Below are 110,208 nucleotides of genomic sequence, written 5' to 3' on the forward strand. Positions count from 1 at the left end.
CAGTTTCTCTGAAATCTGTCTAATGTTTATGTGCTGGAGATATTTTTAAAGTGCATGCTGCAGTATACCACTATACTAATTACTGTAGGACTTGTGTCAACACACTCCGGATACTCATGATGACTATCAGATACTAAAGGAGTCACTTAATGTCATGTCTGACTTCATATCCAGCACACATGATCCATCATCCTTCAGAGAGGTGCCGGCACATAGCCAACTGTGTTTGTTTATAATGTGTTTAATATAGTGTAGTGTAGTGTAGTGTAGTGTGTGTGTGTGTGTTTTGGTACTATTATATTATGTGGTGTACTTCTGCTGTAGTTGAGTGGAGGCTTCAACAGGGAACTAGTCAAGGATGGGTTAATGGTGGAACTGAGTGGTGAGTATGGTTGCTTCACTTGCTTGTGTAGTAAAACAATGAAATTGGGAATAGAGAGAATTTAAAATTGTGCTTGATTGACTGACAGTTTGAACATGTACTTTAAAATATAAAAAAGCTTATTCTGAACCTGTGCACCAAGAAATTGGTGCTGGAATTTTGAGGAACTTGCATGTTGTAGTGTGTAATACTTACTGCTCTGTTTACAGATGGGATCCGCAAGATGCGCAACCTTCTGCTGTTCCACGACATTTTGGTATGTGCTAAACAGAAGCTGAGCAGGAATCATGTCAAGTTAGAATACAAGTGGTACCTACCACTGGCCGAGCTGCAGTTTCATCCATATGCTGGAGCTGAAAGTGAGTGGGTGGGGCTTGTAATGATGTCATCATTGAGGAGTGGGGCTACTAGTAGCTACCTCTATTGTGCAACAATGACATCCACTTAACAGACTCGTCAAATCCTTTAAACATTCTTTATCCAAATGATTATGTCATTGTGATGTGCTCCTAGTGTGTAAAGGTGTAAGGAAGATTAGAAATTTTACATTTGGGTAGGAAGTAAAAAAGTGTAACAAGGGAGGTCATCTACACCTGTAGTTATACTAGTTGACATTTAATCCCTACTTCAGTCATGTATACCCTGTCAATAGTATAGCCATGACTGAAGTAGGGATTAAATGTCAACTAGTATAGCTGCAGGTATAGATGACCTTCCTTGTTTCATTGCTTATTATTTCTACGATCCCTACTCAGTAGGACTGAGGCAAATAGTTTGAAGCTTCATTCAGTTTTGCTACATTCGGATGTGGCCGTACCCCTCCAAAGCTTCACTACCATGAGTTAAACCAGCTGCACAAAAATATTAAACAACGGATGTACCTAGAGTTATAACAAAGTGTAGGAGTTTGTACTACACTGTACACCCTAGTAACGTTCATTAATTATTGACAAAACATTAGTAACAAAGCTTCGGAGCTTTGGTAGCACTTCCAAAAGAAGCTTTGAAGGGTATATTTGTACATTCGTTCCAGCCCTACTACTTAGATGTAAAATTTCTTATACTTGTTTGTTTACATAACAATTCATTAGAGGTTCAGAATGCATGCATTGTAGCTATTGTGGTTGGCAAGTTATCCTTGGCTAAAGGTATCAGTCAGGCAGTCAATCAGTAGAAAATAATAAAAGACTTCATAGAAGAGTTTTAAGATCACTCTGAAGATTTGGCTATGCTTAACCTGGTTATGCCTAGGCTGGTGTTTGCATGATATTTTTGAGCCCAAACCTCTCCATGATCTCAACTGTATGATTCTTATTATTAAGAGGCCATGCTGGTAGCTACCCAGATGTGAGGTTCCACTACAAATTTCAGAAATCTACAATGTGTACAGAGTGGGGCTGTTAGTAGTGATGGTGTAATGTTTACAAACTTAATTACATAATTTCTGGTGAAAAGGTTTTTACTGTCTTTGTGTACATCACATTCTTACCACTACACATTCTTACCACATAATACATAAGCAATGTACGCCAACCATTCACAAAAGACATACGGTATCAACTATTTGTAACTGGCTAAGCAAAACGCCACCATGTTTGCAAAATTCTCTTTTGCTTTAGAGACATATTTAAATCCACTAAAGTACAGAAATTTATGGTACATAAATAATTTATGTACATTTTAATTGCTTCACTATGCAGGCTTAAATTAACTCCATACATTTGAGGGCACATGAGTTACAGGCACTTGTTATGATGTGGTAGAAATAAAGGTCTTCATTGGAATATATAGCCCTTGTGTTTGTGCACACAGAAGAGTATAGGAATAGCACTATACAGATTTACCTGTTCATGGTGAACAGATTGAGCCAAGTCCTGACTTTGATGTGTTGATTCACATGTCTGTAATGATGTACAGGTACCAACCGACAGCCGGTGAAGGTAACCAGTGATACTGAACTGTCTCTGCTAAAGTCAAAGATTGCCGAGATCAAAATGCAACTGAAACAAGAGAAGGCTGGATCCCTGCAAGTGGATGGAGGGGTGAGTTTGGCTACACTGTAGTCTCTATAGTGGGTGTGGCCAGTAATGAGAGGGACTACACAAGGATTACATGTGTGATTTTTTTGTGTCCTTTTGTTTCAGAGGAAAAGATTACGGAATATGCGTCTCTCTCGGCTCACCAAACGGCTAGAAGAGTACCAGATTGCCCTGTGGACGGCCACACCCAGTCTACCACTACGATTGTTTGGCAAGAACAGGAAGAACTATGTGTTCTTAGTTCATACTGAGGACACCAGGGAGTCCTGGATCATGGCAATAAAGAAAATGCAAATAAAATGTAATATGATTGTGGTAGTGACTGTGATGATGTGACCCTGTATGGTAACTTTGTGTGTTAGTAATAGAAACATTGAAACTGTTGATACAAGCAACTCAACATTGCCATCCCCCCACCTTCATGTTTATTGTTAGAGTGATAAGAACTTAATAGAATAGTTATTGTCTCCATTCTTGGATTATATCAGTGTTGTAGTACACAGATTTACCATGTCGAGGTTACTATAGCAACCTTTTATCTTTATTATAGCCAATGACATCACACTTACAAATTTTGAACTGCAAGATTTACTGAGCCGGCAAAAGCTGAAGCATGTTGACGAGTTATCAGATTTTGATAGTGACATGTCTAACGAGGTAGTTGAGAAGGAGTACCTGACTGGTATACTGAGAGCTCACGTGATCTCTGCTCAAGGCATCAAGGGTAAACCAGGTGAGCATTAGTTAGGTTATCATACAAATGAGGGTTGATAATTGTTCCTCTCCTCCCAGCTACCTACTGTTGTCTAGAGGTAGATGATTATGGAAGGTTTGATCGCAAGGCTCGTACACCGGTTGCTAATGTGGAAAATGATGTGACTACTTGGGATCAGGCTTATGAACTTGAGATCCATGGTGCCCAACAGTTAAAAGTGTACATCTGTTTCAAGAGTTTCCGTGTTAAAGAGGAGACTATCGCCCGAGGATCATTGTCTGTGAGTAACCCCTTATTTGTGTCATATAATATGGCCTACAAGCATGCTAGTAAGTACACTTCATTTTTCAAGGTGGTGAATGTTAGCTTCTGCATTGTACTGGCATTGAAACCAAAGCTCCTACTAAGTTTCACACAAGATTTTGGGTGAATGGTAATGTAGTGATTGAACATCATAGGAAGTAACATAGCTGAAAAGCATGTACATGAGCATACAATAGTAACTCTGTACAGCAAACATACATTACAGGTTTTTGCAATTGAATTTGTCGCCTTTGTGATTGAATTCGTTCCATTTGCAATTGAATTTGTCGGTTTTGCAATAGAATTCGTCCCGTTTGCAATTGAATTAGTCAGTTTTGCAATAGAATTCGTCGCGTTTGCATTACAATTTGTCATAAACAAAACAGCTCCAAGAAACCAACCGTTCATTAAGAGATGAATTATTTACGCCATGGAGAGTTACGCTTGAGACACTAGAAGGTAATTGGAGCTGGTAGTACGCGAAGCTGATAGCTGTCTGACAAGTTAATTAGCTTCTTTTTTTTAGCTTGCTCGCGAGTGACCACACCCATCGCGAATGGCACAGTAGAGTTTGGAATGTTGCTGGATAGGCTGTAGAGGAAGAAGTATTGCCTTATAAAGAGTTGTTTACTACTGTTGTACTTGAACAAGCTCTTGTAGCAGCTGCTACACCATGTTTTCGTGTTTTCTCCAGCTGCCATTCTTGTTATGGCGAATTTAACTGACGAATTCAATTGCAAACGGGACGAATTCAGTTGCAAAACCGACGAATTCAATTGCAAACGGGACTAATCCAATTGCAAACGGGACTAATCCAATTGCAAAAGTGACGAACTCAATTGCAAACGGGACGAATTCAATTGCAAAAACCTGTATTAGGGTGGGATTGTCTGCAAGGGCCAGTTAAAGCATATGATTAAAATATTTCTAACAGAATAGTCATCTAATCAATATACTCTAATAGAGCAGTCACCACCACGCTTACAAGAGTTGATTAGCATTCTTGGCTATAACAAGCTACATCATTTATGAATTTAAACCTGCATGACAGAGTAGATACTGCTGTTGCTAGTATTTTAAGCTGTGAGTGTGAACTGTGAAATTTGGGATATATACTAGACATTTGACTTCTAGTAAGTATTGTTATGCATAAATAGCATGAATACCCTGATTGTTTACAATAGTAGTTTCATTGTATATCATAAACTACTGTGATTTCTAGTGTTGTTGATAGACATGTGTATGCTTGTCTTTTTCTATATAGTTACCAGTGGGAGAACTAAAGAAAGGTCGTAAGGTCAAGCCTACTCTAAAGATGTACCCTCATGGTACCCTACAACTTGTATTGCAACATTTCACCAGCTCAGCTGCTGCCTCAGAACCTCGAACAGTGATGGCTAGTTCTGGAGTATTCAGAGTTCCTCTTTCTGTTGTCACTGAGTATGTGTGTGTGCGTGCGTGCATTCCGTTCGTGCGTGTGTATGCTGAATGTGTAGTTAGCCTTGTTATACTGATTTAATGATGGTTGTGTTGCTTGTAGGAGAGAGAAGCATGATATTCCTCTTATAGTACAGACATGTGTGGATGAAGTGGAAAGACGAGGTATGGATGAGACCGGCATCTATCGTGTAGCAGGTGTGATCAGTGATGTAGAAGCACTGAGGAAAGCATTTGACTCAGGTAACAGCCCCACGGTACTTTACTGACCAGCCACACCTCCTATCTGTTGCAGATTATTTGCAAGCTCAACTGTTATGTGCTGAAACTGACATCCATGCAGTAGCTGGACTACTAAAGAAGTACTTCAGAGAAATGCCCGACCCTCTTTTCACTAATGTTCTCTACCCTAACTTTGTTGATGGATTGTGTAAGTGTACTGCATGATCTTCTCATGCAACATGTATTAATTAGGGTATTCTATATACTGTAGCACTTAAGGATCATGAGGCTCGTGATCAGTGTCTCATCACTTTGCTCCACTCATTGCCACTTCCACATTTTCACACTGCCGTCTACATTTTTGAGCACCTTAAAAGGTAACTATTTTTGCTTGGAATAATTTGACTAGTGTGTGCGTGTGTGTTGTGGAATTCGTATTACAGTGGAACCTCAGTTATCCGGACCCAGATTCTCGGTTAACCGAACTACAGAAATGACTGCTCTATTAGAGTAGTGAATGTTCAGACTTATGGACCACTCCCGGTCCCAAAGGGTTTGGATAACTGAGGTTCCATTGTACGTGTTTTCCCTCAATACTGGCAACTCTCTAATCTTTTCCACAGAGTGGCTGAGCATTCTTTTGAAAATAAAATGACACTGGGTAACCTTGCCACTGTGTTCGGGCCTAACTTAATCCGCCCGGCTTCAAGCCATGGTGACATGACCCTAGAGTCATTAGACGTCATGTCACAAGTCGGCGTCCTCCACTACTTCCTCACATTACCATCAGAAATGCTCGATTCATCAGCATGGAAGCGTTCGTCACCAGCAACCTTACGAAAGAGAATTAGGAATTTGTCTGACCAACCAATGAGTGCATCGCCACGAGCGGCAGATAAGGCTAGCAGCTTGACAACTCATGTAAACAAGATACAAAGGAGCCAGAGCAGTTCAACACCGATAAGTGAACTACAGTCAACAGTGTAACTACAGAGTGAATGGTTTTTAATATTACAATATGTATAGACTACTATATCACAGTTTGTGTCATCACATTTTTGTACATTATTATTCATTGTCATCTATATTAACACACTATTATTATAATTGAATTGAATTTTTTAAAATTGTTTCAACTTATGTAAGCTTCATGTATGTACAATAAGAATGCAGCATAGAACAGTTTGTTCTGTGAACTTATGTAGAGGGTGATTGAATTGAAAGAAGGCATGTGACAACTTGTTCGATAATACTATCAGCCAACAGGTCACTATGGTAGGCATACATTTTTTGTGTTGTGTATATAACAGTAGTTGAAAAGTTAAAACAGATGACAAATGTCAGGTGTTTGGCCCAAGATATAAGAGCACGGTAGCAATAATTGGATGTTGTCATGAAGAGAGTTGAATATATATAATTATACTACAAACAGTACAAGATGCTTTTCTCACATGCAGTTTAGATTATAAATATATGAATGGCCAAAACTAACCTTCTTGGAAAAGGCTAGCTAAATGTGTTCGAGGCATGTGGTTTTGTTTTTTATCACAGCTGCCTATTTGTTACTTCTTATAAAATAGAAGTTAGCTATGTGCATTATAATTATAAAATACCCAGAATTTTGGGAAAGGCTATAATGACAGTTCAAACTACCTCCTCATGGCCAGACGTACATGCACAAGATGAAAACAGCTAGTACTCTAATATAACAGTCAGCTAGTTTAATGGGACCTTTACAATCCAAGATTGCTTTTTCTGTCAAATGAATGTGAGGGTGCAACATTTGGGTACAACTGTTTCTACTAATTTGCTTTATTCCTGTAGAAACAGTTGGCCAAATGTTGCACCCTCTATATGCCACGGGTTGCGTGGTTGGTAACAACCACGCAACCCATGGCATATAATAAAGGCTAGCTACCTATATACTAGTCCCCTTGGCAAGTCCCTGGGCAGCATCAGCAGTGTTCACTATATCAACATATATCTCCATGGCCATGCATGCATGCACTCAGAAAGTGCAAGCCTATCAACCTTATAGAATATCATCATCCAAGCAGTCATCTGGATGCAGCCTATAATGCACTTTTTACAGCCTATAGCTAGTATTCAACTATGGCTCCATTGCCTTGTGTAGTGGTGCATAGTTTTTTTTCTTCTGAAACTCATAATTATCATTTTTCATGAAACATTGCTAATATGTTGTTACACATTTATAATTTGAATACACACAACTAGTCAGTTGATTTAGCAATCTTCTATGACTGCAGTCATTCCATTTCCCTCCTGCAGTTTTCTCAGGGTGAGTTTGCTGTGCTTTAATTATAATGGGTTATCCCCATAAATAAATTACCGGCAGTCTATAAGAGGCGCTTGGAGAACATATTTTCTTTAGCGCGTATTAAATGGAGTGTTTAGTATTAGGCGCAGAAGGAAGCGGTAAATCCTTGTTGCTCAGGAGACTGAAGTGGCTATCACAGCAACTGTACAAAACTAAGAAAAAGTTTCAAAAGTTCCAGGAAGTCCCTCCAGCGCCTCCAACCATCCCTACAGTTGGGACAAACATAGAGGCGCTAGAGATAGATGCCAAAAGGAAGGTGACGATTCGCGAACTGGGCGGAGCGATGGCACCAATATGGGCGAACTCGTACGAAGACTGCTGCAGTGTAGTCTTTCTCGTGGATAGGAGCAACACCACCCGTTTGGCCGCTACTACCATGTTGCTTTTAGAAGCGTTATCTGCAGATGCGCTACAAACAAAACCATTTCTCCTAGTGCTAAACAAATCTGATTTAACTAACATTGTCGGAGTGAGAGAAACCAGCAACATCTTGAGACTGGACGACATGAAAGAGACATGCTCTCAGCACATTGAAATCACTGAAGCAAGCTGTTTCACTGGCGATGGTGTACAATATATTCTGGACTGGATAATAGAACATAATACAAGATAATTTATTGTTCAGTGTGCCCATGCTGATGTTGTGGGTGGTCGCTTGTTGATTGTCACTGGTGGAGCACCCCCTGCAGGCATGTCACCTGTAAGTGACCACACGATGGGTACCACTGACAATGCGGTGTGTCACTCACCTTTTCTCATGTCTGCTCCATCTCGACGAGTACCCACATTGCTCCGGAACGTTGACATTGCTACCATATAAATATGCAATATTATGTTGTATTAGCATAAAAGTGTGAAATTATAATATATGAATTACATGAAGAAGGGGTGGGTCCTTGCCATGCCACATAGAGCTGACACATCAAAATTGTAATGGACTGAACTTGCATGAAATTTGGTTCACTTGCAATATTAATCATGGAATCTCCAATTTTTTGGAAACCTCATTAAGACTATTGGAATGTTAAGTGATTGTTCAATTAGAGTATTTACATTCTATTTTTAATCCCAAGTGAATTATTCCAAAAAAACATGTACATTTTTTATGTTTGTCTTTCCACACCTACATGAGCAAACATAAATTTTATGGAAATCGTGTAGAGCAGACCCCTGTTTGTTGGAAAAGCAGACCCTTGTTTGTTTGTTAGTATGACCATAATTGTATTATATGTAGTTAGAAAATTTACGCATAATTTCCTTTGATGTCTAGAGGCTTAATGAGGGTACTAAATCCAATAGAAACCTGTGGCAGGGTTACTAACTAGTTAGTAACCTGTGGTATAGCTCGTGGTTGTTTACTACATTGATCAAATGAAAATCGGAAAAAGCCAAATACACAATAACCTTACTGTTAGCTTACTTTGTGGACAAGACACGCATCATTTGGGCTGATGCACTAGTGCTACAAGTTGTGGCACTGACACTATCAACTCGAAGAGTGAATCTTGATACCAACAGCCACAGTTTGCTACTTTCTTTCACTCTTTCTGTACTTGCTTCGCTCAGAGAGAGTTTCTAAACTACTTAGAACAAGCCGACACACCGCTTCAGTATAGCTACATCATGCTGCAATGTTAGTGTGGCGCTGACAAAATTAATAAACTTGAAGGGTATCCCTCAATGCTAGCAGCCATTTTGCCACTTGTTTATAGCTTACTTTCTGGACTAGACAAGCATCATTGGTGCTCATCCAGGCATAGTAGCGGTGTGGCACTGACATCTCAAAGGGGTAAATCTCGATGCTAGTACCCACAATGCCACTTTCTCTTGATCTTTCTTTGCCTGCATTGCTAAGAGAAATTTTCTAAACTACCTAGAACAAGCTAACGTCGGTTTCTACACTATTTAGTGCCCCTCTGACGATGTGGGCTCAGCTACCCACAATTAACTACCTCGGCCTGCAGCCTCGATAATTAATTGAACAAGGGCATCAATTATACAATTCACACTATTTACATTATTGACCATAAACAAGGGGTTTGGATATCCAAGGGACTATTGCAACTTCTGCTAATATTAAAGTAATTTTCTTAAAAATACGGAACACAAGAGTTTGTGGCAACATTTTCTTACTCCTAAAATCAGGACCCCTGACTACTCTAGGTTGGTCAGTCCCAAGGTGCTCAGAATACAAGTTCCACTGTATCATGTGATTACTCACTCCATGGTCCAGCATGTTTCAATTTCATCATCTCCTCATTCTGTTCTGCTAAGTTAGCAACCTTCTCTGACAACTGTAGTGCCAGCGTCTGTAGCTGAGTAGGCTGGGCATGATGTAGTATTATTGACTGTGTTGGCTCGTCAAGTGATCCCTGAGGACAAGCAGGAAGCACTAAATTACATGATGCATGTGGGTGGGGCTAACCAGCAGCTCCTCCTTCATAATCATCTTGCTAACTATGCAGTGTACCATCTCCAGTGGCAACTCAAATGTCTCTGACAACATCTCCAAACTACACAAAATACCAGCATGGCACATTCCAAATACAGTACACCTCTTACCTTAAGGAATTGTACACTTCGCCATAAGTAAAGATGTAAGTTCTCAATGTTTCTTCTCGTATTTTCCTAACATAACAGAAACTATTAACACACATTACAGCCAATGAGTAACTGGTTACTGTGATAACATCGTCTTGACTTCCTCCACATTTATAAACAAGTCCCATGCCTGTAACAACATGATTGTATGTGGGGGCACATGTGCATGAGTCCATGTGAACAAGCACACAACTAAACAAACATAACACACCTTGATTTTAAATATATACTCCAGACATTGTTTCCAGTTACCCAGCTGCATAGCAGTTGCTGCAGCAACAACATGTTCCCTCATTGTCTCTGGTGGACCTGGGTGGGACTCAAACAGGACAACTCAAAACAGCCAATCACAACCTGTCAATGCTTGCTTGTTGTGTTGTTTCAGTTGATGATGGAACCCTTTGCTAATCATCCGTCGTCGGCCTTCGTGGGCAGTCTGTGCCAAATACGGCACCTCCATCAACATGGCTGATGTCAGGTAGACACACTCCATCAACTCCAAGTTGATGTGCATGTGGAATGGCATCTGATTCATATGTAACCATTCACAATAACATCAGTGAAGCCACATCTCATACCTGTCTACGACGTTCTATCTTCTCTTGTTCAGGAGTGCGGTCTCTATTGGCGACCAGCCCCTGAGCAAGCAACTCCTTTGAGCGCTGGCTGGACTGTATGTCAACAAGTGCATCATGTGCATCTCTTGTCATACCATGACGGAATGCACACATCCCTAACTGCACCAGTGTCCTATTGTAAAGTAGCTGTAGGGAACACAATGGATGACATACTGGTTACAACTTTATACACAAAATGTGTGTTATGACAGCTTTAACCAATTTGGTCAAGCAAGCCAACGCAATAATTGACATCACAACTAGCTCACCTGATCGACAATATCAAATGTTTGTGATGCTTCCTGCAGATGACTCATCAACATGAGGTCACGGGCCTGGAACCACCTGTTGTGTAGGGCGTGATAGTAAATGTGGCACAACATTGCTCTGGTCCTGATACGACCCAGGTCAGTGCCATTATAATGGTAGATGAAGGTGGTGAGTCTTGTTAACAGTTGAGCATTATTCTCTTCACCGTCTGATGATGGTGGCTCCAATTCTTTACCAAATGTGCTCCTGTCCACCTGTAGTGTAACATTCTAATTATATACCAATGAAAAAAGAACAAAGACATTCTTAGCCTCAAAATTATGAACTGGGATGGTAACAATATTAGTTTATAAAAATGTGTTAGTGACAAGGTTGAATTATTTTCTTTGCCAACTGGTCCATAAAAAATCTATACCGTGTAGCTGGAAAGTTTGGCGGGAAGATCTTTGTGGCGAATTTGCTACAATAGGATTTTGATAAATTTTTTTTGGCAAATTTAGTAGCGCTATTTCAGATTTGTATTGGACAAATGGTTTGACGGATCTTAGTTTGGTGAAACACCATTCACTTGCAAATTCACCTAACTTTCCTCCCGCTAAATTTTCTGGCTGTACGGACCAGTCCATGTTAATGCTAATTTGCCCAATTAACAGCCAACCAAGTAAGTTAAGCCATGTCACTAAAGTTATTTATTATCACCCAAAATTTAAGAAAGAAAAATGACATTTAAATACAAAAACACATATACAATTTATTGGTACTAGTCGAACAGTAACAACAAGTTTACCTTGTAATAAAGATGTTCAACTCTACGAATGTAAATTCGACACAGATTGGTGTCCCTGCTGTCTCCTTCACGAGTCTCCAGATATTTCTGTACCTCACAAATCAAATGATACACCATTTTCTCATCTTGCAGTCTACAACATCACACACAATATAACCTAGCAACAGTAATCCTGGTTACCATACCTCTCAACATATAGTGTGGAGTGAGCATCAGTATTTAGTAGTATCTTAGTGAACTCATCATCCATACGTTCCACAAACACTAGGATACTTCCGGATACTATAAGCTGTTGACTAGGATTCTAACAAGAGAGGGATATAATATCTACAAGTAAGATTGATGCTTCAACTGACAGTTAAATTCTCATCCAATTCCAACAAGTCTGGTATCAACTCCAAGTCCGGATTTGATTGTAGTGCTTCCACTAACTGGCCAAGGAGATCACAGCAACTATGTTCATACCATGGCATGGTCCCTTTTTAACACACAAGAGAAAACACTGCACCTCTTCCACATGTCATCTTTCATTGGCACGAACACGTTCAAGTTGAACTCAAACATACAACCAATGATGTCCACCGCAAATCTTATCCACATGGCAGCATCTATGTTATGTCACAACCATCACAAGAGATGTTAATTAAACCTTCAAATTCCAAATTAACAAAAAAGAAAATGATATCCACCAAAAGTTGATATTTAGACTTTCACGCATGCATAACCCCAACAACTTGATAACCATTAACAGTAGAAATATTTCACTACCACCACATTACTCACTATGAATTTATGGTACCAACCATCAACATATCTGGAAAATGTGTCTTCTGTAGTTCCACTTTGAAAAACAAGCTCTAAACAATCATCTTTTCACCTCTGCGCTCTTCAACCTGTATCTTAGTTTTCAATGGTGTTACGGTATTCAACTTAACTCCATGTCAATCCTCACATGCTACTGAATCCAGTGGCATATATACGATAAATGATGTGAGACATCAATGGCAGAGTACAGCATCAAAAAACGCCACAAGATTTGGGTATGTAAACATTTGCCATACATCATTTGATTCACTTCATATTGAAAGTACACTTTGGCAAACCATTTACATGTTATTGTAGTATTAAATATACTTTCATTTCATGAAACAACATGGCTAACACCTTTTGAACCTTTGTACTCAAAATTAATACCAAAAGTCTAAATATCAGCTTTTGGAACATGAAAGGTTAAGCTACACAACCAATACTCACTCATATTCTCCTGCACTACAATCTGATGTAATAGTTGTAACTGATTAATCTGCTCCATTCTGTCTGCTGCCTAATAGTTCATCATAAACCACACGGAAAACATTATCATAACTGCTTACTGTTTTACAATGGCCGTCTAATATTTCATTTCTCTTCTTCAACACACTCTTCTCATTTATGTCCACATCTTTGGGGAACAGTTGTCTCAGCTTCTCCTGAAATATAGCTTCCTGGGACTTCCCCTTGTCAGACCCGACTTTCTCCCATCCATCTTCGTCATCAGAGAAATGTTTTTGCTGCTGATCTGGCTTTCGTATGGTAACCTTCCTCTTCTTCTTCTCCTCATCTTTAGTTTTGTCCCTAGTTTTGTTTCACAGATGGCGGTATGGGACAAGAGCACAAGCACAAATTTGTTTTGGTCTTAAAAATTTTGAAACATATATCATAAACAATGTAGATTTACTTCTTAAGGAACATCTCCTTAGTGTAATAACCTCCAGTTATCTCAATATCACTTGTGCTATCACCACTAGAGCTACTGTAGTCCATGTCATCGTCAGAGAACAACCCATCGCTTTCCTCATCATCCTCCATCACTTTATCCTTTGCTACCACGGTCTCCTCTTCATCTTTCTCGTCTACAATGGCTGCTACTGCTGTACATCATGTAATAATACCCCAACCACACCAACACCAACCTGCAGGAGCTGGCTCCTCCACCTTCACTTCATCATCCTCTTCATCTGACTCTTCTCCAGGGTTCTTTGGGAGAGGGAATCATGTAGTGTTTAGTTTACCTTTACCCAGAGGTGGTTGGTCATGTTCACAATGCTGCTGCACGACCAACCTCATCTGGATCTGGCCCAAACCTTACCTCACGATACTCCAATATGGATTCCTCAAAGTCCCGGTTGTATTTGCGAGTTTTCTGCCGCAGTGTAGCCAGAGCCTTTGCATTAATCTTGTTTAACTTTTGTTTGGCATCCTTGTCTTCCCATAGCTAATAGTGAGGGGGTGGGAATAATCCACTAGTAGCATTACTGGGTGTGGCTCACCTCTTTAGCAAAATCTTCTAACTCAGCTAGCGCCTTAATAAAGAAGCGCGGTACACCTTCTTTGTCGATCACTGACTTGGACTTTGCGAATAACTTCTGCAGTGATTCAAAACCTGTCAACAGCACACAGTAGTAGCAGTATACTATGGCTCATGACGTACATGTAACTACTTTCGATACGTCCTTGATCTTTTTACTGTTGTTGATCGTCTTGATGACGTCAGACAGCTCCTCAAACCTGATCAAACGTTAAGCTATGATTTATTCGTATCTACGCACTCACCTCTTGTCCTTCGCACTCCTCACTACTCGCTTCTCCTCGTCTTCATCGTCGCTTAGTAGAATAGTTCGTCTGACACAAAATCACGATTATATTTCAAGGTCACTACTGTTTGCTCGCTACCTCTGCGCAAGTTGCTTGACAGCTGGTTTACCCTTTACTTCTTCCTCGCTTTCCGAGGACGAGGCTTCGCTCTCTGTGTCTCCAGTAGCAAAGAAACGTGACATCCTATCTTTCTATTAACGCACAGCTTATCCTGCACGTGGTTGGAGCACGTGCAACAACCGCTGCTTCGAGCACAGGCTCACAGGGCACAGGCTCACAGGGCACAGGCTCACAGGACACAGGCTCACAGGGCACAGGCTCACAGAGCACAGGAGTGTTCGTACGTAACATCCACAGTACCCTTTATTAACATTCACATGAGACTCTGGGTGCTTGGGGACTATGTGCATGTTAATTTACTAGTGAAGCACTGAATTAGGGTAATGGAACGGTCTGGTGATAAGGGGCCACCCAATTTTTAATTCAGAAGGTTGCTATCGATGTTCAACGTGGCAATGGTGCATCTGTAATGGCAACGATTCCATCAGAGTCGACAGGATTGGGCAGAATTTACCTCTCTGCCCACAGCCTATAGTGTTGCCAGATGATTTGCTCCTGTTTGCTCCAAATGTTCATGCACCGGAAAAAATAAACTGTTCATAAAAATTGGTGGATCTGTGGGGTTGGCAGGGAACTGAAGTCAAGAGCAAAACTCACAACAAACAAACAGTCACAGCCTGCACAATGGCAGACCTCCACCAATAGCAACTGAGATTGCCAAAATTTCATAGGTTATCATAGATAATATATACATTATCTATGGTTATTTCAGGTTCACAAACAAGACAAAATTATTAATTAGCAAAGCCCACCAGGGGAAACACGCTAATCACAATTACACACAATACCAATCAGATTGTTCTTAAAGTGTCAATGTCAATCTTGTCAATATCAGAGATAGGTAGTTGGTTCCATTGAACAATTGTTCGTGGTAAGAAAGAGTACTTGCATGTAAACATCGATTCTTGTTGGTAAGTGAAATAGCTTGAGGGGGTGGTTGGAACGAGTGTATGATACTGGAACTGATGGAGGTATACAACGATCGTAGCTATTAACCTTCTCAAAATTTTGAATAGCAAAGTAAGTCAAGTCATTGTCCTTCTGTCTTAGAGACTAGGCCATTTAAGGTATATCAGCATATCTGTTACACTGTCGTGCTCAGTGTTGCTCACTAGATCTGAACCACGGTTTGTTTAGAACAAAATGAGCAGCCCGATGCTCAAGTTTGTATATACTAGTGTTGTGGTAGGGATCCCAGATGGCTGAACAATACTCAATGGATGCTGGGTACTGAGTAGTAGTTGTTTGTATAATAAATGGTCTTTAATAGTCTATTGGTGCAGTGTGTAAGGTCCTTTTTAGGAAGTCAAGAAGTTGGTTAGCCTTGCTGCAAATATAGCTGATATGGGGGTCCCAGCCAGGATAATCTGTGATGAAGACGGATACCTAGATAGTTATGTTCCAATACTGTATTGAGTGGGATGTTGGACATTTTGTATGTCATGTTCATATATCTATGAACTTTATTCACAATATGGCAACACTGCCCACAGTTTGAGCGTTAAGACCACCTGCTCACCTACTCTTAGTTCAACATGCAGCCAGATACTTTAGCTGCACTCATGGAAAATTTCAAGCAATTATATGCAATGATAAAAAAATTTATGAAGTTTCAAAGTTCAAAAAATGGGTCAAATATTTGTATGTAAAAAGGTACCCTTTTGCAAATCCGGTCACACATATACAAATCAGATAATCAATCCAATGTTCAGGGTTCTAGAATGAGATTACTAATCAGCAATTATGATATACTCTGGTAAACTATTCCAGTGATTGATTACTCTGTTCAAAATTGTGTAGGACCTTACATTCTTGTGAAAGGACTCCTTATATAGCTAATTGTGCTGCTTTAATTACAAGTGTAAACAAGTGGAAAGGTAACTTTGTACTCTGAACACTTGTTTACTAATATAGCTACATATAGCTATATAATCGTCTTGATGGATTAAGGTATGCCTATAGCTAGCCATTTGTTGAAAATACTTAAACTTTCAGCATAGCTTTATAGAATAGCTATAATATGTTGACACCTCCTATATAGGTGATATTATTGACCTATCTTTGCTACTGCAGTAGCTAATGCTCCCAGACTTGAGGTACGTAAGTTTTAAAGTCTCAGTTAGTTTATGGTAGCTAACCTTGTAGCTATTAATACATGCTGTATGCCAACCAAATGCTATTAAATGATGATACTTTTTATACATGGAAGATAGATTAAGTCATACTGGTATAATGGCCAAATCCGCCTGCCCGCATAATTATTTGGATGTGACTATGACATAGGACCAAAAACCAAACAACAATTTGGAGTGGCCTTATGTGACAAGCATTAGTTAGCCACTTGAGCAAGTGTGTCTGACATATAAGTGGTACATATCCAATCTCAGTAATGATCAACAGTTAATCCAGAATGTTATTTTCTGTTAAAATTAATATACATGAGGGCATCCATGGGTATTTCCCCAACACAGTCCCAAAACTTTATATCAGGATTGTAGATGTAGATCAGTGAAACTAACTTCCATACTGGTTCATCTTCGAGTTGTTCAACCATGTGACCATATGATCTCCAGAAAAGGTGATCAGACGACCTTGATAGTGGTTGATGGGTCGTGAGGAGTAAGGCATGTCAGGTAGTTTGTTCCACACTTGACCACTGCTAGTGTTGTTACTACTCTGTAGTAGTTGTGGTAAAGATGCAGTCACTACATTACATGTACTCTGATTATCTTCATCAAATCCTCCAGCAATGTACAAGTTATCATTAACAATTAGAGGAATTGCTTGATATGTACCATGTGGTAATAGTTCAACCACACTCCAGTGTGAGTCAGTGTCAGTGATATGAAGAACTTCCACCGATCTTGTCATAGTCAGAGGATCCCAGCCTGTTATTCCACCAGCTACTATCACTGATGATCCATGGGAAACACATGAGGGATTGTGTCATGCAATCAGCATGTAGTAAACCATTCTTCTCATTCTGCTGTACTAAATACTTTATTGGTCACCTTTATAATATAGCATTAACTACAATTATGTAACACTTGTGGTATTCTGGAATTTATAAGCATTCTAGAACAGCCACTCCAATTTCCCTGTTAGACATCATATAACCAACATAATGCCTGGAATTTTCGCTGAATTCAAATGTGACCAGATATCGGAAAACCTACCTTTTGGGCACATGCAAAAAAGTTTTGGGAAAACTCAAATGAAAATTTTGGCGTTTTTAAAAATTATTTTTTTGCAAAGTTTCACACCCATAGCTTCTTTTAGCTAGGAGATATGGATGATTATATCAGACCATGTAGTAATTTCACATGCGTGAGACACCAATCATGAGTTAACGTACAAATTGGATGATTTAATTGTTCAGGTGCTGGAATGGCTAAAACTAAGTTTTAGACAATAATACATGCCATTTATAACGGCAGAAAAGTACCAAGAATACTTCAAACTATCGGAAATATTTTAGATGGTAGAAATGGAATTATTCATAAACAAAGTGATTTGTCACCATCAGTAGTATCCATGCAATCAATTGCTACTCCATGAACGGTCTCAAAAAGGGTCTTCCACACACATCCAATTTGCCAAGTTTGAGAATTCATAACTTCATATTGAAAAGAGCTATTGACTTGAAAGTTGGTCAGAAGTGAGCACCAACATAGCTGAATAGATGGTGAAAATTTCAGGTTAATTACTTGAACACGGAGTTAAGTTTATGGAATTGGATGTGTGTGGAAGACCTCTTTTCGCAAATCTGGTCACAATTTCAACAATTAAAAAAAAATTTTTTTTTTGCACATTTGGATAAAGCACTATCAAACCTTCTTGCTGTGAAGTTTCACACCCAAAGCTTCTTGAAGATAGGATGATTATATCTGAATTTCACATGTGTGAGACACCAATTAACTTACAAATTGAATGATTTGTTCAGGTGCTGCAATGGCTATATAAAACTAATAATTTAGACAATACATGCCATTATTATAAAATGTAGGAATGAATTTGTCACCATTAATCACTCACAGAGCTCAATGCATTGTACTGTACAGGACAGTAAATTGGTCATATCTCAGGATGCTTTACAGATATTAAGCTAAAATTTTACCATTACCTCATTTAAGCTATAAAACAGAAAAAAAATGTGCCAAAGGTAGGCTTTTTAAGAATTGAGCCCCCAGCATTGCAATATTTTTTCACAACATACGTATGCCAAGGCTGTAAATAGTTACTCCACATAATATATTTAGCTGCCACCACATCAGTGGCTAGTCATCAGATATCAAACCACAAGATAGTGACCAGAAGTTAGCTATGACTTGAACAAAATAATAATGCTGATTATAGTACTAGCCTGTTTGTACATGTATTTGATTTGAGTCATGGGTATCATGGCTGTCCGCTGTATATACAGCAATATTTTGGAGACGATATTTGATATACCATAACGTTGCATCCTTAAAATGCCACAAACAATTAATGCCCAATTGGATAATTTGAACAGAAATCATTTATGTGTACATGTACACTGAAAAAAAAACACAACACATAATTATAATTTATAATCCACTGTGGGGTAAACTATCGAATCTTTTTGCATGCACAAAGGCATAATACACCCCTTTACAACTAGTATCCTTAATCACAAAACAACACAAGTGTAGTTCAGTAACTCACTCACACACACACAAACATGCAATATGTACAATAAATAAATCATGATAAAATGGAGATTGAAGAGTCACACGGTGTCACTTTGTAGTGGTGGGGGGTGTGGCTGGTCGTGGAGCAGCCCTGTGTAGCACGGGCATCCTTGGTAACCCTGTAAGTAGTTGAGGTGGAGCTTTCTGTGACTGCAGGGTTGGTGGCCTCGGTGCAGGACGTAGTGGTGGTGGTCTTGGGGGAGGTACCGGAGATGATGACCTAGGATGAAGTGGTGGTGCCGACTTCTGGATGGGCGGGACTGCCCTCGGAGCTGCATGGCCACTGTGGGCTGGTCGCCGGATTAACAGTGGATAAGGTAATCGTTGACCCTGATATGATTGATAAGGATGTCACCGATTACTACACCCACTATGTTTACACAACACAACACAACACACACAATATATAAGTACTAATCGGTTACATCTACCCAATAGGGATGAGAATAACCAAGCAAAGCCAACTATCAACTTTCACATGATTTGATAAGGATATCATGATATCGTAATAGGTCGATAAACAAGTGTTTATTTTATGAAAATGAATTACAAGTTAGTATAGTTCACTACTGGACAATATATCCATGCTGTTACCATGGAATTCCCATGATCCTCATGAAATACTCATGAAGGTTGCACTTGGTATTTTTCATGGGTAATGAAATACCCATGGAATGCACAGAGCAAAATAATGTACCCATGAACGAGTGAGTTTTCATGGGTTTGTATGTATGCACAACCCATGAAAAGCCTGTGAAATCAAACCTATGAAAAACCTGTGGAAAGTCAATGAATATTATTCATAGGTTTTCAACAGGTTTTTCTTGGCTGTGATTTCACAGATTTTCATGGTATACAAACCCATGAAAACTCACTCGTTCATGGGTACATTGTTTTACTCCAGCATTTCATGGGTATTTCATTACCCATGAAAAAACCCAACTGCAACTTTCATGGGTATTTCATAGGATCATGGGAATTTCATGGTAATAGCATGGATCATTGTCCAGCAACCACAAATTTATAGCAATTACTTCCTGACTTTACATGTAAACTTTGCTGTACAACTATTGACCAACTACCGTATAGCCGGAAATTTTCGAGGGACAAAGCTTTTGTGAATTTCGCAAGTAATGATAGCTTCTTGAAAATATAATAGTGAAATGTTTCAGGTTTATATACATAGCTATTACCTTTCTAGACTTTTGTGAATTAAAAAAACGTGAAAATCGGATTTTACAGTTTCGCAAAAGTTTCATCACTTGAAAATTTCCCACTATACAGTATCAGCTGCATTGAAATATTAAGATCATGCTGCATAATCTCACAAGTACATCTATCACAATATGAACTTTTTCAATAGAAAAGTATTGATACAATCACATCACACGCACACACTCACTCACACACGCACGCACGCACGCACTCACACACACACACACACACACACACACACACACACACACACCTGTGAGGTGGTTATTTTTGCACTTGCAGTAGTAATTGATGAAGTTACTGTAATCGCGCTGGCTCCAACTGGTGCTGGATTAAAGACTGGATTACTATTGGACACAATCTGTACAGAAATGTTACTGGACATGATGGGAACAGCTGAAGGGGTAGAGTTGATTGATGATGGTTGCATAGGTGCCTTCTTTGTGGCAGCAGTAAGTTTAGGTGGTTGAATAAGCTTGGCAGGAATTGGGGTTACTGTATGCTGGAAGGGTATGGCTCCTTCAGTAGATTTAGTCGACATTACTGATGTGATGCTAGGAATTGGACGTGGCATTGAAAGAGACGGGCGAGTCATAGAGACTTTCATTGTAGGGGTATTGACTGGTAGTTGTACACTACTTTTCTGGATGTTGATTGGTTGCATTATAGGAGGAGTGGCTGTTGGATGCATTACAGATATGCCACTTGGCTGTACATTAATTCTTCTCTGCTGCTGTTGTAATGCAGGAGGAGTGGCCATGGCTCTCTGGCCACTGATTGGCTGCATTACAGAAGGAGTAGCTGTAGTTCTCTGGCCACTGAATGGCTGGGGAATGGTGGTAGTTCTCTGACCTCTCATTGGCTGCATTACAGGGGGAGTGGTTGCAACTCTCTGGCCCCTGATTGGCTGCATTGTGGGGTGTGTGACTGTAGGTTGCACATTACTTATGGTTGGCTGCATTACAGAGGGAGTGACATCATTACCTCTTTGGTTTCCGATTGGTTGCATTACAGGGAGTGTGACAGTGGGTCGGACATTACTTATCTGGCTTCCAATTGGCTGCATTACAGGAGCAGGTTGCATAGTTTTCTGGCTGCTAATTGGCTGCATTACTGGCGTAATGGTGGTAGGTTGTTGGATGTTACTTCTCTGTACACTGATTGATTGCATCACAGAAGGAATGGCTGTTTGGTGCATGCTGCTTATCAGAATTGGCTGGCTAGCTGTGGGAATGGTTCCCTGGATACTACTTCTCTGGCCAGCAATTGGCTGTGGAACAAACGGAACTGGCTTCTCAATTGGAGACAAAATCTTTATTGGCTGAGATTTACTAACACCCATAGGAATATTTGGTTGTTGCAACATAGAAAGAAAAGAAGGCTTGCGAGCAGGATCAAAGTTCTTTGTAAAACTATTAATCTTAGGCTTTGCCAGATACTGGTCAGCTCTCTCGTCATAACTATGAAAATACTATCAATAAAATATCCATGGCAATGCACCACACCTTTTCATCAAAAGAGGTGATGGGATTGAAGTTGTCATGGAAACAGCATCAGTTGTGGTTTCTTCCTCATCTGATGCAGGAACAACTATTGCTACTGGCAAATTTCTAGTAATGTCTTGAAGAATCTAGACATGTATGGATAACAACCAAACAATTAGAATACACATGCAGTTACCATATGTGGTGGAGCAGGCACCTCAAGACTACCTACACTCAGGTCATGTGACACCTACAATAACATATCACTAACGTAGTGAGAGCAGAGACTTACCGGAACTACTTTGTTGTGGGCCTCGTGAGGAATGTACTGGTGTAACCGTAGAAACTTTGGGGGTGGAGCATCCTGATTCATTTGAGCTCTGGTTAGAACAGCTTGTGAATGTCGTTTAAGATATCTAAAAAGGCGATTTCAGTAAATAGACAGATGAAAAGTATGGAGCACAACAATATTATGCTCTAATTTGTTTAGGCCAACATTCAAAATTTCATATGACTACTTCCAGTGTTGGGAGTAACGCGTTACATATGTAACGCGTTACGTAATATTATTACTTTTGTGGTAACTAAGTAATATAACGAAATACCCTATAAAAACAGGTAATATAACTCAAGCTACTTTACTTACAGATGTAACGCGTTACCTAAGTAATATAGTTACTGTAACGAGTCTAATATTACGTAATGTTATTACTACAAGTAACGAAGTTACTAATCTCGTTAGTTATCCTCTGAGTAACGCCTAGCCACAACGAAGTAACGAAGCCTACTTAATGAAGCTTATTCACCAGCTTCTTACTTATAACCAAGATTTGCACGTTGCCCAACAACGCAATCGTGTCACGTGATAAAGTGGTAGTTTCACACGTGACAGCTTAAGGCTGTGGATACAAAGTAATATAATATGTAACATTATTACAGTTACTTTATTTTATGAGTAATATGTAACTGTAACTAAATAGTTCTGTTGCAAGTAATATGTAATATGTAACTAGTTACTTTTACAAAGTAACTTGCCCAACACTGACTACTTCCAAAAGCTATTAAATTGTTTAAAAATTAAACATATTTAGTATAAACACTCTAATAGAACAATCAGATGAACACAGTTTACCTTCTAATGGCAGGAGTGTGGAACTTGTGCTTATTGTATTGTAGACGATTAGCAACACAAGTGACATCAGTTGTGGTGTCCAGGCACAAAGGGGGCTACAATTAGAACAACTAGAATGCCATCATCTTTGCTTTTTACCGAACACACCTGTGTTGCCAACAGTAACTTGCTTTCTAACAGAAGCCCATCCTCCTCTGTCCCCTTATGAACGTCCACTGCATGATTAACAGCTGCCACTATATTCTAATTAAACCACACAATGACATATACATACACTATATAAAATCATTGATTGCATTTCTGTTTGCTAATTTACAACACTGAAATACATGAAAATATATGCAGTTATGAAATTTTCTAACTGGTTCAACATTAAAGGCCCAAGAGTTATAAGCTAGTTATTTTTTTGATCTGATTCAGTACATGGTTGAGAAAAGTAAATTTTGGGTGGACAAATATACTACATGTATGCTACTAGTCAAAACCAGCCTATATTGATACATACACTTCTCCCATCACACTGACCTCTGCAGTGGGCTTTAATAACAATAACTGTTGAGAGAATTTTCCTGGCAACTCTTGGTAACCACGGTAATTTCTAAGCTCAACAATCAGTGATCCATCCACCAGCTGACAGCACTAAACAAGACACAACAGTGATTTCAGTCAAACCAAAACAATTTCACGTATCAGCAACCTACCTTGGTATGATCTATCAAAGGTAGCAACACTGGTGGTATCTATGGAAACAAGATCTAATTTAGTTTTATATAGATCACATGATCCACTTACCTGGCCAGCATCTAGGTAGTCTAGTAGCTCGGTATCCTAGAAGAGTCAGATACAAGCATGGTGCTTACAATATACTACAAAGCAGCATACCTCATAGGGTAATACCATCTGATCTCTGTGATGCGTGTGGCTATTTAGTCCTGCAACGATCACATGACCCATAACCACAGTTATCAAATAGAACACAATGTAATAGCAGACCCAAAACAATATTATCGTTTTTTTTTAACTTATACATTAACGGACTGTATAGTACTTCAAAAGATTAACATTTTTTCTTGCTGTAGGGTAATTAGAAAGCTCTCTAAGGTTGAGCAGTACAAGCTGCTTTGGTGGAAGCTACTGACTGGCCTTTCCCACAGAAGAAACTCGTCATATCATGCCATTTTGGTATCACTTCCACACTAAAGTAAGAAGTGATACCAAAACATGTTAGTTTTTGTATACATCTTCTGATACATGGCTTCTTAGAACCAACCTCCCTTTAGTCATTAGAATTTAACAGAGCAGTTTGTAAAGCCACACCCTTACTTCTTAATTCAATGTTGCTATTTCTGTTCTTGTGACTCAGCACGGTTGTTGTCTAGCGAAACTATTTGTCTTTCAAGTATTAACCTAATGCTGAAGCAGTTGACAAAAAAACAGGGGTATGATGCTAACCTGCTCTGATATCACACCTACAGGTGCTCATGCAAGACCAACACACTACACACCCCTAACACAATGGGTATTACATCATTTAGCACCTCTAGTGATGGGGCATTAAAACCATTAACAACACCATCATATGGCACACAGGACTGGGGATTAGGGAATGTAGTTGAATCTAAGTAAAAACTTAGCAAAGGGGGCTCATGATCAATAACTGAGATGGTTAGCAAGCATGTAAACTGTCTCACAGAAACTGTCACTTTTCAGCAGGTATATCAAAGTCAGAGTCAATCATTTTTTTTTTTTGCAAGATGGATTTTTTAAGGCTACGGATTTCATGCTGAAATAGATCAGAAAACAATTATCCCCTATATATGGCAATTGCTATTTCTTGTACTGTAAGTCAAGATAGATATGTTTCACAACAGACTTCTTTTATAAACTAACTTGAAAGTCATTTTTCAATGTAAACCTTAGAAAAAGTTGACATTACTATGTTCAGTTGTCTTGACCCCAATTGTCAGAATATGTATTGATTGGCGATAATGAAACCACAAAAACAATTATTTGTAAACAAATAATTTTAACTCTACTTGCAAATGTATTCACACATTAAGGGTGCTAGCGGTTTTTGAAGCCATTCAAGGGACAACCCACATAACCACATGCGGCTGTTACATCATAATTGGCAATATTACACATACTCAAAGTATCGTGTTAGGCGGCCGTGTTTTGCGCCAAAGAAATTGGCCAAGAAACAGCCTGTTTCATTTGAAAACCATGACGAAAATGATCCTCTAGGCACCCAAGAGTGACAATAGAGTGAATTATCCTGAAAGTAATGCACCTATCAATGTATTGCCCCACCACCCCCCCCTCGGGCGTAAGTGGGGCTTTACAGGGGGAATTGACACGAAACTGCTGCCCCACTATGGGGCATTTGACGATCGTTCAGTAAGTGCCCAAATATTTTTTGTTGTAACTTCCTTCGCTATGTCAAATCCCGAGTTGCAACTGGGGCCAACGGTGGGGATTTGACACGATAGGTTTGCCCTACTATGGGGCATTTGACATTCGGCTGTGTCAAATCCCCACTATAGCCCCATATATGCCCGAGGGGGGGGGGGGGTAGTGGGGCAATACATTGATAGGTGCATAAGTGCTAGTTTTGAAGACACGAATGCAAGCTGATTTGTAGCCAACACACGTTTTTCCTGTGTTTTCTCAAGTGATGATAGGTACACCTGTTCTTAGGTAGAGACGATGTTCCAGCTGGATTTATCACCCATTACAAGCACTGGCTGAGCAGTACGAGGCGTTACCTATCGAAGAGCAGGCTTGGCGACTCCACAACCAACAGGAAGGTGTCCCAGTGTGTAAAGAAAAGGAACAATAGCTTTTTTTTAGTTCAGAACTTCATCATTTATAACTTGTTATTTGATAAAGTTGGCATTTGTGGTTTATTGAATTTGTTGTAATAACTGGTTGGCGTGCACATGTTCTTCACTGCATTGTAAAAGGTGATATTCTGGAATACACGATAGTCGGATCTCTACCAAACTTTTGGTGGACCATCAGTGATAAATTTGCAAACTTTTAGTGCATGGAATTATTATTGTTGTGATCCAGCTCGAAGTTACAGGGCCCGGAAGTCGAAGTTCGCTCGTGGCACTCACTCTTTGTTTTATAACTCAAGAAAGAAGAAGTGCAAAGACAAATCCCTGAGCTAAGTTTCCACAAGTTTATTGAAGAATCTTCACAGCGAATTTGATGCTTGTGCAAGAAGCCAGTTTCTAGGAATAAAAAAATGTATGGGTTAACTTTGAGAGACTGTAGTGCGTGAATGAAACAAGGTACAATCTTATACTTTGGTCTCTGTATAGTAGAAAGTTAGGTCAATCTTCGAAGCAGTAGTTTAGATTACTGTAGCTTTTTTTTTTTGCCTGTATCAAAGATAAAAAGAACAGCATTTAGGTGGCTTCAAAAAGGCGCTAGCATTGGAGTATTAAAATGTTTACAACCAACAACTCCCTAACCACCAACAGATCTATGAATTCAAAGATCACTGATTCCTAACCAAAACAGAAACACAATATCAACTAGAACACCAAACTTGCTGAACATTTTAACTGCTACACTCAAGTATATTAGAATCCCAAGACAACATACACACTACTGTTGTGAGAAAGCACAAACTCTCTTCACACCTCAACCAAAAAGTACACATACACTTTCCAGTATAACTACCTGGAAACTCACCAACATACCTTCTCCTAGGTGTTAGCAAGATCAAATATTAACAAACCTTTGTAAACAAAGAGTTGTTACCTGACTTGTAAATTGTGTCACATTTGTAGCATTTCATATTCTAAAGAAGCTGCCAACATTAGAATGAGGTTTGGAGGAAGATCAATGGAAAATGTGGCACCAAAAAAGACCAAGAATACCACAACACTATACTAATAATGTAAGGTAACAAGTTCCAGCCCAAATGATGCAGTCACACTGACTACATAGAGTAGTGTCAGAATGCAGAAGCTTAGCACATACATACTCTAGTCCCCATAGGACCCAACATCAACTGTGCCAGGCCATGTTGCTGTAAGCAAGTGCATCACCACAGGTAGGAATTACTTTCAAGAAACAGAGATATTTGGTATAGCACTTTAAATAGCTAACAAAACTTTCACAGCTGATGCTGCATTGTATTCCACATCTTTACATTGCTGTGTTACATGTTGGCTCCTCCTAAACAAACTAACAGCTGATATACCAACACAAGAGCGAGACAACAGACTGCAGCTTCCTTCTCTATACATCCCATATCTAATTAGCCATAAGCTAACTACCCACCTGTGTTCCTATAGTTGTTGCCAAGTGCCACAGAGTATCCTTCATGTCCAGGTAACAAGCTTACGATCATAGCAGGTGCAGCCATGTTCCCTGACAGGCGATCTAGAACATTAACTGGTGCTGTGAACCGCTGTATGACACACCCACCACAACAAAGTGATAAGTAACGTGTTATCGTGTAAGGGGGTGTGTACCTTGTCCTGTAGTTTGTCATTACAATCTACACATGCATTGTTCACGTGCTCCAGCAGCGTCAGTGAAGCGCTGCATGATGGAAATTTTTAAAATGTCGCACGTGATACACTTCAAAGCATACCTTTTCTTTTTCACCACGGCAACCTGTGACCTTGAGGACTCGATCAGTTTCTACAACACGTTAATATGGTATCCAATATATTGAGTGAATCACGGCTCTTACCCATATTCTTTCTGACTCGCAGTCCCCAATCATACTCACGTGTCCGCGGCCACCGGCTGGCTGCGCGTTATTTGTAATCTATTTTGGTGAGCGGTAAATAGCGGTGTGTGGGGACCCTACCCATCATGTAATCCAACTGTACTGAGGCTATAGCTTGCTCTAACTACGAGTTGTATAATGGACCAAGCGGATGTCGTATCACCGTAAGTGTCAAAAATATACGGGGTACTTGGTTAATTATAAGACTGATGTGCAAATTGATGTAGCAGTGTTAAAATGATTGACTGCGTGACAAACCATACCCGAAACGTGTGTTTTGTGTGTATCATCTAAGTGTACATGTACATTAGAGTATGGAGGCTATTGTGTATTCAGTGACTCGCAGTGGCAGTTGCATTGCTATAATAGTGAAACAGATGTGATAATTCACACTTTCAGGCATACACCCCCTATTAACACCCGTTATTGTTCTACAGAGTGACAATGCATGACATCGTTACTATGAATGTTAAATATGGTGACCAACATGTGTTTGTAATCACACTGCAAATGCCCTGCTGTCTGTTTGATTACCACCATGTTGTATTGATAGTTTGCAGTGTGTGTGAAATGAAAATATCAACATGATTAAAATTCATAGCTGATAATTAACTATTAAGAGAATGAACAATGAACATTTGATGCTGATAAGGTTACAATAATAAAGCATTTTGGTACAAATAGATAGAGACATTTAAGCAAGACTTATATTATAGTCTTGGCTGAAATGGAAGTCTAAATAGAAGTTCTTTTAATACACGTTGTCACTAGAAATTGTGTGAATTTGTCAAGGTTTTTTTGAAGTGTTTTATTCCCACATGACATACATCTACAAAAACAGCCACGTGCACCTGCATAAAAGAAGACAGAAAATTTGGCTCAGATATCAATAGGCTTCAGTACGCAAAACGAAAACTTGTACATGCTGAGTTTAGTTAACATAAACATTAAAAGAGTAAGCCTTGAACTAAGCTTTGCCAGTGAAAGACCTATCATGAAGGAAGCTGGAGTGTTAGAAAGTTTGAATTCCTATTTTGACTTGAGCTTTTTATATAAAGGAGTTCCTGTAGGCCTCTACTAACACAATTTTACCTCTGAAAAAGAACAAACTCTTGCAATAAAATTTCATCAAAACCAGTTGGTTCCAGTGAGTGTCATATAGAGGTCTTCATGCATTACATTGTTGGTGCATCACCAACATTTTTAGTGTCTCCAACAAGGCCCATCTTATGAATTATTTTTCTCCAAATGTATACACAGTGGAACCTCTATATGACACTCACTGGAACCAACTGGTTTTGATGAAATTTTATTGCAAGAGTTTGTTCTTTTTCAGAGGTAAAATTGTGTTAGTAGAGGCCTACAGGAACTCCTTTATATAAAAAGCTTAAGTCAAAATAGGAATTCAAACTTTCTAACACTCCAGCCTCCTTCATGATAGGTCTTTCACTGGCAAAGCTTAGTTCAAGGCTTACTCTTTCAATGTTTATGTTAACTAAACTCAGCATGTACAAGTTTTCGTTTTGCGTACTGAAGCCTATTGATAATATCTGTGCCAAATTTTCTGTCTTCTTTTATGCAGGTGCACGTGGCTGCTTTTGTAGATGTATGTCATGTGCACAACCTAAAGTGTATATCCAGTGATATCTCATTTGATTAGTCCCTGACATTTTTTATGTTGAATATTACTAGGTTGTGACCATATAAAAAAAAATATTCCTGGTTCCGTCAGCAGCTTATGAGCCGTTGAAGAAGCTGGTAAGTTCTTAGTTTCATGAATGGAAAAGCAATTTCTGGTTGGTTTGGTTTCTCTTTGTACACTTATACATTGAGCAGTCGTATTATTTCACATTATTATAACTTATATACAAAATATTTAAATTCTAGAATATGAATTAGTTTGCAAATGAAAAGCAATCCAAATCTAAATGCTCCTTTAATGATATTCCAGGTTGTGTGTAGAAACTGTAACCAAATTCTCTAATTTGCTATTTTAAATTCAGAAGTGAATAACTCAGAAGTCTGCTTCCAAATAGCATGTCAGACTGAATGTGATTTCAGTCTATTTATAGCTTTTACCAAAGCCAGTAGCGAATACATCGCATTGCTGTAATATTCCATTTGATTACCTTCCATTGCTCAGCTTTACTGCACTATAGCCTAATTGTTGAGCACACTGGTTGTTGCAGAGTCAATGCAATATGAGCTATATTATTATGTTGTACTTCTGCAGGTTTGCATCTCTCTGTGATCTGTCAAAGATTGCCATATTTGGTGTCAGTGTTCTGCTCATCATTCATGCTTCTAGAAGGTTGTTGTTGTTACAGTATGTGCTTTTGTTAGAATACCTGAGTAGTTGAAACACTGTCCATCATAGTGTTTACTATGGTGATGTTCTGTACAGGGTGGTCTTACTGGAAAAAGAAGAGAAGAATTCAGCAGAATATTCCGGTACAGCTGCTTGTACAAGTTGTGTGTGTCCACTATATAGTGTGACATTGTATGTACACGTGTGTGTGTGTGTGTGCGTGCATGCGTGTGTGTGTGTAGCTACCAAATACTTTACATCTCTGTCACTCATTCCATTAGTCCACACATTGAGTTGTCGAGATGTTACCTGTTTTCCCATCGCTGGCTCATTCTCATTGCTGTTGTTCTTCTACTGTTTTGACTCCATACAGTATGTGTTCACTCTGTGTGTATCAGGTAAGCTGCTATTGTTGCCACTGAAAATGAGTGATCATAACCCATGTATAGTTGTTTCCACGGTAGCAGGATACACACTGTTCATGCCATACACTACTATGTTGTGTCAACCATTTGAGGAACAAAGGTTAGTGGTGTTGTTGTCAAATGTGATCTACTTTTAAATGGTTGCTAGGAAACACATTGGCCATTGTGGTCACCTGTTAGGAGGAGAAGCCACAGCAGTATTTATAGCAGTGTTGCTGACGTTTAGTTGGCTATACACCGGCCACTGGTTGTTACTAGATGGTAAGAGGGTGTGGTAATGAGTCTTATGGCTTTTCCATGTCCTCCTCTTGTAGTACTGGGTGTGTCACTATGTGTGATGATGCTGCAGTTCTTCCGACTACCGAACCTCCGTCTGTCAGCCATCCTGTTATGTGTACTAGTCATTTATGATGTCTTCTGGGTAATGTACCGTACATACCACAGTGAAGCCTCTTTTAGCAAAGACTTGTCAGAAAATGCACGCATGTTGACAAGGAGAAAGACCAACCTGTTGCGGCCCATACATTTTTTACGTTTAAAAAGTATTGCAGCTAAAATTTTCTTAGTCTCAAAGCATGTATGCTGACAACATAGGATGCAGCATACACAAACTATTGTATTTGCGTTCCTTTGTCACTTTTCCTGGTATAATATGCTGTAAAGCTTAAGAAGAATAATAAAGAGGCCTGCTATATTTTTAAGCCACATGTATCCTTTTTATACAGGTTTTCTTCTCATCATCAGTGTTTGAAAGTAACGTCATGGTTGCTGTGGCAACAAAAGTGGCTGATAATCCAGTGAGCCAATCATTTTACACACACATATATATAAGTAGCCCACATGATCACTGTTCACACAGGTTGCTATGGTAGCTGATAAACTAAACCTTCCTGGAGCAGCCAAAACACGACCACCGTTATCAATACCTGGCAAACTGATATTCCCTAGGTTAGTAGCACCTTGTGGTGGAAACATCTTGTAGTGGAAACATCTTGTAGTAGAAACATCTTGTAGTAATACTTGTACATGTCATACTTTAGTGATCTAATTTGTTAGACCATTTTCTTCATTCAATTTTCTATAATATTTGGTACTTCAATGACTACAACAGGAAGTCTCAAATTTGTATTAAAGGCTGTGACTTGCAGTAGCTCTTAGTCCATGCCAAACAGCTATGCTCTAATGGGGGGTGTAACCTTCAAAACAATAACAACATATAATTTATGCTTGTGTTTCATTGCTAGAGGTGTTGAGCTGTAAATGTTTTATAGGTAGAACTTTCGTTTATGAGGTAGAAATCAGTTGGATAACTGGAAGTGGTGGCTCTGTGGTTAGAGAAAGTAGTATTGAGGTGTGAAGGTCTCTAGCTCAACTGTGACCCGAGCAAAAACCTGACTAGTTTGCATAATCACATTAGTAAAAGTTGTGTTCTACAAGAATAATCTTACCCACGTTTTTAATGTATGATACAATCCAAGTCGTAAAATAATAATGGCCGCTACCCCAGCTGGCGGACCTTCAGTACTGTACCCACAACTCCAATTACACCTATATTGTAAAGTCATAATCAAATCAAATTACTTTGTGTGGGGTGTATCCATTCACTGGACTGGACTACTGGACTCAAATAAAGTTTGCTCAAACACCTTTTCAACTACTAAAACGATTAGTATACCACATATGCATGTCTTGCCTGCATGTTAGATGTACACACAGCTAGTAGTTCTAGTGGTCTCTTTAATGACATGACTGCATAAGTAATTGTTTGAACTCTTGTTACACTTTATTAATGTAGTGTTTCCAAATATGTGCAGCCTTAATACCTTCCTGTTTGAAAGTGTGTGCATTGGAAAGCGTTTCTCTTAGTTAACTGTAACACTATAACACTGTGCACTTGTTGCTGTTTACAAACAAAGAGCCGGCAAAGCTAGAGTAAACACGTAAACTACTGAAAGGCTATAGGCGATGCATGTTTCATATGTGCGTTAATCCTCAAACTGAGGTTGCACATTTTTGGAAAGTAAATAATTTTTTTTTTAAAGATACTATACCATTTCTTTGTTGTAAATGCATGCATACAAGGTGTAAAACTATATCAATGTGTGCTATTTTACAAAAGAAGACTAGGGAAAAACAGACAGATACATTAACAGTGTTAACAGTAATCACAGTGCTTGCGTCATTGCTAGCAGCAGACAAATTATTGTCGATAGCAAACTCTGTACTGTGGATTTAGTGCAGTTTTTTTTGTGAGTAATGTACAAGTTTTATGTCTCATGGTGAATGGTGTCAATTTGTGGCTATAAAAGGCAAAAAAAAGCAAAAAAAAAAAAAAATCTTGAGTCCATTAATCCATTCCAGCAAATGGATAGACCCCCCTTTGTGTGAATGTGACACAACCATATACACACCCATGGAGACACTGGAATGACCACAATTACCCCCACTAACAAAGCTGTCAACAATGTTACCATGGAAATTAACAACTAATTAATGTCACACAAATTCCACTACGATAATCCTATGATATAGTCTTAAATTGTTCACTAAACTGTCCATCAGTGTAAGTCCAGTGAATTCTACAGGTTTTCAGTACTTCTTGTAATTTCGTGCGAAATGCATTGTGAATGCATACACGTGTGTTTTTATAACCCATATTGTGCCTTAGACTGCTGTACATGTGGCAAAATGGATGACAGTGTAGGTTATTGCACTTTGAGAACAATCAGATATAGCAGAACACGCATGTACAGCGACACTACGTTTTTCGCATGAAAGTACAAGAAATGCTGAAAAACCTGTAGATTCAGTAGCCACTGTATTGACACCTTCAACTTTGTCGCATTGATGGCCACAGTTACAAACAATTAGATAGCTGTACAAACTCACATACACCATAACTATCCTTCTTGGGTTATTCTTCTTGTCCTCTACTAAGTGAATTAATTGTACAAATGAACCTTCTACTAATCACGAGTAGACACTAGTTTTCTCACTGCAATCGTAGCATTCCAGGTCATATTAAACGGCTTTTTTTCTTTCTCCAGATTCCAATTAAATCAGGGTGTGGTCTTGAGCCAATATAGCACTCAGCTTTGCCTCATACTATATTTATGTCTCACAACCACACTATCGTGCTATTTTTTCCATATTGCACTTGCCACAGTGCTTTAACTATTATGGCTTGAATTGATATAATTTATATACCATCAGATTCACCTCTTCCAGAATACCTTTGTTTCATTCATTTTTGTGAAGCAAACATGAGTTATGTGCGTTTGTTTACATTGTGGTAAAATCTATATCACCATGTCCAACTTCTTAGCATGGGTGGGTATAGACCAAAAACTATATTCCCCAGTTCATGGTGAACACATTGTGACAAGTCCCAACTCCATAGCCTATTGTACTTCTGACTTATATCGGTCAAATGAGCACCTGAATTTTTTCCATAGGGTTAGGGAATGGGAATTTTTTTTTCACTGTACAAATTGGTTTTCCTCTTTCTACTGTAGCCTGTCCTTCGTTAGAACTCCAGGAGTATTCACCAGAAACTTAACAGCCTATTGATTTTCCCTGTAGACAATAAAGAACTCGTAAAAAAGTGCGAGTTGGGTTTTTGCTTAGCAGGTGACATTAAGAATTTGTTTAGAATGTGTAGCTGTTCTATAAGACTATTTTAGCTACATACATGCTCGGTTTGCTTTAACTTTTTAAACTACTATTTCTTTCAAACCACAAACATTATGGTGGTTAATCTATCTATTGATCAATTTTCAACATATTCCCCTAAGCAGTTTACCCTGTAGGCATAACAACAAATTTGATCATGTGTATGGTTGAGTGTAAAAAATAACTTGAAAAAGCACATATCTCTGAGATGGTTAGGTGGATTTATCTCAAATTTGAAATGGAGGTGTCCCACCTCCAAACAAGTTTCCGCTGTTAAAATTGGCTGTTTTAGAAGTTATGAATGTGTGAATCTTGTTCCTGTGTAATTCTGTCACATGCACCCTAACCTGGTTTCCTTGGCCACTATCATGTGTCTTGATTTGTTTCCTTTTTTTTTTTAGTTCTATACACAGTGGACACTTCTCCATGCTGGGGCTTGGAGACATTGTGAGTATAGTGTGTGTATAGCGTGTGTGTCTGTATGTACATAATAACATTGCAGATCTTGCCGGGATTATTGTTGTGTTTTGCTATGCGTTATGACCATGCGGTAATGAGGGCTACCATGGCAACCGACCGGATATCACTAGCCTGTAGTAAATGGAGTTATTTTCAAATTAGCATCTGCGGATATGCATTAGGTATGCAACAAACTGTTTGTAACTCAATATTACCATTACTTTCCACAGGACTCATATTTGCTGCTGTAGCAGCTGAAATGTTTTCATCACCTCAACCTGCCCTACTCTATTTAGTGCCATGCACTTTAATACCATTTGTTGTCAAGGCAACCATACAGGTACCAGATGCACTAACTTGTATAAGTGGTTTATACATGTCAACAAGGAATTATAAAATCATGTGATGTATTTGTAAATGGAGTTCAGTAAATCACTTGCAGTAAACCACTTGTTCATTTTGTATGTGATACTTTATATTTGACAATGTTTCACTACAGGGAGACCTCAAGTCATTGTGGGATGGTCCATTTGACCAGCTACAGACTAAAATCAGCACACCCACTCCAGTATAGCAATACATAGTTATAATTATTTCATCTTTTAATAATGATGTGATGATTTGTATGTTATTATTTTGTAATTATTTGAACTCTTGGATGATAGAGCAGTACTTAGTTTTATTTATTGTCTAGTGAAACCAGTGGAGTGCCATATTACCTTATCACATATCCTGAGGTGCATATAATGCCTAGTGGCAAAGGTCTATGATACTACAAAGTGAACACTGAAACACTTTGCATGCAACTGACAACACTTACAGGTGTTTGTGATCTAGGCTCCTGGTATCTGCTTAAGGTTTTCTGAAGGCAGATAGTCTTTTTAGTTTATTTGAAGTTATGTTTAAGCTTTGAAATCAAATAAACTTCAAATATATCCAAGCAATGATGTTCTCAAGGAAGTTTGTATTGCATTGGTGAGTACCCATTTATACTGAACCACAACATGTTGTAAGTAAGGTATCCCTGAATGATGTAATGTGCATGCCCTGATGAGCAGTGTTGGGAGTAACGCGTTACGTAATATTATTACTTGTGGTAACTTATAAGTAATATAACGAAAAACGGGTAATATAACTCAAGTTACTTTACTTACAAATGTAACGCGTTACCTAAGTAATGTAGTTACTGTAACGAGTCTAATATTATTACTACAAGTAACGAAGTTACTAATCTCGTTAGTTATCCTCTGAGTAACGCCTAGCCACAACGAAGTAACGAAACCTGCTTATTCACCAGCTTCTTACTTATAACCAAGATTTGCACATTGTCCACCAACGCAAACATGTCACGTGATAAAGTGGTAGTTTCACACGTGACAGCTTAAGATTGCAATATTATTATAGTTACTTTATTTTATGGGTAATATGTAACTGTAACTAAATAGTTCAGTTGCAAGTAATATGTAATATGTAACTAGTTACTTTTACAAAGTAACTTGCCCAACATTGCTGATGAGGTTAGATTTTCATGGAGACATTGTGAGGTTGACAATATTTTTATATCTAGCTTAATTTACTGTTTAGCAAGCTTTGGTTAAAAGTATAGCTCAGAAAAGGGCTGCTTATTTTGAACCTGATTGTAGATTGACCTGGAGCTCTTTGATTGAACATGTTATGCATTGATAATATTATAGCAAATAAGAATCTTTATTATGTAAGAAATTATCTAGATCTTGCCGCTGCGTTGAAGTCCATTGTGTAGCCTGGGCCTGTGTATGAACATGACAATGTTGCTGCCATGCTCACACACAGGCCCCTGTTGTTAATATAACTGTGCTATATATACTTACTTGTCTAAAGCTGATACTATACACAGGAGATGGCTGAGAGTTTGTGCAAACACGCATTCCTCTCACTGCCTATAATGCTGTTAAACTACTTTTTATTTTCAGGGTCAAGGCATGTTGAGATATTTATCCAGCTATAGAATTTCAAAATATATACCAATGATATACTTTGTTTGTTGCTGTGTTGTGACTAGGCACCTGCTGATTATGCAGGTGCTGTTCTGTACAATATGCGTAAATCTGTGTCTATAGCCTGTTATTCATGATATAACAAATCTGCTATATATGTGCATGCATGCATGTATATAGCAGAAGCAATGGGGGCTTCAATCCCTTTGCTTATGTTCCAAGGGGCCATTCAAGATATAGTAGGATCTCAATTATCCGAACAGTATAGGTGACTGCTCTATTAGAGTATTTCATCATTATTGGAGTAGTTGAACAGAACTCTGTATATAAGTTGATGGGCTTCATTTATCCAAACAGATTCACTTATCTGAACACTTTTATGATTTAACTGGCACACAGGTGTTCGGATAATGGAGGTCCTACTGTACTCTAATAGAGCATTCAAGCATTTCAATGTGTAGCTTGAGGGCAGCATAGGTAGCTCCAGGATTTTTGGTGACTGGTTTCTGATCAAGAGTACAGCTAGTTTTTTGGTGAGATCAAACAAACAAAAAAAAAAGGTAACTGCCCACTGAAAATAACTGCCCTCCACTAACTGTATATTAATACCACTGATAAAGTACATATAAATCAGCTACATAGCTTGCTACACTGCTGCTCTGAATACTGTGACTGCTTTATTAGAGTGATTGACTGCTCTATTAGAGTATCTTGATCTGAATGCGACTGGTTTCCGGAAACCTTGGGAAGAGAAAATTGTGTATGCAAACATATATACTCAAATCAGGCATATATATACTGGTAAGTTTTAAAGTGTTTGTACTAAAAGTCAAGATACACTACTATATAGTATGTACACATTGAGCTGGATCCTCAAAAACATTAATACTTTATGGATACAATTATACACAATCTTGAAATTTGGCTTATCTTATTTAATTGCATAGCACTGCTTGGCCCGCTAAAAATTACAAATTTTCACCATACATTACATTTTCCATGTGCAAGCTATTAAAACACTCTCCTGAATGCAAGCCAAACCACAGGTGGCTGTTGTCAACACCTCACCGCATAGATAACTCTAATAGAACAGTCATGCTAATTGCTATAGCAACCAGTAAACCTCAAAATGGCTGGCTGATATAGCAACTGTTCTATATACTTTCTAGGACTTGGAGGTGTGGTGCATGCATATATATATATAGCTATATATTCATTTATTTAAGGCGGAACACTCACCCTGACCTGCCATTTAGCAAACGACAGAGTGGAGAGGCAGTAGTGGCAAGATAATAGTTGATTGCTCAGTATAGCTAAGTTAGTCCCCAGCCCAGGTGTAAGGTAAGTGTTTCTAATATGAGACAGTATGTATTATGAGACACTTTACTATTATAGGCACTTACTTCATTCACTGTGTGCAGCACGCTATAAAGGTGTTTTGACATGCCAGTTCTCACAAGTGCATGCATGTGTAAAAATTTTAGTGAATAAATCATGAGAGTTATATTGAAGATGTTGATATAGCTAGCTTAAAACCAAGCTTAATATTTTGCTGTCCAAATATGACCCTGTAAAAAGCTGGTAAATACTTTGATGAAATGCAATCGTGTGTATAGCATCTCATTTTCATAGCTAACATGTTGTTTGAGACATTATCTATTATTCAAAAGGTAGAACTACATGAAAAGTAATCACCCAGCTAAGGAGTTAGTTTCGGCATGTTCAGTAACATCTGAAGTGACTCTGCATTGGAATTGTACTGCACTGCATGACTGTCAATATATACTTTGTTTTTAAAAGATGTCCGAGTAGCTATTAGTAAATGTTTTACCTTCACATATGGCTATGTATAAATGTCCGGCAGTGTTTGAAAGTAACTACCATCTCATAATATGATCAGCTCAGTGAAGGACATTTACATGTCAGGAAGCCTGAAGCTTATCAGGCAAAGACTGAAATTCTGCTCACTTGTAAGCAATATCCGTCAAATTTCAATATTTAATATGCATGCGACATATTGCCGGGTGCATAGCTACCTGGTCCCGGTCCAATTTTCAAGATTGCGGCTTTACGGCCTGGGCCGAGGCCTGCATGCATGGGCTCAGTGATGAAATAGTTTCCACAATTTTTCTGTGTCATAAATAGCTACCCCGGCTACACTGTCTCATAATTCTAGGAAAACCGAAGTGGAAACAACTGACCAGCGGAAAACGGTCATCATAAAGGTTGGATTTTACAGCACAACGCTTCCTTGCAGCCGGCATTTCACGTGGTCATTGCGGGATATTGGGAAAAGTTTTCAATTAGCAATAACTGCGCCTCGGTTGCATCATAGATTATATAGTCGTTACCCGGGATATGAAACGTAACCGCGCACTCCAATAGCAACAATAGACCTTATTCATTTAGAACAATAAGCGCCCTCTGATGTCACGCGAAGCCATACAAGGCACTCTATTTGCCATGGTGATGGTCTTTCGGACGCCATTTTGAGTTCTAAAACTGGGCGAGCACAACGGTTGCTATCATGTTACCATAGTTATGGTACTGCAAATGGCGAATTTGGCGGAGAATTGTGATGTTACTATGGTTTTGGTACTGCAAATGGCGAATATTAGCGGACATCTCCTTCGCAACGAGTTATAAGCGCTATGAAATTAATTCAGTGAATAAGGTCTATACATTCCAAATTCCGCATCCGTGTTGTTAATTATTTCTATGCGCTCCTCGTTCTTGCTTGATGGTGAAGCAAAACTACCGACTCTACTCCATTGTTTGTTCGTTTAAAAGTGAGTTTAAGTAACTGAAAGACCATGCTGCTAAAAAGAAGCGGTAAATTCGGCCGTGTTTTGACGTTTCTATGGAATTTGTGAGAAATTGGGGCGAAGCGGATCATGCCTATTTTTGTGTACCAAATTCATTGCAATAACGCTTCTATTTAGACAGTCCGATGCTTTTCTACAGTAAAGAACTCACCCAAGATTAATAATAACTGGTTATATTATTGATTTCATCCTGGTACGTCTGGTTGTGGACTGCTGTTTGTAAGAGTTGTTAATAGCAACAAGAAATTTTTGTGGACCTGCCAAGCTGAACTGCTGGTACTAATTCAATAATTTTTATATTGAAAGTTATCTACTATTGTTATAGTTTGAGATGAGCCATATAATAAAGTGTTGTGTTACTGGTGATTGTTTCTATGACTCACAGAATTCACTCATTATGTGTGATGTATTTTTACACTTCTATGTGTGTTGTATTTATTACACTAATTTGTTATACAGATAAATTTAGTAGAAAACAACCTGCCATTCCAATAAAGGAAGGTTGTGTAGCTACCACTGAAGCAATGGAGGTAGCTGCCTGCTTTGGCCGGTAACTACTGAAGGTGATTTAGCACTACAAAAGATGTGAAACATCAATTCAGCTGCTTTTAATAGAGCAGCCAGGTTGCCTTTGTCTTCTAAACTTTAAATTGGCTAGTTGCATTTTTGAGAGCTATTCAACAGTTTTAGTGGATCTCATCATATATATCTGACTTCGGCAAGTGATGAAATTTTTTGATTAGACTTCCCTAGACGGCACATTAGATGACACATACCTGACATCATAATACGATAGCACTATATGTTGTCAGTGGTGATGCTGTACTTTTTAATGGTCAGGCTAATGGTAGTCTCCACTGCTATCTACAGAGTGCCATCATGTACAACCTGGCCACGTGATAATATATATGCTGTTCAAATCTGCATGTACATCATATACCAACGTTTACTGTGAAACACAACTTGTAAATCAGTAGTCAGTTGACCACATGCACATCTAGCAGTAAAATGGAAGTACTTATGTTGTATATGTAATTGTAGCACAATAATTGTGATATAACACACTGTATGTAGAAAAATGTAATAAAATATGACTGTCCTTCAAATTATTTTTACATCGGCCACTTGGAGTTCAGTCATTCATTCAAGAAACTTTGCATGTATATCTACCACTAGTGAATCTCAGAGGTATTCCATTTATGAGGTTGCATCCATGACCATGCGGCATCGATCATTTGATCATGTCATTAATCGCATCTCTGGTACAATACATTTTCCACCAGTACCTTGTGAAAAGGCTTAATTGCAGAGGTTGGTTGGAAATGAATGCAATCCGGTACACTCTAGATGAAGCAAGCGACAAATGATGTCACCATATGCTTCACCATAGATAATAAACACCCCCACTCTACGGTTTCACGCAGCTACACCAATTCTTTAGCAGATGTTACATTCATGCCTGCATGTTGTTCAGGCAAATCTGGTTGCATTGTCTTAGTTAATGGTGATTACACAGTGACACAGACTATATCTTTATCAGGGATATGAAACAGTACCATCTCGATTATCGCACACTCCATTTGTACGTATAAACTACTGTAACTACCTCTTCCACTTTTCAGGTGTTCATTCACATGATATGGGTGTAGCATCGCATGTAGCATAAGGCATCATCTTACTGTTCCTTAGATCTGTTCTTGTAATGTCACAGATTCGAATGTCGTCTATGTCTTGTACGACACAAAACCCATCAGCCCCAGGAGCAGTCACTGAAGTGCGAAGACCAGTTAGTCCAGGAATGCGTGCCGGCATAGATAGTGCCATATGCTTTCATACAGCAACTACAGTAGCCAGATCATGCTCCTCTCATGCTGTTATACATCTGCTCGGGAAGGTGCTTATAAGTGCCATGAATTCCGGTGACTGAGTCACCAGAATATGTACACAGTTCTCCTAGTTTTCTGTAAGGTCTAGCGGCTATTAACGTTTGACCACTGGTAGCTGTGCTATAAATTGGATAAAAAAAAACGAGGATAAAGAATGTAGCTTGGTAATAACTACCTTATTTTTATCTTAGCTCACCTTCAAATAGTTCTTTTAGCGAGTCATTTAGGAGTTTGCCATCACCTGTGCATTGTAGTTAAGCGCCTCAACAACACGGAGTGTCAAAAGCGAAGTATTCCGTTTCATATCCCGGGTAACGACTATATAATCTATGGTTGCATGGACCTCACTGGCTAATAGAGCAGTCACCTGTAGTAAAATACTCCAATAGAGCAGTCAAAAAATGTTTTGCTACCTATCCTACCAGAGACGCTGTCATAGATTAGGTACTATATAGAGTTATAGACTAGCTAAGTCATCAACATTGAAAGTTAGCGGCTACTCACGAGTCCCTTGAAACCATAAATGCCTAGATGTACCTGACGCATATTACATCATAGAACGCACAATGCGTAAGTAGCTAAATACAGCCACAAATATTTATATTCTCTGATATAGCCAACTTCGATACAGCTGAACTATAGATATTATATACTACCTATGGCTGAACCAGCCTTTGCATTTGCCGCCGAACTCGCGTGATAGCTATGTTGCTTTTTTGCAAAGTTGACAAATTGCGCGGATACCTCAGGCTACATGATGATGGCCACGTGTTTGGTAATGGCAATGCTTATAAGCATTGCTATAGCAGTGAACAATGCCGAGAGCAAGCTGCAGCAGAGAGAGTTGTGTGTTAAATCGGAGCTATCACAATTTGAGTTGGGCCGAACAGGAGAGAAATTGTTCGGCTTCAGCGGCCGGCCCAGCAACCGAACTGAGATCATAACCATCCCGGTTGACGTTCATGTATACCTCTTAGATGCTGAGGAACAGAAAGAGAGGATCGAGAGGTGGATTAATGTTAGCAGCAGTAGACTCAGAGATGACTTTAAAAACCTGGCTGGGATTACTTTTGTAACCAAGGTTTACGTGCACTCAGAAGCAAACGGACTCTTCAGCAATGGTACCGTTGGTGGAACTGGAAACACTTATTGTGAAGTATATTATAGTACACACCCGTTCATACTCTATGTGGGATTTACGCAAGCATACACTGTCTCTACATGTGTGAAAGGTAATACTGCTGATTGTTTTATCGAGAAAGACTGTGACCACCTGAGAACGAGCAGTTTCACTGGATTTCCACTTGACAAGTTTAAGTATAATTATACAGTATCAACCACAGCAGATATCACAATTCTCCTCATTAAAGGGAGTCAAAATAATATTGTTTTTAATTCCAAAAAAAAAGATTGCTGAATATACCATTAAAGAACAAGGACAATACAAGATATACATCAAAAATGAAAACAGCAACGTGACAATATTGTTTTCATTCACTTTAAAAAGACACAATTGTGTCCCAGCAGAGGACTTTATACAGCAGCATAGTGCCGGTTTTACAGAGGATAAAATACATCTAATTGTGTCTGATAAGATAGACCCAAGACCAAATTACCTGCCATTTATTAACGAAGGTGTTATTTTAAAAGGCTATGATATGTTTTTTTTTAATCAAGATGCTACATACTTTTGGCTAACTGTTATGAAAGTCTTAGGTAGCAAAGTTGAAATCAATGCAGGTATGAATGTGTGTGTGTTTGTACGTGTGTGCATGCGTATGTGTGTGTAGCTAATTGTAGTTCAACCTATATTTGCACATTGCGAATTTATGTACATGTACCTTACTGTCCTACTGTATTTAAAAATTAAGTATTGATTTTCCCACATAGCTAGTGTAATTCACTGATTATCTACCACCTAAGCTTTATCATGCCATAACTTGGACATCCAACATCGTAGAGCAGCGAAATATTTGATGGAGCTGCATCTATTATCTCCCAACACACACACACTACAAAAACCTACCCAAAAATCTATCCCACCATCAAAAGTATACAAGAATATGCCATTCACAAGTTATTCAAGTTACACTGAAACCATGTTTGTTGTACACGCTACTGTTTTGCTCATAACTTGAGGCTTGCTGGTTTGATTTACTTAAAACTTGGTTTTCGGGGAGAACAAAGACTCCTCTATTGAATGGTCCAAACTGAAAGTACATGCATTGTTGCAGTGAGAAGTTATAGATGTTTGTTAAAATAATTGTAATTTTGCTTGCTTCATGCCACCGCTTATCCACTAGAGCCTCTGGAGCCCTTTACCAATAGAAACCACTAAAGAAAACTGTTGTAAATGTTGTATTGGTGGTGCATACAGCGCAAAATGTCATTTATTGGTTTTGGTATGTTGAGTAGCTCACCCAGTGTGTTAAGTTCGATAAAGTGTGATACTAATACCAGTAGCATATGCAGGAATTTGTAAAGGGGTTTCCACTACAGCTAAGTGACTGTTATATTAGAGTAGTTAATATTGTCTGACTGCTTTATTAGATTATTTTGATCTTTTCATCAAAATTGCAGAACACTGCTACAAGTATTGTTATCGCGTGAAAAACTGTTTAAAAATGTGTCCTGTTTCATGATAGATTCTGGAAACCTCAAATTTCGATTTCTCAATGTTTCGGGTAGTATAAAAAAATCCAGAGGGGTTTCCTGAAACCCCCCTGGGTAGACCCCTGTGTGTACTATTGATACCAGTAATAATTTTACCCTTGAGATTTTTTTTTCATATTATTTTTTTTAATAGTAAGCTTTTTAAAAAACAAACATTTCGATTTAATTTTTTCGTATATACCAATTTTATTATATATATTTTTGTACCAATTTTACCCTTGAGATCATTCACAAAAATTTTATACCTCTAAATAACTCGCTATACCATATCATCTCTGTGATTATAGATTTTCTTACTTTTCTACCTTGTATAGAGTTGTGCGAAACAGTTGTTAGTGGATGGCCGATAGAAATGGAAACAGAAATGATGAGATGTTATGGGACTACATATGGATTGAGAAAGAATAGTACTCGTTCCGTCAGATTGGAGTTCCTTTTTGGTAAAACTTATGAGATGATTGACATACCATCCACTATCAGCCAAGGGGATGTCTTGTGCTGCTATGATATAACAAAGCTCTGTGACTGGATACCGTGCCCAGTTATTCCACCAAAGCCCACTATTCCCACACTACCGAAGATCACTTATTTTAAGATCATTTTCTTTTTTAGAGGTGCAGTGAAGGTGACCGTTGGCTTGCAGAAAGCTCAGTACTGGATTTTTGAAGTAGCTAACATTACAGAAACAGTAACTGATATCTGTACAAAGGAACATGCCGTGAAGTTGACAATTGAGATCCCTGACGTGTCCTTCATGAGGTTTAATTCTAATTTTGGTACTATAGTTGACAAGGTAAATAGTAGAGCTATGCAATTGTGAATGTGGTTACGTAGAAGCTTGTGGTGTGCATGACATATATTTCATTGTGCCAAGAGTGAATGATGGGATCTATTATACTCCTATAATTCAGTGAATAAGGTAGTTACTTCTCAGGTGTAACAAAACAAAAACGAAAAACAAGACCAGTGGTAACTCCTGAAGTAGTGCAGCAACTAAACTGGTTGAGAGTGTACTTAGCAATTTAGTACTTAGCAATTTAGTACTTTTTATGTGCTGATACCAGACAATCTCATATTTACTAGCATCTTTTCGCTCTTGTTATTGTATGGCTATATCGTCTCTGCTATTATGTGCAGATTTGTCTTAATTTTGTCTATGTAACTTGTAGGTAATCAACAGCCAGCTGTTTATTGATGGAACTAAGATCTGTGCCTATGAGATAGTAGGGGACTACGATTGTGACAGTAAGTGATTGTGTACATTATTGTATATATGGAGCATTTTGTGTGTTACTTTATTAGAAATAGAAGAGTATGTCTGTAAACAGCAAAATTTCAAGCTAAAGACCTGGCACATCGTGAGCTTTACACTCAGCTTTATTGGAATGCTGATTATCATCGGGCTATGCTGTTTTATATATCATCGAGTGTGGAAAAGAAGAGTAAGGCCTCTACGCCGTCCACACCCAAAGCAACACTGACTGAGGTCATTGCAGCAAGACTGCACCATTATGATTCATAGCTGATTACTGTTTACATTTGCTCCAATATGCATGATTTGTATTATGTATGGTTTACTGGTTGTATGTACTGTTTTTTGCTGCTGCCTTGTTATGATAATCACTTTTAATGTGCTAGTGAATAGTGTTGATATGTGCATGTTAGAATTACAATATGTACTTCTTCCAGATTAAAGGGAGTATGTTACATGCCTGTTACACACTTGGTGCAAGATAGTTCTGCTTCTGTTGCTCCATACATGGCTGTATATTATAGTTTCACATTGGGGTTAAACATGTGTTGTACAAAGCATTAAGAAGCTCTGAGATTTAGTGTTGTTACAGGCAAATTAAGTTACAAGAGATGACTGTTCTATTAGAGTATCAAATATTTATGGCATCTCCATAATCAGTATATGTATGTTGCAATAACATCAGTGTAGAGTATACTTTGTTGTGCATGTTGTATATCCAATTATCCATCCCAGAATTCCCACATAATTCTTTTCATTCATCCAACACGTGCCTTTTGTTCAAGCAATAAAATAACTAAGCAGCAAGCTTGAAGGCTGAATTAAACTCACTACACACTATGATGTAATACTCTGATGGGACAATTTCAGTTTATAGGTGTTCTCATTTACAAGTATAGTGTCCATCTTTTCTCTACCTATCAATAAAGTATACCAACTACAAGCTGGTAACTTCTAGGTTTGGTGCTGTTGGCAAGGTAAGAATTCCACTGTCCCATTTTGAGACAGGATGCATTATAATTATTGCTACTGTATCAATCAAACTGTAACTGTTTCCACCATCATTTTACAGGCTTTCCAACATGCTTTAAGGCTACACTAATAATATTTCTCCTTCATCATCTGGTTGTTAAACAAATCATATCCAATAGGATTGCACGATTTTGTAATGATTTGAAAAATTGCATACATTGTACATAGTAGCATTAAAATATTTAACGGAATGCCAGTAGCAGTAAAATGATGACACAGACAGATATAACACCCCCCAGTATTAGTGAGTCCCTTCTCTTCCGCAAGTTGATCTTCTGTACCAACGTGTTGATAAGTGGAAATCGATCTGTAACAATACAATAACACATTTCATTGGCACACTTGCAACTCTGTGTAATGTTGTGTACCTTATGATGTAGAGGCACTGAGGTATATGCAGTAGAACTTTTTAAAGGACACTCCGTGTTAAAATACATTCAAATTTACAAAGGACAGTTATTGAGGATTCTATGGGTCACTCTACCAATATAATTTTACCTTCAAAAAGGGACAACCTCCTTATACACGCAGTCATGCTGCACCAGTAATTTCATCTAAATCAGCTGGTCCCATGTGTTCAAATGTCCTTGAGGCTTTACTATGGCTAAACAATTTACAAACATATTCTTAAACAATGCATGAAGGATTTCAGAACATAAATCATTGAGCTTGTAACATTTTAGAAGACACAAAAAACCACAACATGGTACAATCTGTCAGGTAAAGGCTTTCTTCTAGTTACTCAACCCATAGCACTGCAGAAATTTGACACTATAGCTAATTGATATTATTCCAACAAAGACATAATACTTTACTGTATATTTTAATGGGAACTGGTTGTGTGAGTATTGACACATAGTAGCCCCACTTTAACAAGTGGGTTCTACACAACCTGGTTAATAAGGCCACCTCATTATCAAGACCACAAGTTGTAGTCCCAGAGATAGCCATACTAATAAGGCAACACTGCAATATCATTTTGCCAATAAAAGTATTGTACAGCTAACTGAAGTGAAGTAATTCAGACATATCAAAAGGATGTCTTACCATACCACAAAGTTTCATTTGACATTAACTGTACGTACAGAATACACAGCTTCAAGCATTAATACCACTACTATGCTATAGGACTAGATTTAGTTTTAAAATGCAACTGACTTGCTGGTCATGAAAAAATTGTAACCATACAGTATTTTCTTCAGATGATCCTGTCTCTGACATGAGATACAACCGATCTTCAACCTCCTACACTCAGTTGCCAAAAATGACCAACTGCCAAAGGTTTTCTATACCAAAAACTTTTGCATATTTATGTTTTCCATTTCCAAAATTTACTGCCACACAACACACAATAACACCTATCATGTCACATACACACGATACATCGGTGACAGGCAGCTAGCTACATTACATACTACAAATTAAAGCACATATTTCTAAAAGTGTGGCAGTGAATGATGGTGTTCCTACAAAAATGTGAGCATGCACATGTGCGTATATGTAAGTGAGCATTAGGTATTGCATTAAAGAAGGCAGTTGTGACAATATATGTAACACAAGGACTGCAAGCACCGTTTATGTATGCGTGCACTACTGATAATACCCTAAGGTGGCATTTTTCTTCGTGTCATTCTGAAAGTACACTTACAAAAGCACTAGCACTAGGGTAAAACCATGAAAGACTGTCCTCTTTCTGTATACATTTCAGGAAAGCATCCTTATCAATTAGATACCAAACAACTGCTCCTAATTCCCTGGCTAATATTAATAAACTGAATCCTAATTCATTACACACTAAGGCATCCTATCAATGTGGAGACACAGCCAGAAAGCAGTCCAGATGGCAACTCAACATGCACAGCCACCTCATATGGCTTTGTAATCTAACATAACCTGACAGGATATCATTGCTGTCCTGTAAGGTTAGTATGGACTGGGGCAGACACAAAATGTTAGACTGGACATTACAAGATTTCTGATGACACTTTTCAAACTCATTGGTGGTTATGTAAAGCCTCTCTGTATGCTAATATTTGTCTTATAGGATAGTCTTCAGACATGATGTTAAACAAAAGTACCCTAGGATCAATACTAGACATTTTACTGCAAGAAATGCATGAGAAATGCATTCTATTATGGAACCATCAAAGCCATATCAAGTCTCCTCAGTTCAAAACAGCCTGAAAAGTTTGATTTATGGAATTGTCTTTACTCACTTGTTACTCCACTCATGGTGGATGTTGCTGATACGAATACTCCTCTCTGAGTGGACAAGTTCTCCCTGGTTGCTATGGCAATGCTACGGGAATATATAATATAAATCTAGTCAAATCACCATGGTAACCACATTACCTGATAGCATCATCAGTCAGCTGGTCAGTACTGGGTAATAGTATATATTGTTACCATGATAACATAACAGCTGGAAAATCTTACTTTCTCAGGTGTTCGTGTTCTTTGAGATATAGATCTGTTCTTCTGCTGACTCCATCTCCGTGATTAGACCGCTTTATGGTGCCCAAAAGCTCTTCTCTTTGCCTCATAGCAATAATATTATTCTAAAAACAAACAAAACTGTAATTTGTACTGTGAAAGAAAGTGTCTCTACCTTTGTACGACCAAATTCTTTACTGTAGTCCTGCAATATTTCATTGTGTCGCTTCATTGTGTGGTGTAAAGTGGTGCTGGGGTGTCCATTAGCTCCGACACTTGTGGAGGACACCAACTCGTTCATTGCATCATTAACTTTATGTAGCTACACATTAAATATGTCCCAGTAACCCTTACACACACACCAGACTATAGCTACACCATATACCTCGTGTAACAGTTGTTCAACTTCTAATGATATGGTGTCCACAAGGTGACCACTCCCTACATCTTCCCTGGCAAGAAAATTTACTTGAAGTTACAAGGTAGTTAGTGATACCGTATCTTACTGTGAAAGTTCTCGTTGGCCGTAGTTAGTTCCCAGTTTACTGAACGAGACTAACTTCTGGTCTATCTCGCTTTCTAACTTTCTCGACTGCCTTCGAAGTTCTACAGGACGATGACGGGTTAAAACACACACTTGTATGTATAGTGTGATACCTCACCTTCCCAGTGTGATGGAGGCATTGTGTTTGACATCGTAGACGTTGTGAGAACTATATATACTGCAGGGAATACGTTGAAGTTAGGCTTGACTTTAAATAATGCACACTAAACCAGCACGTGACAATGACGTAAACATAACATTCTATTTTCCCCATTCCAATTAGTAGAAAATCACTAGAAATCGAGGTAGAACTGTAGAAATGGCAAGTGGCAGTGACCAGTACGAGTACATGAGTACACAGCGAGAAATGGAAGATATCAGTCGCCAATGCGCAAGACTGGTAAGGTACAAGAACATTTAGCACCAAAATTGACCTTCTCTTGGGCTGGCAGGTTAACGAGTCGCTGGAGACAGCTACAGAGACCAGTAGAGAACTACACAGACAACAAGAGTCACTAGACAGGAGTAACCGGTTATTAGACAGAATGGACGATGACTTGACGCAAAGCAAACGCTCCATGAGAGTAATTAACTCCCCATTTGGGGGTTTAAGAAACTATTTTGCACGTGACAACAAGAAGGGCAAACAAAAGGGTGCCAATCCACCGTCCAGTAAAAGCACTCGCAGTGATGAGAGATATCACCAGTCAAGTAGCAGTGGTAGTTCTTTGTCTCAGTACCCAAGTACAGGGAACGAGGTGGTGGATGATAACTTGGATGAAGTAGCTCGTGGATTGGCTGACATGAAGAGGGTGGGGCTGGAGATAGGACACCAGCTGGACCACTCCATGGTAACAATTGATGGACTGCATTCTAAAGTCACTGACAGGGATGACAAATTGATTCACCTCAACAAGAAAATTGGCAAGAAAATTAGATAAATTATGTGTTGCATGTGAATTTATTTATTACAATTTACTGCTACGGTTGTAGCAATAATTTCTGTCTCTTTAGTTTTTCCTTTGCTTCATCAAAAGTTGCTCGTTTCCTCTTTAATTTACGTACCTGTGTGGACCAGATTTTATGATATTACATGGGAGGTCAGAATACACATGCTACCTCTGATGCCTTCTTTTTCTGAGCACGCACGATTCGTTCATAAAGTTGCCTTCTCTTTCTAGGCAGCATGGATGCTGCTAGTTTCTTTTCCTCTTTATCCATCGATGGTGGTTCTTCTGTGACATCATCATCAGGATTAATGTCATCTTCCTCAACTGGTTCAGCCAGTTTAACAAGTTGTTCTCTCTCAGGAGGGACATAATCTCCAACTTTCTCCTCCACAAATGGTGAAAGATGAGGTGGAAGAGCAACTCCTAAATAACAATAATGCATTTAGAAAAGTTGGGTAGTAGTTTGTGATAAATACTCCAGTAGAAGCATGCTGTGGGCCAAAGGGAAACTTTTACTGGTTAACTGCTGCTGGCAAATGTATCAACATCAGTCTATGCTATCCCAAGGAGAAATTACTTAAAAAGAAAAGAGACATTTTCATGCAAGATTCTTGCAAGAAAATTACTTGCAGGCATCATTTCTCCCTGGGATTTTTTATCATGATGATCTCACCTGGGGCATAGTCACCCACTGGTAGCAGGCTTCTCTGGTTGATACTGTCAAACACCCATTGTGGTTGTATGTAGTCACTATGGTAAACAGGCATGTGAGTGACATGTGACTGTGTCACCAGTTTACCGGGAGAGAACAACATGACGCTGTAGTGGTCGGTCCACCACCTGATGTGTGATACCATCATCGTCTTCATTGTAACTAGCACCAGGGGCATCACATGAGTCCCAGGAAACACACCCGCCAAAACTCCTAAAGTCACAAGAGAACTCTCACACTAGTCTGTGTACATTAAATACCATATAACAAGAAATTTTGACAAAAGAAAAAGTTGACGAATTGATAGCATCCATAAGCACTGTTAAAAGTATGTGTTCAGAATTTCTTGATTTTTGTCAAAATTTAATATGCTAAAGCAGACAAGTGTGGATTAGTCAAATAACAAAATTTCCTGTTGTATGGTAAATGACATCACATGGGGCATCTAGTTTCCACAACTGTTGTATACAACAGTTAACACTCACCTAATAATAAACACTAATGCTTCTCTTGGCACTTCCCTGGAAAGGAAGAATTTCAACTGAGAGAAGAGCTGTTTGAACTCCTTCATTTCCGTCTCTTCTTGCTCCACTTGTCGTTGTTTCTCTTCCTCCTCATCCTAGTGATGTAATTTCAACATACATGAAAGTAACTAAAGTACACTCAGTGAGCACAATGCATCATAAGTTTAACTTTCATTAATTTTGCTCTTTCAAAAATACATAGTCAAGTCTAGCAGTTGGACATGCATTAAGTGGAATTTTTTTAAAGACAGGACTACACTGAATAATTTAATTTTGCTCTGAAAGGTGATTGCAAACTACTAAAAAAACTATTGGGACTATCTATATTTAAGGGGTGTCCTTTATAAGCGGTTCCACTGTGTCATGAACCCTTGATGTGATCCTGTCACCACTTACGGTCAACTCCAGAGGTAGCTCTGCTTCTTCCTCAAGCCCCTCCCCTTCCTCCATGTGTACCATCTTAGCTAGACTGTGTCCCAGGCATGCCAGCAGCCCCTCCCCTTCATCAGCTGTAGGATCATAACTACCTCCTGGTTTCCCTAGTAATGGGGCAGGCACCGGTGACATCATCACCCCAGGGATCTAAACCAAGTAAAGTGTAGCATGAACAACACTTAGTTAAACATTTCAAAGAATTTTCATCAGGCCTATACTTCAAATTTAAGGCCACAGAAACAACATGTCCTTTGGAATTTCAGTATTTTGTATGATAATATCATAAACATTCTTTATTTTCAGGTCAACTTCTTATGTTTAATAAGTTTAACAATATGTCAATCAGTCATACCAGTGGTGGGTAGCGTAGGTTGATGGAGTTATATAGCTGGTAGTTAATAAAACCCAACAGAGCAGCATACACCTCCAAGAATGTCAGCATTACCCTCAAATCAACATCTGATGGAACCTGTGGGATTACCATGGCGAGTGTAGGTGAACACTTGACACATCAAAAAACATGTGAGCTCACATGCATGTGCATAAACACTGCGTGTACGTGTTACACATGTTCAACATGCTCACCTCATGACAGAACTGATACGGGGTTACCCAGGTAACAGTTTCTCCATGTATTTCAATTTGGTAGTAAATTCCCTTCACTGACAAGAACACCTACTGATCACCAGATACAACATCATGGGATGACCTCATAATCACACACCTTCCTAAGAGCCCTAGCCTCAATCACATAGTGAAGGAACTCCACACTCAACCTCCGACACTGTTGAGCAACCCGGGCCTGTAATAATGCGATCAGGTAATTAATTAAACATAACAGTTTTAGGTGTAGTCATTTACAAAGGCTGTGATATCTAGATACCAACATGTTAGCCGTTGCAGGTCTAGAATTTTGCAAACAAGATGAATCAACCAATCATCTGTACAAACTATTGAAACTTGAAAAAACAACTCAGCTCACAAATATTTTCTACGAAACATTTTAGAATGCTAATGTCACAATAAGGGTGATTTACGCGAGACTAATTTTAAATAATATGCAGTAAAATGTAGTGAAACGAGAGATGAATGATGGTGTTACAGCATAGCTTGGTGGGAAAATGCCTATTTTGGCATGTTATAACAATGATTTTATTCAATGTCAAAGTAGGGATTTCCCCACTGAGACTGACCTATGCTGTAATACCATCATTCATCTCTTGTTTCACAACTTTTTATTGCATAGATCTCTACTTCATTTTAAAATTTTTAATGTACTAGCTTGTTTGGTTTTTTTTTTGTTATAGCATACAGCTATACACATGTGACTGTTCTATTAGGGTGACTGCTATATTAACGTATCTCTAGTCAGCCTTTCACCTACCAGGGATGTGTGTCACTATTTCATATTTTCACTGACTGAGTGTGCTAGCTAATGAATACAGCTACACCAATAATAACGAGGTGTGTCATCGTGATCAAGTAAATAGATTGTTAAGAGGTGTGGTCTTGGTGGTGTTCGATTGTTATTAATCAACCAAGATCACGTTATTGGTGTGGTCTTGAACTTATCGTGAAGCTACAAGTATCTACCAAGCGTAAGCATTAAATAAGTTTGTATGTAGTACCAGCCACTTGTCTTAACTGTATAGCAGTAGTAAAATGTATTAAAAACCTGTTTACCATGAGTAACTTTTTACTTGTGGCATACATTTTAGCCTAGAATGAGCTGTTTTTCCCTCAGTTTACTGTTGGGTATAGCCTAAAACCTGACAGTTTATGGCTTGTAGTCATCAACACATAACTTAATTAACATGCGAAATAACTTATGTCTAGCCTCCCCCACATCATCACACTACACAGCACAGTGGCAGATTTAATCAAAACTGATTAATCAGCTAGTAGCCAATATCAGCCCAATAGGGATTATTGAACTGATTATCAGTGCAACACTAATAGGGAAAATTAATGCCTCAATATGGTTTCATTGCATGAGGAAGGACGAAGACCAACCTGATTGAAGATAAAAGGAAACACAAGGTGCAGAGGGTACACAATCATCGGAACCCCAAAAGGCACATGCCACTGGTGAGCAGAGTTGGGATAGTTACTTCAGAAAAGTAACTAGTTACTTTTATCCCATGTAACTTAGTTACGACTACAGTTACTTTTTTTATAGGTAACTAAATATATAGTTACTAGTTACTTTCACAAACAAGTTATGCTTGTTTGTTAACTTTTGTAACATGATTATTTTGCTCAGAGCAAGGGAAGAAGAGACCTATACATAATAATTATAATGTACACTTTCTGAAAATAATGATTCTGTAGCCATTTCAGCTCAGTTCCAACTGTTACGTCTGTTACACAAGCTGAATGATGAAGCACAGTACACAGAAAATGTCTACTTATTGTGGCTGTAGCACAAAAATTGAAGTGCTCTTACTTTTAAAGCATAATACAACTTATACTTTTCAGACAGTTGTAACTAGTTACAGAGCATGTATATAGTTACATTTCGGAAGGCTCCGTTTCCATATCAATATGTAGTGAGCATAATTACACACTATTACAGCAATTCAAAGTGTTCAGGTGACAAAATAATTAAAATGAAGTCACTTCCGGGATCCGGAGTATATAAGCTGCCACGTGATCAATCAATCCGCCTTTTTATATTGCTGTGACAGCACTTCGACTGTGTCTCCGTGCTCAAGTTAAAGTCACGCCATGACTGATCCAACGGAGAAGGAGAATACAACCAAAACACTACTGCAGGATCTGCTACAGAAGGTGTCATCGCTTCAACAGGAAGTTTCCGACCTGAAGAAGAACGACAACACACGGTCTCGCAAGAGGCCTCGTGATGGCGATGGTCTAGAGAGCCAACTAATCAATATAATGACCACAATCTTGATGAGGGGAGCGATAGCAACCCAGAACCGGAGATACGACACTGGCACAACAGGAAGCTTCTCGCTTTCTGAAGAGGGGGAAGCCTTCTTTGAGACCATCTTCTCCGAAAGGATGGAGTATGCAACTCGGAAGGCAAAGGTGGCCAAATACGGCCTACCAGACTCTAGATGTACCAAATGTCCACAGTTAGATCTGGTGGTAGAGGGTATACTCTCCCCAGAGGCCCTCATGCAGGACAAAGTGGCTTATAGGTCACAAGAAATGTGGCTGGAAGCAGCTGGTCCTTTGGCAGCCATCCTAGAAGGAGCCAGCGAAGGCAACCTAACTCTTCCTGAGGCTATCCCTATGATACAAGCCTCCCTGGTGCTGATGGGGGATGCCTCACTACACCAGTCTACCCTTCGGTGACAAACTCTCCTGCAGCACTTCAATTCCCAACTGAAGAAACTCATGAATGAACAGGACTTCAAGAACAGTCAGCCCTACCTGTGTGGGGAAAACTTTGGTCAGAAAGCCAAAGAGAAGCTTGAGTCAGCTGCAGCCCTAAGGAAGGTGGTGTACCCACAGACATCCAAGGGAAAGACGGGTTTTCAAGGAGGCCACTCCTGCAAACCACACCGGGGCTATGGGAGCGGCCGGCCGGACGGCTGGCCAAACAACTCAGGCCCTGGAAAATACAAGAAGAGGAACCACCAAGGAACAGCACCAGCAGAGGAAAAGAAATGACTAGAAACTATAAACAGTGTGTTAACACCTTGTACATAAAAGTTGTGAACCCTACCCCTTTGTTAACACCACAGACTTCACTAACATACCACATAAAGGTGTTGATAGACCAGATGGATTTGCAAATAAGCAGTCCCAACCTGGCAGGAAGACTGGCTCACTATGAGCCAAATTGGACACATATAACACAAGACTGATGGGTCTTAAGTGCAATAGCAGGGTACAAACTATAGCTTACCCAAATGCCACACCAAGTAAGGCGCCAAGTCAAGAGATTTCATGCTCACAAGAAGAGCATGTAAAAATCTCTCAGGAGATCAAGGAGCTCCAGGCCAAAGCAGCCATAGTAGAAGCTCCTCCCACCCAAATCAGCTTTGTCTCCCAAATCTTGGTGGAGAAGAAAGGGGGGGGAGGGGAGGGGAGGGGGGACAGAGGCCAGTGATAAACCTCAAGGGCCTCAACAACTTTGTGAAGATATAGCACTTCAAAATGGAAGGCCTCCATATTCTCCCAGGTTAGATTCAGAGGATGGACTGGATAGTGAAATTTAACCCGATAGATGCATACCTTCAGGTACCAATTCACAAGGAACATCAATGTCTGCTCCAGTTCCAGTGGGAACACAAGATCTACCAATTTGTGTGTCTCCCATTCGGGTTGACATCAGCACCCCGAGTATTCACAAAGATTATGAAACCAGTGGTGGGGATGCTTCAGCAAATGGGAATTTGTCTGATTATATATCTGGACGACATCTTAATTATGCACCATTCTAGGGAGGAGCTGACACTGCTCATTCCCTTAGTATGTCAGTTTTTCCAGGCCCTGGGACTGATAGCCAACCTGGAGAAATCTCAACTCACCCCCAAACAGGAGATAGAGTTCCTGGGATTCCTTGTGAACTCAGCCTACTTCCACTTAGCCTTCCCACCAGAGAAGATGAGGAAGATCCAGCAAGATGCTTGAACCCTCATACAACGCCAATCTGTCTCAATAAGAGACCTGGCCAGGTTAGTGGGGAAGGCATCAGCCTTGGCAAGGGCCATTTGGTAAGCCCCCTTGTATTACAGGGCCCTACAAACTATGATAAATTCTGTGAACGGGGAAGACCACTCCCTGGTGAACAGAGTATCCAGGTTCAATATCAACCTCCAGCTCACTACACAAGCCATGAGGGACTTGCATTGGTGGATAGCCCTGGACAGAGGCTCCCTGGTGGTCTCAACCCTGTTACCTCGAACCCCAGACTTGATAATCGAGTCCGATGCTTCCAACATAGGTTGGGGAGCTCGTCAAGGGGAGATTCGGACAGGGGGCCAGTGGTCAAGGACAGAGTCCTCAAACCATATCAACCATCTAGAGCTGCTAGCAGCTTTCTTGGCAGTCCAATGTTTCACGAAGGAGAAGTCCAACATTACTATACAACTGAAGTTGGACAGTGTCCTACATAAACAGGATGGGTGGGACACATTCCCAACTTCTCTGCAATCTGTCGATCGCCATATGGGACTGGAGTCTGCAGCGGGGCATATACCTAATTGTGGAACATCTGCCGGGAAGCAGAATGTAGCAGCATACAAGGAGTCCAGAACAGTGAGAGATAGGTGCGACTGGATGTTGAACCCCAACATCTTCAACAGAATTCAGTCCCAGATGGGACCTAGAGGAGCAGCATCATCTAAAGCTACTTGTTCAGGGGTTACAATCTCAGAGATCTTACAGGCTGCAGATTTGTCATCTGAGAGCACCTTCCAAAGGTTCTACCATCGCCCATCTGATGACAAGGATCAGTCCACATATGGGAGAGCTGTTTTGTCATCAGTGGGGGCTTCAAACTTACACATTGATATGGAAACAGAGCCTTTCGAAATGTAATTTCTGAATGGCTCAGGGCATGTAATGCCTGTATGCTATTAGGAATTACATGAGGAAGGTGAAGTTGAAATATCAATGTCTCCCCATATTGTGCCCTCCCTATAGTTATGTAATAAACTACATCATTTTCTTGCAGATTGTAACACAAGAGTATGGATCAGCCATTTTTCTTCATTCACTAGTTACTACAAAGAGCCGGATTGATTGAACACGTGGCAGCTTATATACTCTGGATCCTGGAAGTGACTTCATTTTAATTATTTTTGCCACGTGAACACTTAGAATCACTGTAATAGTGTGTAATTATGCTCATTACATATTGATATTTCAACTTACCTTCCTCATGTCAGGCATTACATGCCCTGAGCCATTTGGAAATTATATTACTACAGTGGAACCTCAGTTATCCGAACCCCTTGGGACCAGGGGTGGTCCATAAGTCTGAAAAGTCCATATCTCTGAAACTGTGTATAAATTAGCATAAAGAACATTTTTTTAAAAATATTAGTACTGTCAACTACTCTAATAGAACAGTCACTACTCTAATAGAGCAGTCATTTCCATAGTTCAGTTAACCGAGAATCTGGTTAAGTGGGGTCTGGATAACTGAGGTCCCACTGTAGTTATTTTTACAATAACTAGTTATGTAACTTAGTTACAAATTACAAAGTAACTAGTTGCCCCCAACTCTGCTGGTGAGTTTGTTATTGCGGCGTAAAATGGTGGCCATGCACTCAGGCCTTAAATTAACGTGCAGTCAACGGACAAAATCCGCACAACTAGCACAATGTCTGCACATAATTAGTTTTGGGCAGACACACATGTCCTTCCAAAACCAATAGTGGTACCATAAAAGCTGATGTGCACATGTTTGTTTGTAGTGCTAACAATAACTGTCACTTGGTTGCTAGGAGATACTACATTTTCCCAACCCAAGGATTTACCAATGCCACCTCCCCTTTGTGTAATGCTATGACCAGCAGCTGTTATGACCACAGCCTGGTGATATGTTGCAGCTATGTGGTTGTGTTTAACCTCAAAACTTTCAATGGAAACTTCCTATTCGAATTCCAGCAGTCTATACAAAGTGCTCCTATAGCTCATGTCTGTACAATTTGACGCTATGTCTGTACATTTGTGGATATGTAAGGACATTTGTCCTCAGCACCTTAAAAATTAAATTAAGGCCTGTGCACTACTTCACTTGGACTCCAGCCTTGCAACTGTGGGCTGGCAGACAAAAATTTGAGTTTAGGTGATTTTAAAAAAAATTCTATATCCGGCTGTCTGAAAGTGTTTTCTTGTTTTTAATGCTGTACTTGATGTTAGATGGACTTTTGTCATGTAAGATGTCTCTAGGATGATTTTTAAAGGCGGAATTTCAGGTGGCACACATCACTTTTGGGGGAACAGTACAGTACTACCATACTGTTTTGATACTACAAACACAAGTTATATGTGACAGCCAATATTTCATGTGGACAACACTTTGCACAAAACATTATTATTCATCCATGACACCCATCAATGTTATAGCAATGGAGAATATAGAAGTAAAAATGTTCCAAAAACTAAATGTTAAATATTATAGCTAAGGAATATAAAATGAAGAGTCTAGGGATAAAAAATTGAGATTTTAGAAGTTTTGAGAGATGGCAAATTTTAGTATAATTATAATCACAATGCTTTAAACTGTGAAATAGTACATATAGTTCTAATCTGGATAGGGCAGCTAGTCATGACAGTATTGGGGAACCAGCCACTATGTTAAAGTTGTTCTATATATATACACAAGCACCTGGTCCAGAAACAATTAACAGTTGCTGTAAACAAAAATCTGTGTGAAGTAAAAGTCACAAATTTTAATGCTGTTTGCAAAATTAAATTCCTCGCAATACAAAACTGCTTTAAGTTAATGAAGGATTCAATAGCTACAGTGGATGTTGTTAGCTAAGTGCAATTCTATACATACTGCTGAAATGTAATGGTATAATGCTAGGGTTCTTTGCTATGGAAAATAGTCAACACAGCAATAACATACCCACTGAGCATGTTAGACTGCTACTGAACTACTGTAAGTTTAAAACCACAGAAAATCATTTAGATCTGCCACAGTACAGAGAAAGTCACTTGGATCTTGCAAATTTTGTACAAGCAAAATAATGGCTAAAATTTGACCAGTATGTTGAATGAAGTGATAGGTAGCTAGCACTTGTTTTTTATTAACCGACCATGTGAGACTAGTTGCCTTTAACATTATTTGTACTACTCACGTTAAACTGTCCTTGTTGTGGGAGGTGGGCAAATAGGAAGATGATGGGTAGAGCATCATCCAGTTCCCTCAGAGCATCCACAAAACTAGGATATCTTTTCAGCAAAAATATACTAAGAGTGCCTACAGACTTGTACAATAACCACACCTCTCTTTGATCACATGATCCAGAGTATATACGGGCTTGTTCTCAACCAATTTATCAGCCGAGTGAATCTCTCCCTTGTGGATGGCTCGCTTCAGCTTCTTTACAAACACTTTAAACTCTCGGAATTTCTCCAACAATGGCTCGTGTGATAAGAAAAGAATATCCTTAGCAAAGTAATATGTCCGGTGTGCTGTACTGCCATGGTTGACTTTCTTCTTGTGTCGTGGTTCAACCGGGTAGACCCCCTTGAGTATACACAACCGCCTGTAGGAGATATCATCATGTGACAAACACGTGTAGCTACACGTGCTTACCTGAAGTCAGCGAGAGATAATTGCAGTTTCTTCAAAGCACGATTACGAGGAATGTAGTTAACCGCTGCACCACTTTGTCCCTATAAACTCACTGTATCACACAATATTTCTCAAACCAAACATTCTCACTTTTTTAGTACGCTTCCCCATGTGTCTCGAAAGTAGTGATTATGGGTTCTGTTTAATTTACACGTGATTCAAGCGGGCGCCAGTGGCGGGAAAGATGTCCAGGTTGTCGACTAACGCTATCAAGGTGGGGTGTAGTGTGAAATGTGCCTTACTCACTGATTATTACAGAATATATTGGAGGGAAACGGACCGCCTCCAACCAAACCGCTTCTTCAAGTACTGGTCAGTATGCGATAAACACGTCTGCCAAATGGCCATTGTGTTCTTTTTTAGAGTACGCGGAAGATTCCAGCACAGTCATCCACTTCAGTAGACCGCTGGAGGTCAGTTACAAACCATTTAGAAGAAGTGACATGTCTGGTACAGGTTACAGGTGTCCGATGGAGAATGCTATCAGCCTTGTATGGTGGCCACACAGCTGAATGGTAAGATTGCCAGTGGAGAAATTGACCAGTATGCGATTATCTGTCTGGACAAGTACGTGTGTAATGTCATCCAGGGAAGAAAGTAAGTTATGTTGTACATAGTATGTGTATATAGTGTATGTGCAGTGTTTGTAGTAACAAAGAAGTAACATTCAGTCTGCTTGCAAAATAAAAGCTTGACCTTAATATTATTACAACTTCCAAGGATCAAAGGTGAACTTGACTCAGTGATTTTGTACAGGCTATTTTGAAAGCTGGACACTCCCCTACTTAGCCTAGTCAGCTACCACACAGTCCACTTTAGTTGTCACTTCTGCAATTGCAAACAACAAAATTAATGCAAAATGTTGGCTCTAAAAAAACAACAGAACAATTACACAAATATCAGCAAAATCTTGAATGTCACAAATACTGCTTATATATAACCCACACTATCAACATCCGGACCACAAAGTAACAATTGTTATATACAATGTGATAGGTAAAGTGTGCAGCGCTCTACGTATGGTACACATCAGTAAACAGTACAATAGGGGTTTGATCTTAATTTCTGCAAAACTAAGAGCAGTCCACTTACTACTGATGTGCACCATGTAAATGTTTTTGTACACATGGTTGAGCAGGATTAATACCACCATCCACCAGCAGTGCCCACGTGGTTTATCACACAATTTCTAGTATTCCATCTGTTGTTATTCTTATCTCTCTTGTCGTGAATTCCACCCTATAATATATAGAGGTGCACCGATAATTGGATCGGCTATTGTTTATCGGATATATCGGCCTTGTTTTTGCATATCAGTATCGGATCAGTAACATGTGTAAATAAGTAACAAATACAGATATACATAAACATCTATTTATAGGCACTCATGCTCTAGTAATATCCTTGCAGTGCCTGTTTATGTAATGTTGACTATTGATTTAAGTCCCACACTGTCACTTTACAACAGAATTTAGAGTAAAAATTGTAAGAAAAAAGTCTGTTACCATATTGGATCGGCTTTGTTTGATAATATTATTTTGTATCGTTTATCGGAATATCAGCTAAATGTCGTATTGATGCACCTCTAAATAATAGTTAGATGTCAAGAACCAGGGTTCTACGGGATTTAGAAAACTCGAAGGCCCTGGGCTGTAGCGCCCTCGCTGCGCTCGGGCGCTACTAAGGGCCTGAGGGTTTTCTAAATCCCGTAGAACCCAGTGGTTCTTGACGTCTAACTTATTTAGACTACAACTCGTTATTGTACCTTGAGTTGACAGCTGCTTGTAAATGGGAAATGTATGGCTAATTACTAGAAACAAGCCCTCTACACTTCCCTACATGGCGGGACCTCAGCGTTGCTACCCGTTTAAACGCCCATGCGTTGCCAATGTTACAGGCGCGTGCTATGTATCGAAGTACTGGACTCAGCGACTGGACTACAACTCATTGTTGCTGTTGTTGTGCCCCGACAGCTGCTTGTAAGCAAGTAATGTAGTGTTGATTAGTACAAACAAGCCCATTACACCTCCCTCTAATACAGTACGGCTGTTACTAGCCATTTAAACGCCCATGCGTTGCCAATGTTACAGGCGCATAATTATCGTGTTTCGTATCGCCTCAGAGCGTGGTCTCTATTGGACATGACCGTGGCTCTACGAGATTTAGAGACCACGTTTTCAGCCAATCAAATTTCAGTATCAAACTTGTTGTAGTCTAATAATATAATGAGTGAAGATGCAGCTAAAGGATCAGCAGTTACTCCTTCACAGCCATGTATGGTTAGTTTACACTTTTCAGCGGCTGATCCCACTTTGAAATGCTGTATATGTAGGTACCACTGTCCTAGATTTGTCAGGTAATGGATAGCATGCAGCCTATACCAAAATTCATTAGTGAGGCTATCAAATCCATTCTCATAATCTACCCAGTATCTATTAAATGTCAACACTTCCATCTTGTCTCCTCTGAATAGCCAGCCAGTTTCCTTCATTAGTGTTGACATCACAGTATGCTTTGGCTACCAATTCATTATCTCCACAAAAATCTGTGATATGTATGTACACATGACCTGGCTGATATTGTAGAATGTTAATGAATACCCCTTAAGCTCACAGCAGTGAATGGATCAGAAACTACAGTGTAATCAAATTGCAATGTGTATGAAAGAGTCGACTAGAATTTACATTAATAGTGACTTCATAGCTATCAAACTTTATTAGAGCATCTACATGACTGCTGTATTAGAGTATTTTAATCTCACCATATAAGCCTAAGCTTCCCAGTCTATAGTTCAGAAGAACAGTTTTCGTTGACAACAAGCAGCACTCACTAGCAAACTCAACTCCAAGCACGATGTCACAAACAGACACACACTCTTGTGTATACTGAAAGGTTGACTATATATGTAGAGTATTGTTCTATCCAAACCAATTTTTAAGCAAATTACAGATCCACAATGGATTAAAGTATACAAACTAGATGAAAAACAATTGGGAATTTTAAAAGGGAATAAGGATCACTAAAAAGCCATGTATCAAGAAGGGATCATTGGGATGGTAATGTAAACCACAAATCCCTATTTTGACTGCTCAAAAAATATATGCCATTCTTGTTTTGCAGCTTTTATCAGTGACCCTATCCCCTTTTGAAACTTTCATATATATATATTTGTAAAGTAAATTATATTTGTTTACTAGGCATACTGTAAACATGTGCAAAATTACAGTTACTACTGTTAAACATTGCTACCTCACATCACCTCATTAATGGCAGGTTTGGTCCTATTTGATAACGTCTCACTTGCCTGTTTCTTGGCCATACTGTCATTATTATAACTCTGTACTGATTATGATGTAAGGTTACATGTTGCTATGGTTACAGGATAATCATCATCATCCAGATGTCCTTGGTAGAGGCAGGTAGTATGGTGGGTGGAGTCATTGGATCACCTGTAAGTCTGGACATGAAGAAGGTGGACTCAGCCACTCCCCCTACTGACAGCAAGCCCTTGATGGGAGGTGGGGCTGGAGCCTTTGGATCATCATCAGGTATGCATATCAGTTGAATACTGATTGAGAGTTTGATTCTACAAGTCATAGGGTCCCATTGGTCATAAATTGATATAATTGTCATGTAGCAATCTCTTTATGCATGTGTAAGATGGTGAATCATGACAGTATTGTGTCTTAAAATGAATGCTCAATTTTTTCAGTCAACTAGTTGAGATTGCTAGCAGTCTTAGCAGTATAATTATGAAACACTGTTGTTACTGTGGTCATGTCTGGTCATGTCTTTTCATATAGCAAAGCCTTCTGAGCCACCCAAGCCATTCCAGGCAGGTGGAGGATTTAATTCCAGTTCGAGTAGCGGTGGAGGAGGCTTCAAGCCTGGTCCCCCAAGTGGTGGCTACAATTCTACCACTGGTGGTGGCAGTGGTGGATTCTACTCAGCCCCTTCTCAAGGGGGCTGGGGGGCCAGACCAGCCAATACATACAATGGTGGTGGTGGTGCCACTAACAGGTGAGTCACATGATTGGGAAAGTACTCTAGATGGTGCTACAAACTTAGTATATATATGGTGCAAGAATGATTGTTCTATTAGAGTATTTGTAAAATAGAGTATTTGTAAAATAATTTTTCCTGCATTGATACAGTTACCCAAATACAAGGTAGTTCCCAGAGGTTAATACATTATTGCTTCTGACCATCTCATCTCCCTTACAATCAGCTGAAACACTTGAGAACCTTATAAATTAGTGTTAAGCACCTTGGGGTGGTTCAAGGTTTTCTATTTATTGTATACAAATAGACAGCTTGTTGATGATGTCATTGTTGTGATGTCACAGGCCAGTCCAGTCAGCTATTAGTCCTAACAGAGAACCTCATCCCATCAGTAGTCTGAATCCTTATCAGAGCAAGTGAGTTCTGGCATGCACTTGTATGGTTGGAAAGTTACATAAATATACAAAGCTTAGGCTGTGAATTTAGTAAAAGGCAAAGCTTATCTGTGTGCCATATAAGGATCTTTTGATCAGGTGGACCATACGTGTGCGTGCAGTGGCCAAGCCTCAGGTACGTAACTATAGTAACTCGAGAGGAGAAGGAAGATTGATGAGTGTAGAATTCGTGGACAAGTCTGGTGAAATACGTGCCACAGCTTTTAATGAGGCAGCTGATAGACTTGCACCAATCATTGAAGCCAACAAAGTAAGTAGTAGGCCATAATGCTGATGGTGTCGTTACCATGACAACATAATAACAGGTGTACTTTGTGTCCCGGGGCAGAATAAAACCAGCAAACAAGCAGTATTCATCAGTGAAGAACGACTATGAGCTGTTTCTTCAAGAAGAGACCATTATTGAAGAAGTAGGCTGAGTGTTCAGTAGAAGTAGAGCCTACCGTGTAAAATCTTGTCTTACTTGCTGAAGTATTATACCCCCTCACTTAATAAGAACACAGTCTCAACACTCCCAAAGCATCCAGAATAAGAATTTCATTGTAGTACAAACAGTAATCAAAGGCACTTTCAGTTGTACTTGTCCCTGTACCCTTCCCTCATGCTGTTAAGTCACTGTCTGATTTCTACAGGATACCAGCAGTGCCACTGCAGACCTACCGGGTATACAGTTCAACTTTGTTCCCATTGACCAGCTGGCTGCATTGCCAAAGGACAATCTTGTTGATGTGATTGGTGTGTGTAAGAGTGCTAATGATGTCACCAGTGTTACCACAAGAACAACCAATAAGAAGGTGGAGATTGTTGTCATCTATTTTCTCTTTTGAGTGTTTGAATATAGTTGTCCAAACGTGATATCGAGCTTGTGGATATGACTGGTACTTCAGTCTCTTTGACTCTTTGGGGAATGGAGGTAATATGTGATGCACACACACACACACAACACACAACACACACAATTGTTATTTGCACAGCATATGTTGTGACAAAAAAATAACACACACACACACACACACACACACACACACACAATTGTTATTGGCACAGCATATGTTGTGACAAAAAAAATAATTTCTGTATTCACAATGCTCTACTACATATACACAAAATGGTCACATATTTTCTATTGCAGGCAGAAACATTTGATGGCTCATCCAACCCAATAATGGCCATTAAAGGAGCTCGCCTGTCAGACTTTGGCGGCTGTTCCATGTCAGTGCTGAACTCCAGTACAGTACAGATCAACCCTGACACTCCTGAAGCCTTCAAGTTACGTGGATGGTTTGATAATGATGGGAAGATGGCTAACACTGTGTCCATATCTGGCCAGCGAATGTCTGGTGAGTTAACAATATTTATAGCTTAATGTGTTTACATAGGAAATACATACAGTGAAAATTATTGAAGACCAAAAAAAAATGTGGTTTCAATAAAGAGGTGGTCCAGTCAATGAAGTAACCCTAGACTATATATAGATACACATTATGGTGACCTTTCTATGTGACCTCATCTCTGATCTTTCATATTAGGCAAAAATTTCATGTTTTATTTTTAATTTGAATCCTGCAACCATGTATGTGCAATAACTACTTCTACAACCACTAAACAAACTGTCAAAAAACCCATCAAGTGATTCCGAGTTGTGTGCTGACTGTGCTCCAGGAGTTAGTTTAGCTTGTCATGTCACATTTTGTGGTGTAGGAGGTGCACAGAACACATGGTTGTCACTGTCACAAATTCGTGACCTCAACCTTGGCCATGGTGACAAGCCAGACTACTTCAGCACTAAAGGATTCATCTCTTTCTTCAAAAAAGATAACTGTCTCTATCAGGTAAGCAGAATGGTCTTACCAGCACTGTACATACCATTTGCTATTTCAAGTTATTATGTCCATTATTTAGGCCTGTCCAAAGCCAGACTGTAACAAGAAGGTTACTGAGGGTAACATGGGCTTCCATTGTGAGAAATGTAACCAGACATCACAAGACTTCAAGTGGCGCTTGATGTTACAAGTGTGCATAGCAGACTGGTCTGGTAATCTTTGGTTCACTTGTTTCCAAGATCAAGCTGAAGCAATATTGAAGAGAAAGGCTGTAGAGATTGGCGCAATGAAGGAGAGGGTAATGGTACAATTTATAAGGAAATGGCATTAATTGTTACAATTCATTTTTATAGCAAGATCAGGCAGCAGAATTTGATCAGATATTTTCTGATGCAACTTTCGGAGAGTTCTCGTTTCGCATGAGAGCCAAAATGGAGATGTACAATGTAAGTGATGGGGTTGTAGTATGTGATGGGTTGTGTATAAATCACCTATGATGTCATCTTACAGGATGAACAGAGGCTGAAGGTGATGTGTGTAGAAGCATCACCACTGGATCATGCCCAGAATGCTAAACGACTAATTCAAGAAGTCAAGGACATTTTATCTAGATAATCCACCATGCACTTAAAAAAAAACACATTTCATTAAAATTATCCTGTATCTTTACATCCACTTTTTGTCATGTTGCTGTTGTTCTTTGGTTACCACATGTATTTGTTCCAATTAGATCACTATGTACATGGAACCACATACCTGTAGTGCATGACATTGACTACACCACTGCCAGTATGCATGACACAATGGCTCACCTCACAAGATAAAACAATGTTGGTCATGCCAAACTGTTCTTGGATGCTGAAGGTGTGGGGAGCAGGGCATACTTCTGAATGATATGAGCAGCTCTCCATTAGCTGCTGTTGTAGCATTGACAATGTCACTCCATCATGCTGTTTGGGTAGATAGCTGATTTTATAGGCTGAAATAGTTAAACCTTTACTTGGCCTACCAATTGGAGACTGGCTATTGGTAAAAAAAATTGTCAAATTGCTGTTTTGTCATGTCACTACATTAATAAAAGACAATTTGCCAAAATGTCTGTAAGGAGAGATTTACTGTCTCGAATCAATTTTATTCTATATGGTTGTCTTACTGGACATGCTAGAAACAACAAACAGGTTCAATCTTGATTCACTCAGTTAACAATGGTGAGGTGATTAATCATTTTTAGTTGCTAGGCAAAACAAAAAAGGTGTAGCTAAATGAGACATGGTATAGTATACTATGAACTGGATCACATTATGCAATAGTCCATTCAGTAACATGTTTCAGCAGTGAACAATACAGCAAACAGAAATCAGCAGTTAGCATCAGCTGCAGGATGCCATATGGCAGCTAACTAATACATAATCTATACATGCCATCTGATTAGTGAAGCAATGAGATAATTTGTTTAGCCAGCAGATGGTGATTAACACCCCAACTCAGTGATTACAGCTGCTGACAGTCACCTGTTCACCTATTAGGAGTTCATTAGGGGAACAATACTGCAAATATCCAGCCTAATTTTATTAATGTTTAAAGTGATAAGAGTGACCAATCTGCCTTACACACTTATTGAAGATACTTGTAAATAGTTCATGGCTTTATGGAATGGTGCCTAATGGTACAAATACTCACCTCAGTATCAATACGTAGTCCACACTTACAGAAGATGATGTGGTGATTCTGCAGTAATGATGACCTGTGGACACACTCACATAGCATCACATGATCACACTGGTCACACCTAACTGTTGACATATGGGGCACCAAACTGATTGGCTGCTTTCTATGGCTGCACTTGCCACTTGCTCAGAAAACTTCAAATCGTCCAAATACTGTGCCAACAAACTTTGTTCTGTGTACAAGTTCATACAACATGGAATTCTCCATTAATACACTCCACCTTCAGCAATCAACTCTTCTGTTAACTCATCCACTTCTTGTAGAGGCAGCTCTTCACCAGTGAGACTACATCGTGCTACTTCCATGGCATCTGTCACTGCAGCACTAGCCATTTGTTTGGTGTCCTGTTCTGAGGGCAGGTGTTCCATTTGTCGTAGCCTCTCATATTGTTTGGCTCGATTATCACGTAGTCTTTGCTGACATTGCTGTATAAGGGTGTACACAGTAGCATTATCCAATTAATGCCCACTTCTCTATATCTTTGCTTCCAAGTTGTGACATTTCCAGGACTGCCCAGTTTATACAGCGCTTTTCTCCCATCCTCAGCCATCTAGTAACCCAAATACTTCACTTCCAACACCTTTACACCAGGACTCTTCGCTTACTACCACTGACACGTTACTACGATTTACCGTTATAATATAATTTAGAAATAACAATTCACATCAAAAAAAGCAAGCAAAAATACGATTACAGTAGAAATGACATCTGCTTATAACACTAGCTATTAACAGTCCACAAGGCCGCGGAAAGAGTGCGTTAATTTATGTTTTTGCTTCTTGCTTCTTATCCACGTGGCCCAATCCTTCTGTTTTAGGCTTGGGAGCATTCATAGTTGCCTGTACTCCAACAGAATCGGCTCCATATTGTGACTGGCCTGCTAGTTCGCTTTTGCCATATTGGAGGTTTTCTTTAACTTTGGGGACATTCTGTTGTGCTTCGATGTTCATCGCACCAGCTCCATAGCTGTGGGCAGAGGTAGCCTTTGCGATACCCATGTTCGCACCAGACTGCCCACCCTGCTCAACTAAAACAGAAGACACACACAAGACGATTACGTCGGGAATCTTCATAAAACACTACGCTAGGATCACTGTCACAAACTAACTCACCATTATGCTGGATATTCTGACTACCAGCACTGTAATCGGCTCCCTTGCCAGCAGTTGTTCCTATCTTTCCGATCGGCATCTTGCAGAACTTTCGGGGTTTGATAGGTGTGCCGCTCTAAATGCTCCCCGAAAATAGGCTGACTGGGACAGCTCCTATTGGCTGTCACTTAGCAACGAGTATTATGTCCATATAGGGCATGGAATGATAATGTGTCGTAATAATTATATGCAGAGTTCGAGACGAACGTGACAAACAATTCAAAACATGAAGTTCGTGTAGCAGTGTTTGCCACGCCACGGTAAGCTCAGCATATTTACCCCAACTTTTAAAACCATATTATCACGCATTGTTAAATATACTCAAATACATCCTAAAAAATACAGCACTTGTGGTTTACTAATACACTTAATACACTAATTGGTCTAATAAAGTTATGCCAAACTAGTTGGAGAGAACATCATGGAATGCTTGTTGAACCAGGTCAACAACATCTAGTACAGTTGATTTCAGTGCCAACTAAATAATGGAAATAATCTCCACATTGAGTACAGTCACAACTAACCTGTATTGGCCCATTCTCCATTTTAAGTTCAGCAAGAGTCCAAATATTGTTGATGAATTTCAAAGACAAGTACAGCAGATCTTTTTGTTCAATACTCCTCTGGGCGATTAGGAATATGTTGTTATTCTCCAGTTTCTTGACCAGTGCATCTGTAAAATACAAATATAAAAGTTGTTACATTGTATTAGCCTAACCTGTATTCAAGTTGACGTCATTAACCGTAGAAGTCCTTTCATTAGCAGCTGGAATGTCCTTCCATGTGGCCAGGAAGACTTTCTTATCCATTTTACCATCAGCTGACAGCAATACGTGGGGTGGGATATTAGCATTGAAGTAGAAGACGCCGACATTATTCTTAAGAGCTATTTGCAGGAGATTGAGAGGATTCTGTCTCAAGACGGGACCACCCTCAGTTAGTAGCACAGAACCATCAGAGGTCTGATTGGGATGTAATGGTACGGGGACAGTCAACTGTGAGTTCTGGTATAAACCGAAACTATTTTAAAAAGTAGCATGTTTTGCTTAGCAAATGCGATTAAACACATCTTACCTATTCTTGTTAAGCTGGATAGCAAAGTCACCCATTGCTTGCAACGCTCGATTGCTGAAAGTCATTTCCATTGTGATACTACCCTGTCTAAGAGCAAATGTGCCAGAAACCTCTAGACCCTTTGCTTGTCCAGCTTGCAGCCACATCTGGCGATCAACAGAAACCAATTGTAATAAACTATCGTTCAACATAGTCACAAACCTGTTTAGGAAGGACCACAGGCCCTCCAGTGCTTCCACCAGTTTGCAAACTAAAGAAATCTGGTGCTAACCCTGATAATAGCCCTGTGTCAAGATCCCCCATGGGAGCAGGGGGTCCTCCAAAACCCCCTCCTAGAGGGGGGCCAATAGGAGCTCCACCTCCCAGGTTAAGACCACCTCCCAGGTTAAGACCACCAATGTCCTCAGTGAGGAAGTCCAAATCACCAAAACCACCTTCAAAGATGACAACAACAGGAAGGCACACAGATTGTAAAAAACAACAACAATTCATCAGTTTCCAATCCAAATTCACAGTATAAAAACAAACACAAATAATGCCACTAATTACACTGCTATAATATCCTTACCTGTAGCTGATTGGCTATACTGGGTGGGAGGGGCAGCAGATGGCAGATCCAATGACAACAAATCACCAATCAAATTGTCCGTAGTAGCAGTGGCTGGTTGTATGACTGTAGGAGCAGCAACTGGGATGACACTAGGCTGAGCGGGAGGTGGCTCTTCGGTGGTCTCAGTAGATGTTGAGCTATACACAATACATTACTCCTGTTAACAAAACAGATGTTTCCTTACGGCTCTGCCCTTGGTTGGAGAGTGATGCGCCTCACAGGGGCTTTTCCTTCCACAAATGATGTTGGTGGCTTATGATACACAGATGCCAATGAGGATATATGGCAAATGAGCTCTAAAATAATAATAGCAGTTCATCTAACATTTCCACATAAACACATGTTCAATGCAACATGAACACTTTAGCAACACTTACCATCTAGCAAGGTTGGCTCCAAAAGATCTGTTTCCTCGGCAATAAGGGGCTTCTCAGCAAGGACCACCTCCTTGGCAGCAGCTGGGTCAGTTGACAACAACCTCCAGTAGATGTACCCTCGGTCCCTAAGGTCAGGGTTGTCACTATCCTGTGTAGCTAAGCTAAGCACAGACTGCACAAGATTCTGTGTCTCGGTGGGCCTTTTTAAAAATAGCTTCACTATCGCAGTCAACAACTGCAATTGCACCTGTTAAACATCACTTAATAAATCACACGTGTAAACATGCTGATATGCTTCTAGGAATGAAATCCATTGCACATTTATGAGACAACAAATTAGTTTCAGCACTAAAAAATTTTGTCTGGAAAGGACAACCAGGACTATATCTATCCCAAGTAGCAATGATACTTCACACCTAATTTCAGAAAATAAATGCCATTGACTAATGCCCAAGGTACATTATTAAGATGCCCACAGTTAATGGATGTACTCAGAATACTGTCTGACATTAATTTGTGGCTTAGTTGGAATGGACTGGCTGATATTCATAAGGTCATGAGCATGTAAGCATGTGTTGGGGTTAGTACAATGAAGCCTTGTGGTGTACCCAAATAATATAAGGGTCTAGTTAGTTCTCCCATATACTGGTGAAAACATACATACACACAAAAGTACAGATAAACAGTGTGATACACAACACAGTAGTATACCATTCCTATAAATACAACATTCGATGTACAGCTTGTTATTTTGTTTAGACGTAAATCAATTGAGGTTGTGTGTACTACTAGAAAGCCTGACGTCAACACACAGGCAGTTATACTGTGCATCTATAGGCTGGTGATTTCAATGTTTACTGTATTATTGAAACACAATAGTAATCAGACTGAAACTTCAAACTTTGTTGTGTTCATAAAAAACTCTTTTTAACAGTGGCACTAAACTTTAAGGAAGCCAATAATAATAATCCATAAACTCTTGCTGATGAAAAAAAATAACAAATACAAAAATTCATCAAGGTAATGAAACTAGTCAGAATTGTAGTGTTGAAATGTACACAATCCTTATTGTGGTGACAGTAATGGCTTCACCAAAACATTGTTGTGGTGTTCTACTAGCCTTGATGGGTTGTACAACTTGGCTAACCTCCTATAAACAAGGCAACATACATACCTGGGTGTCCTCATCTTGGAATGCCTCCAAAAATGAGCCCAGCAACTCATCAGCATTGTCAATCCTCTCAGCATACTCCCCGAGGATCCAAATCATGGATGCCCTAGCAACCAAACATCCATTACTATGCACCCCTAACTACTACACAAGTCACACCTGGCCTCCGGCTCATCCAGTGAGTCAAGGTTTTCACACAGGGTGGAAATGATACTCTCATATTTGTTGGGGTACTTGCGGAAGATGTCCTTAATCACAATTATGGCTTCCTGCATCACGTAGCTCAGTTTGGTCTGGATCAGCTCCAGCAAAGTTGATACACAGCGTTCTGCTGATGACTGGTGACAAGAGAAAAAGTTGTAGCAATGGAGGTAGTGTTACTGACACAAACACGTACACACTATAACACACACCTCCACTTTGATAGCACACCGGCCAATAGCTCGTACAGACTTGCGCACAAAGTCCACATCAACTTCAGTGGAATACCTGTTGAAGGACACTTGCTATAGTATGTTCATGTTGAGTGAAAAACAGTTAAAAATTAAAAGTGGATTTTTTCTAAACAGAGTTTACATTTCAGCCAACGAGATGATTATTGGTAACAGTAAAGGTGTCAACAACAGACACGTACGGTTTGGTTCCATTACAAGTTCGGGTAACGGCTGTAGTGGGCACTGTACTTATATGGCTTCCCCATAGGAAATGTATTGTGAAAATTTTGATTGGCCGTAAATATTATGTCAAACATTTGAACAAAAAGATTTTGAAATATTTTAAGTGGGTCAAGCAGTACTACAAATGAGCCAAATTTCAAGATCGTGTGTAATTGCATCCATGAGTTATTAAATGTTTTTGAGGATTCAGCTCAATGTGAACATACTCTATATATATATATACAAAGCACATCAACAATACACTAGGATGAAAAATTTGAAAGTTACATACACAGAACACTCTATGTGAGTAGTGTAATGTTGATTTATAACTGTAACTTAAATCAAAAGAATACTTGTCATGTATTCAAATCTCAGGGTACCATCATGATAATATAGAAGGATAAAAGAGCTACTGATTTTAACACTTCAGTGATCACACTTACTCTTTCAGTTCAGACAGGACAGTAGCGATATTAGTCTCAGTGGCAAGTCGGATCATGATGTCCAGCTTCTCTAGCTTGACGTAAATTGGATCATTATACTTGACAAAGAACACTTTGATCTCTTCTTTGAGAATATCGGGTCTGCAAGGGGTTGGGTGTGGTTACAACATGGAATAAGAGAGTGGCTCACCTCTTCTGCACAATCAAGTTGATATTCCTCAGCGCTACAAACTGCACCTCAGCCTCACTGGATAACAAAGTGACTAGAGGCAAAACAAAAAACACTAACATTAAACTGCACACATCACAAGTCTAGTTACACTTAATAACATTGAAACATGGCACCTATATACATAGCATGATGCTTTTAGTGAGTCATTTGTGATGCACATGTACTTTGTGTGTGTGCGTGTGCTTGCATGTGTGTGGAGGGTGCACGCATGAGCCACACGTGTATGTGCTGTGATGTGTGATCTATCACATCACATGTCTGGTCTGATCAATTACCCAATGGTGGAGCTAACTTCTTGTGCAGGTTCTGAATAAATGGGCCATCAGCTGGTAGTAGTTCCATCAATTTCATCAACACCTTCACTGCTGACAGGACCACTGCAGCATTAGCATGGGACAACCTCGGAGTGACACGCTCACAAATACTACAGAGAAATAGCACCATAACAGGAACTTATAAACTGCCAAAGGTAGCGACCATACATGCCACAGTACATATTTTACATTACACAAAAACCTTAACACTACATATGCATCAACTGAATTTGTGGTACAATGAGAAAATGACATCACAATTCTAATTGATGTTCACCTTTGCGCTTCCCTCTCAGCTGGTGGGGAGTAGGAAGCTAAGGCATCTAATATGAATACTTGTCCCCACCTGTAGTGATATCACAATAGCATACTGAACATGACAACAGAGAAATTACTAACTCGGTACATTCATTCAGTGCGGTAAGTAACTTGTTAACTGTAGCCGAGTCCAACTCATTGACAGCTGCAGCTGTTGGGGAGGTCTCGCTGATCTCTGTTAGTGCAGCTACCGCATTAGCAACCACCTAGCAACCAGACCACACCCACTATAGGCACAACACACTCATACACAACAGTTACCATGGGAACAGAGTCAGAGAGGAGCTCCTTCAACAGATCAAGAAATCCTTGATCTTCCACAAGGGTACTGTTGATGTCGTGTAGCTTAGCAACACACACAGCCGCCGTCTTGCGCACATAAGGATCCTCATCCTAATAAATAATCACACCTACTAATACCAGTTCTAATACTTATTGAGGTTTTCTTACTTCAGATAGTCACATGATTCAGCTACACCACAATTGTCACTCACCTTCAGGCACTTCCTCAGTGGTTCACAAAGGTACTCAGTTATCTTGTCCACCCTGATACATCCCATAGTACGTACAGCCAATGCCCTTATTAGGGGATTAGAGTCCTCACAATCCTGTGAGAGCATCGTGGAACAAGCTAAACAATAAATATTGACGAATGTTACCTTTGCAAAAGTGTTGACAGCAAGTATGGCAAGGTCTGGCTGGGATTTAGCATAATTCATTAAATACAAATATACCAGCTTCTTCAGTTCCAAGTTGTCAGTTTGCATACAATTGACAACATCTGGGAACAATGAGCTACAGGGAGTGATATAAACAAGAAACACGTAAAAGACAATGAATTGTTAAAACCACTTTTCTATGAACTCTCTCTATAGGATGCATAAATAACTCTATATTACAACAAGTCAGGTATCGGTCAAACACAAAAAAAAAACATTGGTGCCAGTCACTGCATTACTGAGCATCAATATGCTTGTCTTTAAAAGTGCTACATGATACATGCTCTTGTCTATCAGGGTTCTCCATGCAATAACAACTCTAATGTATATGTACACACAAGATGACGTTGACAAGTTGTCCGTCCATTAGGATATCCCTAAGCCAGATCCCCTCTCCATGCGGTTTTTCTTTTTTCAGTATACACGTCTGCATGGAGACTCTGAGGACTGCACTAGCTTAGTTATATTAAAATTGTAGACACAGTACAATCCAATAGAATTTATGGACAATGGTCTAAACTCTTATGCACACAGACTGACAGCAATACACTCCAGTATGGAGAATATCCGGCTTACAAGACTAAATGTAATCACACAACATACCTGACGTCCTTGCCAACAGTCATGTTCGCAATGATTTTCTTCACAGCCTCCTTCTTCTTCTCCTTCTTGGGATCATTGAGGTCTGCCTTGAGCTCAGCTAGCTCACCTGACGTCACATGACTTAGTAATAATCCTCAGGGGTTCCCATTACGTACCTTTCTTGGTAGTACTGAAATATTTTGAATCTGACATCACGTGTGTGCAGAACTACAACAGGACAAAGTCAAGCGTTACAAATGGCACTGTTAATGTCGCTACACACGATATATCATCACGTGAATAAATTACTCACTTGAACGCGAGAACTTCCACTGAATCACGAGCTGCAATCTAACAACGAGATCACGAGACCACACAATGGGGTGCTTTATTTAGAATTACATAGTATGATTTTTTGCTAGTAGTCATAGATAGTATCTATGGTACAGTAGTAGCATAAGTAGGGAATATATAATCTATGCTAGTAGTCGTCTTGTAGTTTAAAGTAAAAGTTATATTATATTTCACAAATCATATTATAGTGATTTACTTCGATCGGGCTCTGATGGCCAGTGTTGCAAGACTTGCGTCACAACGGTGTGCGCGTTATTTAGGGTACACCTATTGCCCCGCCTATTCTCTACCCTGCAAGATGACCTACTTCTCTGCTACCCGTAAGGTGTTACCTGATGGGGTATTTCCCACCATGATCACTCCAATGAACGACGACAAATCCGTGGACTGGGCCGGAGTGGACCGTAAGTGTCAGGAGTATAATACCGTGATATATTGTGACCTCCACCTCGTGTGAGGGCACCATAGGTAGACCAGCCAGAGGTGGAGTAATGCATATCCAGCTATTCCTTAACTTTGTATCCCAACAATACTATAGCGCCGCCCAAACACAGATAAAATGTTAACACACTATTGTCCATGCAACACACACATACACCTCGTTATTGAAGCCATATTTTGACCTCAATATGTTAAAGTGTATTCCATACTAGTAGTTCTGGGTATTTTTATCCCTATACTCCCTGCTGTCAGACGTGCATTTGTTGTCCCTAAAAGCAAGCATTTCATTTCCCACTTTTTAGTCGGATCCATGAACAACATGTTAATTTGTTACCACGAGCAAGAGTCTGTAGAGTATTATTAATGTTTTCCCAAAAAATGTGAAGTCCAAGTGTAATACTAGCTTTACAGTTTGATATGTGTTCCATAGTCTTAACGGAGTGGTACATCAGGTCTGGAGTGGCTGGAATATTTTCCATTTGCTTGTCTAGTGAAATGTTTCAGGTAAGATCAACGTGATCCTATAATATGTATTACCAGTTAATCCAGTTAACCAATGAGGAGAGGATTGCTGTAGCTAAACGTGTCGCTGATAAGGCTGCTGGCCGTGTACCAGTGGTAGCTGGGGGTGAGTATGATCACATGAGCCAATGCAGTATCCATGTGGACTTGTTACAGCAACATTTGAAGGAAGCCTGGAGGATCAGGCTGAGTTAATGAACAAGATGGCTCCCAATGTGGATGCTGTAGTCATCATCACCAACCAAATAGGAAACATGAGCGATGTAAGTAGCATTGTCTACTTGAGTTTGGATACATATTGTATCTAGTACATGTGAGCTGAGCAAGCAATAAATAGTTTTTTCTCACAGCTATGCATGTTTAATTTGTGAAAGTCCCCCTCCCCTCCCAATCAATGTTTGCAACTAAAGAGCGATATACTGTTAAGAGAGCAGTCAACAATAATCAGATTTATACCCCTTAAAACTAAGTGGCTGATCTTCCAGGGGGCATGTATGGTTCTAATGTAAGGGTCATTCCATACCAAATCAACAAAAAAAAATCCGGACCCTTTTTGATTTTCGTGAAATTTGGCACAAACATGGACCCTTTCAAGAAACTTTCTTACACCAAAATTTGGCTCATTTTATTGGTCTCCCTTTAAGTTATGACCACTCAAAGTTTCTGCTGAAAATTTTATGAAGCTTACACATCTTCAATAAAATGGCCATAACTTTGCTTGTGATTCACATAGAACCTTCTGGGTTAGATTTATGAAATCCGTATTAAATTCTCTTTCAGGTGATATATAATATTGTATAATTGCTCAAAGGAAAAGGTCAAACCACAAAAATGTAGCTTTTACCTTTGATCTTCATTTTCAAAAATATGTATTCTTTAATTAAATTTATTTTTGGTTTACATGTTGCTCTAATACCTATCATTCATCAATGTGAGTTTAAAGTTGGGATCAATAGTAGATCATGAGTTATAAGTGTTAATGTGTAGCCTTGTAATTACTGTTGTTTGTATGGTTCAAGTATGCAAAGATGCAATACCAATTGCAAGTAACATTATATAATACTATGTCACAATCATTAATACATTGTTGGTTTGTAAGTAATGTTAATTTGTTTATGTCTTGTAAGAAAACCCAGCAAAAACTTATACTTAAATACATATATTCAAGTAATTTACCCCTTATCAAGCTTGTATATATTGTTTCTGATTATGACGCCAAGTCTATTATACAGTAGTGACATATTGAACTTGATGACATTTTCACTAGCTACAGTAACTGCTACTGCTACTGTTAGCATTTAATGTTGATTGTTGATATGCAAGTATGTATTTTGATAGCTATAGTGGAAACTGTCTAAGCCAGTCAGGGCCAATTTTTTTGGCTTTAATATTCAGGTGGCTATTTATATTGTTTGATGTGTATAAATGTCTTACTAGAACAATTTAAAGTTGGCCCTTAATAGAAAGGTGGACTTTCGTTACAGGTGGCCACTAAGACAAGTTCCACTGTAATTTGAAACACTTACAAATAAAACATGATGTTATGTAGCTGCATTCTTTGTTCTTAACACAGGCATGAATGTTTTAATATTGTAATCTACTAGAGATTTTCTAAAAAAGTAGTAATGAATGACTGATGCAGTATTAACAGTCTTTTCAACTTATACCTTCAACAATTCAATTGTGTACTGATATCAATGCATCAGATTTCATTGCATATCAAAGTTACATGTGAATGATTGTAGAGACTGTCATGCAATATGCACCATTTTCAGTCTCAAGTTTTACTATAATGCTCTGATTTAACTTTGAAGTTAATTTCCTTGACCCTTTCTTTAATTGATTGTTAATGTATTTTGCTTAAAGCTATAGATATGTATCAGTGTGCAATTGCTGTAGTGAACCTTTCTACAGTGTAATTTCTATGGAACATTTCTATGATTCTAATTATAGAAGAGCTATATACATTGCTATTTTTATCATGATACAGTTGATGTATGGAGTTAAAGTCAGGTACCTTAGAGCCAAAATTTCTGGGCCTTAATGTGCAGGTAACTGCTTAATGCATTTGCATAAGTGTATAGCAACAATTTAAATTGGCTCTTATGGAGTAGTGGCCTTTCTATACAGGTGGTAACTTTCCACTCTATTCCATCAAATTTCTGACGAGTAAGTGGTTTTAAAAGTGTACATTTTTCCAGCAAAGGCATTGTTTATAGGTATAAACATATAAAGTTGGCCATTAGTGGTCAATATCCTATTTTTTGTGGCTCTTTCAAAGTATGATTCAAAAGTGATATACAGTGTAACATACCTTAGCGGCTACCTTAAAGGCCACCTTTTTATAAGAGCCAACTTAAAATAGGATATTTCTACTCTAGTGCAACTATATGAAGCAGCTATCTAGGTATTAATACCAAGAATTTTTGGATATCACTAAGACATGGCATTTCAATTCCACTTTACATGTACATATGTACGAATAACTGTCGTTTGCATCCATTATACACACATATAAGATTGGAAACTATCATCATAATCTGTGGCTGAATATTATTATTATACAGTGAAAGAATGGATTGGAATATCATTAGTTGTACAGTAAATCCCTTATAAATATAGCTACCCCTATAATAAGACCACCTTGTTATAGTAGCCACCTCTATTTTTATAGGACACTGAACTTACAGCAAAAACATAATCAGTGATTCCTTTATTAGGCAGCCTTATTATTGCTCCAACTTTCTTAGCTTTAAAAGTGGCTCTGTTAATGTGGTTTCACTGTAGTGAGCCCTTGTCAATACTATTTTAATGCATAAATGATATTTAACATACCAATATAAGGCTACTTGCAATTGGTATTAGAAATTACACTGTTAATACTATACAAACAGCAGTGATTACAAGGCTACACATTAACACTTATAACTCATGATCTACTATTGGTCCCAACTTTAAACTCACAGTGATGAATGATAGGTATTAGAGCAACATGTAAACCAAAAATAAATTTAATTAAAGAATATATATTTTTGAAAATGAAGATCAAAGGAAAAAGCTACATTTTTGTGGTTTGACCTTTTCCTTTGAGCAATTATAAAATATTATATATCACCTGAACGAGAATTAAATAAGGATTTCAAAACTCTAAACTAGAAATTTCTACATCAATCACAAGCAAAGGTATGGTCATTTTATTGAAGACGTGTAAGCAAAATAAAATTTTCAGCAGAAACTTTGAGTGGTCATAACTTAAAGGGAGACCAATGATATGAGCTAAATTTTGGTGTGAGAAAGTTTCTTGATAGGGTCCATGTTTGTGCCAAATTTCATGAAAATCGAAAGGGGTCCGGATTTTTTTTTGTTGATTTGGTATGGAATGACCCGTAACTTACATTACTAAAGTTGGCCTCTTCACTGTCCTTCTCCACCACTCCTAGTCAAACACCACTGAAGGTTACTTTACCCCCTTGATGGGATCCCATAATCAAAGTGTCCTTGCCCTAGAGGCATAGGAACCAGTCCAGCATTGAGATACTCTAGTAGAGTGATCATGTTACGAATTGCATTCTAAATTTCACTTCAGTCAGAGCTGCTTCCAAATTTGATCTCATGGGGCTTGGGGGCATGCCCCCAAGAAGCTCATGTTTGCATGTCGTTCTGTGCTTATCTTGTACCATTCCAATTAGAGTGATGAGGTTTGGATGGAAAATGTGGAGAAGCTGATGAAACTAACTGGTGACAAGCCATTAGGATTTTACGAGACCCCAGTACCTAAAGCAAGGTGAGTGTTAAATAGAGGATACAAGTTGCAGATCACATGATATGTCAACAGGTGGCTAACAACAGACATGATGGAGTGGGCAGCTCGTAGTAAACGATTTGTTTTCCACAAGGACACATCCATCTCGACTAGTACCATGGTCGATAAGATCAAGGCTGTTCAATCAGTCAGCGGTACTTCATTGAAGTGAGCAACCTACACATGATGTTATAAGGGCACTCATTGTGTGTGAAATTTGACCCTTGCGCCGATCGATTAGGATTAGCAGAATAGGTCTTGTGAATCACAACTATTGTAGACCAAATTATTGTAGGAAAAATGAGGCACAGAGGAGGCACTTGAAAACGAGGGTACCTTAGGAAGTCTAAAAGTATGTATCCCTTAAATTGAAAAGTCAGAACACTCAGTCACATCACTCTAATATAATTATTAATTTCTATTGTGACAAGCCTCCTTGTAGGCTTTCATTGTATATTTTATCGGACAAAACACCAAGCACCAAGCACCAAGCATAGCAGTATATCATTCAAATCAAAAATAGAGAGCAAACATGTATGCTAACAGCAAGCATTGCTCCCAAAGCCCTGCTGGTATTTTGTTAGGTCTAATAGAACAGTCACTTTCTGGATTAGTGTTGCTCTGGTTATAAGGTACATCAAAATTATGAGATTTTTTGGTTCAGAACTAATCAGTTCTAATACTAGTACTAAAGAAAGTTTTATAACATTCACAAGTTTAAAGTTTTATAAAATTTGAAAGTTTTATATGATTCGCTTAAATTCAGTTCATTAAGTTTGCTTATGTGTGCAATATAAAATATCATTGAATTTATGACTTGTAAGCTGTCAACCTTATTTTTAATGCTAACTAAAACTAGAAGGAATACTAATTAAAATTCCTGTAACAGAGGGTACTAAAACTCCTTTAGACTATGGTACAGCTCATTTACAGGGTTACTAAATCACTTAGTCACCTGACATGCTCATTTAGTCACCTACACATGTTCATTTAGTAACCCACCCTCAAGCAATTTTGTACATGATAAATAATTATAACACAAAAGGCACACTGCAGTACTTGATAATACTGTAATAGTCTTCTTCTCCGTGTTCTACAAATAATTCTGGACAAAAAATTGTAGACTAAACCGGCGTATGTACTGTAGCTCTAGTCGTTACTTTGGTTACCAGTCAAATAATCATTTTTGTGGGTGCTGTAAGGACTTCAGGAAGAAACCTTTCCGTTGTTCTGCATTGCTCTTTCACCCCACACTCATGTTCTGGCTATAAAGGTACGTACTTTAAACCATAGTCTAAATAAGTTAGACACCGCGACCAACGGGAACTAAGCGATTTAGTAACCCTTCTGGCCCTTAGTAGCGCCCTCGCTATGCTCAGGACACTACAGCCTCGGGCCATCAGGGTTACTAAATCGCTTAGTTCCCTTGGTCTTGGTGTCTAACTATTACATAAACAGGAGGTACTATGATTTTGCAGCACTAGAACAACACTATTTCTCATCAGGATGATGTACATCATAACTTTATGATGTGTGACTGCATAAATTGATACCATTCATGAAAGCCATGTACTACAGGGATGGATCGAAAAGGGTGGCTTATTATGATCCAAATGTAAACTAACGTTTAAGTATAGCTGCAGTATGTAACACTGCTCAGCCTGAAAACAAGCAGGTATACTCTCTAGGAGAAAATGTACGTAGAAAAATTTGTGTTGCCTGTGGTGACTGTTCTATTAGAGTGTTTAGCTGTTATATTAGTACTATATAGTCTTTGCCTGAAGTTTATGTTTCCTTTATTTGAAGGATAAGGGCCGGAGAGGTAGTAGTCTCCTGTTGTTTGAAAATCACATAATATTATAGTATGTTCAAGTGATATGAACAATTACTACAAATTCTGTGGCACAGAGCTGAGATCCACCCCTATAGATTGTATGAGGGTGTTTTGAATCTGTTCAGTTGACATGTTTCAAGAGGAAGATGATTTCACATTAAGGATGAAAAAGTTGCTCTTTAAGAATTGATATTTATTTTGCAAAGTAACCAATTATGGTGTGTTCACTCCTAAAATACGCTGTACAGTTGAAATGTTAGACATGGCATAGGCAGCTCCAGGATTTTTGGTGACTGGTTTCTGGTCAAGGAGCATAGCTAGACTTTTGGTGAAAACCAAAAAAAAGGTAACTGCCTGCTGAGAATAACTGCCCTCCACTAACTATATATTAATATTGCTAATAAAACCCTAACTTATAGCTACACATAACTTGCTATACTACTTCTCTGAATACTTTATTAGAGTGATTGACTGCTCTATTAGAGTATCTCGATCTGAACATCTTGTGCCTTTGCAAATCAATACAAAAATATATTTTAACTGCTTGAATACACTTGACTGGTTTCTGGAAACCTCAGAAACGTGGAGTCTTGATGAAACCTAAAATTTTGTATTTCAATAAAATTCACCACAGACTCCTTAATTCTACACGATGGATAACTTTTATTTTCATCAACAGGTTCTATACTGCAAAAAGTCCTTTTGTGAAGATTTGTATGGAGCACGGTGGCAAGTAAGGTTACCACATGACAGCTCTAGTGATTATGAATCACCTTATAGTGGATTTAGTGGAGTCAGTCCTAACTTCTATCCCTGGGTGATGTCGTGGGTGTGCAGAAACATGCATGACAAAAGTGGACATCTTGATCAAGCCATGAGATTTATCTCCATTACTGATGGGACCATTCAAAGACGGTATCCCACCTCAGCCAAACATTACCTAGCACAGGAATATGGGGCACCATTCAAGGCTGTCTCACGAGTGATCAGTGATCAAATCACAGACCAAGATGTAAGAGAAAGCTATGGCAACAAAAAAATGTCATAATTTCATGTTATCTGTATCACCATAGCAGCTAGGGTGTTTCACAAATCTGTAAATATCTATTTACACAATGGTGATGACCATCTGGTGTCATTCAAAAATTAAGAATTCCACTTAATGTTTCACGTTTCTTATTGTATCTGCCTCTTGATCACCACTATAACAATTATATAGTTGTACCTTCAAATTACACAGTGTTAATTTTTGTGTGTAGTGTTTTTCACTGAAAAGTGTCCGAGAAGAAATGGAGAGACTGTGTCAAGAAATTGGGGCAACACCTGTAAACATAACTGACTGTCACTGAAAATACCCGTACAATGTGTATAGCAAAATATATTTATTGATATTCTGTTCTGAGTTACTTTACTCGAGATGTAGTTTTACCGCTGTCCCTTAGCTTTTTAATTTTACTAGTTGATGATGTAATTAAACCTGCTCTGCTGGTTCTTTTAACCATCTTGCTAAACTTGTCTTTGCTGGTGGGGCGTGACTCACACTGCTTTGGACTAGATAGGTCTTCCAGTTTAGCTAGTTAGAGTGTTACAATGCATGATGCATACAAACTTAATTCAGCTACTTACCAGCTAAATGTGGGTGTGACTCTGTGAAGCCGTTCAATAGACACTTGTGTGTTACTCTGCCGTCTTTCTCTTAAAATTCTCAATAGTCTATAGGCAATATACATATTTCAAGGCTTACTTTCTAGTCTTAGCAGAAAATAAATTCCTCGGTCTGTAAATATGCCGCATGCGTCTCGTTCTTGCATACATTGCGAGACGTTCTTCAACTCACCATCCTCATTAAGCAATTCAATATCAGCTGTTTGTTATACTCGTAACAAGTACAAGACGCGCGCACTGTACCTTGCAAGGGTACGCGACATCTCCGCTTGATGTTATCCAGCAGTATCTTGGGGGAGCAATCCGGGTTGAACAATAGCTTCTCGTCATCTGATAAATATAGCGCAGCATAATTAGACTACGGTGAAAAACACGTACCACCAAATTTGATTGCAATAAACATGGTTTGTTTAGCACCAGTTCACACTCCTCCTTAAGGTATAACTGATCCGTTTACTGTCCGTAATTTTCCGCAATGTCTAGTGTCAAACCAAAATAATGGGTAGTACGTACACTAAATCTACATACTACTACTACAGCTAACTAGCTACTTTACCTCATGTTGTTAAGTTTGTCGACCAAAGTGTGAAACTCGATCAATTGTTACTTATCCAGGCAGGAAGTCATTAATGTTATATATAGCTATATTGTTCTCATTCACACTGAGCTAAGTTGAGTTTGCAATACTGCAATATTTAAGAAGACATAAAGTAATAGCTGCAATATGGCATAATAATTCAGGGAATATAGAGAAATGTAATTTATTTTCCTATAGTCTAATAGAAATCACACAGATGCAATCTTATGCATTTGTCAGGCCATACATACAAGAAACATAAGGACGGCCACAAAGCCAAAGATTTACATGATTACTAAAATATCAGTACGATGAATAGCTATATCACAACATGCATGCATACTATATAGTGCATGGTCTGGAGGCCGGATATACAACCACATGCATGATCATGGATGGTGTTGTGGATCATGACAAGACCAAAATTCACCCCTCATCATTCACATTGCATGATCAGAGAATATAGTTAGTATCCTATATATTAACTATTGGGTGCATCAGCCAAATATCATGTGCATGTAACCACTGTCCAGAATTTCATTCATAATTAATCTTCGTGCTGTACTGTACTTTTTTAGTGATACATACAATGCATGAAGTTATCTATAGCTATACTTGCATGGCATTAAACTCATGACCCTGCATGCATAACGATGTATATTAATTGTAATTGTAATTGTAATATTTAAACAGGGATTCCACTCAGTGAAAAACACTGATTTTCAGTGGAGCCCTGCGAAACAAGCATACATACATACATACACAAATACATATATACATACATACATACATACATACATACATACATAAACATACAACACAAAAGGGTATACAAAGAACAGTACACAAAACTACACAGATACAATCAACTAAATTTATCATGATATAACTGTACAAATTTAGATAAGTTGGTTGCTTCAGTAACAGTTGATGGTAAACTGTTCCATATCATAGCTCCCCTGTAATAAAAACTTCTTTTCCCATAATTGTTGTTTACTCTAGGAACAAAGAGTCTATTAATGTTTCGACCAATATGACCTGTGATATCTCTGGAATAGTGAAATATATTGTGGAGATACGAAGGTAGCTTCTGGTGAATAGATTTAAAGATCTGTATAGCTGTATGAAACTTACGACGTTCCACCAAAGTAAAGGAAAACTTGCTCTGGTACAATGCTGGCAATTTTTTCATAAACTTAGAGTGAGTTCTTTCAATCAGTGCAGTAAACTTAGCGGTGGTGGGGCACCACACAACATCACAGTAATCAAACAATGGTAGGACAAAAGCTGAATAAAGCAAACATAGCACTGCAGGTGTCAAAGTTCCATACCGAAAGATTGATGAGAGTCTTGATCTAGCTCTAGAGGCTATATTAGTGATATGTAAGGACCACGATAATGTGGGATCAATTATAACACCCAAATATCGAACAGAGTCAACTTGGCTTAAAGCCATACCCCCAATTGAGACATTAAAACTTTTGCCCGAAATTCTTTGCCGACTTCCAATGAGCATGGCAGTTGACTTCACAACATTAAGACATAAATGAGAACTACTGATCCACCGAGCTACCTTGTCCAAATCAGATTGAACTTGTGCTTCCACAACACCCAAGTCTGAATGGCTATAATGTAACTCAGCATCATCAGCGTACAGGTCCATAGTAGAGTAATCAACGACAGATGGCAAATCATTGATGTATAAAGCAAAAAGCAATGGACCTAAAACAGATCCTTGGGGCACACCAATTGTAACAGTGCCCCAGTCTGATGTGTTACCATTAAACACCAGACGTTGTTGTCGATTTAACAGATAGTCACATAACAGGGCATAAGACGCTCCGTGAAAACCATAACACTGCAACTTAGAGCACAGAATCGCATGATCAACAGTATCAAAGGCCTTAGCCAGATCCAAAAACACAGCTCCAGTGTATTCACCTCTATCAATAGCCCTAATCCATTTATCTGTTACATACAGCAGCACATCATGAGTGGAATAACCAGAACGAAATCCTGACTGATGAGGTGTCAGTAGATTGTACTTGTTCAGATGTGAAACCATTTGATCATACAGGATACGCTCAAGTATCTTAGATAAAGTAGGCAACACAGAAATTGGACGAAAGTGAGACATACTAGTACAGTGCTTCACCTTAGGCACTGGGGTCACAATAGCCTGCTTCCACTGATTGGGAACAGTGGAGCTTTCAATACATCGATTAATCAACACAGTAATCACCCTCACCATAAAAGGAGAAGCTTTAACAAACCGAGCAGAGACCCCATCAGCTCCAGTAGCTTTATGAACATTTAGGTTAGTAACAACAGATGACACCGTCCCAACATCAACACAAGAGAACCGCATCTGAGGCACAGACTTATTCTCCAGAAATTTTTCTAGAAACTCACAAGCTGGCACACTACCAGTCACGTTAGCAATTGTTTTGTGTGGAATTGAAAGAAAGTACTCATTGAACACATCTGCAGAAACAGAAAGTTGTATACCATTTGAAGGCTTGCAGCTCCTTGACAATGATCGAAAATGTCTCCAAAACTTGGTAGGAGTACTCTTAAGTGAAGATGATAGATTTTCAAAATATTTAGCCTTGGCAGACCGCAGCATGGAATTCACCCTATTACGAAGAGATTTATATGATGACCAGTCCGACAGAGAGCCAGATTTCAAGGCTTTTCTATGAGCAATATCACGCAGACGACGCGCCTTAGTAAGAGAAGCATTCGATAGCCAAGGGCAATCCCGCTGACGAACTCTCAAATTCTTAAGAGGTACCAGTTTATATAGCAACCCATTAATAATTAAATTGAAACATTCCAAACAGTCAGAGAGATTGTCAAACTTCGATAAGACATCATCCCAGATATCATCACACATAAAAATTTCATCTAACTTATCTTTATCAAGCTTTTGATAGTTTCTAACAGAAATAATCCGGTGAGATGGAGAGTCAGCACGAAACCCCCTGGAATAAAAGTGACTAACAATCAAACAATGATCGCTGCCACTAAAAGGATATACCCTTGTAGCATCAAAACAATGTACATCAGTAGTGAGAAGAACATCAATCTGTGAAGAACTGTTAATGGTAACTCTAGTTGGCACACACACAAGATCAGTAAGTTGTAGCTGTTTCATGATGGACAAGAACAATTTAGTCAGTGAACAAGACGACTTCAAGAGATCAACATTAACATCACCAAGTACTGACAGCCGAGGACAATGCATTTGAGCTGCCTCACACTCAGATAAAAACTTATCGAAAAAAGCATGTTGGGATGGAGGACGATATACACAACAGATCAGCATGTTCCTTTTAGTTCCAGGGAAAAGTTCCAACCAAACCGACTCAATTTGACCATCAGATAATTCATCTCTCACAACAAATTTAACTCTAGGTGAAAGAAGAAAGGCGACTCCTCCACCATGACGATTCCTGTCTCTACGAACAATACTAATACCTGAAGAGTAAGGAAAGATCTCACAATCACCAATACAAGAGTCCAGCCATGTTTCAGTCACGGCAAATATATCAATATGATTTTGAGTTTAAGAGATTAAGAGTTTGTGTTTCCATTTTCCGATGAAATAGACTGGCTTGCCCCTAGTCTCACATAGCCAGATCACCTTTTTTTCTCTTTTGTGTGGAGGCAGGAACTATGATCCTTTTTCCTGCCCCCACACTGATAAAAATGGATTCTTACATAAGCACCTTTCAGGATGTTATATCTGTCATTACAACCACAAGTGTTCAGTTACACCCTTGTAGAGGTGTGGGTGTATACAGGGCCGCCCACAGGGGGGGGGGGGGGGGGGGGGCAACTGGGGCATTTTGCCCCGGGCCCCAGCCTGAAAGGGGCCCCATGAATACCTGTTGAAAAGATCGATATACTCTAATAGAACAGTCAGATCTAAATACTCTAATAGAGCAGTCACAGTATTCTTCAGAGGAGCAGTGTAGCAAGCTTATAGGTAAGGAGATATGGTTGGTGATGGGTAGTTATTGTCATTGTCAGTAGGTTGTGACCCTTTTTTTTTTTTTTTTTTTTTTGGTCTTCAACTTACAGCTTGGGTGAAGGGCCCCCACTTTAACTTTTTGCCCTGGGCCCCTTAATTTCTCTGGGCGGCCCTGGGTGTATATATATAACACCTCCAGTGAAGTGTAATGGAACACCCCATGCACTTTTTAGTTACAGTATGCAGAAAAGACTTTAAAAAAGTGATTCGGCTACACGTGACTACTCAGTTGCCTCCATCAGAGCTAAACCTGCCACAGTTATAAAAGTACAATTCATAGCTATGCAAAATATACAATTACTGCATTTCCATTGCCTGCATGTAATATTCACTTTACTCGAGAAGTTGTTTTACCACTGTCTCTTTCCCGAGTTGTTTTCTTTGTTTTATTTGTTGACGAAGTTGTACCTGCTCTGCTGACCTTCCTAGCCATTTTGCTCCACTTGTCTCTACTAGTGGGGCGTGGCTCAGACTGCTTTGAACTAGAGAGATCTTCAAGTTTAGCTATAGAGTATAGCTAATTAAGTACATTCCATGATAATTATCTCCCATTGTCACCTACCAACTAAGTGTGGGTGTAACTCTGCGAAGTTGTTCAATAAACACTTGTATGTTGTTGCTTTACCATCCTTCCCTAGCAAAAATGCAAAGCAACAGCTAAACAGCAGCTCAAGACCTCGACTTACTTTCTATTTTTAACAGATAATAAACCCCTCTGTTTGTAAATACGCCACATGCGTCTCGTTCATGCATACACTGAGAAAAGTTCTTCAACTCGCCGTCTTCATCAAGCAATTCAATATCAGCTGCTTGTTATACTCGTAACTATTACAAGACACACACACACACTAGCTACCTTGCAAGGGTACGCGGCATCTCCGCTTAATGTTATCCAGCAGTATCTTGGGGGAGCAATCCGGGTTAAATAATAACTTCTCGTCATCTGATAAAAGCATTTATACAACTGTGTATGTGACAGTGGCTTACCACCGAATTTGATGGTGATAAACATCTTCGTTTATTAACGCTACCAAGGGAGTGTTCCGTTTACTATCTGTAATCATCCGTATACTCAATTCTAATAGAACGCACAGGTATTTAAGTATTTGTCTGTAGTATGACCATTATTTTATTAATTTGAAATAATGAAATCCGATTAAACAATTTCTACTTGTGATGCTAAATTTCGTCGGCCATGTGGCGGTGTTCTGGTTGCTAGTATATGTAGTGGATAAATGTATGTCGTTGCCAGTCATTGCTCGTAGAGTACGAGCCGTGTATGGAGCAGCTAAAGAAGCCGCAGGAATATCCATATCACCTTGTTACATCAAGCTCTACACTACGCGGTTTAACTGGCTGTTCGCGAAGGCTGAGGGTTCACGAGTGGCGAGGATATGGTTCGGTTGTGGGACACTGTTTGGAGTACTGCTGTTCTTCTCTTCAGTGATGTTGTTGTGTGTGGCTCTGTACAAGGGCAGTGTGGGCAAAGATGATGAGCAAGTACTCACTCCGGTTATGCCCGGATTAAATCTCCCCACCAGTGACGTGCCCTATTACCTGACTACACTAATTGTAAGTGCACTGTTCCATGAGGCAGGCCATGCACTGGCTGCCGCATGTGAGATGGTGAGGATTAATGGATGGGGTATGTTCCTGTTGTTAGTCTACCCTGGGGCTTACGTGGAGCTACATCCAGACCATTTGGCACTCATTTCTGCCCAGCGACAACTCAGAATTTACTGTGCGGGAGTGTGGCACAACTTAGTGTTGGCATTGTGTGGGCTAGCTGTGTTCTTCCTACTACCAACCCTTTTGTTACCATTCTATAGTAGGGGAACTGGAGCAGTGGTATTGTACCTCCCTGAGGACTCCATATTTTCTGAGCAGTTATCCCCCTCCACTGTGATCTCTGATGTTAACATGTGTCCTGTTTTCAGTACTGATGACTGGTTTAACTGTGTTCAAAAGCAAGCACATGCTCCTTTAACTGGATACTGCATGCCAACAGCTATTCTGAAACAATACCACTTGTACAGTTATGCTGATACAGCTGCTCTGCAAGAAGGTGGGCGTGGCTGCTGTCCAGATGGTACCCAGTCAGATTTGTGCTTCCACATGTTATCTAATAGTCCCATAATGAACATGAGTACGCCATATCTCTGCTTGGCTGCTAGGGCAGTTGTGACACGCCAGCTTTGCTCTCACCCAAGAGACTGCAAAGGACCTGCTGCCTGTGTGTTCCCCAGCATCCCCAGTTCAAGCAGATTGATAAGAATCAGACACAATTCTCACAATCGTGATATACTATATTTAGGAGAAGCCAGAGGTCTATACAGTACGGTGGTACTAGGAGACTATAATCCTCGCAGCAGTTACGTTCCCTTACTACTGCCTATAATAATCAGTACACAATTGCTCTACCTTGTATCATTATCTGGAGCATTTGCCCTCCTAAATGTGGTGCCTGCATATGCTCTTGATGGACAGTGGGTAACTATTGCACTGGTGGAGGCTTGGCTGGAGCCATGTATAAAAAGCCAAAAGCAGAGGACGTTATTTTGTAACTGTGTCCTATTCATGGGCACTTTTCTACTAGCAGCGAATGTCATAGTGTCAATTATAAACCTTGTAATCAATAATAGATGATCACATAATTATTGCAATTATATTTATATTTTTTCATGAACAAGAGTATATTTAATAACTTTTGGGTTCACCAATTACTTTGATACTAACAGAGCAGACAATACTTTAATAAAATATTCAGTCAGAGTCATAGGTCATATACGCATGTGATGACCCAGTCGTATTTTGCACTGTAGACTAGTTTAACATTTTCTGTGTTCTGAAATCCCAAGTGACACCACAAAGCACTAACAATTATTGTTTAATTATCTCACTAGCTCAGCTATTATTACACTGGCCACTACAATTCTTATACATCTCCTTGTGTGATGTTTTATGCTTTAGTATTTTCACTGCTTCCTTAATGCAGCAGGAACTTGGGAGACATATTAATATATTATACACCATGCAGCCTATTATGGTTATAATCAGTGCTCAAAGCCTCATTAATGTTTTGTATCATCATTAATGTAATTTAATTAAAGGGATCATATAAGTGATTCAAGCATTCATTTAACATAATCTCTAATGTACACTAATAACTAGTAACTGTTACAGCTATGGGTGCCTATATTTTGAAAAATGCCAAATATATACTTAAGTGCATGATAGCACCTATTATTCTTGGGGGTGCCTATAGTATATTTTCAGTTTTTGGATTAGTAGCTATATGCTTTACATGAGCAATAGGTATAGTACTTTCTGGAGCTGCCTGCAACTTATTTCATATTATGAGTTGGCCTAAACATGCATGCAGTTGTAAACCCACAGTGCATGCTGTTGAAATACCATGATGACTGCTGTCGGTTTTCAATATTGTTAGATTTTACTGAATGATTCAGCAGCAATAAAAAAATAAATAGTAAATTTCAGTCTAGTCTTCTTCTTAAACTATCTTCTTTCCCAGCACTGGTAGAATCCTTTGACTGTTTTCTTCTTTTTAACTGTTCTTCTTATTGATCCTATACTCATAGATTTATTAACAGCAATGCCACCAGTTTTACTAACCTTACAGACTCAGGAGGTTTGCTTTCGGTTAGCCCTTTTTATATCGCAAGTTGTTGTTGTGACCTCAGTCCAATTACCTGATGTGTCATGTAGTCCTCAACATTAATTCTTACATCCAAATAAAAATTATGGCTATTACCAGAAATGCGTCAGTAGTTCTTAGAAAAAAACAGCTGATTCCGCTAACATCTAAAATATGGTTATGTCCAGATTCTCTAATACTTAACAATCTTCCATTCAGCTGCCATGGTATGCATGCATGCATGGTATTCACTTTAATATTTTGCATGAAGAGAGCAGTTAGCTAGCTACTACTAAAAGCTAAATATATAGGAAAGAAAAATAAATCTTTATGAGTCAGTGATTGTCACATAGTTGTTGATAGTATATTTGGGTCACAAATGATAAAACAATTTGCACACAACTATTATCATTCAGTAAAATCATTTATTATGGGTTTATAGTTCTGATTTTATTTATCTCCCTGTTTATATGTTGTCCCAATATATCCAAAAATGTTTTGACCAGGGGCATGGAAATCATTGCTTTTGTACTACTGGAACATTAAGAAATTAAGACTTCAGGTATTTGGCAAAATCAAGAATCCAGGACGCATACTAAACGTTTATCTCAGTTAAGCAATAATTTCTCACATGATTGCAAACATCAATTTAATTGGTATGATATACTATAGTATCATTCTGAAGTACAGTCAGGCATTATACTCTAATAGAACAGTCAGTTAGCTACAGTGGAAACCAATTTAAATGTCTGTGTATGCTTTCTCGTGAATACCTGAAAGATGGATTTCATATTACAATGAGAATAAATTAATTTACATACACAACATGTACAAATTATTTTACAGTAAATTGAATAACATCAGTGCCAGCTAGTATGACAGTCACCAAGAAGCAGATGTACACACACATAATAGCAATAATCCATACCATCGGCGCATCTTAAACTGCAACACCAGTGTTACTATCACCAATGATGATACCAGGCTGAAGAGCAAGAAAACAACACAGAAGAACTCCACGTCAGTAAAATCAATCTGAAAAATGGACAAATATCATGTGAGAATGATACTAGTCAACTTACATCAAAATAATCTCTTGGATCTTGCACTGCTTTACAAGTGAAGCTACTCCAATACCAATAAACATGTCTTGTGTGTGTGTGGTTAAGGACAGATCATATATGCTTATACATACTAGCTACCATCGTTCAGTAAGGTCTAAGGATACTCAGAAGCGGTCCACCAAAACAAGCACCCATTGCCAACAATGGATAGCCCTGCTTGGCCAAAGTGTAGTTTGATACTGCGTCTGTGTAAATACCAGGTAGCAACAATTTTAGGATGAATTACCTATCTCCGATGCTGTTGCCCCAGGCCAGTAGAGTGAGGCCAAGTATAGCATCACTGAGGTTGATGATAATACCAAGTGTCTGTATGCACAGTATTGAGACTAGGGTCAGAAATAATGACATGGCTCATTACCAGTAATATTTCAACTATCTCATTGGCCAGACTGTAGATCCAGACTGTAGATCCAGACAATGGGTACAGCAAATCCCAACCAGGTAAACATCTAATATTAGACAACATGACCACACTATGATATCAAAATACTTACAAAATGATAAATTGGTAGCTGATAATTTTTGCTGGTCAGAGCCACCACCACAGCAACTATTAGACCTAGTACTATACTAGTGGGAAATACTCCTCCAATCTTATATATATATATATACCCACTGCACAGTAGCACAAACAATATCATGATGGACAAGGTTTATAGCAACTGTGAATACCTTCAATAATAAGGAAGGTGAAACAAGGTGATATTACACAGTGACAGACATTCAGCCACTTGTTCCAACAGTGGTCAGCCAGTGAGTCATCAACCAGTGGTACTGTGATGGCTAATAGTATAGTGATGGGTGCCTGTGGTAATGATATGGTAAAATCACACAGAACACCACGGGACTCTGTACCACACACTATACAGGCTAATCAAGACATATGGAAGTGAACTCCAAGAAGTCAGCATGCCACACCACTGAGTGTGTTATTAACAATGCATGTACGGCTCTGCACTCGTTTGAACAATTTAATTTTTACCATGGAATTCACTACTGGGTAGGGTAATCTATTGAGAACAATTACTTAACCATTGCCAAGATTCAACATAAAATCATTAGAACTTTATAATCCTACCAGTGTGTTATTGGAGATCATGTGAACTTATGTCTCCCTTATGCTACCCTAGTAAGCACTGACAGTCATTCCTTACTTCCTTACTCATATACTCCTATAGTATACGTCAGGATCATGGATTACTGTACAAGAAGCCATACAAGATCAAAGCCTGACCATGATGTTAATGATGGATTTTTTAGGACTGTGCGATGTAGCAATTGTGAGTTATTAATTGTTTTTGAGGATCCAGCTCAACGCGTATGTACCATAGTAGGGTCTGCCATGCTTCCCATTGTATAGTTTTACATGGAGACATATGGATGGTAGGGAGAATAAACTTTTTTTCTAAGTGTGGATCTCAATACCTTATTTGAACGAAGAGATTAAGCACACAATCATGCAAACTAGTCAGTATAATGCCCAAAAGTGTACATGCATGCACCTCACACATACAGTTGTTGTATCCAGAGTTCATAATTTAAGTAAATGAACTCTTAATTGTATACATTAAAGGATAGTATAAATTTTCCACCATATTCTTTGCTGCTTGAAATCATTAGGAATTGGTGATAAGCCCTTTAACAACTTCAGTGCTGGATGTGACCGATCAGGCTCTTCCTCAGCTGGTTTGAAATTTGGTATCAGCAGTGGTGCTAAAACTAAAGGAAAATAAATTCATCATTCATTCCCTAGATATTGTCCTATCACTCTGTAGCTAATTCAGAGTTAGGGCATCTGAGTGGCATGCATATCATTTAATGTAAAGTGTCAGTGAAAAAAGTCAGGACTGAGGTGGCAGCACAGAAATGGCCAATTCACTACAGCTAGTGTTATGAAACCAAGACCTCTACTCTAGTTTATGCAGACCATAGCCAATTGGGAAAAACCATTATGCTTTCTCTTCCCGGCTTTGTTTCCATTGTTGAATGTCAACAGTACACACTTGTTTTCCTGCTTCCTTGGAGTTTAGTTATCGTTGCACTTGTGAGACTGATCTGACTATCAATGATAATCCCATAGTCCCTTCCACTTCTAGTACATCTGGCATAGCTCTTCTGAAGTGTCTGAAAGATTGTGTCAGTTCAGGAGGAGGACTGTGAGTGGGACCACCCAGGGACTTGGTCATTCTTCCAACACCCGGTGTTCTTCTTTCATCAGTCGCTAATGAAAAAATATCCCCAAATTGCTCTTGACTGCTGCTTTCATCTTGTTGGATTTCTTGATCTTGTTGACTGTGTGTGCTGTGAACCATTGAGGAAGCACTTTGATCCTTTGCTTCATCAGACTCAGAATCTTCTTCAGGTGAATCAATAGTGATTTTGGGGAATTCTCCATGTTGACTTGACTGTAATGCTACAATAACGCTTAACATGCCACCGTACTATGGTCATACATATCCAATATGATCACATGTAGAATTAAAAAAAGCACATACACGCACGCATACACATAACTATACACAAATGTACTTACTATACATACATACATTATAATATTATATACACATACACACATGTTTACTGTATAAATGCATACATAGAGTGCATGCGCACACACATGCACACACCCACATTGGCACATACATACACACGCACACACATCTGGTGGTGATAGACTAAAATTTGTCATGGAATGAAAATCTGAATCTCTTCTAGGTGTAGCTGTGGGTGAGGACATCTGACTCATTTCTAATGCTCCCTCCATGGCAGGTTTTGCTAGCCCTGTATACATCATAAAATTCTCCCCATGTAAATCATAATATTGGAAATTTGTCGGACATCCTCACCTGGAATATTTGCTTTGCCAATTTTTTCTTAATTATTTTCTCATTAATCAGTCGACCAAGAAACACCACCAACACATACACAACATACAGTGTATCACAAAACCTGTAGGCAAATGAAACAATGGTACTAAGTGAAAAAAATGGAACACTTTTATGTAGTATCCATGAGTATAGAAGATAACAATAGAAGCATGCAACAATGCTTTACTTAAACATACTAACACTATTGCTGTCACCATGTAGCTGTAAGACTTATAGCAACAATGCCTGCTGCTACAGAAATTGCTACTGAAACTACATTTATTGATTTATCCTGAAGCTCCATGTACATTAATTTAGCAAATGTTCTATTAGAGAATTTGTTAGTCACTTTCACCACAGTTTATAGTGCAGGACCCAAGGCCAGCAGTGAAGGTGGAGAATGATGGTCTAACAGTACAACACCTAGCTTTAGACACACACCTGCAGCTTCCCACCAGTAAATTTTGTGGTCCCAAACTACAAAAAAGGCACAGTACACAGCAATAACGTAGAAGATGACATCTCTCAAAAATGGATGCTCGGTTGGCACGAATGAGAAAGAGAACACGACTGCCCCCACCATAACTGTAGTGACAAAATGCCAGCACCTATTGTTAAGATGATCATATCAGTGACATTCCAGGGTACCTAACACAACTTACCAAAAACAGCACCAACTGCCAATCCAGCATCATTACCGAGTGCTAATAGTGTCACACCCTACAAGTACTGGTTAAGGTGTTTTAGTAGTTAGCTACAGGTAGCACATTTAGAATTAATAGAGCTGGTAACATCACTCTGTAAAGTTCTAGTCTTCAATGGTCTACAAATTTTAAATAAATTTTATTTACTGAGATGTGTAGCACTCCATGCACTGTTCTATACTCAGTATAAGTGTTCAACATGCATATTCACCTAGTCTATAGCTGTTGTCACAGTACAGTGAAAAATAAAAGTACTAATCTGGGAGTCTGTAAAGAGGTATAGAATCCACACTGAAAATTCTATAGCTAGATGTTGATGATCTTGCAGCCACAGAATAAATATAATTTAAGAAAACTACCATGTGTTGTTCTGTACGGCTCACCCTCTTGATATAGCTATTTTGAGTAGCATCAATGATATCACTACATTGACACATCTCTGATAAAATCCTTCATCAAATTATATAGGTCTTCTTCCAGTAACAAACTTGAACATGTTTTTATATCATCTAATCAACAAAGAAACTTCTACTTCAACAGACTTCCTCAAACTTTCAACAGCTTACCAGTAATTGACTTAACTCAACCTTTTGTTATCTCAACTAACTAAAATCCTATGGCAGCATTTTATGAGAAACTTCGATCCAGACAACCAACATAGCTTCCATTTTACGTGTCCCTGTAGCATCTGCTCCAAACATCCCAAGCCACCCAACTTTGATACACTTAGCAGTTAATTGTAATTCAGTATATGTGACCTGATCTTGGAAAACCTACCTTTTTGGCGCATGGGTAAATTTTCTGTTTTATAGCTTAAATGAGGTACTAGGTGCTCATCTATCTTGTGTTAAAATTTCAGCTCAATATCTTTAAGCATTCCTGAGATATGGCCGATTTTCTTTCCTGTACATTACAAACTAACTTTTATGGTAATGTACTGAGTTCTGTGGGTGATTAAGGGTGACAAATGGTGACAAATCACTTTGTTTACTAATAATTCCATTCTTACCACCTAAAATACTTTGAAAGACATTTCTGATAGTTTAATGAAGTATTCTTGGTACTTTTCTGCAATTAAATGCCATGTATCATTGTCTAAGACTAAGTTTTAGCCATTCCAGTACCTGAACAAATCACCCAATTTGTAAGTTACTTGTTGTCCCACGCATGTGAAATTACTACATGGTCTGATATAATCATCCATATCTCCTAGGAAAAAGAAGCTATGGGTATGAAACTTCACAGCAAGAAGGTTTAATAGTTGCTTTATCCAAATGTGCAAAAAACTTAATTTAAAAAATATTGTTGAAATCTTCATTTGAATTTTCCCAAAAAGTTAGCTTGTGCCCAAAAGGTAGGTTTTCCAAGATCCGGTCACATATAAGTACTAATTTTAAGTGTTAAGTTAATGTGTTATAGGGTCTGGTACTTACCAGATTAGCTACCTTTAGTGCAATTGTACATTTAGTCTAACTCACTTCTATTGTTGTACAACCATGTACACCTGTAACATTACACTATGAAGCTTATAATTGAATTGAAGGATGCAGCAAGATTCTGATTCAGTTGTAGATTGTCAGCCATCACTGTTAGCGAAGGGCATAAGCTGTGATCCAAAGACAGACAGACAGACATGACACATACAACAATGACATAAGAGAGAGAGGGTCATCATTACATGAGAAAATATGTACAGGAATGAAAAAGAAAGAAGCATGTGTAACCTCAGACTGCATGCGACCACAGAGTAGGCTGCCTAGAGCACTACTGTGGGCATGGAAAGGTACAAAAAGAGAAAAAAAAACACACACACACAATTACAATGATAATTACAATATTAGCTAACTACGTATCTAGTTCGGACACTACTCTTTACATTGTCTCGCCATGAAAATCCTCTACCGGAGAGGCAGAGATACTGGCAGAGGCTGCTTCATCTAACCAACTCCTGATTCAGTAGGGAGCAACACATTGCAGCCCAGAGAGTGTCCATCCAGTTGTGACCAGCAGGGCGACGTGGCATCTTGCCCATGTCATTCACTCACTAATTCTCAGCTGTTGCTCCAAGAAATATGAACAAGTACAACAACCAAATAAACTATATAAGGTAGCACAAGTTGAGGTGTTATTAAACACATCACATGCTCACCATTATGCGGCAGACAAAGGTATCACATTATTAGGCATCCAACAATATGTAAACTCCAGGTAGTTTATCAATCCACCTTCTGGTTCACAGTCCGTCACGTTAGTAGTTACGTACAAATGCGCATTGTCGACTTGAGGGAATACGGCGCACGCTGGAACAAGAATCGCTCACAGAGTCAGTGGTCGGAGGTAGTAACATCTATTAATACGCAGCAGAATGTCATCACCAGGGCCCAGCAACATAGCCAGCTCTACTTCATTGCCAGCTGATCACAAAACTGAGGTGTACCGCGCAATTCTTACCCAAATAGCGCATCAAAGAGGTATTAGCACCATAGATAATATACCCCCCTCTATGGTCAGACCGAGACTGTTTTTCTTTTTTTTTTTGAAATTTCCACGTCCCCAGAGTATGCTCTAATACTATACTGACTCCGGTGCAGACATCATGCATGGCTATAGCTATTGCACTCAATAAGCATCAGCCACTTACCCTCTGACTGTCACTTGAACAACCACCATATCAGGGATCATACTGGAACATGGTGCAATGACGGACACTAGTAATTGTGCACAATTAGCTGTACTGTTCACATCAATATGACTGGATTTGACAATTATGGATGACATAACACCTCGCATATTTAACAGACATTGCTTTTTTGAACACCTTGTATTGTTCATTGGAACAAAATATCAGCTAACTTTTGATACAAGAGATATTTTTCCATAGTAAAAATATAATAATAAATTATTAAAAATAATGAGATGTATATGTACAGGTGGTTGGTTAGTAAAGGGTATGTTTAACATGAATGACATTGACGCCAGCTAAAATGGCGGTCACCATGAAGCAGCCATACAATGCCAGTAGCCATATTCCATACCAACGACGCATCTTAAATCGTAACACCAGTGTTACTACCACCAGTGAAGATACCAAGCTGAGGAGTAAAAAACAGACGCAGAAGAACTCAACATCAGAAAACTCAATCTAAAAAGGACTAGGGATTAAAGACATCACAAAAATAACTAGTTGACCAACATCAAAGTATTTTCTTGGGTCTTCTGTTGCTTTAACAACTGATGCTACTCCGATACCAATAAGCATGTCTGTGTGTAGTTAAGGATCACAAGACATCACATGATCCAATACAAGGATCACATGATTGATTAATTAAAGGATACTGAGCAGTGGTCCTCCAAAACAAGCACCAATTGCCATCCGAGGGAAGCCTTGTTTGGCCATTGTATAGTTCGATATTGCATCTGTTTGAATCCTTTTCAACACAGAAATACCATTTAGGGCAATTACCTACCTCCAATACTGTTGCCCCAGGCTAGTAAGGTGAGGCCAAGTATAGCATCGGTGAGATTGATGATAATACCAAGTGCCTGTGAGGTGGGAATCAAGACTGGGAATAGAAATTTCCCTAACGGCTATATGTCCATACCTGTAGCATATTGACAATTTCATTGGCCAAAATGTAGATCCAGACAATGGCAACGCCAAATCCCAACCAGGCAAACAACTAGTAACAAAACAACACTATGATACCCAGATCATAACATCACATTACTTACAAAATGGTAAACTGGTGGACAATCATTTTTACTGGTCAGAGCCACCACCACAGCAACTATTAGACCTAGTACTAGTGGTATACCACCCACTGGAAATACTCCTCCAATCATCTTAAAGCCAGCTACATAAATAGTGATACAAGTGACAAGGAACAAGGGAGGTAGTAACAAATACCTTCAGTGATGATAAAGATGAAGCAAGGTGATATTACACAGTGACAGACATTCAACCACTTGTTCCAGCAGTGGTCAGTCTCTGAGTCATCAACCACCGGTACTGTGAGGGCTAATAGTACAGTGATGGGTGCCTATAGTAAATAACGTAACATATACAGTGTAGTACATCATATTATTTCTTAAGTAGTTAAAGTCTAAGTAGCTAAAGTCTTTGAGCAGGCTGTAGGACCAGGTGTCCTACAGACCTTCAGCACTTGTGCTGTAAAGCATTAATAAATAAAATTATAGTAACACTCAAACTAAGCGAGCACACACATTGCATACACTTACGCATGCATGCATTGCATCAGCAGGTACTTACATCATGCCCATAATCACACTTGCGTGTTTACACGCACGTACGCGCGCGCACACACGCACACACACACGCACCTTCACTATAGTTAAAATTTTCCACCATATTTTTTGGTACTTGAAATCACTATCAATTGGTGACAATGCCTTTAGCATCTTTACTGCAGGATGGTCAGGCTTTTCAACTGGTCTGAAAAATGGTGGTATCAGTGGAGTGTTCTCAGCTACAAAGTAATATTATATTGGCAGGATAGCACAAATCCTACTATTTAGTACTATATACCATACTAAATGATGCACATTAACTGTATGTACTACATGCTATGCTGTGAAAAGTAGTAAAGTATCAATTATCAAACACAACACATTGGCAGTAAATTTAATCCAAACATTAGTGATGCACTGATGCTACTTTTTACAAGAATCTGATACCGATATATTTCAGTAGCCGTGGCTATTAACCGGTCAAATACAGTACTTAAAATACACTTGCTCGTGTGTCTTATAGCACTGCTTGTTGGTTTTGTGGCCACCATGATTAAAAAATCACGTATGGCTTCAATGAATCCTGTTTCGTTCATCATTGCGAACCTAATTACTCCATAATGGCAGCATTTTTCCAATCATGAATCACACCATTGCAAACAACAAACTAAATAGAACTAAAATATGTACCGAGCCCTGTCGAGCCCCATTGTCTACTTTTTGTACAGGGTCTATTCAGCTCACGTGAAATACTTTCAGTACTTGCGCAATATTATTACGCATTTACAAGGTCTTGTCCAACCCCCCTGTGTACTAGCAATCATAATCAATTGCTTTTTATCATAATCAATTGCTTTTTTTCAAGCAATTTTGCAATGGTCCATTACAGTTGCTATGTACTGCATGCTTGAAAAACAATTCTTAGTGACGCCATTTAAATTATGGTAATGGATTTGGTATCGGGCACTTAAAAACCATAACCAATACTGATCTGACACCACCTAAATGATTGATACTGATATTGGTATCAGTGCATCACTACCAAACACAAAATGAGTTTCTCCAAGATTTTAATAGCTTTTTATGCAAATTTTCTAATGATTGCCTGACACAAGGACACAAGTAATAGCTAATCATACAGGATCACAGTTAAACCTGATTTGGGTCCACATGTGCCTTTTGGTATATACACATTGCATGCCACCTAGTTTGTATCTCATTTCATTTCCAGCACAAAGGTGTGTATTTTCAAGGGTTGTGTTACAATAACTTTAGTTCTGCTAATGTGTATAATGGTGAAATCGACTCAATCATAATTTCTGTACCATGTCTGAAACTGTGTGCTCTTATGTTGTTGCTCAAAATTCTTTGATGTGGTAAAAGTATTGTGTAAAATTAACAAAATGTCTTTGATGTTGGTAGCAAACTAACAGTTTTATCCCTCTACTTTATTTTGCTGGGGAGAGCTCTGGCGTGTATGATTGATAGCAATAATAAGTAGCATAACAAGATACATGGATGATGGTAATACAATATTACTAAGTGGAAAAGTCCATAATTATATTCAGTGAAATTTGCTGCATGTAACACTGGTATTTCTCTTTCTACACGTGAAAATACAGCAATTAGTAGCTCTATACAAAAATAAATAGAAAATTGAGTCCAATATCCGGTCACACATGCACTCCAGAACCCACCTTTTCTTTTTGCTGCACGCGATTAGTAGTTTGACAATGGCAGCTGATGGAACTCAGGACGACAACTGTGTAGAACTAGACGGAGAAACGCAAGAACGAAAGAAACAAATCTCTGCGTTGTTAAGCGACTCTAACCTGAGAGACTCGCTGATCCAAAAGCTCACAGAGGGTGACCACGTGGCAAAGCAGAACACGCCTAACCAGAAGAATGATGGTATTATGCTGGTTGGAAATCCGTTTGGCAGTGGAGGATGGCAGGCGTTCCCGGTACAATTTCCCTGCATACCCTTTGCTTGACTACTTTTTCTATCAATCTACTTTTTAATAACACTACTTGTTTGATATAGCATAGCATGATAACTGTTCTAGTATATGGCTAGGGTGACCGCTTTATTAGAGTATACAGTATAAGTTGATTCGTCGCTAACCTCAAGCGAACATATCATAAATCGTCAAGGTGTGTGATCACCATGCCCAGCAAAACTGAACACCATAACTCCAGCAATCTATATTTATTTAAGGTTTCCTTGCACAAAGATGACAATAAAAAGAATTGTAGATGTAAGGTAATGACTATTTGCATCTATTGTTTATCCATCTTTGTTATGTTGTAATTACTTTGTAGTTTTCAATATGTAAACATAAACAACACAACTAAATTTGCAATTATTTTAAGGTGTGGTTACTAAGTAGTTTAGGATATATATATGCTAAGTACTGCACAATTTGGTGGGGTCTATGTAGTCCGCAGGAAATTCAGCTATGCATCAGATAATTATTTAAAATTCGATAAATTGGTATTTCTGCAAGGCTTTAAACATCATTACAACTGATGTTAGATACACCAAGCCCATTTCATTAAGGTATTTTCCATCATGTAAAATATTTTCTGACAACTTTTAACCCTTTATTACCGAAGTTTTTTTTACAAAACCGCAAGTGTGAAAACTTTTATGGCTTGTGTGAACTGTGTGCGATACGAGTAGACCCCACCCACTAATTAACCCACCAAGCTAATAGTGATGGAACTCACTTGATCGTTGCTGTTGTTGTTCCTCTTCCTGAGGAGTATGTCGTCTCTCCATGTGTGGGGAGGCTCGAGCTGCCACTGATACACCCAGATACCCACCTACTTCTAGGGCACCTGACAAAGTTCTTCTGACATTTCTGTATGACTTTGCTTTAGGGAGTATGGCAGTGGGGTTATCCAGGGACTCATTACTGGATGTTATTATCTCATTACTAGTGTGCATACTGTGTTCAAGATCATGACCTTCCATACTGAGGTCATAAATTTGATCTTCATAACTGTCTTCTAATTGCTGAATTTCTTCTAGATCGTTGTGTTGGTTCTGATTGCGTTGATTTCTAACAGGTGCTGGTACACTATGATCCTCAGAGTCCTCTGTTTCTTCTCTCAAAGGGGGAAATTCCTTTGGAAAATCCCTACTAACAAATGAGCGTGCAGCTATACAAGAAACATATCACACTGTATGACCATGCCAAATATGGTTACATACTAGGAGACATTGGAGCATTGCTCAACGAGTGATAGTCAGAGTCATTAGTGGGTGAATGTGGTGGCGAACAGCCATTCTCCCCCAACTCTTTCCCAACTGGAGATTTCACAAGTCCTATAAAATACATCTGCATGAGCCTCTTTACATGCAAGCAACACCTACTAGGAATGTCTCCCTGGCCTAGTGTCTTCTTAAGGAACTTCTGGTACACTAGTCGGCCAATGAATACCACTAACACGTACACAACATACAACACTATAAAACCTGTGGGGAAACAGATGTTAACAGTCAAAACAGTTGCAACGCTTTTATACCAGCTCCTTCCCACCAGTAAACTTTATGGTCCCACATGACAAAGAATGTGGCAAAGACGGCAATGATATAGAAGATGACGTCCCTCAGAAATGGCCGCTGAGTTAGTGTGAATGAGAAGGAGAACACAACTCCCCCCACAACTATCGTAGTGACAAAGATGCCAGCACCTTTAGTATGAACCATGTGTGGTTACAGCAATCATGAATAGCCCTGTGTGGCTTACCAAATATGGCACCAATAGCCAGTCCAGCATCTCCACCCTTGGCATGTGTGATTGCTGCATAAGCACCAAAGATGTCAGGTGCTCCATTACCAAGAGCTAACAGGGTTACACCCTACAAGTGCTGGTTAAGATAAACTTTCAAAATCCTTCACATTAATTTGGTTCCAATTACAGGGACAGTGACAGTTTAAGATTTACATTACAGAGAACACCAATATGAATATATATATATATATATATATATATATATATATATATACTGAATGTGCTTCTTTCCAATACATACCAATGACAACATATATGTAGAATAAAACAGTTAAAAGTTAGCAGACGAAAGACAAGAATAATGAATTTCCCAGATTTATAACCAATTCACAATTGATCGATAGCTAGCTACCTTTCTATTCTAGTATACCTCATTGCATGGAGTGCACCATTATATACAGTTATTGAGCTTAGTACATAGTATCCAATAAGTGACATTATTAAGGTTTGAAATAAAAGGCCCACATTAATTTTTGTTTATAAAAGGGGAACTTCTGTGGATGTAATGAACTGTGAATGGTTTTAACCCCCACTGGCATAAAACATATCTGCTAGGTTATTTTTTGGATAAAATTTTAGTACAGACAAACTGAGTATAGAGTAAACAAATGCATTCTGTTAATATCTAAAATAAAAACCCACGCATACAGTGAACGTAAAATTCTATTTTACTTCATACAACCACTAGCTACACATGACTCGATAATATCAATACAAACAACAAAAGGATACGGCAAGATTTTGATTAAGTCGAAGGTTGTCCGACATGACTTTTAATGCTGGGCAAAAACTGTGGCATACACACATAAATTTACACCACTCACATTGCTCATACATTCACTTACTAATCTTCTGCAGTTGCTCCCAGAAATATGAATAAATACAACAACCAAATGAACTATGTTACATAACCAGTAAACTTTGAAGTAAACACATCACATGCTCACCATTATTACAGCAGACAATGGTACCAAATTATTTGGCATCCAACAGTGTGTAAACACGAAGTAGTTTATCAGTCCGCCATCTGGCTGACAGGCAGTCACGTTACGTACGAATGCACATTTTCTATTAGCCGGAATATCGTGTACACGAGAACAAGACTCGTTCACCGTCCACAAGGGTGACTTTACGTCAGGTTTAGGGTTAGTAGTGTTACTATGCGCCTGTATTGTAGTAGCGGCACCAATAAAGGATTGAAGACAGCAGAACAGCATCCCAAACGTCCATAGTGTCTTCAAGTATCGCATTCTCCAGATCATAATTTGAATTATCAACAAAACAAATCGTAGAAACGCACACCAATCTCACTTAGTTTCCACCAAATTATCACATAGGAAGTAAACTCAAACCGTAGGATCATACATAATCACTCTCACGGCCACTGCACTCTTTAAATATCACATATATACGTACATTGCCTCGTGACCCCAGGGTTTAATCTTCCGGTACCACGTGATTCTCGTTTCAGCTTGAAAAACTGCTGACTGCTCTATTAGAGTAATTCGATATTCAAAACAAACAGCGACTCTAGGTATACAATGGCGGATCCAGGATAGGGCATTTGGGGCAAATGCCCCCCTACCCCTCTCGGAAGAGCCAGCCATACTTGTGATTAAAATACTAAACTTTATGTCAGGCCAAGATCAATTTAGCTATACAACTCGTGAAAATATGTACAATTTCATTTGAAACCGAAGCAAACCAATGTCAAACTAGCTGTTAAATTGCTACCTAGCACCATAGAGGCGCGTGGAATATCTATGCTAACACTCTGTCCAGCACATTCGTGTGTACTAAGCGCCTCTAAAATTAATTATCGTGTTGCTGTTGTTTAAGACGTTTGGAACCTTTTAACAGCTTTTAAGACTTCACAACCATCTTCAATTTAAGGGCCAAAATGGCAACAATCATCAGTGAGACACTACTAAGAGGTAATGACTAGACATTGGGTGGCCTGCAGTTCGAATCCTGGGGTAGGAGGGATTTTTTTCCTTTCTTTGACCCTTTTCTGTTTCACCTTATTGTTAGCTAGGTCATATAAACTTGACAAATTCAGGTCCGAAAAAGTGGTTCCCCCGGTCCACTTTTTCTTGAAATATTTGGACACCTCTGAAATATTTTATCCCCCCTACAAAATTTATTGTTAACGCCATTTGCACACATTCAAAGGGGGGTCCAGATATTTTAGCTGAAATAATCGATCCCCTCCCCCCGTCTATATTATCTTTGCCCTTACTGTTGCATTCAGTTGACCACCCCAGTTTCTGGAAACTGAGTGACAAGTGTAAAGTGTCTAACTAGCATTTTCTCTTATGGGCTCATGCAGTGCCTCTGCTGACACTTTGCCCACTGCTGTCAGTTTTCAACATCGATCCTTGCAATGTGATGCAGAGTGCTTATATCTGCTTTACTACAGCAAATGTTTAAATGACGGGTCGTCCCCCGTCTCTTAAAGTCACACTTACTATCACAATAAGGTGCTGGATGTTAATTTTTAATATTATGCAGACCTACAAAACTTCTGAGCTAGCTATGCTGAAGCACCTTAAGGAGCAATTCCAATATCCATACTAACATGCTATCGCTCAGATATTATTTAACTCACTATTATGAAAATGTGATTTTAGAACTGACTTGCCCTAACTCTGGACTTTGTACATTGTATACAATCAGCCCTTCCCAGGAAACATGTATCCAAAGTAGAGTATCTACGATTGCTGCAGAGATTTAAAAGTAGCTATATTAAGTTACTATGAGACACAGGGGCGGATCCAGAGTCTGGAAAGATGGGGGGCACCTTGCTGAAAAAAAAAGTTGAAGAGCAAAAAATAAAAAATAAAAAATAAATAAATAAATTAAAAAAAAAAAAAAAAAGAAAAGAAAAGGTCACAACAATAATAGCTAGTTATCCTTTACCAAATATATTATATCACGTATGTTATGTAAAATAAAATCCTATTTATAGCTTCCTAAGTAAGCTGCACTGCCTCATGAACATTGTGACTGCTTTATTAGAGTAATTGACTGCTCTATTAGAGTATCTCGATCTTGTATGCAATTTCTTGAAGGGGGGGAGGCATTTGCCCCAAATGCCCCATCCTGGATCCTCCATTGAGACATGTACAATTGAAATCACAGTGCTTAGCTACTACCAGTAAGTCTCTGTGAACAATCTGTTGAATCAACAGCATCTTCCATGTTATTTGTCAGGAAGATGTTGAATGATGCTGCCTGTATATAACAGATTTTATCTTCTGAAAGAATTTTCTTAGCTCAATCATGCAATGAGTGGGTGGACTCAGCCAGCCATACTTATTATAATAACTGTATTTTACCAATGTAGCTAAATTTTGTTATTGTAACCACAAAATGCCCACACAGATCATTTATACGTATGTTACGGTCTTGTTTGGTCACAAAAATTTACCTGCCATTTAATTCTCTTTATTTTATTTATTTGTACACATTCACTGCAGCATCATTAATTTATCAACGATGGCATCATTATCAATGATGGTTTCATCTCTTATATGTGCTGTGGCCTGTGGGAGTGTGGAGAACAAATAATTTCTTTTGAAATGTTTTATTTACCCCTCCCTTCTATTGACTTTATTGACTGTAGGCCGGGAATTTCACTTGAACTATTTTATCCTCTTTTAAGGTAAGGTTGCATGTGCTGCAAGGGAGCAAATAGCTAGTTTATTTGAAATAGTATTACATAGAATGTGCTATAAAGATATAACAAAAGTGTTATTAGCAGTAATAATGCAAATATGAGTAATATGGGGTCAAGGGATTAATAATTAGTTGGTTGGTACTGGGTGTATTAGGGAAACCAAAAGGATATTATCTGACAAGAGTGGGCAAGCGATTTATAAAAAGCATATTCGATATTATTTACTCCCTGTTTGCTAATCAGTCCACCACTTCTTTACTACTAGCTACAAAGTACACATGACTAGCGGATTAAAACACTTGACAATCGTCTAAGCTCTCACAGTGTTTTCATTGACTATGTGAAAGCATTTGATTTTGTTCCCCATGAAAGACTGTTGTTGAAACTGGAAGCTTATGGAATGCATGAATCATTGTTACAGTGGTTCCGTTCATTCCTCACTACCTGTAGACAGAGAGTTGTCATCAATGATCATTATTCTGACTGGAGTTATGTATCTTCAGGTGTTACTCAAGGATGTCAATGACCTTCCCTCTGTAATGAAGATATTCACTGATGTTGTCATCCTACACAGAAAGGTAGCAACACACAAGAACTGTGTACATTACAAGAAGATTTAAACTGTATATCTGATTGGTGTAGGTTCTGACAAATGAGCTTGCGGAACCCATGAAAGTGTGAACTTTTGTACATCTGTAATAAACGATCACCTCCTAGATACAAGATCCGTTAAATTGGTGCAGTTCTGTTGGGAATTCATATTTCTTCAAATTTGTCTTGGTCTCTATACAATGTAGAAATGTTGCTTCTAAGGCAACACGAGTTTTAAACTTTCTTTGCTGACATTTGCTCAGCTGCTGAATGGAATGCAAACATAAAGCTTATTGTGCATTGGTACAACCTGTATTGGAGAATGCCTGTCAAGTATGGAATCCTCACACCCAACAAAGCATTAAACAATTAGAATCTGGTACTTTTGGTACTACTTTTGTGAAACTGCTGTTTCTCTCTCTTCAGGATGGTGATCTCCATCACACTATTGAACAGCCAGTTCCCCTCTGCTCTTGAACCATTTCTGATAGTTCGTG

General features: G+C 38.9%; 17 protein-coding genes and 1 long non-coding RNA gene across 30 annotated transcripts in view; 7 read left to right on the plus strand and 11 right to left on the minus strand.

Annotated features, from left to right (window-relative positions):
* LOC136243658 (active breakpoint cluster region-related protein-like) overlaps positions 1-6,243 on the plus strand; it is a 17,007-nt gene extending 10,764 nt beyond the window's left edge. For both annotated transcript variants that reach the window (XM_066035197.1, XM_066035198.1), the window contains 12 exons: positions 89-202; positions 325-382; positions 592-741; positions 2,300-2,424; positions 2,527-2,722; positions 2,972-3,154; positions 3,214-3,416; positions 4,704-4,879; positions 4,980-5,119; positions 5,172-5,306; positions 5,370-5,475; positions 5,722-6,243. In XM_066035197.1, the coding sequence (XP_065891269.1) occupies positions 89-202; positions 325-382; positions 592-741; positions 2,300-2,424; positions 2,527-2,722; positions 2,972-3,154; positions 3,214-3,416; positions 4,704-4,879; positions 4,980-5,119; positions 5,172-5,306; positions 5,370-5,475; positions 5,722-6,085 (1,950 nt within the window). In that variant the 3' untranslated portion in view covers positions 6,086-6,243. The remainder of the gene's footprint in view (positions 1-88; positions 203-324; positions 383-591; positions 742-2,299; positions 2,425-2,526; positions 2,723-2,971; positions 3,155-3,213; positions 3,417-4,703; positions 4,880-4,979; positions 5,120-5,171; positions 5,307-5,369; positions 5,476-5,721) is intronic.
* Positions 6,244-7,998: 1,755 nt separating this feature from the next.
* Positions 7,999-14,584, minus strand: LOC136243660 (eukaryotic translation initiation factor 3 subunit C-like). Of its 2 annotated transcripts, XM_066035200.1 has the most exons (23): positions 14,424-14,584; positions 14,304-14,372; positions 14,182-14,258; positions 14,021-14,133; positions 13,840-13,965; positions 13,664-13,727; positions 13,429-13,621; positions 13,085-13,325; positions 12,966-13,035; positions 12,220-12,319; positions 12,068-12,164; positions 11,897-12,015; positions 11,712-11,844; positions 10,924-11,178; positions 10,616-10,801; positions 10,392-10,563; positions 10,249-10,346; positions 10,118-10,167; positions 9,999-10,064; positions 9,862-9,949; positions 9,658-9,808; positions 8,186-8,245; positions 7,999-8,134 (listed from the first exon to the last, which is right to left on the minus strand). In XM_066035200.1, the coding sequence occupies exons 1-23, from the start codon at positions 14,525-14,527 to the stop codon at positions 8,058-8,060; spliced, it is 2,709 nt and encodes a 902-aa protein (XP_065891272.1). In that variant the 5' UTR covers positions 14,528-14,584; the 3' UTR covers positions 7,999-8,057. The 2 variants fall into 2 exon arrangements, with proteins under 2 accessions (XP_065891272.1, XP_065891271.1); XM_066035199.1 differs by having other exon boundaries at positions 10,118-10,346.
* A 4,549-nt stretch (positions 14,585-19,133) lies between these two features.
* On the minus strand, positions 19,134-27,790 carry LOC136242397 (transcription factor SPT20 homolog). Its single transcript, XM_066033820.1, has 15 exons — positions 27,723-27,790; positions 27,621-27,670; positions 27,499-27,568; positions 27,305-27,434; positions 23,891-23,940; positions 23,801-23,836; positions 23,710-23,748; positions 23,534-23,647; positions 23,156-23,251; positions 23,009-23,103; positions 22,169-22,292; positions 22,073-22,126; positions 21,898-22,022; positions 20,646-21,852; positions 19,134-19,507 (listed from the first exon to the last, which is right to left on the minus strand). Exons 1-15 carry the CDS (start codon positions 27,753-27,755, stop codon positions 19,226-19,228), a joined length of 2,505 nt encoding a protein of 834 aa, XP_065889892.1. The 5' UTR covers positions 27,756-27,790; the 3' UTR covers positions 19,134-19,225.
* Positions 27,770-35,307, plus strand: LOC136242398 (signal peptide peptidase-like 3). The gene is made up of 13 exons (XM_066033821.1): positions 27,770-27,925; positions 29,995-30,072; positions 30,166-30,212; positions 30,351-30,467; positions 30,519-30,594; positions 30,643-30,755; positions 30,809-30,915; positions 31,220-31,291; positions 31,354-31,442; positions 34,568-34,613; positions 34,669-34,807; positions 34,856-34,965; positions 35,125-35,307. The coding sequence occupies exons 1-13, from the start codon at positions 27,900-27,902 to the stop codon at positions 35,197-35,199; spliced, it is 1,095 nt and encodes a 364-aa protein (XP_065889893.1). The 5' UTR covers positions 27,770-27,899; the 3' UTR covers positions 35,200-35,307.
* A 6,737-nt stretch (positions 35,308-42,044) lies between these two features.
* LOC136242789 (uncharacterized) lies at positions 42,045-45,627 on the plus strand. Its single transcript, XM_066034269.1, has 4 exons — positions 42,045-43,052; positions 44,300-44,778; positions 45,155-45,230; positions 45,288-45,627. Exons 1-4 carry the CDS (start codon positions 42,971-42,973, stop codon positions 45,464-45,466), a joined length of 816 nt encoding a protein of 271 aa, XP_065890341.1. The 5' UTR covers positions 42,045-42,970; the 3' UTR covers positions 45,467-45,627.
* A 753-nt stretch (positions 45,628-46,380) lies between these two features.
* Positions 46,381-49,524, minus strand: LOC136243276 (Golgi SNAP receptor complex member 1-like). Its single transcript, XM_066034800.1, has 8 exons — positions 49,365-49,524; positions 49,209-49,308; positions 49,088-49,154; positions 48,878-49,024; positions 48,706-48,827; positions 48,622-48,651; positions 48,486-48,568; positions 46,381-46,576 (listed from the first exon to the last, which is right to left on the minus strand). The coding sequence occupies exons 1-8, from the start codon at positions 49,396-49,398 to the stop codon at positions 46,452-46,454; spliced, it is 708 nt and encodes a 235-aa protein (XP_065890872.1). The 5' UTR covers positions 49,399-49,524; the 3' UTR covers positions 46,381-46,451.
* On the plus strand, positions 49,477-50,249 carry LOC136243279 (synaptosomal-associated protein 29-like). The gene is made up of 2 exons (XM_066034804.1): positions 49,477-49,646; positions 49,699-50,249. Exons 1-2 carry the CDS (start codon positions 49,566-49,568, stop codon positions 50,185-50,187), a joined length of 570 nt encoding a protein of 189 aa, XP_065890876.1. The 5' UTR covers positions 49,477-49,565; the 3' UTR covers positions 50,188-50,249.
* On the minus strand, positions 50,146-61,683 carry LOC136243274 (pescadillo homolog). 2 transcript variants are annotated; one of them, XM_066034798.1, is made up of 14 exons: positions 61,247-61,683; positions 60,245-60,982; positions 60,116-60,195; positions 59,802-60,065; positions 59,655-59,748; positions 52,592-52,669; positions 52,453-52,542; positions 52,220-52,336; positions 51,829-52,014; positions 51,394-51,527; positions 50,996-51,121; positions 50,870-50,946; positions 50,366-50,619; positions 50,146-50,311 (listed from the first exon to the last, which is right to left on the minus strand). In XM_066034798.1, exons 2-14 carry the CDS (start codon positions 60,263-60,265, stop codon positions 50,228-50,230), a joined length of 1,605 nt encoding a protein of 534 aa, XP_065890870.1. In that variant the 5' UTR covers positions 60,266-60,982; positions 61,247-61,683; the 3' UTR covers positions 50,146-50,227. The 2 variants fall into 2 exon arrangements, with proteins under 2 accessions (XP_065890870.1, XP_065890869.1); XM_066034797.1 differs by having other exon boundaries at positions 60,245-61,683.
* Positions 60,255-67,182, plus strand: LOC136243273 (replication protein A 70 kDa DNA-binding subunit-like). The gene is made up of 16 exons (XM_066034796.1): positions 60,255-60,368; positions 60,413-60,466; positions 60,518-60,567; positions 60,611-60,751; positions 63,536-63,702; positions 63,958-64,174; positions 64,501-64,572; positions 64,690-64,861; positions 64,917-65,021; positions 65,244-65,405; positions 65,453-65,524; positions 65,744-65,951; positions 66,313-66,443; positions 66,514-66,732; positions 66,788-66,880; positions 66,945-67,182. Exons 1-16 carry the CDS (start codon positions 60,339-60,341, stop codon positions 67,047-67,049), a joined length of 1,998 nt encoding a protein of 665 aa, XP_065890868.1. The 5' UTR covers positions 60,255-60,338; the 3' UTR covers positions 67,050-67,182.
* On the minus strand, positions 67,018-68,773 carry LOC136243277 (RPA-interacting protein B-like). Of its 3 annotated transcripts, none has more exons than XM_066034802.1 (6): positions 68,632-68,773; positions 68,383-68,587; positions 68,229-68,334; positions 68,115-68,178; positions 67,247-67,384; positions 67,018-67,190 (listed from the first exon to the last, which is right to left on the minus strand). In XM_066034802.1, exons 1-6 carry the CDS (start codon positions 68,710-68,712, stop codon positions 67,161-67,163), a joined length of 624 nt encoding a protein of 207 aa, XP_065890874.1. In that variant the 5' UTR covers positions 68,713-68,773; the 3' UTR covers positions 67,018-67,160. The 3 variants fall into 3 exon arrangements, with proteins under 3 accessions (XP_065890874.1, XP_065890873.1, XP_065890875.1); XM_066034801.1 differs by having other exon boundaries at positions 67,247-67,457; positions 68,224-68,334; XM_066034803.1 differs by lacking the exon at positions 67,018-67,190 and having other exon boundaries at positions 67,320-67,668; positions 68,224-68,334.
* Positions 68,774-68,807: 34 nt separating this feature from the next.
* Positions 68,808-69,436, minus strand: LOC136243281 (uncharacterized). Its single transcript, XM_066034806.1, has 2 exons — positions 69,275-69,436; positions 68,808-69,189 (listed from the first exon to the last, which is right to left on the minus strand). Exons 1-2 carry the CDS (start codon positions 69,351-69,353, stop codon positions 68,927-68,929), a joined length of 342 nt encoding a protein of 113 aa, XP_065890878.1. The 5' UTR covers positions 69,354-69,436; the 3' UTR covers positions 68,808-68,926.
* A 173-nt stretch (positions 69,437-69,609) lies between these two features.
* On the minus strand, positions 69,610-76,243 carry LOC136243271 (AP-1 complex subunit beta-1-like). The gene is made up of 22 exons (XM_066034795.1): positions 76,126-76,243; positions 75,989-76,040; positions 75,834-75,939; positions 75,171-75,306; positions 75,006-75,119; positions 74,773-74,904; positions 74,593-74,717; positions 74,471-74,539; positions 74,155-74,303; positions 73,838-73,910; positions 73,648-73,788; positions 72,959-73,034; positions 72,705-72,883; positions 72,549-72,651; positions 71,375-71,621; positions 71,182-71,293; positions 70,956-71,134; positions 70,589-70,821; positions 70,388-70,533; positions 70,032-70,333; positions 69,838-69,986; positions 69,610-69,791 (listed from the first exon to the last, which is right to left on the minus strand). The coding sequence occupies exons 2-22, from the start codon at positions 76,023-76,025 to the stop codon at positions 69,717-69,719; spliced, it is 2,883 nt and encodes a 960-aa protein (XP_065890867.1). The 5' UTR covers positions 76,026-76,040; positions 76,126-76,243; the 3' UTR covers positions 69,610-69,716.
* LOC136243275 (4-hydroxy-tetrahydrodipicolinate synthase-like) lies at positions 76,201-84,176 on the plus strand. The gene is made up of 9 exons (XM_066034799.1): positions 76,201-76,570; positions 77,038-77,111; positions 77,157-77,235; positions 77,286-77,392; positions 80,819-80,913; positions 80,965-81,099; positions 83,445-83,498; positions 83,546-83,777; positions 84,025-84,176. Exons 1-9 carry the CDS (start codon positions 76,378-76,380, stop codon positions 84,112-84,114), a joined length of 1,059 nt encoding a protein of 352 aa, XP_065890871.1. The 5' UTR covers positions 76,201-76,377; the 3' UTR covers positions 84,115-84,176.
* On the minus strand, positions 84,069-84,909 carry LOC136243280 (uncharacterized protein C22orf15-like). Its single transcript, XM_066034805.1, has 5 exons — positions 84,809-84,909; positions 84,674-84,760; positions 84,510-84,629; positions 84,392-84,460; positions 84,069-84,338 (listed from the first exon to the last, which is right to left on the minus strand). The coding sequence occupies exons 1-5, from the start codon at positions 84,831-84,833 to the stop codon at positions 84,169-84,171; spliced, it is 471 nt and encodes a 156-aa protein (XP_065890877.1). The 5' UTR covers positions 84,834-84,909; the 3' UTR covers positions 84,069-84,168.
* A 4,372-nt stretch (positions 84,910-89,281) lies between these two features.
* On the minus strand, positions 89,282-90,119 carry LOC136243049 (uncharacterized protein CXorf65 homolog). Of its 2 annotated transcripts, XM_066034567.1 has the most exons (5): positions 90,031-90,119; positions 89,900-89,986; positions 89,730-89,849; positions 89,606-89,677; positions 89,282-89,547 (listed from the first exon to the last, which is right to left on the minus strand). In XM_066034567.1, exons 1-5 carry the CDS (start codon positions 90,053-90,055, stop codon positions 89,372-89,374), a joined length of 480 nt encoding a protein of 159 aa, XP_065890639.1. In that variant the 5' UTR covers positions 90,056-90,119; the 3' UTR covers positions 89,282-89,371. The 2 variants fall into 2 exon arrangements, with proteins under 2 accessions (XP_065890639.1, XP_065890640.1); XM_066034568.1 differs by lacking the exon at positions 89,730-89,849.
* Positions 90,120-90,184: 65 nt separating this feature from the next.
* Positions 90,185-91,734, plus strand: LOC136242716 (membrane-bound transcription factor site-2 protease-like). The gene has a single exon (XM_066034165.1). It carries the CDS (start codon positions 90,220-90,222, stop codon positions 91,687-91,689), a length of 1,470 nt encoding a protein of 489 aa, XP_065890237.1. The 5' UTR covers positions 90,185-90,219; the 3' UTR covers positions 91,690-91,734.
* A 742-nt stretch (positions 91,735-92,476) lies between these two features.
* LOC136242403 (uncharacterized) lies at positions 92,477-99,027 on the minus strand. Of its 7 annotated transcripts, none has more exons than XR_010694540.1 (9): positions 98,942-99,027; positions 97,352-97,409; positions 96,669-97,297; positions 95,389-96,603; positions 94,317-94,627; positions 93,927-94,007; positions 93,781-93,847; positions 92,677-93,733; positions 92,477-92,630 (listed from the first exon to the last, which is right to left on the minus strand). It is a non-coding gene; the product is annotated as an uncharacterized lncRNA (long non-coding RNA). The 7 variants fall into 7 exon arrangements; XR_010694543.1 differs by lacking the exon at positions 98,942-99,027 and having other exon boundaries at positions 95,389-95,541; positions 96,478-96,603; positions 97,352-98,104; XR_010694542.1 differs by lacking the exon at positions 98,942-99,027 and having other exon boundaries at positions 95,389-96,235; positions 96,478-96,603; positions 97,352-98,103.
* Positions 99,028-100,237: 1,210 nt separating this feature from the next.
* LOC136242402 (mitochondrial sodium/calcium exchanger protein-like) lies at positions 100,238-106,895 on the minus strand. Its single transcript, XM_066033824.1, has 16 exons — positions 106,389-106,895; positions 106,287-106,339; positions 106,174-106,231; positions 105,397-105,508; positions 105,173-105,340; positions 105,021-105,122; positions 104,859-104,972; positions 104,372-104,806; positions 101,735-101,880; positions 101,301-101,433; positions 101,126-101,247; positions 100,996-101,073; positions 100,861-100,936; positions 100,730-100,810; positions 100,587-100,654; positions 100,238-100,535 (listed from the first exon to the last, which is right to left on the minus strand). Exons 1-16 carry the CDS (start codon positions 106,701-106,703, stop codon positions 100,332-100,334), a joined length of 2,265 nt encoding a protein of 754 aa, XP_065889896.1. The 5' UTR covers positions 106,704-106,895; the 3' UTR covers positions 100,238-100,331.
* Between the last annotated feature and the right edge of the window lie 3,313 nt (positions 106,896-110,208).

This window comes from Dysidea avara, chromosome 13, assembly GCF_963678975.1.
Source record: "Dysidea avara chromosome 13, odDysAvar1.4, whole genome shotgun sequence".
Taxonomy (NCBI): domain Eukaryota; kingdom Metazoa; phylum Porifera; class Demospongiae; order Dictyoceratida; family Dysideidae; genus Dysidea; species Dysidea avara.

What these genes read in the sequence shown, in the direction of transcription:
- LOC136243274 (XM_066034798.1), bottom strand. Translation starts at nt 60,265, where the DNA reads ATGGGGAAGCGTACTAAAAAA. An exon ending in CGTATCAGTTCTGTCATGAG is followed by an intron (nt 52,337 to 52,452) that starts GTGAGCATGTTG and finishes GTAATCCCACAG; the next exon opens with GTTCCATCAGATGTTGATTT. An exon ending in ACCTACGCTACCCACCACTG is followed by an intron (nt 52,015 to 52,219) that starts GTATGACTGATT and finishes TACTTGGTTTAG; the next exon opens with ATCCCTGGGGTGATGATGTC.
- LOC136243276 (XM_066034800.1), bottom strand. Translation starts at nt 49,398, where the DNA reads ATGTCAAACACAATGCCTCCATCACACTGGGAAG. An exon ending in GCCTCCATCACACTGGGAAG is followed by an intron (nt 49,309 to 49,364) that starts GTGAGGTATCAC and finishes ATCGTCCTGTAG; the next exon opens with AACTTCGAAGGCAGTCGAGA. An exon ending in GGCCAACGAGAACTTTCACA is followed by an intron (nt 49,155 to 49,208) that starts GTAAGATACGGT and finishes TTTTCTTGCCAG; the next exon opens with GGAAGATGTAGGGAGTGGTC.
- LOC136242398 (XM_066033821.1), top strand. Translation starts at nt 27,900, where the DNA reads ATGGACCAAGCGGATGTCGTATCACC. An exon ending in GTTCACTCTGTGTGTATCAG is followed by an intron (nt 30,468 to 30,518) that starts GTAAGCTGCTAT and finishes ACCCATGTATAG; the next exon opens with TTGTTTCCACGGTAGCAGGA. An exon ending in TCATTTATGATGTCTTCTGG is followed by an intron (nt 30,916 to 31,219) that starts GTAATGTACCGT and finishes CTTTTTATACAG; the next exon opens with GTTTTCTTCTCATCATCAGT.
- LOC136242789 (XM_066034269.1), top strand. Translation starts at nt 42,971, where the DNA reads ATGTTTTTTTTTAATCAAGATGCTACATACTTTTGGCTAACTGTTATG. An exon ending in CAAAGTTGAAATCAATGCAG is followed by an intron (nt 43,053 to 44,299) that starts GTATGAATGTGT and finishes TACCTTGTATAG; the next exon opens with AGTTGTGCGAAACAGTTGTT. An exon ending in AGGGGACTACGATTGTGACA is followed by an intron (nt 45,231 to 45,287) that starts GTAAGTGATTGT and finishes TTACTTTATTAG; the next exon opens with AAATAGAAGAGTATGTCTGT.
- LOC136243271 (XM_066034795.1), bottom strand. Translation starts at nt 76,025, where the DNA reads ATGTCAGATTCAAAATATTTCAGTACTACCAAGAAAG. An exon ending in CACTGAGGAAGTGCCTGAAG is followed by an intron (nt 74,905 to 75,005) that starts GTGAGTGACAAT and finishes ATTATTTATTAG; the next exon opens with GATGAGGATCCTTATGTGCG. An exon ending in CTGGATGAGCCGGAGGCCAG is followed by an intron (nt 72,652 to 72,704) that starts GTGTGACTTGTG and finishes TTTGGTTGCTAG; the next exon opens with GGCATCCATGATTTGGATCC.
- LOC136242716 (XM_066034165.1), top strand. Translation starts at nt 90,220, where the DNA reads ATGCTAAATTTCGTCGGCCATGTGGCGGTGTTCTGGTTGCTAGTATAT.
- LOC136243049 (XM_066034567.1), bottom strand. Translation starts at nt 90,055, where the DNA reads ATGTTTATCACCATCAAATTCGGTG. An exon ending in TATCACCATCAAATTCGGTG is followed by an intron (nt 89,987 to 90,030) that starts GTAAGCCACTGT and finishes TGCTTTTATCAG; the next exon opens with ATGACGAGAAGTTATTATTT. An exon ending in TTATCTGTTAAAAATAGAAA is followed by an intron (nt 89,678 to 89,729) that starts GTAAGTCGAGGT and finishes CATTTTTGCTAG; the next exon opens with GGAAGGATGGTAAAGCAACA.
- LOC136243280 (XM_066034805.1), bottom strand. Translation starts at nt 84,833, where the DNA reads ATGTTTATTGCAATCAAATTTGGTG. An exon ending in ATGTCGCGTACCCTTGCAAG is followed by an intron (nt 84,630 to 84,673) that starts GTACAGTGCGCG and finishes TATAACAAACAG; the next exon opens with CTGATATTGAATTGCTTAAT. An exon ending in GTCACACCCACATTTAGCTG is followed by an intron (nt 84,339 to 84,391) that starts GTAAGTAGCTGA and finishes CACTCTAACTAG; the next exon opens with CTAAACTGGAAGACCTATCT.
- LOC136243275 (XM_066034799.1), top strand. Translation starts at nt 76,378, where the DNA reads ATGGCCAGTGTTGCAAGACTTGCGTCACAACGGTGTGCGCGTTATTTA. An exon ending in TGTACCAGTGGTAGCTGGGG is followed by an intron (nt 77,236 to 77,285) that starts GTGAGTATGATC and finishes GACTTGTTACAG; the next exon opens with CAACATTTGAAGGAAGCCTG. An exon ending in GTCAGCGGTACTTCATTGAA is followed by an intron (nt 81,100 to 83,444) that starts GTGAGCAACCTA and finishes TTTCATCAACAG; the next exon opens with GTTCTATACTGCAAAAAGTC.
- LOC136243281 (XM_066034806.1), bottom strand. Translation starts at nt 69,353, where the DNA reads ATGCCGATCGGAAAGATAGGAACAACTGCTGGCAAGGGAGCCGATTAC. An exon ending in TCAGAATATCCAGCATAATG is followed by an intron (nt 69,190 to 69,274) that starts GTGAGTTAGTTT and finishes CTTCTGTTTTAG; the next exon opens with TTGAGCAGGGTGGGCAGTCT.
- LOC136242402 (XM_066033824.1), bottom strand. Translation starts at nt 106,703, where the DNA reads ATGATCTGGAGAATGCGATACTTGAAGACACTATGGACGTTTGGGATG. An exon ending in CAATGCTCCAATGTCTCCTA is followed by an intron (nt 104,807 to 104,858) that starts GTATGTAACCAT and finishes TTTCTTGTATAG; the next exon opens with CTGCACGCTCATTTGTTAGT. An exon ending in ACAACAACAGCAACGATCAA is followed by an intron (nt 101,881 to 104,371) that starts GTGAGTTCCATC and finishes ATTACTTTGTAG; the next exon opens with CTGAGAACACTCCACTGATA.
- LOC136243660 (XM_066035199.1), bottom strand. Translation starts at nt 14,527, where the DNA reads ATGTCACGTTTCTTTGCTACTGGAGACACAGAGAGCGAAGCCTCGTCC. An exon ending in CAACAAGCAAGCATTGACAG is followed by an intron (nt 10,347 to 10,391) that starts GTTGTGATTGGC and finishes AGTCCCACCCAG; the next exon opens with GTCCACCAGAGACAATGAGG. An exon ending in GAAGTGTACAATTCCTTAAG is followed by an intron (nt 9,950 to 9,998) that starts GTAAGAGGTGTA and finishes TATTTTGTGTAG; the next exon opens with TTTGGAGATGTTGTCAGAGA.
- LOC136243273 (XM_066034796.1), top strand. Translation starts at nt 60,339, where the DNA reads ATGTCCAGGTTGTCGACTAACGCTATCAAG. An exon ending in ACTTCAGTAGACCGCTGGAG is followed by an intron (nt 60,568 to 60,610) that starts GTCAGTTACAAA and finishes TGTCTGGTACAG; the next exon opens with GTTACAGGTGTCCGATGGAG. An exon ending in AAGATAACTGTCTCTATCAG is followed by an intron (nt 66,444 to 66,513) that starts GTAAGCAGAATG and finishes TCCATTATTTAG; the next exon opens with GCCTGTCCAAAGCCAGACTG.
- LOC136242397 (XM_066033820.1), bottom strand. Translation starts at nt 27,755, where the DNA reads ATGATTGGGGACTGCGAGTCAGAAAGAATATGG. An exon ending in GCCGTGGTGAAAAAGAAAAG is followed by an intron (nt 27,569 to 27,620) that starts GTATGCTTTGAA and finishes TCCATCATGCAG; the next exon opens with CGCTTCACTGACGCTGCTGG. An exon ending in CTTTGATAGATCATACCAAG is followed by an intron (nt 23,648 to 23,709) that starts GTAGGTTGCTGA and finishes TGTCTTGTTTAG; the next exon opens with TGCTGTCAGCTGGTGGATGG.
- LOC136243279 (XM_066034804.1), top strand. Translation starts at nt 49,566, where the DNA reads ATGGCAAGTGGCAGTGACCAGTACGAGTACATGAGTACACAGCGAGAA. An exon ending in GTCGCCAATGCGCAAGACTG is followed by an intron (nt 49,647 to 49,698) that starts GTAAGGTACAAG and finishes TTGGGCTGGCAG; the next exon opens with GTTAACGAGTCGCTGGAGAC.
- LOC136243277 (XM_066034801.1), bottom strand. Translation starts at nt 68,712, where the DNA reads ATGGCTGAGGATGGGAGAAAAGCGCTGTATAAACTGGGCAGTCCTGGA. An exon ending in AGAAGAGTTGATTGCTGAAG is followed by an intron (nt 68,335 to 68,382) that starts GTGGAGTGTATT and finishes ACTTGTACACAG; the next exon opens with AACAAAGTTTGTTGGCACAG. An exon ending in CCCCATATGTCAACAGTTAG is followed by an intron (nt 68,179 to 68,223) that starts GTGTGACCAGTG and finishes GTGTGTCCACAG; the next exon opens with GTCATCATTACTGCAGAATC.